The sequence below is a fragment of the Eublepharis macularius genome, chromosome 5 (genome assembly GCF_028583425.1).
Source record: "Eublepharis macularius isolate TG4126 chromosome 5, MPM_Emac_v1.0, whole genome shotgun sequence".
In the NCBI taxonomy this organism is placed as follows: Eukaryota; Metazoa; Chordata; class Lepidosauria; order Squamata; family Eublepharidae; genus Eublepharis; species Eublepharis macularius.
In genome coordinates this window covers 23205190-23322850 of record NC_072794.1, presented here as the reverse complement: position 1 = coordinate 23322850, position 117661 = coordinate 23205190, and the positions used below count along the sequence as shown (strand labels likewise).

The 117661-nt window shown below is 45.8% G+C and overlaps 1 protein-coding gene across 1 annotated transcript; it reads left to right on the top strand.

Annotated features, from left to right (window-relative positions):
• Positions 1-13274: 13274 nt before the first annotated feature.
• Positions 13275-109349, top strand: LMX1A (LIM homeobox transcription factor 1 alpha). The gene is made up of 8 exons (XM_054981199.1): positions 13275-13353; positions 16260-16446; positions 94287-94519; positions 105178-105347; positions 105900-105977; positions 107594-107663; positions 108513-108686; positions 109189-109349. The coding sequence occupies exons 1-8, from the start codon at positions 13275-13277 to the stop codon at positions 109347-109349; spliced, it is 1152 nt and encodes a 383-aa protein (XP_054837174.1).
• The last annotated feature ends 8312 nt before the right edge of the window (positions 109350-117661 follow it).

Below are 117661 nucleotides of genomic sequence, written 5' to 3'. Positions count from 1 at the left end.
TTCTCTGGGAAAGCCAATAAGGCTAGGAAAAGTGGAAGGCAGCAGGAAAAGAGGAAGACCTAAAACAAGGTGGCTTGACTCAATCAAACAAGCCACGTCCTCCAGTTTGCAAGATCTGAGCAACTCTGTTAATGATAGGACATTTTGGTCTTTTCTTCATAGGGTTGCCATAGGTTGGAGGCGACTTGACGGCACAGAACACACACAATGTACCCTGCCTTTCTCCCCAATGGGGACACAAAGCAGCTTACAACGTTGTTCTCTCCTCCATTGTGAAGTAGGTTAGGCCAAGAGGGTGTAACCGGTCCAAGGTCAGCCATTAAGCTTCCATGGCAGAGTGGAGATTTGAACCTGGGTCTCCCAGATCTGAGTCTGAGGACCAAACTACAAGTGACAAATTACACAGGTTGGACACTTGTCAGCTTCCCTCAAGTTTTGATGGGAAATGTAGGCAACTTGGCAGAATGTTGGACAAATGACAGTTGAAAAGTCCATTGGGCAGCAGTCGGAGAGCCAAGCTGCAAGACTAGGATGCCTACATTTCCCATCAAAACTTGAGGGAAGCTGACAAGTGTCCAACCTGTGTCAGGCGTCACATGTAGCTTGGCCCTCTCACTCTAACCGCCGCACCACAATAGAGCTAAATTAACTGCAGGTGTTTTAAAAGGATCAGAGGCATGTTGCTTTGTTCCTGAAGAGGTAACCACGGACCAGATGAAGGGGCTTCCTATTGGCTTCCAGAGTCCCTTCAGAACATTGGGCAGACAAGCATCCAAGCCCTTTCCAGACATTACAGACACTCTTTCCAGGAACCCACTTATGGGAGTTGCCCTCATAAGAACATCAGAAGAGCCCTGCTGGATCAGACTAGCAGTCCGTCTTGTCCACAGCTTTACCAAGTGGCCTCCCCGCCAAAAAAAGGACACTGGGGAGAGGGGAGGCCCTGGTATTCACCTTAGGCAGGATCCTTTTGCACCTGCATGCTCCCATCCCCAGAGTGATGACATGATGACATCACTTCTAGAAGTGACATCATCACTGCAGGCTGTGCAGCCCCAGGCCCCGAATCTCTCAGAGGTGGAGCCATTCCACTAGGAACTGGAGGTGGGGAGCCAGCCTGGCCAGGCCAGGCCAGCTCTCCCAGGGGCAGGCCTCTTGATGGGGAGTGGAGAGGCCGGCGTGCTGTGGGCTCCTGCATGCAAATAACTCTGGCCCCCAGGCCAAGTCCACTCCCACCTGTTCCATGATGGCAGGTGGACCGGCTTCCTCACACTGCGCCACTCCCTCCCCTCCAAGTGTCTAGTATTTTGAGCGCCTTTCTCCCCAGATAGTCCAATAAAATACTGGACTGTCCGGGTGAAAACCAAACACCTGGCAACCCTACTTGTTCAGCATCTGTTTTACACAGTTGCCCTGAAGGGCCAAACAAGACACTTTCCCCCCAGATACGTGTGGTTAACATTTTGGATGAAGGGGGCAGCATGTGTATTTTCTATGCACATACACACATAGGAAATCCACACATCTACAAGGTATCAGACCCATCCTGCAAGGCCTTGTCCATTCATTCATTTCCAACACCTGATAAGTTGCCGTCTCATCTCTCAGAAGAGAGATTTCTTGCATGAAACGGCTCTTTTCATTAAAACAACGGATCCTTCTTTCTCATCTCCTGCAAGCTGGCGATTGCTGGTGGGCTAATGGTTTTGACATTCTGGGACTCAGGTGGGCATGGTAAGGAATGAGGTTCAGCACAAAAGAGTGGAGGTCCTTCTTACTCTCTAATGTACCTGGGACCTTATTCCGCTCAGAATTCATGCAAGTCATCATTGGAGCACTTCCGTGAGCAGAAGGATTTCCACCTACAGAACGGGACTTTCTCGCCTCCTCCCTCCCACTGCACCCCAAAAATGCTTCCCAAAATGCTGCTTTCGGGGGACAGCCAGGAACCATTAAAAACAGCATTTCATTAAGAACTGTCAGAAAGGAGGAAGTGAGAAAGTAAGGACCAGTGGGAGGAAACCATTCCACTGCCAAAAAAGCTCTCTTGGATCCAAGCCATTGGGTTACATCTAAAGTTACATCAGTGCTGTGACTTCATCAAGCAAATTTTCACTGGCTTTCCTCTCCCTCTGGAGCCTTCTACTCCCCTTCCCCGGAAACACCACAGCTAGGGATTTCTAAGAAAATTCTCAGCTCCCTCACCAAAATACAATTTCCAGGATTCTTGGGCCGTGGTGCTTGTGTATGTGTGTGTGAAATCATGATAGCTAAAATCATCAGGGCTCATTTCGAGGGGAATGCACAGGAACGCAGTTCCAGCAGGTCCCCAAAGAGGTCACATGTCAGGTGGCCCTGCCCACCTGACTCTCGGCCATTTTGGGCCCGCTTCAGCCTGGATTGGGGCCGAAACGGCCTGGATCGGGCCTCTGATGGATGGTGGATCACTCTCCCACTCAGCAGCAGCCCAATCCTGACCATTTTGGGCCCCTTTTCGGCCATTTTCAGCCCCTTTTTGCTGTTTTGGGCCCAATTTCAGCCCTGAATGGCCAGGATTGGGTCCAAAACAGCCAGAATAGGTGATGTCAGGTGGTGTGGCATATGCAAATCAGTTATGCTAATGACACACTTCCAGTGATGGCAAGGGGCATGACATATGCTAATGAGTTATGCTGATGAGTTCCTCCAGCTCTTTTTCTATGAAATGACCCCTGAAAATCAGAATAGATTTATTGCGCCCTGTGTCGTGAGCATGCAAACTTGGTCCATCTTTTAACCCTTTCCTTTGCTCCTCATTGCCTATTGTTCCAGGTTTTGAAAAACCTCCATGATCTTTCTTCTTGGCCCCTACTTCTAAGATGGTGTGTGGGCGGGGGGGGGGGGGTGTCTTGCAAGGTCTGCTTTGTAGGTCTTCCCATTTTCAAACCCTGGGAGCTACCTGGCAGGGAAGTTACCATAATTGGGTGCCAAGATACCAGAGCAGGCAAACTGGATTCTCAAAGGCAAGAAGGTGCCTGGGGCAAAGGGAAACACGAAGCCATGATTAATTGACACCCAAGGTGGTTCAGGGGTGCAGAACTTTGCAGAAGTTACAGACCTTCCTTAAGAGGGGCAGGGCTGCAATCCTAAGGACGCTTTCCTAGGAGTAAGCCCCATAGAATAACATGGGACTTACTTCTGAGTAGAGCTGCTTAGGCTTGCTCCCATAATGGATGAGCTACAGATTCCCTGCTTGGAATTTTCACTCCTAGAGAACAAACCAAAAAGGGGGAGGAGCAGGTTTTTAACACATCAGTACAGAAGCAAGGGAAAGGAACCAAACAGAATATAATTATGAATCATAAAAGATAAATTGAACAATGCACGATGTCACACAAATGACAGTAGATAAAGAATCTAGTTCTCTGAGATGCATGCTGTATCCATATGGCAACAGTAGCTTGTCTTCCTTATTTATTTATGTATTTCATTTATATCTACCCATTCTCCCCAGTGTGGACCCCAAATGGCCTGCATTGTTCCCTTTCCCTCCATATAATCTTCGTCAAAACAACCCTCAGAGGTAGCTTAGACTGAGTGTGTGTGGTTGGCCCAAGGTCACCCACCAAACAACCAATCAAGTCTTTTCCCCCTGATTGTTTAAAAAATTAAATGGCAAGGTTGTAACATTGGTGCCTTTAAAAAAAAAATTTCATTGGTCCTCAGTCCACTGAGGAAATTGACAAGTCCTCGGCTTATCCACGGAGGAAATTGAGGAGTCCTCAAAGCTTGTAGCAGAATTGGGGCATTTTTCTAGTACAGAAATAAAAAACAGAACTTTGTTTGTTTGTTTTATTGTTTACGGTCAATGGCTGTAGACTTTTTACATGAAATGGATAACAAGGATTTGATGACACCTGGATTTATGTAGTAAGAAACATGAACAATAGTAAAAAAAAGGGCTCTTATGATTAACTTAGAATAAGTGAAACTCTAGAAATGATACATATCTGTTGCGGAGACAATTGGAACTCAACCTGTAGTGTCATTTTAGGGTCTTTTAAAAAAAACTATATATATATATATTTTAACTATATATGTATTGGGTTTTTTTAAATTTTTTTAAAAAAATCAATTTAAAACATTACATTACAAATACAAGGCTGCTATATATGTATTGTTAGGCTGATTCCGCACACGTTGGATAATGCACTTTCAATGCACTTTATCAATCCTTTGCGGAGGATTTTTTGTTCTGCACACAAAAAAATCCGTTCCAAATGATCTATAAAGAGCATTGGAAGTGCATTATCCAACGTGTGCGGAATCACTCTTAGTGTATCTTCTGTTTAGAATGCTGTGTTTTTCTTATCCTCTATGTTTATTGTTTATAGTCATTATGTTATTGTTTATAGTTTAAATAAAGAAAATTCTAAGCCAAAAAAAAGAACCAGAACAGCTACAACAGTCCTAAATTCCTGTATATAATATATATATAAATATATCATCAAATTTAAAATACACATTTAAAAGCATTAATATTGTTAATATCCTACTAAAGGGGAGGGAGCAATAAGTCTCCATGTATGACCCTGTTGCTTGCTGTGAATTTTTATTACATAAGCACAGAACTTGGCTATAATCCTGGAGATAGTTGGATCTTCATCTATTAAAACTTTCTCCAAGCAGGTCCTATCTGCATAAACTGTTGGTCTATCAAGACGAGGAGAAAGAATCTTGTCTCGAAGTTCCTGGTAAAAAGGGCAGCAAAAACAAAACAACAACAATAAGACGAAAAAAGCAAAAAAAAATGTTCCCGTGATTCCACTTTGTGCATAGTGCAAAGGCAAAATCTTTCTGCATATGGGATCTTTTTATATCTCCCTTCTAATACCATTGACAGCATAGCTGCACCACTTTGGTTCAATTCCCTCAAAGTGTAGAATTAAAGAATCAAAGCAATATGGGGCCAGAAACGATGCATAAAGCGGATCCAATCCTCATGGGTTGAATATGCAGAATGCCCAATATAAAGTTCACCATGCGGAAGAGGCTATGATGAGTGCCATTTTTTAAAAAAATCTCCTCAGTCCCTCCCCAGATCTCTCCAGTAGCATGGGGCGGTGGTGGCCATGAGGGGCTGAAGCAAGGACAACCGTGCTAATGCGGGCACGTCCTGCAAAAATACACACCTTCCCATCCACATAAGCTTGCAAAGGCACTTTGACTGCAATCTTTCCCCAATGATCATCCCACATGGAGGCTTGGGAAAGATCATCGCAAAGGAGTGGAAAACGTGGAGGATGTGGGGTGATGATGTATGCAGTACTCAGCTCCTTGGAGGAAAGGCAGGATGAAAAGGTACTAAAGAAAACGAACGTATTATCCCTCGCTTCCTGGAAGGACCTCAGGATTACCTTGTTTTCTCCATCTCCATTTTACCATGAAAGGGGGTTACATCCTGTAAAGTAGGTTAGGATAAAAGAGAATGGCTGACCAAGGCGGGATTGCCAAGAGTCTGGAAGAAAATGTCCTGCCCCTTTAAACAGAGGCCTAACAGGGTGTGATGTATGCCATGAAAAATTTCTGCTGCTGTTTCTTACACATCTCCTAGTAAATAACATCCCATTAAGCCTCTGTTAAAAGGGACAGGGCCTTCCTCCTTCGGAAAACACACCCTTCCACACACTACATCAAGGGCACCTGCTACCAACCACTTCTTTCACCTTCCACAAGTTGCATTGACTTTTGCAACAGGGCACCAAGTCACACAGCATATGCTAAGACAGCATTCGAAGACACGGGGAAACAACTGTGTGTTTCTTAGCATGCTGCTGAGAGGACTGGATAATAATAACGTTCAATTTATATACCATCCTTCAGGACGACTTAACGCCCACTCAGAGCGGTTTACAAAGTATGTTATTATTAGCCCCACAACAACAATCACCCTATGAGGTGGGTGGGGCTGAGAGAGTTCTGGAAATGCTGTGACTGACCCAAGGTCACCCAGCTGGCTTCAAGTGAAGGAGTGGGGAATCAAACCCGGTTCTCCAGATTAGAGTCCCTCTGCTCTTAACCACTACACCAAACTGAGAGCCAAACTACAAGTGATGCCTTACACAGGTTGGACACTTGTCAGCTCCCCTCAAGTTTTGATGGGAAATGTAGGCATCCTGGTCTTGCAGCTGTAATGGAGAGCCAAGCTGTAAAACCAGGATGCCTACATTTCCCATCAAAACTTGAGGGAAGCTGACAAGTGTCCAACAAGGCGTCACTTGTAGCTTGGCTCTGAAGCAGTTGCTGTCATCTTTTCTTCTGGCAGCAGTTGTAGCCTGGTTCCCCTGCTTCAAGAGGCAGTCTCCAAACCTGGCTGGGGCAATAGAAGGTTGAAGCTAATTGATAGCATAAAACTGTTGGTCCATCTAACCGACAGAAGTGGCTAGTGAGGCAATTTTTCACAGAAGGGATGTCTTTTAGCCCAAACACATTGGGAAGAGAACCTATGGAGAAGGGGAACCTTGTGTCTGCTTCTCAAGTTCTTAAATGCTGGATTTTAATTAATACTTTTTCATGCTTGGTTTTTATTATTTTTATTTTGTAAGTTTCACTTATGTGTTTTATTTGCTCAATTGTAATGGCCTATGGCCACATGCAATTCTAGATTATTCTAGATTCTATTTTGTAAGTTTCCACTGGCGGGTTCCTGGAGCGGCAGCATGAATGTTTTTCTAAATAAATACATGAATAGTGAGGCCATGGGCACAGGCTAGGATCTAGGAGGCCCAGACCTGAATTCCTGTTCTGCTATGGAAGCCCACTGGATGACTTTGGGCTAGTCACTTTCTTAGCCTAACCTACCTCACAAGGTTGTTGTAGTGAGGATTAAAAAAAGAGGGGGAAACAATGCTGGATGCTCTTTCAGATCTCTATGGGGGAGAAAAGGGGGGTTAAAATATAATAAACATGTATCCTCAGAAGTAAATCTCATAGAGGATACTGTGATGTATTCCCGGCAAGCAAGTTTAGGATTGCAACCTTACTTAGACATTCATGCACAAAAAGTGTTTGGTTAAAAACAGAGCCTCTGCTCTTGCGTTCACATACGTTGTATTCTTAAATATTTAAGTGACAGTATATTATTTGTAATATCTGTAAAATGTGTAAACTGCCTCCTGCTTTGGAGGAAGCCCAATAGAAGCCTTTCCTTTCCTTTTCAGAGCTTTTATGGTCAAACGATCTTGAGCAACGACTAATAGAATCATAATTTCTAAAGAAAACTGGGCTGGATGGAAATTTAGCAACCAACAAGGTTCTATTTGGAGCTCTATCTAGAATCAGATAGGGAAGAATCTCCCCCTGAAAATTTCTAAAAATAGTAAAAAGAGGACATTCCAATATTTTATGAAGCGAAGTGTCAATTTTGCCTTGTCCGCAAGACCAGAGGCAGTATGAATATGGAATAGGATGCAATCTGCCATTCAGTTCTTCAGAAGGGTTAGCATTCAATCGAGCTAAGGCAAATGCCCAAACATAATGAAAAGTTATTAAATTTCTTGTGTAGGGCGATAAGGACAATGGAGATAAGATACCAAGAAATTGGGTTGAATAAACTCTACAAGCTCGTATCACCCTATCACTGCCCAATAGAAGCAACCTGACAAAAGGATAAGCTGCTTGATGCAAGAAACATGGCACCGCTGTACAAAATGGTGGCATTGTGATGACTTCTCCCTCCATAGCATGACATGCGACTGATCCTGTATTCTGACCTCACCATCCAGTGAGTTTTTCTGCTGCTGTCAAGCAGCGACAACTAACATGAAGCAGGGGCAGAGAAGCACTCAGCGTGATGGCCTCAGAATAGGGTTGCCAACTGGCCAGGAAACAAATATTCTGATCCTTTAAGAGAGGCTTAATGTGGGAGAAATGGTCAGCGGGAGCTTTTCAAGGCATCAAGGTAAACGCACCTGGGTTTTGCTGCAAAACCAAGCTTATATTTAAAGGTTGGCTAGAAGGACCAGTTTAAAGTTGGCTGCTTCCTACACCACTGAAGGAAAACTTGACGCAGGGATGCCATTTTCAGCAGCAGCCTTGCATTCCTCGGTACATCTAGTTGTGCCTACAGATAACACTTAGGGGAGTCAGGAGGAGTACACTTTCATGAGCTCTAGCTCCGTCCGTCATATTATGGGCTAGATGCTGTGAGTCTAGCAGAGGTGCTTTCCTTCCGCACAAGGAGCCTTGCTTCAGGAGAAGGCTCCTAGAACCCAAGGGAAGCATCCCTGCTAGTGGAACACATCTGCTGGATCTGACCCCATGAGATTCTTTTGCAGCTGTCTTCCCTCTGCCTCCTCCCTTTATGATCCGATGAGCCAAGACTTGGAGTGTCATTCAGGACTGTGCAGTAGAAGCTCTGACCAATGGGGCTCAAATCCACTGAGAAGTTCTCCTGCAGAATTTGCACTGAAATCGATGGACTCCTTTTCTTTTCAAGGAGACGTGCTGGCAATACAATCATACCATTTACCTTACAACAGAACGGCAAAACTCAGTGCCTTTATTTGAACTTAAAAAATCTACACCTTTATTTCACTGCTTTGATCTAACTATTTAGCACGTCCAAACCCCGCAAACGTTGGATGTTGTAACCAAGTCCTATCAAAAGCAATCTGGATTTAGTGAAATTTGTAAGTAACTAATGCTGTCTGGCTTCTGTCCCAAAATCTTGATTGGCCAGAATATTAGCATACTTCTATTATCTCCTTTCTTTGGCAATACTGGATGTCTTTAAAATGAATTATAATGTACTGACTTAGGTTACAGTTATAAGCGCAGTATAGCAGAACACTGAAATCATTTTTTTCTCATTGATTATAGACAGACGAGACTGAGTATAGTGCTGTGGTTTCAGTGTTGGACTAGGATCTGGGTAGACCTAGGTTCGAATCCTGACACTCTGCCATGGAAACTTGCTGGGTAACAGTGAGCCAGTCACACACTCGCAGCCTAACCTAACTCACAGGGTAGGTTGTGAGGCTAAAGTAGGGAAGAGGAGAATGATGTAAACCAGTTTGGGTCCTCACTGGGGAAAAAAGTGAGGTATAAATGTGGTAAATAAAATAAAATATTTTTCCTCCTATAATGAGAATCCAAATTATAGTATGATTTTAGAATCAAAACTCAAAGAGGATAAAACAGATGAATGGAATGGACATTTTTAATGTAAATCTAAACATTGATGTTATCCGCTCTGAGCCTGCTCATGGAGAGAAGAGACTATAAATAAATAAATAAACAAACAAACAAATAAATAAATGGTGATGATGATGAGAATGACGATGACTGAGATATTGCAACCAAAAGGGGGGGAATGAATGGTCAAGCCCAATTAACCACTTTTGAGCTTTGTTGATAGTGCAGGCATAGACAATGTGATGTCCACGGAGGTCAATGAGCTTAGAATGGTTTAGGAATTTTGTTCAAATGTTATTAATATTTCATTGCTCCAAGGGACATGGGATTTTAGCAGGTGCAGAAAATCAGACTCTGGAAGTGAAATGGATACTTGTCCCAGTGTTCCCTTCTCTTTCCTATCCTGAAGTTAAAACACTTTCTCCAGTCTTATGTTGTAATTTGCATCAGGATATTATCTGGCAAAACCAAATTGGAAATTGATTAACAGTGAAAGCCTTTGTAGAAATTCTCCAGTCAAAGCCTATTACTTTCGGGGGGCAGAATGGTTCTGCATAAGATTGCACTGTAAATCAGGAAATGAGTCTAGTGAAAAATAGTGAGAAGGCAAGGCCAGCTCCTATAGAAAGATCATGGGGCAGCAATCATACCAAACGGAATGTCCAGTCTTTTATTACTGCCAGGATATTTCTTTAAGAGAGGGCTTACAGAGTTACAAAAAGGAGGTCACAGTGCCACTGGCTTCCTTCCAGGTAAGCAGATACAAATACATCTGCAGTGGACATCAACAGTCACTTTCAGCAGGAAAAATATCCTGTTCCATTCCAGACCAGACTATGTGAAATCTCCAGCGGAAGCTTCCCAGGTCACCTTTGAGACTCCCCTCTGCTTTGCAGCCTGGCCCATGTTACACAGAGAGCAAATCCATCCAATTTTAAAAAGGGAGAGAGAGACAGAGCTTGAAGAGGGTCCCAGAGACCTGGGTTCCAACTAGCCCTGTTGTGCCAGGAAGCTTGTGGGTGTTCTTGGGCCATCTGTTCTTTCTCAGCCTAACCTACCTCACAGGGCTATTGTATGCATAAAATGGAGTGGACATTCCCCTCTCTGCCACCAAGGTTATTTATGTTTCTATTTTGCCTTTCTCAATGAGACCCAAGGCAGCTTACACAGTCTGCTTGCGAGGAGGGCAGGCTACAAACAAACAAACAAACAAACAAACAAACAAACAAACAAACAAACAAACAAACAAACAAACAAACAAACAAACAAACTCAACAGCTGGGGAAATCAATAAACAATACAATAGGGTATGCAGGGCAGAAATGTGAAAAGAAGCATACGTTCAAATACAAGAATACAGCAATGAAACATGGCTGGAATGAAACAAGACTTTCGGTATTCTAATTTGCTTATTATTATCTTACAATATTATTTAAGTCTAGTCATGCATAAATTTTGTTGGGTGACCCTGGGCCATCCTTTCTCAGCCTGGCCTGTCTCAGAGGGTCGTTGTGAGGATAAACTAGAGGAGGGAAGAGAACCCTGCCAAAGCTTCTTGGGTGGAAGGGTGGGGTAACAATACAATGCAGTAGCTGGACGGAAATGGCCAAGGACCCTTCTGAACACACCTGGCTGGTAAATGATGGCAGGGCGGGTTCAGTCCTCCAGGAAGTTCTCTTGTGGAAGTGCCACTGAAATGAAGAGCTTGCGCAGGTGAACTTCCCTGAGGATCAAAGCTGCCCTGGCTGATTTCATGAGGGGATCAAAAACGGGTTTTCTCTCGTTGGCATCCAAGGATGCTGCTGGTGGGGCATGAGGAAAATTTCAAACGGATGCTCTGGGTTTGCATTTTTATCTGCCACTAGCAAAACTGGTAGGGTTGTCAACTCTGAGCTGGGAAATTCCTGAAAATTTGGGGATGGAGCCTGGGGGAGGTGGGGGCTGGGGAGGGACCTCAGCAGGGTACAACGCCATACAATCCACCTTCCAAAGGAGCCATTTTCTCCAGGGGAACTGATCTCGGTAGCCAATTCCGGGAGATCTCCCGGACTCTTCTGGTACCCACGGAGCTAAAGAGATGTGCGTGTGAAATCTGGGCTGGGCTGGAGAAACAGGACGCCTCATCAGACAGCTATCACGTGTGAATGGGAGTCTGGTCCCACTTCCAGCAGCACCCACAGCTAACTCGACGCCCACTTCGGGCAGGTTTCTGCCGCGGACTTCGGGTGCAGTTCTTTGAGCGCCCAAGCAAACGACCCGACCCGATCCTTTTTTTCACTCGGAAGCAATTTCCACCGGAATCAATGGGATTTACCTCCCAATCGCGGCGTCTTGCATTTCGGTCTCGGAACCGGTTTGTTTGAATGGGCCTGATCAGAGAAGCGCCGCGTTAAGGCGCCCCTGGTTTGTACCGAAAACGTAAGCTCTTCGGGGCAGGGATCCGTCGGCAGTTCACTTTCCTTTATAGCCCCTCCCTGAGACTTGCGTAAAGACAGAAAAGGTACGAAGGAAACTGGCTGAGCTTCAAGTCCTTTGACGCGCAGGCGAGTTCCGTGTTCGCCGGCTTGGAAGTGAAGTTTAGAACTTCGCGGGGAGTTAGGAACACGGATCTCCGAGCGCACGTCTGGCCAGGCCTCCGCAGTAGCCTAAAAGTAGCCTCTCCTAAAAGACTTCCCTGCCGCGCAGCCCCTCTCCCCGGCCAGGCGCAGCCCAACCCAAGGCGTCTCCGCTGCCCTGCAGGGCCGTTTACAAAGAACCGGGCTCCGAACCCGCTACGAGCTCCTCGAGTCGAAGAAGCGCCCAAGCCCTCGGCTTTCTTGCGGATCAGCCGCAAGAACCCAGTTAAGCCGGAGGGACGGGTTGTGTGCGCGCTTCTCCAAGTGTGCCAGTTGCGCTGCGCGCTTCGTCGGCCACCAACTAACCTCTCCAATGCGGTTGGTCGACTGTGTGGCTGGGTCGATCCGACCATTGCGGTGTGAATTCCGCGGCTTCGTGCGGGCGGGTTTGCTTCCGAGTCAAAGCGCAGAAACTCGGGACTTGAGCCTCCGGGCGCTCTGCCCCTTGGAAGCTCCCCGCAGCAAGTCGAGAATCCCCGGTGGCTCGGATTGTGCGCGCAATCGACCCTTCAGACGTGACATTTGACTTGACCCTTCTCCCCCGCTGGTCACCAAGAGACTTTTGAGTGGGCCTTGCGCAGGATCCCTTCCCGGCGGATTGGGCGCCGGGCCAATTTGGGCTGCCCCGCCTGTGAGCTCTTGGCCACCTGGCTTGGAAGGCGCGGCTGACGGGGCGCCCCTCCCGCTTCCCCAGGGAGCCTCCGCCGATCTCTCTTCCGAGCCGCGCCGGCCAAGGCCAGCCCCCGCCCTGCCCTGACGTGGGAACGCGCTTCTTGCAGCCCAGCCAGCGCAGCAGCGATGTCCGCCGGCGGACCTTCCGCCTCGCCTCCAGGGCTGCCTTGACCGGCCTAGGGCGGGGTGGGGGCAGGGATGAGACCGGCCAGGGGGGGTGGCAACCTCCGTCCTCCAGCCCGGGGGCTCGCCCAGCAGGGAGGGAGCCGAGCGCGGCAGAGCTCAGCGGCAGGGCAGCCGAGGTGGATGGCGCACGGGGCTCCTCGCCGACGCTGGCCCCACAGCCGGCAGCCTCTCGGCCCCTGCTGACGCCCTCTCTGGGCTCAAGCCTCTGCCCCGTCGTTGAGGAGCCAAGCCGGGGCCCCGCTCGTCTTTCCGCGTGATCCGAAGCCGCCCGCTCCAACAGCCAGGTAAGCGCCGCCGGCTTCTCGGCCAGCCCGGATCCGTTTGCTTTAGGCGTACGGCCGAGCGCTGTGCGCCCTGGGCGCACGGCGGAGACCGGGAGCCGTCGCGGGACGCCGCTTGCTTTTTGGCTCGCTCCGTCGCGGAGCCCTCGGAGTCCAAGAGGGGAACTCCGGGCTGTCGGTGGCCTCTCGGGAAGGCGGTGCTGCCCGCAGGGGAGGGAGGCAGGCAGGGAGGGAGGGAGGGAGGGAGGGGGCCGCTCTCCGCGCCCGCTTCCCTCGCCCTTCTCACCCGCCTTGCTCTTTCGCAGCCAGGGCACCCCTCGCCCCTCCGCCCGCCCTCCTTTGAGCCATGCTGGACGGCCTGAAAATGGAGCAGCCTCTGCCCAGCGCTCTGGAGCCGCCGCCGGCCCCCTTCCCGTCCCTGCTGGGTAAGTGCCGAGCCGCGTTTCCCCCGCCAGCCGTCCCCGAGGGACCTCGCCTTTGCGCGCAGCCAGGGGCCCCGAGCCCTCCCTCCCGGCGGGTGTCTTCGCCCGTCCCTACCTCCGAAGGGGCTGCTTGTTGGACCTCCATCCCGAGGGAGGCGTTTGCGGCGCGGTCTGCCCCTGCCCGGTCCTCCTTCCGTCTGGAACCAGAAGCATTTCAAACCAGCGGAGCTGGAAAATACGGGCTGCAGGGGAGGAACCGGCCGCTTCCGAGAAAGGCGGATCGCGAGAAAGTCCTGCCCCAACTGCTAGCTCCCTGGCGAGGGAAAAGAGGGGACGAACGCGGGTGCAAGAGAAACGTGGCCGTGGTTAAGCCTGTTATTTGCGTCAGTTATGATTGTTAGGAAAACTCGCAATAATAAAAAGAAAGAAGAAACGGTATTCCTTGTTATAGATCCCTGTATATAAATGCGTACCTGTCTGGGGAGCAAATCTAAGCAAGTCTACTCAGAAGTAAGTCTCATTTAATAGGGCTTACTCCTAGCAAAGTGTTCTTAGGGTTGCAGCTTCATTTACCGTATTCACAGCGCAAACACGCACATTGGCACCGATAGGATGTTACATTTGGCATCTATCCGGGTGGAATTCCAGGCTTAAAGTTAAATGGTCAAAAAGTTATTTCTTCTCCGGGACGGCATAAACAATTTTCTACGCTAATGATTACTGCTATGCAAAAGAATCGAGCTTGGTCGAGGATGTTTTGCCTTGAAGGGAATTCTTGTTTAAATATTATTTAAATTTTAAAATGGAAGCGGCTGGTTTGGAGCGGGTTGATTGACAGTGGGCCTCGATCCAGATCTGCCCTGGAAAAGCCTGTGTCGGGGTCGCGCTCCTGCGAGGAGGCGACTCGGACAAATCTGACGGGCAGCGGCTGAAGTCCTGGACCGCAAGGCGCATCGCTCTCCCATTGTGGCTCATCCAGAAATATTGGCTTTCGCGCCCTTGATGGATACAAAAGCTTAAGTCTGTATCTGTCTCTAATTGATAAAATAGGGGCGAAAAGGCCCTGAATCTATTTGTCAAGGATCTATTCCGTGCAGGTAAAATATGTATATAGTCTGGGGGACACCTCTCCCCCTTTTAGTGGACAAATCCTTTCTCCCCTTTGTTTCCAAAGAAACGATATTCCCTAGATGTCTAAAGAAATAATATTTTCCTTCCCGTCCCAAGCTGGAACCAAAGGGACAGAAAGGTGGGGAGACGTTTTCATTTATTTCAACCCAAGCTCGCCCAACTTGTTCCCATAATAGCCGTATTTAAAGGAAAGGAGAAAGAAACCGCGTTTAAAGGAGAGGCGAGAAAAGGCTTCCAGACTCGCGAATCCTTTCGTTTTCAGTCGGCTTTTGCAACCAATTTCCCCGGGGGTCCCTCGTCGCCTTGTTTGTTTCCGACTTGACTAACGCATCCAGCAGCAACCTCGCTGCTGTTATTGTTACCAAAATTCACACACGCACCCCAACAGCCACCTCCTGTTCTGACATAACCGGGGAGGGGAGCAGAAAAAGCGATCCCCCCACCCGGGACCGCTGGGAGAAATAGTCGGATGTAAACCAAAGACTGCATTCACACGTTACAGTAAAGTCACCGACAGCCCTTGTTCGGTGTGCATGTGACCCTTTATATCCCTTTATTATATGCGAGTTGAATAATAATTCTTGTGTCCCATCCCGCTCTTGTGCGTCTGAATCTGGGATTTAAACCCCCACTTCTACCCAGATTCTGGCTCCTTTTTATTTTTTAAAGGAAACGTTGTTTGCTTTTTCTTACAAATAAATATACACGTGAATATATGCAGGACGTGTATTCATGTGTGAACAGGATTAGTGTTCTACAGCGGGGTCCTTAAACAAAAAAGGCGCATCGAGTTGTTTCTCAGCCAGCATTTTTGAGGAAGGACCTGATTCGTTTTGGAGAAGCAATCTTTGAGAGAGAGAGAGAGAGAGAGAGAGAGAGAGAGAGAGAGAGCTTCTGTTGCTGGTGTGTGTGTGGCGGGGGCCGTTCTTAAGTTTATTCCGGATCCTTACTTCATTCCACTCTCCCCAAAAGAACAATAATTGAAAGTAGGATCTACAACAACAACATTGCCATGAAAAACAACAATAATATGAATAATTTGTCCCTTTGTTAAGCCCACGAGGGTAGCATTCGTTTTGGCCGCGGCTCGATTGCTTGGAGGCAGGAATTGTACAGGCAATTTTGTGGGTGCTTACTCTGGAGTAAGTTGCATTGTGTTCAGTGGGACTTACTCCCAGGAAAGCGGTCACAGGATTTCGAGCCATACTTTGTAAACGGCTCTGAGTGTGACATTAAGTTGTCCTGAAGGGCGATAATGTTGTTGTTGTTATCCAGCAACCCCCCTCCCCAGTTCAGCCAACTGATCTGTCTCTGTATCCAGAGAAAGGTTCGCTTAAGTTGGCGGAGCGCTTTCCTGATAAGGTACAAGGCAAGTCCAAATCAGATGTGAGTTCCGTGTACCGAAATCCCAGAGGATTTTTTTCTCAAAAAACCTCAATAGAGAGAATTGAGAAAGGCGGGCTATAAATGACTTCAATCAAGTATCGCAGGGCACTCTTGACACGGAACTCCCAGAGCACGTCTAGTCGAGTGGATCCGGGGGAAAAGCGATCTGGCTGAGGAAACGGGGCTGCAAAACCCCAAGAGCATCAGCGAATATAAAACCGCAGATGGGATCGCTCCAATGCAACCAGCATCCCCTTTCACCAAGGAGGGAAAGGTCCCCTGCCCCGCGGAGCTTACGGCTCTCCAGCTGGGTCAATCCATGGGGCAGAAGCGACGGGAGGGCTGGGGACCCCGGGGCCGCCCCCGCGTCATTCTCTGTCTGCTCCTTGCAGGGGGAGCCGGGCGGCCGCGCTCGGTGTGCGAAGGCTGCCGGGGCGTCATCGCGGAGCGGTTCTTGCTGCGCCTCAACGAGTCGCTGTGGCATGAGCGGTGCGTGCGCTGCGCCTCGTGCCAGGAGCCCCTGGAGAGCACCTGCTTCTACCGCGAGAAGAAGCTCTACTGCCGCCTGGACTACGAAAAGTGAGTACCCAGAGCCCCTTTGCTGCGGAGGGAGAGAAGGAGCGAGCAAGGAAGGAAGCCCCGCTGAGTCCAGGGGTCTGGCCGGCCTTATGTCCAGCCAGTTTGAAAGGATATTGACTCTGAAGGTCATCTTGTTGCTTGCAAGGGGGCTGACTCCCGAGGAAGGCTGCAATACTGCACAAATATAGGTCCAGGTCTGCTCCAGAAAGCTGTAGGGGCTGTGCATACGGTAGCTTAGATCCAGTATTCCACTTGACACTCAGGCTGCAGATCTATGAAGGCTTATCTAGAAATATGGGTTACTTTCAAGCAAACATCCAGAAAATCCAGTTGGGTGCTTTAAAGGAGGCCTGCTTCTTGGCTGCAGCAATAGCCCTGCATCTCTTCCAACTGAAATATTTTTAACAGTGCAATCCTCACGTAACCACAGGATTATTTCTCACTCCTGCAAAAAAAAAATCAGTGAGACTTTAAAAAATGTGCAGCTTTAACTGGATCAGGTGGGCTATAGCTTTTGGAGAACAACCAATTGTGTAGCAAGAAAAATTTGCAAGGGATTCTAGGAAATGGTCACATGACGGATAAGGGAGAAATATTGCCACCAGTTGACTTTCGAGAGTTTTTCTCTTGCTGTAGAAGATGAATCAGTACAAAATCAGAAGCAATTGAACAAAAAGTAAGATCAGTGATCTGTAGACTAAAGAACTCCTTTCCTCCAGTTTTGCCTGCCTCAAACACTGAGCCAGAATTTAGTTTGGCTTAGGTCAGAAATTCATAATATTTTTTTTTAAAAAATTAGGGGGATGTTTGATTTAATCTCATTTAACTTGATAAATGTGAAAGAACGGCAGGAATGCCTTCCTTGTTGAAATATGTTCATCCATGCTTGAGGACTAGGGGGAGTGAGGATGACAAAGGCAAATTTCAAAGGACCTTGCAATCCTTTTGGTTAGATAGTTAAATTCCATGTTTTGTGGAGTGGGTAACAAAACTGTTGCTTCTCCACTTGCTCAAAATACATTTTCTTGGAGGCAAACAGGTGAAAATGTCAGCCCCGTTGTTGAAGTGGGGGTGGAGATAAGAAAAGCCCCAAGGCGGTGGTAGGGAGGTCCTCTTTTGTTAGGAAACACTGGGCAGCCTTGCAAGAGAAAAATAATAAAAAGTCCAGTAGCACCTTTAAGACTAACCAACTTTATTGCAGCATAAGCTTTCGAGAACCACAGCTCTCTTCATCCGATGCATCTGACAAAGAGAGCTGTGATTCTCGAAAGCTTATGCTACAATAAAGTCGGTTAGTCTTAAAGGTGCTACTGGACTCTTTACTATTTTGTGACTACAGATTAATGTGCCTAGCTCCTCTGGATCTATTGCAAGAGAAATATCCCCATTTTATACCAATGCCATTAAGAGTGCATGTCTAGGCTGCCCTTGGGGTGCCACAGTGGGCAGTTATTTCCTTTCATCGGTATGATCAGCAAAAGGGTCTTGTGTAAACAGGTGTGCATTTTTGTCCTACCTGCCACCAAGTTTTTTTTTCTGCGTCCAAGGCTTTAGCATTATCTGAGTAAGAAATCATCTGGTGTGAAGTGGCTGACACAGATATTGATGAGGATGCAACTATAAAGGGAAGAGGTGGGCAAAGGGAATCGGGTACCTTTTAAAGTTTCAGTACTACTGGACAAAAGGCCCACTTTTCAGCCCAGAATTTGCTCCCAGCACAGATGACACTTTTCAGCCCAGAATTTGCTCCCAGCACAGATGACCATAGAGGGAGAGAGGCTGGATCAGACCATTTTTCTATTGAGTTTAGCATCTTATTTCCCAGACTGGCCGTCTGGAGGCTCCCAGGAAGCCTACAAGCAGGGCATGAAGATGCACCAGCCCTCACCTGTTGTCCTACCCCTGAGCAAGTGGCTTTCAGAGGCACACTCCCTTTGATGTTGCTCAAACAAGCAGACCCTTCACCCTGCCCAAGAATCCATTTTCTGCAATCACCTGCAAGCAGGATTCTGTGGCACAGTGGTTCTGTGGTTCACCGTAGTGTGGCATAGTGGTTCTGTGGTTCACCATAAACGTGAAACTCTTTCTTATCAAAATCTAGCAATGCCTTGTCAAGATTCTTCCTACTTGGAAATTAAGTCCAGTTCAGTCCCATTTATTATTTTTATCTTTTGGCTTACAGCTTTTCCTATAAAATATAACTAGATACTTTTGGCCCACTTGTCACTATTGCTGAATTGATTCTAATTCTTAGCTCTTGTTCCCTGCGGGGAGAAAAGGGGGCTGCACTCAAAAGGACTCCTTTTTGAACCCCAAAACTATTGCTCATTCATTTTTCTTTTCCACAATTGTGACTCTGTAACTGTGTAATGGTAATAAAAATTAAACCAAAGCAGTTGCTTTGACTGTAAGGAAAAAAGTAGTAAACTCCCAACCGCCTTATTCCAAATGTTGCATACTGCAGGTGTGAACAAGGAGTAACTATAAGCAGGTGGGAGCAGATGTGAAACAAAGGAGAAAAGTGTAAAGTCACAGTGGCCCTGAGATCATTAATAGCATTTGGCTCTAGAGCAGATCGGACAAGCTTAAAATTAAGTTTAAAAAATGTCCACCAATCAAGTATAGAAAAAGATGGGAGAATAACTGGGAAAACTGGGAATGTCTCATGTTGGCAACTGCATTTTGGGTAAAAACCATCAGTGCAATCCTATGCAGAGTTACAACAGTATAAGAATTCAGGTTTCATTTAAGAACACGAGGAAGCTTTTTGTCCAGGCAGTGCGTTGAAGGATCTAGCAGAAGAGGTTTGCTAGGGTAGGGGATATAATGACTCATAAGAGATGCATATTATCCTTTCAAAAAGAAACAAGAAAGAACCTCTACCCCCTTCAAAAAACTAATGGAACACTTACAGGTATTTTGGGTCAGGACGGAGCCTCTTCTATAACCTTTATAAAGCCAAGAAATTATGGCAAATTCTTGGGGGGAAGACATATACAGAAGTTTTACTTCTATACCACGGGCCTAAGACAGTTTGGCAGTTGCTCTTTTTCATTCTCCCAGCATCCTCACCAAATTGCAATTCCTATAACTTTTGGGGAGAAAGCACAACAGTTAAATTGTAGTGTAGTGTAAGTATATCCTGAACTGCAAAGAACGATTTAAGCTCAAAATGCTTTAGGACCTTAAGAAGAAGTTCTACTGCTCCTTTTTGGATTCTTTTGCTTTTATTGTGGGACAACCCAACTTGAGTTGCCATTGCTAGACTAGCGTAACAGCTGCACCTCAGCAACAGTTGTCTTTGTTAGATTTGGAGATTGTGTTGGGGGGCAGTTTATACTGGTTTTCAGAGGGAGTATGTGTGTGAAGGAACTCCTAAAGTCTCTGCTGTTACATCACCCTGCCGGTCTATATGAATTTTCTAAGTCTTTGCAGTAGTTTTATGTGGTCTGTACAATTTATAAGTATTTAAAGTGTACGTGACATCTGATAGACCAGCTACGGCCATTGCTCAAATGTGTGATCTGGCCACAGTGATACATGCTCTATTTGTATACAACAAGATTACCACAATATGTTCTATGCGGGGCTGCCTGTGAAAACAGTATGGCAATCAGTTGATCCAAAATGCGGTAGCTAGATTTTTAACTCTGGGTTTGATCTTCTAATTGTTTGAAAAATTTGCATCAGTCTGCAAACTGTATGATGTTCTTTTAGCTTGCTAGATGTCTTTGTGCTCTTCTATTGGGCTTTTAAGCACATTCTATGATTTTAGTAGACAGATTTTTACTGGCTGGTTTATATGATGATCTTTTTTTATTTTGTGAGCTGCCTCGTGCAGATCTCTGAAGAGGCTTCATGTAAATGTGTTACATAAATGAATGAATGAATGTTTGGTGAATGGACCACTATTGATCTACCAAGCTGACTGAAAATATTTCCGTTCTTAAGTAACGATGTTGTGCATACAGCCGAGGATTTAGTCCACCTGATTTGCTGAGTTTTCGGTCACTGAAAAATAAGCATGTTCTGGGATGAAGAAGTGTTGCATCAATAAGAGCTCGCCTGTTACCAGCTTTGAATCTCATAGGCCCTGTCCATTGACAGCGCCAGATTGCACAGAGACCTTGAGTAGGTGCTGGGAAACATTAGTGCACAGAGAAGTTCATTTGGACAAATGGCCTTTATTATAAGAGATCAGCACTATTGTTACCGAGGGACACTTTCTGCCTCTTATAAGCCCGTCAAAAGCTGTATGGTAGATACAGTACTGTGATATTTAGAGCAGAATGTGAGTGGAAAGCTGGTGTGAATTGGGCACACCAAATAACGTGGCAAAATGTTGATTTTGATCTCTCTTTTTTTTTTGCAAGTTGTTGTGATATTGTATTGACTACCTCTTTTGTGTAAGAGCTGGATTTGTTCTTTCGTTCTTTCATTCTTTTGTTCGTTCGTTGGCTAAATGGGCCTCCAGATCACACAATTTATGTACGTGACTATGTATTTACAGAAATAATTACAGCTTCTAATTATCCACAGTATAGCCTCTCCCTTCCACTGCAATTTGCGATTGTTTCCAAAGTAGCAGCCCAGTACATTTGACGAACTGGAATGAAAAAATGGCACCCTTTCTCCCACAATCCACCAAGTTATTTTCCGGCAACTGATAGAAAATGATAACTTTCCATTTGTACAATTCCCGTTCATTTTACAGAAGAGGCTTTGTGATTGTGTCCCAAAATTGTCAGCTGCAGTTGATGCCTCCCATTACTTCGTGGGAGGGCTGCCTCAAGTTTCCACAACCAATTTATGGTGGGAGCTTACAGTGTTCCTCGCAGTAAATTGTGGTTGTGAAGATGACATGGAGCTTCTTATCTTGAACTATTCTTTCTTGTCTGGTCAGTTAACCACCTATTAAGGGGCTGATGATAGGAATCCAGGCAGCTGGCTCCGTGATAAAGCCCACAATCACATCATAATAATTTGATTGACTTGCAAGTTCCTGTGGCAAACATTGAATTAACTATTAGTGCAAGATTTAATTGGTTTATATCAGCAGATTAATGAACAAAATCTATGCAATACAATACTAAGCGGAGTAACTCCGGTGTAAGCCCATTAAAATCAATGGATTTAGACTGGAGTAACTGCTTAAGATTGCACTGCTGATTAATTGGTTGTAAACAGTTTTGATCAATGAGGGTGTATATCAATGTCTGATTAAGGGAGCATTTATGTTTAGCGTCTGTTTGGAGTTGCACAAATGAAACAAATCACATTTATTTTAATGTAATTGATTCATCTCTTAGTTGGTTAAAAGGTAGGGGATAGTTCAACTAAAAAATCTTTAAATAGTCCTAATTACTGATGATCTGCCTGCCCAAATTTGGATCCAAATTACAGCCGAAATCTGGAGCTAGAAATATATTTTTTTTAATTACATTTGCATTCTGTCTATGAAAATCTTGTGGTACTTGCCCTTTCCAACTGAAGATCCAGCTGAAGAACAGCATATACAAGGGATGACTGTATCCTATTCCCAGACAGACCTGCCCTGATTCTAAAAATTCAACCCCGGTTTATTGCATGAAATGCAGCTCATTAATTGTTTAAAAATGAGAGATTTAAAAATAAAATTGGGCATAATCCAGAGAAAACGAAATGAGTGCTATGTACTTAAACTCAGGGGAATGCAAAAAAATCTGCACAGTGGAGCTAGGGAGCAAGTGCTGGGAATGTCGGACTAGGATCTAGGAGAGCCCGGTTTGATTCCCCACTCCACCACGGAAGCTTGCTGAGTGACCTTGGCCCAGCCACGCACTTTCAGACAGACCTATCTCATGGGGTTTTTGTGAGGATAAAATGGAAAAGGGAGAATATAAGCCACTTTGGGTCCCCACTGAGGATAAAAGTTGGGTATAAATGAAATAAACAGAAGGCTCTGAAATGCAAGGGTAGCAATAGACGTGTGTCCTTTCCAGGCAGAACTTAAAGGAATATAAGATGAGTGGTCCAATTGAAGCCAATGGCTCTGATCCCATGAAAACCACCAATTAACCTGTTAGTACCACAAGAAATTTCCTGCCTTTTATTGACTCGAGTGAGGCTTAAGCACCCCGTTTTTTCCCCTGCACAACATTCATAGTTGAACAGTGTAGATGAAGCAGACACGTATTAAAAATACCGGCAGGGAGGAGTATCATGACACCCTACATTTCTTCCTGCGCAGCTTTTTGTGCTCCTGTGCTTTAGATGAAGAGAGATCTGACGATCAAAAGCTTATGTGGGAATGCATTCTGTTTAAGTATCTGGAGGACTCTGGTTTTATGATGCTGCTACAACATCATAATTCCTAGCCTGGAATGATTAGAACTGGCTTTTTTAAAAATCCAGCAGACATTCACTGGACATGAATGAAATGTTCAGTCTTGAATGTAAAACTTTGACCTAGTTTTTGCTGCTGTTTTGAAATGGCTAACGCTACTGTCCTGGTTTTTTTTAATTGCTCTTTGCTTTTCTGCTATTTAATGGCATGCTGGTGGCTCTGAAGTACCATGCAATGGACTAAAAATCCCACCCACCTCTGCCCAGGGCAAACATTTGAGAATAAAATGCTTCATCAAGTGGATACTTCGCTCTACCATGAAACATCCCCCACCCCCTAAATAGCAGCCAGATTCTGAACTTGCTTGGTGAGGCTGATTGTGTTTGGTGAGGCTTATTCAGAAGTAAGCGGGCATAGAACCACAGTCTTAATATGTTAACTCAAGGGAAACCAAGGACTTTGGATTTGTCTACTCTGTGTGTGCATGTGTTATGTGCCATCAAGTTGCCTCCGACCTATGGTGACCCTATGAAGAAAAGACCTCCAAAACGTCCTATCATTAAGAGACTTGCTCAGATCCTGCAAACTGGAGGACGTGGCTTCTTTTATTGAGCCCAGCCATCTTGTTTTGGGTCTTTCCTGCTGCCTTCAACTTTTCCTAGCATTATTGACTTTTCCAGAGAATCTTGTCTTCTCATGAGGTGACCAAAGTAGCCCCAGTCTTGTCATTTTAACATCTAGGGAGAATTCAGGCTTGATTTGATCTAGCACCCACTTATTTGTCTTTTTGGCTGTCCACGGTATCCGCAAAACTCTCCTCCAGCACCACATTTCAAATGAATCAATTTTCTTTCAGTCAGCTTTCTTCACTGTCTAACTTTCACATCTATACATAGTAATGGGGAATACCATAGTTTGGATTATCTTGATTTTGTTTCCCAGAAAGACTGTGCGTATGTATGTATTTCATTTATAGTTTGCCTTTCTCACTGAGACTTAAAAGGGAATCTGACAATTAAAAACAATGTCAGAGCAGTATAATACAGTCAACAAGGTAATAAGACAGGATTACTAAATTAGACAGTAATGATTAGAGAATAGTTATAGTCACAACAAATTAACCACATTTAAGGCTGGCTAATTTACAGCAAAGAATTAAGGCCGTCTTGAAATGTGCCCCACTGAAATTCTGTGGGACTTTCAAAGGCTTAATTTTGACTTGATTGTATTCTTTGCATATCAGACATAATTAATACTTATTGTTCTCATAGATGCTAGAAACAGTGTATCATATACAATAAGACAGTACAATACATATGGTAGATGAAATAAAATGGCATTAGAAAATCAGAGAGACTGTATAATGTGTGCAATTACAATGACCTGACATTTCACTGACGTTCACTATGACCCAATTCCCTTTATCAAAAGGGCTCCCTGAACAATTTCTTGTTTCTACTTCATTTCTCCTTTTAACTTTCATTTCTCTCAGGAAGCTCATTTGGTAGGAACTTTTTAGATGATATCAGGTTATACAAAACTGCCCCTCCTACCTGAACAGAAGTTATCCAAAGTTAATGGATACAACTTGGTTCACATCAGGGGGAAGTAGAGAATTGGCACAAATAGGATTGGAAGATGCTATTTATTATGTGTTTTAATTCATTATACAGGTCCACAGAATTAAATATTAAAGCAACTATAAGAACAATAGGTATAAACTGTTACAGATATGTGAAGGGTAGGATCCAGCCAAAGTTAAATACATTTCAATCTCATGGAATTTCAGTAGGGCACATTTTAAGATGGGCTTAATTCAACAATAGACATCAGTATACTTAAATGTGCCTACTCTGACAGGTTATGTCCATAACTATTTCAATAATTAGGGACACTTATTCAGATAGAAAGGACTCAGAGCCCAAACTGAACAATACACTATTATTATTTAATACGGTTATTGTAACAAATCCCAAATTAGAAAATTAATTATTATCGGGGAAGATGGTTGATGTTATGTTTTCTGGCACCTCACATACTGTTTCAGTTTTGTGAGCCAAGGCAATGGGTGTGGAGAGTCCAGGAAATGGAAATGATAGACAGGCATGTTGACAAATCAGTGTTTGACCTTTGTCATCAAAAGGATTGCATTGCTACATTTGCTTTCTGTGCACAATGTTTCCACCAATCATTGCTCTGTTGGGGACTGGAAGTGTTTGATCCTATATAACCAAAGCTTGGGGATTGTCCCAAATGTAAGTCTCCCAGCAGTATACCTTTACCAACTCCTGGCTCCCAATTTACGTAGAGCCTTTTCTCTGGCCAGATTTAATGTTCTTCCTTCAGCCGTTTTATCTGGTAGATTTCATGGGATTCCTTATTATAGCAGCTGTTGTCCTTGTTTGATGGACTGTGTTGAAACTGTTTCCCATGTTCTTCTCCAGCACTATTTTTATCTGGCACCACGCCGGGATCTTCTACATCCTATATTAGCCCAACTTTCAGAGTTTTCTGATGATTTTAAGGTTCAGTTTCTGCTTGACAACCCAGATGGGGAAATAACTGAAATAGTAGCAAAGTGTCTCTACAGTGCCATGGCTACACACCCTGACAAGTAATATTCTATACTGATTTTGCTGTACCGCTGCCCTGTTCCTATCTGTAATTTTAATCTCATTCTGCATGGACTCATTTCTGTATTTAAAATATATTTTTATATATGCCATTAAAGGCTTGCTTGCTTGCTTGCTGTTCATATAAGCAGAGCGATGGTATCTCCCATACCAGGTCCAGTTCTTTCCTTCTGTTCTCTGCCATGTGCTTTGCATTGTTGTTGCTTTGCAGTTGTTAAGTTGTGCGTGAGACAGTGTGACTCGGTGACTTTTTTTGTGGAGGCAGCTGCAAGCTTTTGCGTGATTTCATTTGCTGATTCCAAATACTCCTCTGTGCCTGTATTGCAAGCATGTTTATTTTATTACTTCATTTATCCCTTACCTTTCTCCCGAGTGGAATCCAGACCAACCTGTATTATTCCCTCCTCCTCCATTTATCCTGAGAGAGGCTGAGAGCGGCTGACTGGCCCAAGGGCACCCAGGCGCTTCCAGGGCAGAATGGAGATTTGAGCCTGGCTGTCTCAGGTCCTAGTCCGGCACTCTAACCAACCTTTTGTCTGTCAGAATTGGGCAAGGGGTACAATGCCTGAGAATTTCCTCCCAACTGTGTTGAAAAGAAAAACTGTGACCAGAAAAGTATCTCACTTGGAAACGAATAGAAACAAGGAAATAGTTGCAAAAAGAATCTCAGTAGATACTACATATGAGCTTAACCAGAAGGTTAATAATATCATAAAGAAAACCAGGGCTGATTCCAGACGGCCCTCCCCATCGCGAAACGTCACGCGTCGTCGCACATCATCGCGCAGAAAACGCGAAATATCGCGACGTCGCGCAAAACTCGTGCGAGAAAATGTGATATTTCGCGTTTTCTGTGCGACGATGCGCGACGTTTCGCGATGGGGAGGGCCGTCTGGAATCGGCCCAGGATAGTTATTAGTTGGTTAAATGAATCAAATCTGAATATAGTTCCATGCACAGCTAGATACTGCTCAGCTGGAAAGCTTTTAGCGGAAATGTTCTGAAAGCCCTTATCCAGTCAACTTTGTTCAAGATTTTGAGGCATGTGACCATTTGTCTATGGGTCTGAATACAGCAGTGGTTGATACACTCCTTTTTTTTTTTTACAAGTCTCTAAGGGACAAACTACAAGTGACGAATGACACAGGTTGGACAGTTGACAGCTTTTCTCAAGTTTTGATGGGAAATGTAGGCATCCTGGTCTTGCAGCTGTAATGGAGAGTCAAGCTGTAAAACCAGGACGCCTACATTTCCCATCAAAACTTGAGGTAAACTGACAAGTGTCCAACCTGTGTAAGGCGTCACTTGTAGCTTGGCTCTTACAGAAGAGCAACTCCTCAACTAACTTCTTTGTTTTACAAGAGATGGATAGACATCTGCACAGCAGAGTATGAAGGGGTGTATTTGATCTATTAAGCAGAATTCTGAAGCCTGTTTCAAAAGACAATCATCCCTGTCAGGTCACAGTGAAAGAACTAGAGCAGGAATCTGTAGAACGCTCAGCTCTGACGGCCAGGCTACAAGTGACAAATGACACAGGTTGGACACTTGTCAGCTTCCCTCAAGTTTTGATGGGAAATGTAGGCAGCTTGGCAGAATGTTGGACAAATGACAGTTGAAAAATCCATTGGACAGCAGTCGGAGAGCCAAGCTGCAAGACCAGGACGCCTATATTTCCCATCAAAACTTGAGGGAAGCTGACAAGTGTCCAACCTGTGTCATTTGTCACTTGTAGCTTGGCCCTAAGTCAGAGCCCTCATGGGCTATGATGTTTGCATGGAGGTGACGCTTCTCTGTGGGATGCAGAAAAGGACTTGCCCTTTAACGTACCAGAAAAGTTTCCAATGGACCGCTACTCTGAAAGGATAAGCTGAGCCAAGCAAAACCGGTGCCTCTGACACATCATAGGTGCTGATTGATTTGCACCTGGCCTGCGGGGAGTATGACAATGGGTGGAGGTTCAGCCACTGAGCGAATCTTTACATGCTGTCATTGGCTAGGTCTGGGACATGTGATGCATGTGGTGCAGTCAGTACTTCAAGGACTACTTGACTCAGCTTAGAGTTGCCAGGTCCAGGCCGGGAAATTCCTGGAGATTTGGGGGTGGAGCCTGGAAAGGGCAGGGTTTGGGGAGGGGAGGGGCCTCAGAATGGTCTAATGCCATAGCATCCTCCAAAGCAGCCATTTTCTCCAGAGGAACTGATCTTGGACACCTGGAGATCAGTTGTAATTCCAGGAGATCTCCAGCAACCACCTAGAGGCTCCAGCCACCACCTAGAGGCCCAACTCAGCTTGTTCCAGGGCTGTTTTAACGTCCCAATCCATCCTTGCCTCCTCATGGTATGGGGAAGTGAGGTCCATGCTTAGAAAATTGTGGCTGAATCCTTGCTCTCCTTGACAAGGGCTGAATCCACACTTACTGGCATAGCACTAAACTGTCGGAATAATAGTGTCTTCCTGGCACTTTTTCTGATGTCATTGCACCATGAGAGCGGCATCGTGGTGCGATGACATCATAAAACACGCCAGGAAGACACTATCATTCCAAGTGTTTAGCACTATGCCGGTAAGTGTGGATTTGGCCATGAAGAAAGCATGACCATGATGCCCTGTCTACAGCATGGTTATTTACTAGGGTTGATGTAGGGAGGAGCATTTCTTTTTCCAAAATTCACTTCTTTAGATATAGCAATTTATTCCTGCAGGATTTGAGTCCAGTAGCACCTTAGAGACCAACAAAACTTTTAGGGTTTAAGCTTTCGAGAGTCAGAGCTCCCTTGAATCTTGTGGGTCTCTAAGGCACTGCTGGACTCAAATCCTGCTGTTCTAGTACAGACCAAGTTGGCTACCCACCTAAAACTATCCATTTATTCTTCTTACTAACAACGGGCTCTAGAAAACTGCCTCCAGAGGGTCAGGCCACAGTGCTGGACCTTCCCGCCATCGTTCCAGGCTCTCCCGGGCCTCTGGAGGGCCAGGCTGCCATGCAGGGCCTTCCTGGCACTGCCCTAGGTCTTCCCAGGCCTCTGGAGCCCCCCGAGGAGGCCACCATGGTGGCAGGAAGGCAAGTTGTGTTGCCAACGACTCCCTTTTTATCCCTGCGGAAGGGCCTGCGAGTACACTTGAGCGGGGATAAAAAGTAAGCTGTCACCAATATGGCTTGCTTTTTATATACCAAGACTCTCTTTTTTCTATTTCAAAAGAGAGATTTTGCTTTGTGGAGAAATCAATGAGCCCTTTTATAACTTCATCCCTTGCAGCTGTTTTACACTATACACCGCAGGGTATAGTGATCTAGCAGGAGGATAAGAAGGTTTGGGCAGGCAGTGCCTGCCTCTGAGCCTTTACAGAGTGAAATTATGATATTTTGCAGAATTTCCTTTCCTTCCCCTCCTCTCTTTGCATTTCTCTTGGATCAAAATGGAATTGATTCAAAACTGACTCCAAATTCTGACAAAGATGAAATGAAACAGATTGTTGGAGTTCAGGGAGAAAGTTGGTAAAGTGGAATTAAGAGCATTTCTCTTAACAGTCCTATTATTTAATCCATTCTGGTCTCTTTCAAGGTGATTCTGACTGTCAAAACTCCCCTCACTGGCCCCTTTCACATTACTTACATGCTTCCGGAACATCGCAAAATGTAGCGCAAAAAACGCGGAAGTTAGCGTCTTCTCGTGAGAGTTTTGCGTGATGTCACAAAATGCCCACCCTCCACCCCGCTACCCTCCACCCCGCCGCCCAGTTCTTTTCTGAGAAATCTTGTTACGTGTACACTGAATATTCTCTGAACATTCAATTAATTAGCTTTGCACAATTGTTGGGACTGTGGTTATGGAGCCCAGATAGAAAAGGAGTATTTGTGCCAATCAGCCTGGTGATGGGGGACATCAAAGGGAATTAAATTCAGGATCTGCCCCCTCTCCCCTAAACAGAGGCACTACCAGCAGCTTTCAAATGGAGTGGTATGCAGTCAACCCCAGTTCTGGATTAAAGGAAGAACGTAGGATTCCTGTTTGTGAATGGCTAAGGATATAGATCCAGAGGAGTTAGCTGTGTTAGTCTGTAGTTGCAAAATAGTAAAGAGTCCAGTAGCACCTTTAAAACTAACCAACTTTATTGTAGCATAAGCTTTTGAGAACCACAGCAGATCTGACGAAGAGAGCTGTGGTTCTCGGAAGTTTATGCTGCAATAAAGTTGATTAGTCTTAAAGGTGCTATTGGACTCTACCATTTTGCTGCTAAGGATATGTGTGTCTTGGTCTGTCTGGCTCCAAGCTGGACTGGGGCATTTTTCTTGCATACAAACCAAATTGGAATCAAATTGGAATGTTACATCCTGTTACATCCACAAGGGAAATACATTCCTGCAGATTCTTAGAAGAATATTTGGTTTGATTCTATGGGAAGGGTGTATTAATATGTGTTTGCTTGCATTTGGGTTCGCACAATTCAGTTACTTGGGCCCCAGATCTGCAGACTGGAACTAGATTTTTAGATGGCAAGGTTATTTATTGGTGTATTAAATTTTGATAATAGGCACAAGTTTTGAAGCTCTCGTGGTACATTTGTGCAATGATTAGGAATAATTTATATTTTATAGCACTGTAATTATAAGCAGAAGTTTGAAGAGCTGCCATCAATTTTTTGTTTCAACTATTTTGTCTGCATTTAGAATGTTATCGGGCAAAAGAATGGACTGCAAATGTTCCCATGAAAGAGGCATTTAGAAATAAAATACTGCAGAACCTTGGCAAAATATTAAAACGTGAGTTTGAAATTTTTGAGGTTGCATTTTTAAAATTTTCTTTGAAATTCAGTGTTGAGGGATAATTTTAAATAACATTTTTAGGTTAATGGGATTAAACCCATCTTGCCCAGTTCAAGCTCTTGGATCCCTGTTGCGTTCTTAATTCTAACTCTGTTAGAATTTGCAAAATTTTCATGAGATTTCAGCCTCCCTTTAAAAAGTAGAATACTGCTGAAAAGTGGTGATGTCGTAAGGGCCAACCCAAGGTATTTTGATACCCAAGAAGACTATTATAAGGATGTCCTTTTCCCTTCTACAAATTCACACACAAGGCAAAAAGACAAGCGTAGCCTTTTGGGACGTCTTTTGGACTTTGTCTCCTAGTAATAAGCAATGACAACTATATTTCCTGACTACTTGAATGGCAGTTTTTGTTGATTTCGTCTGTTTAGTCCCACGCCCATCATCTTTTTCAGAGTGCACTTTGGTGGTCTTTCTGGGTGGGGGAACCTTCTCTCCTTTCTTGATTGTTTTACATTTCTGCCAATGTTCACATGGGGATTTCAGGTGATCAAAAGAACAATAATCTCTGCAGAACGGGCTTTGTACTGTAGAAAATTCTTGAGCCAAGCAGAATGAGAGTGAAATAAATAGGAAGAATTGTCTTTGTATTAGGATCGTATTATTCATAAGGCTGACTAGGTTGGAGTTTAGTGGCCCTGCAGGGACTAGGGGCCCATCAATTTTTTTTGCTGAGGCAGTTACCTGTGCCCTAGGGCTGCAATGGTTAAAGGCACTTTGCACTTTGTGCCGAAGCAGAGTGGATATAGGGCTATGTACTGCAGTCTAGTACTTACTGTACCAGGGTCAGTCTGTCAGCTGTAGTGGGGTGAAAGATTGAAGTGCCAGAAGGGGCCAAAATACATAAAAGCCTAGAGGTTCAGCCATGGGTTAACATTAGACATGGGCACAAACCACAAAAAACCCGAACCATGCAGTTTGTGGTTCGTGGGTTTCCACGAACCAGGAACCACAAACTCCCACGAACTGGGGCAAGTTCCCGAACCAGTTCTTGATTTGTGGTTCATGGGGTTTAAATTCCCCTTTCGGTGTGAGCAATCCCCCCACCGCCTGCCAGCTGATAGCATAAAGGGACCTGCCGCTTGCAAGTTTAAATGGCCATTTAAGCTGCCCTTTAATACGAACCAAACAAACCAGTAGACAGGTTCATGGAAGTTCGTGTACTGGGCTGGTTTGTGGTTTTTTTGGGTTCATATTCAGGTTCATGCCCATCTCTAGTTAATATGGCCCTGATTAGTTAGGTAGTGCTGTAAAACCTTTCGGTTAATTCAATGGTAGAGATGCTAAAAATCTGCAACCCTTCAAAGGCAGCCAGAATTTGCTACTTGAAATGGTTGTTTTACTCCACCTAATGGTAGGGTGGGCACTGTATGCAATTCTTTCCAAAATTCTTTGGAACTGAAGTCCTGCTGACTTCAGCGGGACAAGGGCCAACGAAGCGCTTGGAGAATTGGAAGCTGTTATTTCACAATCAACAAATGATTCCATTGCAGCACAGTGAATTCACTGCCAGTATTGTTCTTTCCCACTCCCATTTGCAAGTCTCATGTTTTGTAGCGGAAGAAATGAAGATAAAACGGGGCTGTGTTTCATCACAATGGGTTTAGGCTTGAGTGAAGATGAAGTTTGGGTCCTAATGAGAAAATTGCAGTGACAGCTGCAGTGACGTGAAGATTGCAATGACAGTTCCACTGACTCGACTGCAATCACAATCGATTACTCAGACTTTCGTTTTATATCGGGGGAAATTTTGAAAATAAAAAACACATTTGCAACTTATGTGGTGCAGTTCTGTACAGAGTTCCTCTATCTAAGTGGATGAATTCTGGTGGACTCGGGCTGGAGCAACTCTGCAGAGAATTGTGGTTGTAGTTATATTCAATTAAGAATCTGAAATGTATGAAATTTTACAGCCACAGAACCTTTGAAACATCATGGGTGGACACAATTGTGTTTCAACTGATCTCTTATCGGTTTAATGTGGGTGATCTTCTAAATTCTTCTGTTTGGTCTAGTGAACTTTAAAAGGAGAAATAGAAACAAGATTGAACACCAGGTCCTAGCCCTGACTGGAGCGGCTAATATATTTTAGAACCTCTCTTTGCATCGGTTTATCTTGTGCTAGACTTTGTTAACTGTACTTTGCCTGACAGTCATTGGGGGTGGTCTTGCCCACTCTAAGTGAATGTATTACTCTTTTTATTTGATCCTGCTTTGTTGGCCGCTCTTTTTCCACCTCTGCCACCCTTTCATTTCTAGTATGAATAAAAATGCATGGACTTAATAGATGTACACGGGTCGCATCTGGGCGGATTCTTACCCCCTGATTCTTGCCTCCAAAACACCATAGCGTTTTTGGGGGGGAAAGTTTGATGGAACTGGCCCTGGTGCAACCTGTCGTTTCTGGGTCATGTCGCTAACAATATCCCCAGCCTGTGTCCTTGCCCTCCTCTCGCCATTTCCCCTCCATTTTCCTCTATCAGCCAGGTGAGTGGCATGGGGGGGGGGGAGACCTGGAGGGGATCCCCTGCCCCCAGTGAACAGTTTTGTTTTGCACATTTCGCCAAATCATAGATACACGAGAGGTTTCTAATAGCCTCCAGTAAACTATCCACAATGTAGGAGCCACCACAGAGTGTGTGCATGAACGTGCAATTGTTGGTTTTATCTGTTTGCAGGCTGGCACCTGTACAGACTTGCCAGTCCTCTGCTGGGGGTGAGGAATATCTTACCCCCAACTGCCACCCCTCCTCATTTCTTACCTGGTCGGAGGGAGAAATCAGGAGGAAGCAGGCTAGGGATCTGAGCATGTATGCACCCACATCCCCCAGCAGATGACGTCATTACCAGTGTGACCCAGAAGTGATGAGTTGCTCCAAGACTGATTTAATAAAAATTAGCCCCCCCCCCCAAATGCTATGTTTTGGCCCAAGTTTTACTGAATTGGCCCAGGTGTGGCTCGTTGTTTCCGGGTCATGCTGCAAATGACATCATCTGTCTAGGATGCAGGCATGCACTCATGCTTTGCACACATGCACTGGTAAGCACCTGTCACCCTTGGCTCCCACACCCTCCTCCCCCTAATTTGAAGCTGGCAACCCTGCGTCTTTAGGAGGTTTTGCTCAGAAGAGCAGAGCTGTTGCTGTAGGAACGTAGCAGGAGAGGCAGTCATGCCACTGTGTACACCCAGGAAAAGAAACAAAAGCACAGCCTAGATCTTACACAACTGCTATTCAAGCTTCCACCAAGATTCTCTCCCTCCACCCAGGATCTTCTTGCCATGACTAGTTTAAATACTTGCAACAGGAAGGGAAGCAAGTTCATGCTGAGCACGGGCAGCTTACAGGCATGTCCCCAAAATTCTTATCCCTTGCTAAGAAAAATGTGCATGGATAATATATGTACACAACAGAAGCAAATTAGCTGTCACAGGAGGCTGCACAAGACATCAGTTCTGGTGGAATAACTGAGAGAGAAGAGAGCATGGACCGATCTTTGATTAAAAGTTCCTTGAGGCCATTTAGCCAACACCAACATGACACTCTATGCGGGATTAATATTGAATGATGTCATTGCATTACAATCGGACCCTAATGAGAGAAACAACTAAAAATACTTCTTAAACCCTACAGTTGAAGGACAGGTGAAGTGACCTCTCTTGTCCACTTTAAGGACTCTATTTTAGAAAGAGAGCAAATAATAGACTTGGCTTCTTGCCACTCACCTCACCCCTAATTAGATTTGTGTCTTGCAATTATCATTGCATAGGAAAGAGTAGAGCTGTGATAGATATTTGGCAGCCGTAGAGTTGGGCTTCCTCCCATGGACAGACAGAGTAAGCTTTCCAGAGGCAGACGAGCCAAATATACACATCATTCACCCCTTGTTGCTAGGCACAAAACTCTTCTTGGACCACAATTTGACTTTGTTCAGCAGAGACAGGCTCTTGGAGTTAGTGTGAAACTCTGAACTCATGACATGCTGAGCTTGAGTTAGAATTAGGGTTACCAGTCCCCCACTGGGGGGTGGGGATCCCCTGGTCCCACCCTCCACCATGCCCCCACTTACCTGACCAGTGTGGGGGAGATGCATCTCCTGGGGTGTGCTCCTGGGCAGCACAGCATTCTCCTGCGCACTGCAGCGGCCCGATTCAGACCCAAATTGGCCCGAATTGTGTCACTGCAGAGCACAGGAGCACTCTCACTCTCCTCAGTGTTCCAATTCAGGCCCGAATCGGGCCCGAATCTGACCACTGTGATGCAGAGGAGTGTGCCCTGCCACCCAGGAGCTGGGGGGTGGTGGATCTCCTGCTTCCACCCTCCACTGCCCACCCCCACTTACCTGGCGGGTGAGGAGGGAATACGTCTCCCAGGGTGTGTTCCTGGGCAGCATGGCATGATCCTACACACCCCAGCAGTCTGATTTGGACCTGAACCAGCCTGAATCAGGCTGTTGTGGAGCACAGGAGCACTCCTGCCTCCTCAGTGGCCCAATTTGGGCCTGAATTGGGCAGAATCAGGCCACTGTGGAGTACAGCAGCATTCCTGCACTCCACAGCAGCTTGATTCAGGCTGATTTGGCCCCGAATTGTGCCCCTGCAGAGCACCGAAGTGCTCCCAGGGTGGCACGTGGCCTGCATGATGATGTCACTTCCCAGAAGTGATGTTATTGTGCAGGCCGGGAGCACGCACTTGAGCACGACAAAAAAAGGTAGGTGCCAGGCCTCTAGCCTCCGGTCTGGGGGGGGGGGTAGGGGAACCTGATAACCCTAGTTAGCTTAGAAGTGGACACAATTTTCTCACAGCGTCACGAAAGGTGAGGCTTGGTTGCCTGCAGTGTGCTTATTCATCCCACTATTGTCTTTGGTCACACCGCATTTACAGGGCGGGGGGGGGGGGGCGTTGATAGCATTCTGAAGACGTGCAAACAAGACCATGGAATGTGATGGTTGTATTATCTGCCCTTTTACTTTCTGAGAGTGACTTATTATTTCAAGATGCAACATACTGAGTTACTCTGAAGTCAGCCCAACGTGCTTCCTGCAATTCATCAACATGTATTATTAACAGAAGTGCTTAATGTGGCATAGCGGCTAAAGCCACTGAGCTCTGACTGAAATACTCCCTAGTTCAAATCTTGGCTGTGCCATAATCACACTAGATGGCCTTAAAGCAAGCCAATCCTCTTTCAATTTCAGGGCCAAACTAGGAGTGATGGCCTTCTCATGGCTGCTGCCATTTTTAAGTCATTTAAAAAGGTGGCGAGGGCCCGATCCTAATTTGACCCACAGCACAATGGACTTTGGTGCTCTTGCCCCTCCACTTTTTCAAGAGCTGAAAAAGCTGACCCCCAGCAGCTGTTCAAAAGGCACAGGGAGGAAACAAGCCCTGTATGGCAGGTCCTTTCAAGACTGGGCTCTTGTGGCATTTTAAAATGACTTTAAAATGGCGGTGGTGTCCTTGTGGCATCCGCAATGATGCTGTCATGTCTAGTTTGGTCCTCAGCTATCCCCTTTCCCCCTGTTGCCTGCATGGTTGTTTTAAGGCTTGCCGTGATCATATGCATGCAGTGATTTGAACCCTCTAAAGCACTGGACGTTTTCACACTGCTTACCGGCCACGGAACATGGTGCCAAGCTCCCGCAACGACAGCGTCTTCCTGGCACGATTTCACATGAGATTTCACGTGAGAACTCACGAAATCACGCCAGAAAGACACTGTCATTCCGGGAGCTTGGCGCGATGTTCCATGGCCGGCAAGCAGTGTGAAAACGGCCACTATATAAATAGTAAGCTGCAAAGAATGTGTATACCGGCATCTTTCAAAGGCTAAAGAGCTACCTGTATATCCTGGGGCAGAACACATTAGGGAGTTCTTCTATGGAAGTCGTATGGAACGGAATGAAAGTGCTGCATGACCATTACTGTGCTCTCAGGTGGCTTCCATTAATGTCAGTGGGGGATAGGCAAGACCACGTTCCAATGGAATGCAGCCCATTAATGGTAGCTTTAGCAAGTGCATCTTGCTTACCCATCAGAAGCAGAAGTACATTTTTGCAGATCCGAATAGATGCCTGCTATCCAACAGCTACGGACATCATCTTGGGCAATAGAATTAATCCTTTGTGCTTTGTAAATTATCTTAACTGGTGCCAACATTTTTGTTATATAATACATTACGACTGATCACTTTTCAAGATACTTTGCTTTTACTGACTGTCCCGTCCTTCAGTCCGCCACTTGTTTGGTCACAATGGGATTAGCATGCGGCTGAAGTCTTAATTTTACCCGACTACCAGCTTCTGAATCCTGCTTTATATCACAGCAATCAGCTTTAATTTAATGAAACCATAACCAATGCAATGAATAAAAAATGTGGGACAGGCAATGATTTAAAACAGCTGATTTTCCCACGTACCTTTTAGCAGGGTGGTCGATCAATTGTTTCATTATGTTCAAAGTATTCTTGAATTTTCAATATGGTTTTTTTAGACACTGAAGAAAATGCAAAATAACTTACCGCTTAACATGCAAAAGCCACTCTTCAGTTTTAGAAAGGAAGGTTATCTCCGATACTGTCTTTGTCATTCCTCCCTGGTCTCTGCCCTCTCCATGCCCTGTGGGATTTCCCAACCCACAGCTGGCAATGCTACTCACTGGATGACCTTGGGCTAGTTACATTCTCTCAACTGAAACCTGCCCCATGGGGTTTCAGAAAGGATAAATGAGGTGGGGAGAGCTCTGTACGATCCTCGAAGTTCCTTGGAGTTGCATAGAAACATGATAAGTAGTTCAGAAGCTGTTTGATTTGGTTGCTCCCATTGGAATATTTGATACTTAACAACAACAACAACATTCAATTTATATACCGCTCTTCAGGACAACACTCAAAGAAGTTTACAAAGTGTGTTGTTATTATTCCCACAACAATTACCCTGTGAGGATGGGGATGAGAGAGCTCTGGAAGAGCTGTGACTGACCCAAGGTCACCAAGTGGCCTCTAGTGGAGGAGTGGAGAATCAAACCCAGTTCTCCAGATTAGAGTCCTGCTGCTCTTAACCACTACATCAAACTGGCTCTCATATGACAGAAAGTCACCATGATAATCAGACTTCATATGGCAGAAAGAGGAGCCAAAGTTATGGCTCTACCTGTAAGGAGAGGGATCATTACATTGCAAATGCGCAAGGAGCATTCGAGGACCAACTGGCTGAGCAGGAGGCTGGATGAAGGTAAAGCTTTGGCAGGGTGGTGTAGGAATCTCCGCTCCAGCCGTCATACACCAGGGCCTGATTTGTCTGAAATAGGCTGTGTTTCAATGGCATGCGTAAGCTGTTCTGAGGATCCTGGAAGGTGGGAACTAACGAATAACAGTGTTATATTATTTTTTCTTTCTTTTCTATTACTGTTCATTCAACCCAGTGGTCTCGAGCAGCCGATATTATATTATTCTTTGAATGTATGCTATGGGAAGGTGTTGCACTCTTTCGCCTCTCTACCTGCTTACATTCCTTTTTCTTCTCATGGTTTCTGGAGTTAAAGACAGCCGAGTACTAATATGACAAAGAAGGGACAGCCCCAGAGTGAGTTACACGGACTCTCTTGAGGAACATTTGATGGGATTCGCTGTCTCGGATTTCCACCGAACTTTCAGGCAGGCATTCCTAGATGCGCATGGCATATTAGCGACCTGTCCTCGAGACACTAATTGTACTCTCTCAAGCCCTTCAGGGCCCTGTATTGATCCGGGCCAACTGCTTCCCCTGTGGCGGTTGGCTATACAGTGTCTGTCCCACTCTCCTCCCCCTCCGTGGGCTCCGTTTCCTAAATGCTGCTCTTGTTGACAGCGGAACAAATCCCTTTGAACAGAGCCATCTCTCCTCTTCCCGCTCTTCCTCCCCCCTCTCTGTTACCCCCAGTGACACCATGAAAACGTTTTCCCCTGTACGGCTGTCCCCTGGAATGGGAAGAGCTGGTTGCATTGTTCCGTGCCCTGATTCATGGAAAAAGTGGCACCATAAAGCATCTGAACAGAGCAAAATCCGCCTCCCAAAGCAGTGAGCCCCTCTGGCTGCTGCTGACTATTGGGCAGATGTGCTCTACTCTATTATTTTCCTTGTTTTGGTTAATTATGCAAAAAATCCACATTTTCAGGAGCTTTCTGTCTTATGAAATACAATATTTATGGACCACAATTCATAGACCCTGTGTGCTATAGTGCCCCTATTGGTTGCCACTGCGGGCCCAAAGCAGCTTACATTTTTCTCCTCGCCTCTATTTTATCCTCACGACAACCCAGTGAGGTAGGCTAGGCTGAGAGAGTGTGACTGGCACAAGGTCACCCATTGAGCTTCTTTGGCAGAGTCTCCCGGGTCTCCCACATCCTAGTGTGACACACTGACAATTGCACCATATCTGCTTGCTTGCTTGCTTGCTTGCTTGCTTGCTTGCTTGCTTGCTTGCTTGCTTGCTTTCTTTCTTTCTTTCTTTCTTTCTTTCTTTCTTTCTTTCTTTCTTTCTTTCTTTCTTCACACCAGGTATAATTTTTATAAACTTCTGTAATATCTGTGCCCCATAATTCCTCCCCCCAACTGAAAAGCCAGTTTGGTGTAGTGGTTAAGAGCGCGGGACTCTAATCTGGAGAACGGGGTTTGATTCCCCACTCCTCCACTTGAAGCCAGCTGGGTGACCTTGGGTCAGTCACAGCTTCTAGCTCTCTCAGCCCCACCCACCTCACAGGGTGTTTTGTTATGGGGATAATCATGAAATACTTTGTAAACCGCTCTGAGAGGGTGTTAAGTCATCCTGAAGGGCGGTATGTAAATTGAATGTTGTTGTTGTTATCTTCCTGACCCACATCACAGCAATTATTCTACATGGGCCCTGCAACTTCAGGAATCAGCTTTCATAGGGCTGGAAATTTATTTATGTTATTGAAAACATTTTTGTGCTAACTTGCCACCCAAATATGGTTCCCAGGCAACAAACATCACAGCATTAAAATAGGAATCCCATTCTCTTGGTGAGGGTGGGGGATCCCCTGCTTTCACCTTCCGCCCCCACCTCCAGTTATATGGCCAGTGGAGAAAAAGGCACGGGAACGGGCCTCCCGGGTAAGCTCATGTGGCGGCACGACAACTTCACTGACATCATCCCGCCGCCCCAAGAGCACTCCTGCGCTTCACTGCAGGCCGATTTGGACCCCAAATGGGCCGAATTGGACCGGTTTGAGGCCCAAATCACTCCACTGTGAAGCACACGTGTGCTTCTGCACCTGTGTCACCAGAAGTGACAGCATTGTAAAACGGAGCCTGTAAAACAGATGTTCCGCTGGGCCTTTGACTGAGTGCCAGCGGGTGTCCCCCTTCTTCCATCTAAGACCACCACTTTTTCTGGGGTTGCCCTTGGACATTTACTATGCTCGTATACGGACTCCCAAATATTTAATTAAATAGCCTGCGCCTGGACTATTTTAATGACTTTTTAAAGATTATTATTGATTTTATGGTTTTGTGATTAATTCACTGTGTTTTATGAATGTTGTTAGCCGCCCAGAGTCCATTTGTGGGGAGGGTGGGGTATAAAATAAATAAATAAATAAATAAATAAATCGTGCAGCTGTGGGACCACATGCGGGCAGTGTGTACAAGTAAAACATGAAGAGGGGAAGAAGGAAGTACCCACCAGAAGGGTAAGGGGACCCGCAACCCTACATTAAAACATTTCAACATTAAAATATTTTAAAATAAAATAATTCACTAAAAGCATATAAACATACATAATACCAAAACCAGGGAGGAGGGCCAATAACAGTTATTGAGGATATGCCAAACAAAACAAAAAGTCTTAACCTGCTGATGGAAGACAGTAATAGAAGGGGACAGATGAATCTCCCAGGTAGGGTTGCCGGCTCCAAGTTGGGAAATTCCTGGAGATCTGGGGGGTGAAACCTGGAGAAAGTGGGGTTTGGGGAGGGAAAAGACTTTGGCAAGGCATAATTCCATAGAGTCCATCCCCCGAAGTAGCCATTTTCTCCAGGTGAATTGATCTCTGTGACCTGGAGACCAGTTGTAATTCCAGGAGATCTCCAGCCACTACCTGGAGGCTGGCAACCCTATTCCCAGGGGAGGGAGTTCCAAAGTTTTGGCACCACAACCAAGAAGGCCCTTTCTTGAGTTGCTACCTGCCTAGCCTCATATGGTGGGGCTGCCTGAACCAGGGCCTCCGAAGATGACCCAATTTGATGAGTAGGTTTAGATGGAGAAGGTGGAAATGGCTGCATAGAGAGAGGAAAATGGGAAAGATCCATGATACTTGTAGGGTCTTTGCCCTGGATCCAACCCAACTTTAACAAAATGGTATCCTTTGTCCTTCAACCTTACATATCAGCGTATAGCCAAGGACTGGCTTACACCAAATTTCTTTCTGTTGTTTCCTTTAACACTGTTTCATCTTTGCCTGACAACCAGGTGCATTTTTGCTACATTTATTTCCTTCATTTATACCTCACTTTCCTCCTCAATGGGATTTTACAATATTCTTCCCTTCTCCGTTTTCTCCACACCATGACGAATCAAATACCCCAGGCACTGATTTTGGGAAGGGCAGGGCGGCTGTGAAGCCTCTTCATGCTTTACAGGTGTAAACTTACCATCTCTTTCACACTCCCTCTGCCCCCACCCTACACAAACTTGCTAAGGCAATAGGGATCTAAGAGCACTTGCAAGGAGGAGGGAGAGATTTAATTATTTATATCTTTTGACTTGGCTGCTGACAGTTAAAGAGCTGGTGGAGGACATATTAAATGTATACATCCTTTCAAATGGTAGCATGGCCACGGTGCATGGGTATGAAAACCATTAAGGGGCAAAGCTACTTAAAGACAAGCTCAGGTAAATGATTCTTTCGCTCCCCACTTCATCCATAATAATTAGAGGCTTACGGGAGAACCTCGGTAGGCCAGCTTAAAAGTTTAATGACACTTAAAATGTTTATGGCTATTAGACCTTGCTGTGTTTCAGAGCTGGCCCTGAGAACGCTGGTTAACCAGAAAAGGAAAGACTTTCTATCACACCCATTACCTGCAGGGTATGTTAAAATGCTCATTTGATGAAGAGTTGCATTATAAAGATGGCTATCAGGAAGAGGTAATGGGAGAGAAATGGGCCCTCACAGCCCAAGAGGTCTCAGTATTGTTTCCCCCTCTTCGTCTAGCTTGTCATTTCCTCCCTCCAGGAGAATAAACTGGAGAGAATTGGACATATTTTCCCCCAACAGCTTTAGGCAATTCAAATTTGTTTTGCATCAGTTGTATATAAACGGTGCCCAAGTTATTGATGATATGTCACTCCTGGGAGTGATGTTGTCACTCTGCACTGGGAGCACGCCCCCCAGAAGGCCTGTTCTTGCACCTTTTCCCCTGCCAGCCAGGTAAGTGTTGGTGGGGGCAGGAGCCTGGGAGCAGGGATCCCTCACCCCCTATAACAGGGGCAGGACATTTCCCAGCCCTAGCTCCTGTTAACCACTGCTGTTCCTGTGCCTGGTGGGAGAAAAATAATGTTTAAAAAATTGTGACATCAGTACACTGTAGCAGAAGCTCTATGGTTTTACTATAGATTTTCCAGCAATTCCTAGAGAGACATGGTGTCTCTTCTGGGAGTTCCCCTCCTGACTCGCGCCAGTTACCAGGCCATGCCTGGCAACTCTACTCACAACTAACTTTACTCCATTTGGGTATTTTTAAATATAATTTAAAAATACTGTCAAAAAACATAATTGTCCTGAATTAGGTTATCAACAGTTCAAAATTAACCTCTCCTGCTGCAGTATATGAAATGTCAGGCTGTGTACCACCTGATCCTTTAGTGTACAAGATGCATGCATTTATGTACTCAAAGCAAGAAGGATCCCCTCTCACTTAGAGATTTTGCTTCTAGAAGCTCAGGAAAACATCTCCAGCCATTTGTATCAGCTACATGTTGACATTTACACCCATTACAACTGCATCTCCCCTAGGGTAAATAGAAGCAGTGATTTATCAGGGGCTGATGCTAGAAAATAAACATTGATGTTTTATTCAAAAAATGATCATTTGAGTGTGGGTTGCATTCATTCTTAGCTCGATATAGACAGGCCCTCTTGTCCACTCTTCAGTGGTTCAGCTCTGCTCACTGTTAGCTGATGCGAAGACATGTAGTGTGAAACAATTTGGTAGTGTACTGAGCAATCTGATGTCTTTCACTTTTGCATTTACGTCAGGTTGGATCTGAATCTCTGCAAAAATCAGGCAAAATGGTCCTAGTGAGCTGCAGGTGCTTCACCTTCTGGTGCCTCTTTTTTTGGGTATAATACTTTGTGCCTAATGCGTCACTTGGAACAGCTCTGTTGGATGAGATTCGCTGCTGATGCAATGGTGGCAGAGAAGAATGGATTCTCGGCTGCTCTCGCTGCCACTTCATAGGCCTGATAAATGGGCTCTGTGGTTTGCTTGGTCTGATTTGGCTCAATTTGCCCACTGCCTGTAGTACACCTGTCTCTCAGCTGGTTTCATGTTTCCTACCCTGTCAGTAAATTCAAGGAGCCAGGATCACGCAAGACTGAAGAAGATGGCACCATTGGTCCTATTGATAATCCCAGCTAACCGATCATTCCAACAATTGACACTCTTAACATTTCCCCTGGGGTTGCCATTGGCTGGCAACTGGTGGGAGAGGGAGGAAGGCGAGGACAGCAGGAATGATGTCATGCGGATGATGCAACATCACTTCATTGTAAACCCAGGTTGCTGGTCTCCCAGTGGGGGTGGGGGACCTCTGCTCCCAGCCTCTCCCCCATTTACCTGGCCAGTGGGGTAAAAGACGCAGGGACGAGTCTCCCAGGGCATGCTCCCAGTGCAGCGTGATGATGTCACTTCCAGGAGTGATGTCATTGCACAGGCCTTCGGAGTGCTCTTGGGGTTCACATGGGGCCAATTCGGCCAAGAATAAACTAGAGGTAAATGCAGGTCTCCCCTCCTACTGGGAGGGTAAGGGGACCTGGAAACCCTACACAGAATCGACATCACCCTGTCAGTTTGATGCTTCAAGACACATATATTTGAAGGACTATCTCTTGGTATGTACCCATGCAACAGCGTCACTCCTCCCAGCAGATTTGGTTGCCATTTTACCTCATAGGACTGGGAGGCCCTTCTTGACCCAATCACAGGTCTTTTCAGTAGTACCCCCAACCCAATCGTCTTCAGGAGGAGGTAAAGAGTCCGTATGACCATCTTTTGCAATAAAATGTCTTATCCATGTGTTGGGCTAATATTTTGTTTCTGAAAGAGCCAGTTTGGTGTAGTGGTTAAGAGTGCAGGGTTGAATCCACATTACTCAATCTAAGTCGCATGTTCCCCGAATTCCCCACGCAATCCCGAGTGCCGGTCACATTACCTCATTAAACAGACGCATTTCATTCGCATTTCTCCCGAATATGTGGTCACAGTTTTTCAACGGGAGTTTCACAGTGGCCGTGAATGGTCCAATGCGCAATTTATGCGTTTTTTTAAAAAACCACCCCCCTCCCTGTCTCTCCGGCCGTTCCAAAAGTTCCTATTGGCTGATTCAACTTGCAAGTGCTCCGTGGTCTGCAAAAGACTGTTTTTGACTTCATAGCATTGGATTTATTGATTATGCTGTTTCTGAATCAAATCTGGTAGTTTGAAAAATCATTTTGGGGTGAATCCATCTTCAGAACGGACTTGCGAAACTTCTTTTTTAACTGTTTTTTATTTTTTTATTTTATATTACTGTAATATCGAAATTACGAAATATCAAAATAATGACACTCCAAGGAAGTGAAACTTCAGTAAAATTCAGGCACTGAACTGTCCTGCATAGGAAATGCCCACGAAAGCTTCCCACATGCTTCCAAATTTCCAAAAAAGAAACGGGAGAGAGCCATCAGTGCTGCCAGTGGGGGAAAGAGAGGCATCATTATCTTCAATGATGTTTCTTTATAAGGCAAGATCGAAATAACGGGAAAGTGCGCTCAAAAAAATAATAAAAAAATGGGCAGGAAAAAAAGGTCCGCCCAAAAAAGCAGTTTTCAAGCAGCCGTGTGACCGGAGGGACGCGCGAGAAAGACGGATTGGAAGCAGGAATGTGAACGAAGATGAAGAAATCACGGATTGGAGGCAAACGGAAGATATCCGATAAACATGTGGGTAATGGGTGAATGTGGATTCGACCCAGGACTCTAATCTGGAGAACAGGGTTTGATTCCCCACTCCTCCACTTGAAGCCAGCTGGGTGACCTTGGGTCAGCTCCTAGCTCTCTCAGCCCCACCCACCTCACAGGGTGTTTTGTTGTGGAGATAATAATAACATACTTTGTAAACTGCTCTGAGTGGGTGTTAAGTCATCCTGAAGGGTGGTATATAAATTAAATGTTGTTGTTGTTGTTGTTGTTGTTGTTATTAAAATTCTCTTTTTGGCAAGCATATTCAGATTGCGGTATATAGTTGTATCAAATGCTCTATAGTTACTTATTTAATATTTAGGGTTGCCAGGACCCCCTATGCAACCACTGGGAGGTTGGGGGGGGTACTTACTCTGCTCCCGAGCAAATAGCCATGAATGTGCACAAAAATGTCACTCCCAAGTTATGCTGGAAGTGACATCATCATCACATCAGGGCCGATTCTTTAAGAATCAGCCCCAAACATAGTGTTTTTGGGATGATTCTTAAAGAATTGACCCTCATGCAGTGCTGTCATTGTGCAGTGTGTAGGAACGTGCACAAATGGTCATTTTCCTGTGTGGCCGGCCTGCCTCCTGGTGATCACTAGTAATAGGAAAAACCAGCAATTCCCCTCTATGCTATCGCTATACAGTATGATGATTGTAAACAATTTTAATAAAGTGCTAATAGTGTATAAAGTGCAATAAGTGAGTAAAAAATATAATCATTAGAATCAATATACAACAATTCAATACATATATACTCCAATCAGCCAATCAATATTTACGATAAACATACCAGAATAACTCATACAATCAATAAATAACAACCAGAATCCAGTTCATTAACATTTCAAACAGTAAGCATACATTCCATGTCGGAAAACTACTAATCAAGGTTCCACAATCTCAAAGTCCGTTCCGAAATGAAGATGTAACTACTGAATACGGCCAGCCACTCTCTCCGCAAAATGCCTGTAGTTCAAACGGTGGTCAAATTTTTCGTGGGAGTTGCTGGCAGTAAGTTCAGCCCGACAAACCGCTAGCTCGAGTTTGTTTCGCAGCGCAAGCTTTCTCAGGGGCTACCTAGTAATAGGCAAGCAGAGAAGCAAAGCGCCAGTTTGCATGCTACCAGCGGGCACTTGGCAAGCCCATTTATTTTTTATACCGCCAGGGTGCAACAGGCCTCCTTTGAGAGGCAAGGGGAAAGAAGGCCAGAAATATTTTAAATAAATAAATAAAATGTATGTGGCCTTATATTCTGCCAGCAGGACACCTGCCTCTCCCCGAGCGGCGAGTCTCTCAGGGTGATCAGCTTTGGCCACTCATGCTATATACACATACATTTTTTTTGAGAGAGGTGGATGTAACAGCACAGGTTAGACTTCTCTAGTTACACATCTGGAACCTCACTAACAGGGCTTTTTTTCTGGGGAAAGAGGTGGCGGAACTCAGTGGGTTGCCCTCAAAGAAAATGGTCACATGGCTGGTGGCCCCGCCCCCTCATCTCCAGACAGAGGGGAGTTTAGATGGCCCTCTGCGCTGCTCCCCTCTGTCTGGAGATCAGGGGGTGGGGCCACCAGCCATGTGACCATTTTCAAGAGGTCCCGGAACGCCGTTCCCCCGCGTTCCCCCTGAAAAAAAGCCCTGCTCACGAATATTCTCAGTGTCTGCAGAAATACAAAATCTCTGAATTGCTGAGACAAGGAGCAGGAAAAACTCAGGTCTATGTGTGAGAGAGAAGGTAAATGACAAATAAAGACTTGTAGATATCACCCCACAGGGCAGGATTATCAGCAGCCAAACCAGTAATTTTCTTTCCCCCTTTATCTCCCCCTCCCCGTGCTCTTGCTGGAGAAGTCTCCGTGTGTGTGAACAGTACATAAAGGAAAAGGGCACCGCTTGCCCCTTCAGGGAACTGGAATGGCCTACGCAGACTGCAATATTGCTTCTTCAGAAAGGGCAACACCGGAGGTCTCTGAGGAGATTAGTCACACAATATTACATCAGTGAAGCAGGGAGCGGGGAGGAGCAATAGGAAGGCTGGGATCATGTGTGTGCTAATAACACAGTCATTAATGATGGTGGTACATTTTTGCACTTGGAGAAGACTCTGTTCATCACGTAATGGAGCCAGGCTTCTTTACGCTTTGTTGTTCCCAGAGGCTGCTAAGAGTATGGTATACCCACATGCAGGGCTTTTTTTCTGGGGAAAGAGGTGGTGGAACGCAGTGGGTTGCCAGCACAGAGGGAAACTCTTGGTGGGAGGTGGTGCCCCTGGTAACACATGTGTGCGCGCAAAGTGCACGCATGCTCCCAGGGCCAATGACGTCACTTTGGGTCTGCTGGAACAAGGGGGGAGTTTTTAAAAGTTTAAATCGCCCTCGGAGAAAATGGTCACATGGCTGGTGGCCCCACCCCCTGATCTCCAGACAGAGGGGAGTTTAGATTGCCCTCCACGCCGCGGTTCCAGCTGAAAAAAAGCCCTGCCCGCATGTACTGGCTTGCTTGGAGAACAAGCGGCCATTTTTCTTCCTGGGTCTACAAAGTGGGCTGGCTACAGAACTCTGTGCTTCATGTTTCACCTACAAACTTGAGAGGTCAGTGAGGAGAAGGGCTAATGAAAGTCCATAAACGGGTGAAGCATAGGGGGAAAAAATCTGTAGGGAGGAAGGAAAGGGTGAGGAGCTCTACAAGTGGGTTATGAACCCATAAGGACAGTATACCAGTCGAGCAAATTCCCTGCTTTGCTGAGGCAGGAGCAAGAATGTGACATGCCTTTTGAAGTTTGTGAAAGTAACCTTAGTCAGTAATAAAGATAATAAAATAATAAGCATCCTTAGTTGATAATAAAACAGATCTTCAGCTTTTCCAAATCCATGGCTTACTTTTAATGCCAAGGCAGCAAGATAGGACTCACTGAGCTGTAACCATATAACAACAACAATAATAACGCCCACTCAGAGCTGTTTACAAAGTATGTTATTATTATCCCCACAACAATCACCCTGTGAGGTGGGTGGGGCTGAGAGAACTCCAGAGAGCTGTGACTGACCCGAGATCACCCAGCTGGCTTCAAGTGGAGGAGTGGGGAATCAAACCTGGTTCTCCAGATTAATGTCCTGCGGCTCTTAACTACTACACCAAACTGGCTCTCATATGACAGGAAGTCACCATGATATCAGACTTCATATGGCAGGAAGAGGAGCCAAAGTTATGGCTACACCTGTAAGGAGAGGGAGCATTACATTGCAAATGTGCATGGAGCATTCGAGAACCAAGTGGCTGAGCAGGAGGCTGGAAGAAGGTAAAGCTTTGGCAGGGTGACGTAGGAATCTCCGCTCCAGCCATCATACACCAGGGCTGAAATGCCTTCCTTTGGCCTCAGATAGAGAGGGGTGTGGGTTTGGTGCCATCCTAATCCATCTCTTCTCTCTTAGCTGCACTCCCTTCTGATCTGGGAGCCAGAGCCCGTCTGTTCTCCTTGGCTTCCTCTCTTGAGCCTTTTGAAGGCCCTGTATCGGCTGGGGCATGGCCAGCAGCCTCCCTCTACTCAGAAGCTTTGTGAAGGTGTGGCCCAGCCTGGGACGGACCAATAGTTTCTCCCGGACAATTTCTGCTTTGTTACTCCCCTTCTCCACCCCCAGGATGGAGCTTCAAAACAGCTGATCGTCAGACAGCTGTCTGTCAAAGGGCCAGTTGCCAGCAGGTGCCTGACTCTTAAAGGACCAGCTACCATTGATTGGCTGGCTGGTGTGCAAATGTAAATGTAAATGTAAAAATGAGTGATTACAAGTTTCTCATACATATTAATATCTTTTGGCCCTCAACCAATACACCCATCCTTGAACCAGGGCCGTTTCCACACTGCTTACCTTCCCTCGGAATGACCCGGAACATCGCGCAAAAAATGTGGAAGATCGCGTTTTCTCGCACGAGATTTGCATGACGTCATGCAAATTCCGTGCGAGAAAACACGATCTTCCGTGTTTTTTGCACGATGTTCCGGGTCATTCCCAGGGAAGGTAAGCCGTGTGGAAACGGCCCATATCTTCACTTCTGTGAAGTGAGACATTCTTGCCATTCTCAGACACTCTCAGCACCTGGGCGCCAATGCATAATATCTGTTGATATGGGTTAGGTGGCTCTTCTAAGAACAACATCATCATCATCATCATCATCATCATCATTCAATGTGTATACTGCTCTTCAGGACAACTTAACGCCCACTCAGAGCAGTTTACAAAGTATGTTACTCTACCCCAGGGCACGTGACTGTGTTACTCCTTTGTTTCATGCCCCTCTCCAAGGTTCTTCTATTCTGGGCCTCCACACTCCCTTTACAGCATGTCTAGCTGAGGGGCCAGGCTAACCCTATGTGCAAAGAAACCTTCTGTGATCTTCTTGGTCAAATCCATCAAAGGTCCCCCTATATTTCTACCTATATCCTTGATAACATGACTTTGTGACAGTTCAGTGGCTGAATCTGTAGCCCATATCCTGTGAATGGCATTTGATTGAAATCAACCTATGTGCTCTGGTCTTATACAGGTCATATCCTCTGACCTTCTGTATGTGTAAAATGGTATCGATCTTAACCTATAACAAATGACTTTGATGATGCGTTTGATCATGGGTAATGCCTAACAAGCTAAGTAAGTGTTGTCACCTACCTAGAATTTGAGAGACTAACTTTTTTGTCCAGAGGAGTTAGCCGTGTTAGTTTGTAGTTGCAAAATAGTAAAGAGTCCAGTAGCACCTTTAAGACTAAAAAACTTTATTGTAGCATAAGCTTTCGAGAACCACAGCTCTCTTCATCAGATGCATCATGCATCTGACAAAGATGCTACTGGACTCTTAACTTTTTCGTAAATCTAGTCCCGCAATATGTATGCTTGCTTGGAAGCTAGTCCCATTGAGCTCAATGAGACTTACTTCTATGCAAACATGCATAAGATTGGGCTGTATCCAACTTATTAGGACAACACTTTCCGATTCTCCTTGTTTCCTTAGCTGATGTCTGTACATGTCTTTAAGACCAAGGTGATAGATCATCGTTCTTTATCATCTGCTCTCTCCCTCTGCTCACTGAATGGTGTCTTTGTGGCAACTATTAATAGCTTCCTGAATTTGAAACACATGAATAAAATAGTTTGCTTGGGAATGAGTTAGGGGCTAAATGCTTTGTTGCGGTTAATGCATTGTTGACCCTGAACCCCGTGGAGGCAATAGAGCTCTCTCTCTCTCTCTCTCAACAAATTTACCAGAAGCCGTTTCAGCAAGAGGTGCCCATTGTAAATCCTTAGGTAATGTGATGTAGGGAAGCCAATTAGGTAATAGTTTGCAGTAAACTCTTCTGGGCACGGATCTCTTCTGAGAGCCTTTAGACCATTATGTACGTGGCATTGCATGTTGCCCTCTGCATTCACCAGAAATCCACAGCTGCTTTTATGCACTTGAACGATTAGGCTGCATTAGATGGATGGTTAAGAGGATTACCTGTTTTCAGTATGTCAAGATGTATTCATGGTCAAGGTTTCTGCCAAACAAAGGCGGAGTGAAATCGCTTCCCTTAGTTCTCCACCCAAGTTTCCTCTTTTCCATATAAGGCAGTTTGTGTAGTGGTTAGAGCATCCGTCTGGAATCTGGAAGAACCAGATTTCAAATTCCTGCTCTGCCATGGGGATCAGTCACACATTCTCAGCCTAACCTACCCTGCAGGGTTGTTGCAAGGATAAAATGGAGGAGAGGAGAATTAAGTAAGCCACCTGGGGTCCCCACTGTGGAGAAAGTTGAAATATAAATGGAGTAAAATAAATTTTTTTAAAAGTCAAAAATGTTCTAGATATTTCCCAAATGCACAAATATTTGCTAACTATTCTTTAAATATTTGGTATAGGTGTTTAGCATAGGATGGCCTCCGGAAGATTTTGGGTGGGTGGGGGGCATGCATTAGCATGGCAGGTGACTGAAACCTGGAAGTGATGTCACTGATGCTCTAGGATTTCACCAATGATTGGTGAAATCATAAAACATTGGTATCACATCCTGTGTTTAACTATACGTGACGTTGACACACCAACAACATATTTTTATTTTCCCCCACTTCCCCCTTATTTGAGTGGCAGGGAGGGCCTGGAGGCATTGCAAGTTATGGTTGCCAGGTACCTATACTTTACCAGTGAGAGCGGGGGGTGGGGAGGGGGGCTGGCACTTACCTCATGCCTTCTGGGCATGTCTTTGTGTGCACTTCCAGAGCTGTGAGAGCACTGACAGCTGGCACAACGACATCACTTCAGAAGTGACGTCATTGTGTCTGCTGGGAGTGCGTGCACGCCATGCTTCTTTCATGGGTGCCTGCTGGTGGTGGGCAATCTCCAGGTGGCCCAAATCCTCCCACCACTCACTAACAACGAGCGAGCAAGCAGGTAAACTTTAGGGAGAATGCCTGCCACCGGCGGGCACCTGGGATCCCTACTGCAAGTACATTGGCAATCCTAATTTATCATCCAATGATAGAGGATTTCACTACTTGATATCTGACGGGTAGTTGATTGATTTAAAACTTTTCTGTCTTGTCTTATCTCCTTAGATTCCAATTAGTATAGCAACTGGAGCCGTTTTCACACGTCTTTACGTAGCGCAAAACTCACGGAACGAGGGCGTATTCGTGGTGCGATTTCTGACGTCATTGCACCACATTGTGCAATGACGTCAGAAAGCACACCATGAAGATACCCTCGTTCTGTGAGTTTTGCGCTATGTAAAGACGTGAAAACGGCCCAGGTTATGCGGACACAAATTATAATCGTCTGATTGACAAACTTAAAACACAGATTAATGTATATACATGGCAAATTTAAAAGCAGTCAAAATTTAAAAACACATCGAAGTAGAATGAGCACAGCCAATTCTGCTGAAACAATTTACTCTCCACCAAATGCTCTCTGGAATAAGAATGTCTTCCATGTCTTCCTAAATGTGGCAAGTGACAAAGAAACTCTCCACCCAGTCAGGCCATTTCGAAGGACTGGGTCCATCACAGAAAAAGCCTGTGATTTTGTTGTAGTCATGTGGACTATCCTAAGGGAGGGTACCTTAAGGAGTAGACTGAGGAACAAAATTGCAGCTAGGAAGTATATTGGGAGATGTGGTTTAATAAGTATGAGGGCCCTAGGCTGAGAAGGGCTTTAAATACGGTTGCCAGCCCCCAGGTAATGGCTGGAGATCTCCCGGAATTACAACTGGTCTCCAGGCCATGGAGATCAGTTCACCTGGAGAAAATGGCTACTTTGGGGGGTGGACTCTATGGAATTATGCCATGCCGAGGTTCTTTCCCTCCCCAAACCCCACTTTCTCCAGGTTTCTCCAGGTTTCACCCCCAAGATCTCCAGGACTTTCCCAACTTGGAGCTGGCAACCCTAGCTTTAAAGGTAATAATAACTAGCTCTTTGAATTGGGCCTGGAAGCAAATAGATAGCCAGGGCTATCTATCCAGCATTGGAGTTATGTGTTCTAAGTGGCTGACCCCAGAGAAGAGCCCTGCTACCACATTTGGTACTTACTGGAGCTTCTAAGACATTTTCAAAAGCAGCCCCATGTCACCAACCAAAGCCACTAGTTCTCTTTCATTCCTGAATTGTGAAGAGTGCCCTCAAGTCATAGTTGACTTGTGACAACCCTTGGAGGGCCATTGCCTGCCTCCGCAACCCTGGCCTTCGTAGGAGGTCTCCCATGCAATTACTAACCAAGGCTGACCCTGCTTGGCTTCTTAGATCTGAGGAACTCGGGCTCACCTGGGTTATCCAGAATGCAATTTGGTGTCTTCTTTAAGGTTGCAGGTTAGGTTTGTGATTCTATAAATTTGAGACAGAGCCATTTTTTTTGGCCCTGCTCTCTCTTATGTCACCTTAGCAAGCCAAGATAAATACTAGCACGTCATTGCTATTTTTCAGAGGAGTTAGCCGTTTTAGTCTGTAGTAGCAAAATCAAAAAGAGTCCAGTAGCACCTTTAAGACTAACCAATTTTATTGTAGCATAAGCTTTCGAGAATCAAGTTCTCTTCGTCAGATGTCAGGTTTTGATCAGGCATCTGACGAAGAGAACTTGATTCTCGAAAGCTTATGCTACAATAAAATTGGTTAGTCTTAAAGGTGCTACTGGACTCTTTTTGATATTGCTATTTTTGACTCCCACAAGCAGGTGTTATTTTACAAGTGGGTGCTGGAGTGTGGAGATGTTTGCGACTGACCCTCCAGAAAGCACTTGGTGTTTGCTTAGTAGCTCCTGTGGATTGCTGCTAACTTTTTTTCTTTCTGTTTCAAAGAACTGCTACTGAGACTCTGCTGTCCTCACACACTCTTAATGATATCTCTAGTCATAGCTGTTCTATGCCAAATTGAATGTGCGGACAAGATATTGTGGGCAGGAATGCCTCCAAATTGGCAGCAAAAATGTTCCTCAGATGGACGTACCGTTTTGGCAAAGGTGAAATTTCATTTGGTTCTAGGGTTGCCAGCTCCAAGTTGGGAAATTCTTGGAGATCTGGGGGATGAAACCTGGAGAAACCTGGAGAAAGGGGGGTTTAGGGAGGGAAAGGACCTTGGCATGGCCTAATTCCATACAGTCCACCCCCCAAAGTAGCCATTTTCTCCAGGTGAACTGATCCCTGTGGCCTGGAGACCAGTTGTAATTCTGGGAGATCTCCAGCCACTTCCTGGAGGCTGGCAACTCTATTTGGTTCTGATTTTCAGCCCTTTTAAAAACCTGTAGAGCATATGAAATCTTCTCTCTCCTAGAGCCATGGATGGTTGGGTCAGGCTGCTAAATGACGTGTGCGTGAGATGGTGGGAAGGAACTATGACTCTTATAGGTTGTGTGAAAATGTGTGTACAAGATATAACCTTTCTAACACAGAATTAGTGTACACTGTACAGTAAAAGTTTTTTTTAAAATGGTGCACAGTGTTTAGTTAAATGATTGACTGCTGAGGGGTGACCTGCATTGATAGGCAGGGCTGCCAAGCACCCAGTTGGGGAGAGGAATACCCCACCCTTGGCTCTTATTGCCCACCCCTTCTCCAAGTGGTGGCAAGGGAAAAAAATCACCAATATCCAGCCACTTCTGAGGAAAACCCAGAAGTGATAGTGATAGTTCTAGGAATTGAACTCTATAGAGTTTTTGGTGATTCCTAGAGCTACTGCCCCATCACTTCTGGGTTTTCCCTGCAATCTTTCTATATAAAAGGCAAGCCATATTGGCGATGACTCACTTTTTAATCTGATGCACCTGCACCAATACGGCCTCTGGAGGGCGCCACCGCAGAAGATCAGGCGAGCTGGCCCATTTTTTCAGAGGGCTGCTGTGGTGGGAAGGGCAGTGTTCCTGCATTCCGTTTTCTAGAGCCCCCCTTTTTAAAAAAATGAGCTCTGTTGCTAATGGTGCCATAATGCTTCCAATGATGCCCCTCACCATGTCCCCGCCTGCTATTTGCAAGGCCTGGCCTAACAACCCTATTGACAGGTCTTGGGAGGGGGCTAGAACTCCCTTCGGGTTGTGTGAGAATGTGCATGCTTGAAATGTTGCTGATTGCACTGTACGTCAAACAGGCTTGAGCTCAATAACAAGCTTGAACTGCTCGACAAAAAAATGGCTCTCTGATCCTGAACTGTGAGCAGAATATAAGCTTGAACCAGCAGGCTTTTGAGCATCCATAATGTAGGATGCAGTCATAGTTTTGCACAGAAGAGAAACAGAGGAACGTATTAACATGTCCCCCCCCCCCAAAGTGGTAGATTAAGGAACCATTACAACCAGATGGCCCACTAGACATAGATACTTACCTTTAAAAAAATAGAAAGGCAACTCCTCTCTTCATAATGGCACAATTCTTTATGACTTGGAGGCTAGCAAAAAAAAATGTAACCATCCTTAACTAATTAAGCATTTTGCTACAAGCTAAAATTGGTACAACAGGGAGGTTAACCATCCACAGCTTTATTTGAATGATTGGTGGGGACAGATTTTGCTTGATGGAAGAAAATATGAATAACTTTGACCGAGACATTTTCAAGGTGGTCTTGGTTTAGGTTTTGAGGAGATCTGAGCACGTTGCCATCAAGGGTCCCCCAGCTTTCATGATCCTTGCCTCCAAGCAGCAGAGCAAGTATATTCACACTGCTTGGTGCAGCAAGTGCCTCAGCTCGTCCCCTTGCTTCAGGCAACATCAGTGAGGGGTGGGGGTGGGAAAAGTTTGGTAGCCAATGCCACTTTGGAGGGAAGTGGTACTACTGGCACTTGCTTCTTCACCAGGGCCTATGAGCGGCAACGGTGGCTAACCACAACACCATTAGTCTCTCCAGTGCTGAAAGGCTACCATTCCTTTGGGGGAGATGCAGCCCCAATGAGATGGGCAAAGTAGTGGGTCTGAGTTTTGAGGGCTTCTGGCACTTGCTCAGCAATGCCAACGGCGTCAACCAGTCCAAGTTTCTTATTGGCTATGTTGTGTTACTGCCATAATGAAATGAAAAAGAAAATATTAAATCTATCAGTAAACTTCCATTATTAAAATGCCAATTGCTTCACACTTTCTTCTGAGATTTTAAAGGAATCTGCAGAATGAGGGCCCACTCCATGCATTTTACAAAGTAGGTTGTAGGTCACAAAAGTTGGTGCTGAAAAGAAATCTTGTTAGTGTTTGAGATGCCACTGTTGTGAGACAGGCAAGCCAGCCTGTCTGTCATACCTGTGAATATCTATCTACTGGGGGGATGGGTAGTAGTGTAGTTGCTTTCTTGCTTCACTGTGTCACTGTGTCTTCACTGTGTTAGGCTTTGTTGCCGTTTGAGCTCAGCAGTGTTATCAGTACAGCTGGGATTGTGCGTATGGGAACCGACTGATGTTGAGAAACTCGGCTCTGCATCTCTGCCAGGATTCTCGCGCTTCGCAGCTCTGCGCCAACTTCAACTGCCTGTCATTTCAACTTGGAGGGGAGGAGACTGGGGATATAACTTTTCTGGGAGGACTTTGCTTTGGCATTCCAGGCAATTACTATGTACAGTGTACTTCTAGGGAGCAAATCTCTAATAAAGACCTTCAACTCATACACCTTTGTCTGATGACGTGGAGAGTCTGAGAGAATCCCCTAGCCAGGCCTGACAACTGTGGTGGAAAGTGCTGTCAAGTTGTAGCCGACTTATGATGACCCCTGCTGGGGTTTTCAAGGCAAGAGACTAATAGAAGTGGTTTTTGAGGGCCTGCCTCTGCACAGAGACCCTGGTCTTTGGAGATCTCCAATCCAACTACTAACAAAGGCCAACACTGCCTAGCAGCCCAAATCTGATGAGAACAGACAGGACTGATGCAAGGGTTTCTTGTGCTTGAGGTGAGATACCTACTTGTGCTCCTCGCCCGTGTGCACATGCAAAGTGTGCACATGCTCCGGCCCTGCATGATGATGTCACTTCTGATGCCATCGCGCAAGAGCATCCTCCTCACCTGAGGTGGGTGGCAGCAGTGAAGGGGCAGGGAGGCGGCCTGCTTCCCCGCTTGCTTCCCCACCACCTGGGTGCCTGGCATGCCGACAGCCAAGCTGAGGCAGGCAGCAACAGCGAAGGGGTGGAGAGGCAAGCGGGGACGCAGCCCGCTTCTGGATCGGGGGTGTGTGTCGAGGGCCGGCACGGTGTCTCCTTTAGAGTTCAGCGCTCGAGGCGGCTGCCAGCTTTGCCTCCATGGATGCGCCGGGCCTGAGAACAGGCTTGCTTGGTCTATCCAGGTCAAGATGGGATTCTGTTGGACTCCTTTTCTTATGCAAAAGAGGGAAAAACTTTCTTTAGTGGCCTCACAATACACACCTATAGTGTGATTTTGGTAATAATAACATTTATTTAAATGTAATAAATTAATAAGTGAAAGTGAAAATACAGATGATTTATCAACTAAAACATGTTTAATCAGTTGACAGGTCTGGTATGGGAAGAATCTTTACATATATAATACACACATTGCGCAGATAAAAAAATCCTTACTGTGCGCCTGCTATCTTGGGGAAAGGGGGAGGGGGGAATTTTGAAAAATGGAGATGCACTGTTTATTCAAGCTCAGACATCATAATTAAAAAAAAAAACTTTAGCAGTATTCAAGATCTTGCAAGCCTACAAACAACAGCCGTCGTTTGGGGGCTGCTAGGCAACCCCATGCAACATTGCTGTGGTCCCCTGCCTCACATTCAGTGTAACATGGAATTTGCTACTTTTTTTCTAATTGTTTATTGAATGCCCCAGCCAATGATCATAGAACTTATATTTCATAATCCACCTTTAGTCTCATTGAGAAAAGCAGACTATGGATAACATAACGTAACGTAACATAACGTAACGTAACGTAACGTAACGTAACGTAACGTAACGTAACGTAAATGATCTTGGAAAGCACATCTGAAAGTCATTTCCACAGCGGAACTTTTGGTAAGTGTGTTCATACGGAGATCACGATTCACTTGGAAACAGAAACAAGTTGTCTTCTCTGGAAGCTACAGCCAAAGGGATTAACATGAAAGAACTGGAGCAAACCACAAACCATTAATTCGGAGTTAGTTAAAATTAAGGGGACTGCTTTACCATCTGTGGGTAGGCCTTTAGAAGGTGAAATGCTGGACCAGCCCAGGGAAGCAGTGAAACAGACCAATAAACAGTTTGTCATTTCACAAGAAGCTGGGAACATTTACACCGAGGTGTGTGGACTAACAAGGCTTTTCAGTTTTTGAGATAGTACTTGGCAGGTAGTTATGAGTTCCAAATCAGGCACAGATCAGTACAATATGTTTGGAATTATTTCTGAAGAGCTGCTTTGGGGGGTGAAGGGTGGGCACAGGGAAAGGAGGTGGGGATTAACTCTCCCCTGACCATTCTGCAGCCACAGCTAGGGTTGCCAGGGGCCCAAAGCGCATGCTCTGGAACGCTTCCTCATCGTACTGGGAATGAAGTCATTCCCAGCACGATGCGCAAGTGACAGGTTATGCTGTAGGCTGCTTTAGTAAAAATCAGCCCCAAATTTACTGTTCAGTGTTCTGAAACTTTGAAAGGAGGGGGAGGGATATACATTTATTTATTTGTTTAAATTTTTTATTTGTTTGTTTAAAGCATTTTATTAGCCACCATTCTGCCTTGCAGGAACTGTAGGTGGCTTACAATATAAATAAAATAACAATAATAAAATGAATATAAACAAAGCTTTAAAACACAGTTTAGGACTGCCAATGAACATAAATGCAAAGTTAATTAAAAACTGTCCTAAATTTTAAAAAAAGTCTTTCGCTGCCTCCTGAAGATCAGCCGTGAGGGGGCCAGGCAGACCTCCCTGGGGATGCTATTCCATAATCGTGGAGCTGCCATCGAAAAGGCCCTCCCTCTCTCATGTACCCACCAGGTGAGTTTCTCTAGCTGATGGGACAGTCAGGAGGGCCTCTCCATGTGATCTTAGTTCCCAGGCAGGAACATAAGGGAGAAGAAGGCCCTTCAGATCAGGGCCATATTAACCCATGGCTGGGCCCCTAGGCTTTCAGGTATTTCAGGCCCCCTTCAGCACTTCAGTCTTTTACCCCACTACTGTTTTGGCTGGTCCCAATGGCCTGTTGGAACATTCGAGCACACACTGCTGCCTTTTATTACTCCTGCCTGAATACTGGAATAGAAATATGGACAATAGGGATCCCAGACCCCTGGTGGGGGCAGGGGATCCCCCGCCTCTGCTCCCCACATCCTGCCCCCAATTACCTGAGCAGTGGGGGGTGTACCTTCCTTGTGTGCTCCCCCGCGGCACGGTGTGCTCCCGTACGCCACAGCTGCAGGGATTGGGCCTGTTTTGGCCCGGATTGGGGCTGCTGTGGAGCGCTCTAGTGCTCAAAACGGGCCCGATCCATGGCAAACCAGGCCCGTTTTCAGCAGCTGCAGAGCACAGGAGTGCTCCTGCGTTCTGCAGCGCTCCAAAACGGGCCTGTTTCGGCACAGATTGGGCCCGCTTTTGGAGCAGCTGCAGAGCGCAGGAATGTTCCTGTGCTCCGCAGTGCCCCAAATGGGCCCATTCTGCTGCAGATTGGGCCCACTTTGAGGCACTGCGGAACACAGGAACGCTCCTTTGCTCCACAGTGCCTCAAAAATGGGCTCGATCTGCGGCAGAATGGCCTGTTTCCGGTGCTGTGGAGTGCAGGAGTGCTCTGCAGCGCCCGAAAACGGGCCTACCCAGGGGCCGCGCGATGACGTCACTGCTGAAGTGATGTCATTGCGCCTGTGGGCACCCCCCTCTCCCCAAACATAAGTGCCAGGCCCCTGTCCCCCATTGGGAGGTTGAGGGGGCCTTAACCATTGGAGCTCTAGGGCGCAGGTAAATAGTGCCTCAGCAAAAAAAAAAATTGATGGGCCCCTAGTCCCTGCAGGGCCCCTAAACTTCAGCCTAGTCAGCCTTATGAATAATACAGCTCTGCTTCAGATACCCGAGTCCCAAGCTATGTATTTATAGTCTGCCTTTCTCACTGAGACTCAAGGTAGATTACACAAGCCCATACAACGGATAGCTGGGACATCCAATAAACAAATATGTTTTGGATTGCAGAAGTTTGAAAACCAGCAGAAATCTAATACAGAGCTAAAACAATGCTGAAGCAAAGCATAAGCAATTAAGCATGACACATTAAACGATGCAGAACTTTCCTAGTAGGAGCATACTTACAGCAACAGACAGTACATCTTGGAAAAGATCATTCCAGAGTTTGTTTGTTTGTATTGTGTCTCCAGAGAGAAATTTCTGCTATGCATATGCATCCATCAAACTTCCAGTGGTGGTGTCAGTGGGGCTCAGAGGAGGGCCTCTGCAGCTAGCCTAAACAAGAAAGGTTCATATTGGAGAAGATGGTCCTCAAAGTTCTTAGGCCTCAAATCATTTAGGATTTAATTTATCATAACCAAAGCTTTGAACTGGATCACTGGAAGCCCTGGTGGTGCAGTCCCAAAATGGCCTGGATCAGGCCACTGCCAGGTGGAGGAGTGCTCCCATGTGTGGCAGCAGCCTGTTCCAGGCTGATTTGGGCCTGATTTGGCCCAATTCAGTCCTGAAATGGCTCGGATCGGGCCACTGCCGGGCGGCGGAGTGTTGCCCCATGCCTCAGCAACCCTTTCCAGGCTGATTTGGGCCCGATCTGGACCAAATTGGGCCCGAATTCCTCCCCCCCCCCCCGCCGCATGGAGTGTGGGAACACTCCCAGGGCAGCCCCGCAGGCCCGGGGGCACATGTGCATGCTTGCACTTCTGCACAGGAAAAAACCAAAAGGTAGGTGCCAGGGCCCCCACCTCTCACCAGGAGCACAGGGGGATCTGGCAACCCTATTTTTATTCTTATTACATGGAACTTTGTACAGCCTGTGTGTACAAATTCTAGGGATTATACTTTATCAGTTTTTAAAATATTACGCTGGCTGTCGTTTTGCTTATGGGCGCAATGTATAATGCTTATAAAACTCTACATAGTCTAGGACTCTTGGATACCTCAAGGACAAGAATCTCCCAGATAAACCTGCCTGCCTGTGATGAATCGTGGGCGTAGATACCCTTGAATTTGTTACGGTTTTTCCCTTTTCCCTTTTTTAATGCTGATTTTCTTGACCAGTGCTATTCCTTCATTTTATTCTCCAAGACTTTTAAAAAATCCTCTTCTTCCTGATGCAGTGTTACTTGATTACCCCATTTTTGGATGTTCAGATTTTAAAGATCTTCTCTCTGGTAGAACTTTATTAGATGTTCTGTTTCCACTGCTGTTTTAAGAGTTTAGTCTTGGCCTTTATGCAGAGTATTTTTGAGTTTTTCAGACCTTAGCTTGATTTTTGTAATCTGGTCATAGGTTTTCCTCACACATTCTAATTTCATTTTATGGCTGCAATAGTTTCCTGTGGTGTCTAGCATTTTAATTGTTCTGTCATTTGGAAATGTGCTGTAAGACACCTAATAGATATTTACAGGGCTTTTTTTCTGGGAAAAGAGGTGGTGGAACTCAATGGGTTGCCCTTGGAGAAAATGGTCACATGGCTGGTGGCCCCGCCCCCTGATCTCCAGACAGAGGGGAGTTTAGATTGCCCTGAGCAGCACGGAGGGCAATCTAAACTCCCCTCTGTCTGGAGATCAGGGGGCGGGGCCACCAGCCATGTGACCATTTTCAAGAGATTCCGGAACTCCGTCCCACCGCGTTCCAGCTGAAAAAAAGCCCTGGATATTTATATGGAGGGGCAGATCCGTGTGCTTAAGGGGAGGAGTGATTTCCACTGATTTCCCCCTCCTGCAGCAACCCTCCAACTCCCTCTTAATGCTTTTCCTGAAGATCCTCTGCCCCCAAGGAACAGCATTTCACGGGATATTGGAGGCTGTAGAGGGAGGGAGGGTGCAGGGAAATTGCAGTAAATCACAATAAGGCTCCAAGCCTTTGGGAACTGAGGGATGAGACACTGAATCCAGAGTGTCTAACTCTTTTTAGTATTACTCTGCAACACACCTACTTGACCTGATATTGCAAATCAGCTTTTAAGAGATGTCATTTTGCTTACTGAATTTGACCGGGAGAGAAGGTTCATTTACTTCATTTATACTTTGTCTTTCTTCCCAGTGGAGACCCAAAGTACCTTACATCATTCTTTTCTCCATTTTATCATCACAATAATCCTGTGAAGGTAGGTTAAGTCGAGCGGGTGGGATTAGCCCAAGGTTACCCAGCAAGCTTTCTTGGCAGAGTAGGGATTCGAACCTGGTTCTCCCCAGATCTTAGTTCATCACTCTAACCACTATACCCTGCTGGCTCTCAAAATACATCGCAGTAACATAATAGCAGTGTGTTAGATTTTTTATTTGACTTTGTATACTTCTGCAGATGAATAGAATCCTAGGCATTCTTTACCTCCCAAGTACACCTTTTGAGTTGTGCTGTGAGTTTTGACACTAGTTGTACACATTTAGCAGGGTTCTCCTAACCTTTTCTTTCCTTCTTATTTTTAAAACGACACTCATTTGGGTAGCTTCAGAGACATGCAGCCCCCGCAAATGCTGACACATTTCTCTGAGCAAGTACAAACAGTTTCAGACTTGGCCTATTTCATGCCTCACGTAGGCCTGGAACTTATCTTCAATCAATAGGGTTGACAACTCATGAAAGATAAACTTCTGGTACTTGGGTGGGGTTTTGGGGCGGAGTCAAGTGGTGGACCCAAGTCCCAAGGGATAAGTGGAAACACTAAGGGAAAACACAAGCAAAAAATAGAGTTGTAGCATCTGTGCTATAAGGCCTTGTGGCTCCGCATCTGGTGAAGTAGAGTCTAGTTTACAATGGTTTATGCCATAATCAAACTTTTAGTCTTTAAAGAGAGACAAGATTCAATGGTCTATCCCACAAGAGTTGATTCACCCACCAAAGGACATGAAGAAGGGAACATCATGGAAGCAGTCCTTGTCAGACCTTACAATCACACATACTGGGAGTGTACCAAATGTGCGTACCCAGGATTCATTCAATACACGCGGCCACCATGTTCTGTGAACAAGGGAAGTGTGCATATTTACCATGCATTTCTAGCTGTGATGTATGCATACTGACCATTGGATCATTTTTCAGAGTTCAGCATCACACCCATCAATGCTGGTATGTGCATGCTGAATTTGTGTACACACAAAACAGCACCCATGTGTATTGGGAGGATCACAGGAAATGCAGGCTCTCATTACATGCACTTGGTAGGCTCCTAGTACATGTGACCATAATGTCTGAAAAAGATGGTTGAGACGAAAAGATCCCTGACAATGAAACTGCTAGTAAGGGAATCGTGCAGACCAGTATTGCTGCACAGCTGGGAAAATAATAATACACAGGCATCCTCTCTTTCTTCCTTGACATATGTAAGTGTGGACAGTCTCTTTTTTCACCACCACCACAATGCAGTCCTAAGCCCTTTGACTTCAATGGGCATAGAAGGGTCTATGCTTAGGTTTGTACTTAGTGGAACCTGACTGTTCTCTTGCTGGTGACTGTTCCCTACAGACCTGGTACAGGTGGGCTTGGCATCAAACCAACCTGCTGTTGCCAGTTGGTTGAACTGCAAGGATCCATGAAGCCTTGAAAAGAAGTATGAGGGCAGACAGCTGACCCACGCACCACTACTGCCATTTCAGTGGCTGTGTTGCCTGGGGTTTCTGAGGCTAGCCTGACCAAGGCCCAATGTGACATGCACCTGAAGAACATCAGCCCTCTAAGCATTGCTTGTAGGCCCTTCTCTTTAGAATGTTTGCCTGTGCAATGCTTTGCATGCTTTAAAGACCCCCAGGAGCCTCCGTTGTAAACCGATGAGCTAAACAGATGCATGTGTGGTAAAGAAAAGAAAGAAGAACCTCCTCTTCCTCCTCTTTTCTACATTAGATTTTTTTTAAAAAATCCTCTTCAGCCAGTCAGGCAGGAAAGAAAAAAGAAAATCACATTCTGGTTGTTGTGGGTTTTCCGGGCTGTATTGCCGTGGCACGGCAATACCACGGCAATACAGCCCGGAAAACCCACAACAACCATCGTTCTCCGGCCGTGAAAGCCTTCGACAATACAAAATCACATTCTGTTTAGCAGAAAACCTGATCATCCAATTTTCCGTCAGCCATTGCAGTATTGCAAAAAGATCATTTACTCAAATAAGAGAGTAGCAACGGGGACTGTGGTTCAGTGGTAGAGCATCTGCCTTGTATATAGAAGGTCCTGGGTTCAATCCTCAGCATCTCCAGTTAAAAAGATCAAGCAGTGGGATTCAGTGACCTCTGCTCTATGATAATCAACAGAAGAAACTAGGAGATGGTTGATGTAAGCAAGATCCAGAGTTTAGCATCTTAGGGAGTCTTACCCCATATATATTATCTTGAGGTTAACTAAATCCATGTCTCAGTTCTGCTGATTATTTGGGGTCATTTGCAGGTTATTGTGCTCTCTATCGAACTGGCAACCCCACCCACCATAGATCATAATTTTATGAGTTGTCTGTGTGATAATCTACTCCAAGATGAAGGAAAGCTTCCAATAAAACAAATCTGAGGTTTAAAGATGAAGTTGGGAGTGGTCTTTCCAGGGTAACGGATTACATAAACTGGCCAGGAGTATCTTTTTGGAATGCATCATCTCTGTGTGAAATGTAGACAATAAAGTCACACAGAGAAGTATGCTAGAAGTTCACTCTGTTATTTTGGAGAGCGCTTTATGATGACACTGGTGGGGCATATCTACACCACAGATTTAAGAGTTTTTTAGTAATTCCCTCTTCTCAACCTCTTTATTACAGAAATCTCAGCACCCTCTCTAAACATGTTTGAACCACTTCCATCACACTTAAAATGTTAAGTTTGGTACTTGCATTTGGCCTCTGGCAGCCTTATCAAATCTTATTCAAGTTATACTAAAAATCTTGCCTGCAGTCTTAATGTTGTAAGATCTTAAAATCTTACCACACTCTTAACATTATGTATCTTTTTTGAATTTGGAATATACTGTCTAGCAGTTATAAAACATGCCCTGCACACCCAGACCTGGATAGCCCAGGCTACCCTGATCTCATTAGATCTCAGAAGCTAAGCAGGGGTGGTCCCAGTTAGTACTTGGATGGGAGACCACTAAAGAAGTCCAGGGTCACTACACAGAGGAAGGCAATGGCAAACCACCTCTCTCTCGCCTTGGAAACTCTATGGGGTCACCATAAGTTGGCTGCGATAGTTGTAAAACACATGATTTGTTCTACAGTTGTGAGAAGGCCCTGACTTGATTGTGAAGCCTCAACCACTCATATGACATTCAGTCTTTAAGCAAAATATACTAACTGCCCTTAACTAGAAAATAGAGTGGCCCCTGAGAATATAAAAAACAAGAGACTTGCTTTAAAGAAATTAAATCTGGGAATACAGAGGAGCTCTTTATAACATTCTAGCAACTGCTGATTTTTTTAAAAAGCTCCCCCAAAGCCCTAATGTGAGAGGTGGCAGTTGGGTGGGGGTTAAGGCAAGGAAAATGGGGCAGGTGTGGGTGGACCTTCAAAAACATGCACCTCCCTGTCCACTTCTCTTTGACTACAATATTTCAAAGCAAATCATACCCAACCAGGTTTGGGAAAGATCTCAGCAAAGCAAGGAACAAATCCAGAGAGTTGGCTGGTAAGGATAACATCACATTAGTTACTCCCCAAAACCCCTCTCCATTTTTAAAATTCCAAACTGGAGTAAACGGAAGCCATCCTAGATGATGCGCCTTTCAAAATTCTGTGGTCCAAAGAAGCACAGTCAGGGAAATTTCTCCTTTTCTGAAGTTCTGTGAGTGGACTGAAGAAAAGAAAGAAAGAAAGAAAGAAAGAAAGAAAGAAAGAAAGAAAGAAAGAAAGAAAGAAAGAAAGAAAGAAAGAAAGAAAGAAAGAAAGAAAGAAAGAAAGAAAGAAAGAAAGAAAGAAAGGAGATGCACCTCATTGTCAGGAATCCTGAGATGAGAAAAGCTTTGGTGTGGACCAGGAACTGGTTGCTAGGCAACATTGTGTATGTGTGTCTCTTTCAGGCTCCCTCAACAGAACAAGATGGCCTTTCCATGTGCTGCGTGTGTGCTTGAGGTTAGTTTTCAGCGGCTGGCATCAAGTTCATATTGTTGTTAGTATAGAATGGAAGACATTAAACAACTTTAAATTATTTAGCTACCAGTTAATTGGTATGATCAATATTTGAGTTCTAAGCGCAATTGAGGGTGGGGGAGAGGATTTAAGAGGACCAGAAATTAAAGAGGCCTTTTGTGACAGATATCACGGAAAATGAACCCTTTCTCTCCTGAGCAAATATTTAAAAAGCAGAAGCAATAAAATGGAGGGAGGTTAATATCCTCTGCCTGGCGCTGGTGGGAATAACTTTTATGCAACAAATAATGGGCCAGATTGGATTTCCTCATCTTGAGAAGTCATATATACTTCTGCCACTAATGCAAACATGGTTGCTTGCGGGTTTGAACATCCCTGTCCAGGGGCCATCCAGTTACTGCTTCTTCCCCAAGTTTCTTGCAGCATGAGTCTTGCTTCTGTTTTCACCCTTCTTTATCAGTCATGGAGCCCCTTCTCCACTGTGCAGTGCCCCCTCTGGCACAAGTTGCTTTCTGGCTCTTTGAAAGAGGCCATTCTTTCCTGAGTCATGGAGTGATGGAGAAAACATGCTTCAGAAATGATGGAGTCATTTCTTAGTGATGGAGAAAACATGCTTCAGAATAGAGTGCCCCCCACCTCTCCCCCACAACATAGCACAACTGGAAGCAAGGCATAGGATCTAAGAGCCAAAACACACGTTAAGAAATACCTAGGTTCAGCACGTGTTCTCTTACCTCAAGGTTTGCCGGGATCTGTAGGCGTCCTGGAAGCTTAAAGTAGGCGTCCTGGAAGCTTAAAGATCTGAAGGAGTCCTGGAAGCTTAAAGTCCTGGAAGCTTAAAGGATCTGTAAGCGTCCTGGAAGCTTAAAGCTTAAAATACAGGCGCCTGTATTTCCCTTCCCCTTTTTGCTGCTCTGTAAATGCTAAACTTTAAGCTTCCAGGACGCCTACAGATCCCGGCAAACCTTGAGGTAAGAGAACACGTTCTGAACCTAGGTATTTCTTAACGTGTGTTTTGGCTCTAAGCCACAATGCTGCAAGTCTTTCTTGTTCAATATGGCTTCCCAGAGCTTTTAGAAGGGAAAGAGCCTTACACATACACACCTGAGCAGAGGGAAAGGTGAGAGGTGGGAGGAAGGGTGATGCGAGGGCAATGGTGGGCTCAAGAAAGGACCGTGGCATCTGCTTGGCCTGCAGAAGGTCCCTGATTCAATCCTCAGCACCTTCAGTTAAAAGAATCAGGTGGTAGGTGGTACTCATGGCCGCTGTCTGAGACCCAGGAGAACACACATGAACACATAGGAAGCTGCCTTATACTGAGCCATTGTCTACTCTGACCAGCAGTGGCTCTCCAGGGTTTCAAGTGGAGATCTTTCGTATTACCTACTGCCTGATCCTTTCAACTGGAGGTGAACCTGGGACCTTCTGCATCCCAAGCGGATGCTTTACCACTGAGCCACTGCCAGTCGGGGTATTGACTTGATGGACCAAGAATCTTCATTCAGTAAAAGGAAGCATCATATGTTCAAGAATGGGGTAGTAATTGAGGCTGCCAGCCCCCCACATTTGTGTCCTGAGGATACTGCCTTACCTCGCCTCATTCCAGAGCTGGCCCTGGTGCTGATGGATAGCAAAGGAGAGCAAGGAGCCATTTGAGTACAGCTCTTAATCCTTGGTTCATTTATAGGAAGTGCCTTTACACCTATACCGAATTAGTTGTTGCAGGTGTGTGATCTCCTACACACAGAGATACTGTAAAACAATATGGGGTTGAAATAATGTCCCTCTCTGGCTAATTGAAGAGCTACTATAGCATAGTAGTTAAGTAGCTGGGCTGCAAATTACCACTCTGCTAGTTCAACTCGCACTACTGCCATTAGTTTCCATGCGTTGTGGCCTTGGTTAAGCCACTCCTTTCAACCCTAGCTGTATTGTGGGGATAATAATATAACATTGACTGTTCGCCACTCTGTGTGGGCACTAATCTGTCTCTGTGTGTGTGAGCCATCAAGTTGCAATCAACTTATAGTGACCCCAGAAAGGGGCTGTCAGGGCAAGTGAGAAGCAGAGGTGGTTTGTCAGTGCCTGCCTCTTCAGAATCTTCCTTGCTGGTTGCCCATCCAAGCACTGAACCGGCTTAGCTTCTGAGATCTGATGAGATGGGGCTATACCATGCTGCCTTCCTGCCCACTAATCTGTCTAGAAGAGCGGTATATAACTGCAGTTGTTGTTGATGTTGTTGTTATTGTTATTATTGCTTACTCAGAAGTAAGTTCCATAGATTTTGAGGGTATTTATTTCCCCAGTAAACATGAACGCATGAACATAGCCTGCAATTTTCTTTTGAAGGATGCTCTAGCGCATGTTTCCCTGGCATTTGTGGCGTGACTAAACTAGAGCGTAGAGAAGGCGTAGAGTGGGATGCTTGCACACGCAGCTGTGTGAATGAAAAACGTCTCTTCTGGGACACTCAGATCCACTGTCCAGTTGGGGTTTAAAAGAAACTCATCTGGTTTGTAACCGATATCCCGACAGCTGTTTTTCATTCAAGAATTGTGATTTTGAAAACCAGAGGACTGCACGTTTCAACGATTGCTGTTTTTTTCCCTGTTGTTAAATGGAAGGATCAACAAAAATAACTTTCCACCTGCCACAGGGGGATGAGCTGATAAATGCAAAGATGAAAGATTAGATCATGAAGCCAGAGCCTAACTGGAAATGGATAACTCCATTTCACAATCCCCAGTCTATTCTGGTAACTCTCAAGTACCATTTATTACAGTTGGCTTAAACAGCTGGTTTGCACAGCGGCTTTACAGTTTACTCCAATTCCATGTAAAATTTAATATATTATCTAATGATCTGATGGCAGATAATTCCTGTGGAAATAGAATTTAGCATGTCTTGTCCTAAGTATATTGTCTTTTTTCTAATTAGATTTTTTCATGATAAGAGACCAAGCCTGAAAATCAAAGGGAAACATCAATGCAGGTGTATGGATCACTACCCCCCATGCCTTAGATATGTGTGTTCTGCTTTAAAGAAGAGAAATCCAGTCCTTAATTGTAATCTAAGAGATCTCAAACAGTCTCAAACAGAAGTGAGGCTCCAGTCCTCACTTCACTGCATCTTTGCTGAAGCCGAAGATCAAGAAATGATTTCCGGTATGTCCAATTCTTGTTACCTTCTTCCCCAAAATTTCTCAGTATATTCTGTGGATTAATAATGTATATAGCACATGTAAAGGAACAGACTCACAAGCCTTTCCTTGTTCCTTTTCATTGGCCCCCAGAACGTCAGAAGAGCCTAGTGGCCATCTCAAGTCTCAGCTTGGCAATGCATCCCTTTCCCTCACTCCCCAAGGGAGCCAGTTGCCCACTTAGTAACCACCAATTGCCACCAATGACTCTTAGGAGTATCTTCTGCTTGACAGAGGCCGTTTCCACACACGTTGGATAATCCACTTTCAATACGCTTTAGTGCACATTTATAACGGATTTTCCATGTGTGGAACAAAAAATCTACTTCTAAAGGATAACTAAAGTGCATTGAAAGTGCATTATTCAACGTGTGTGGAAACGGCCACTGTCATATGTGTAAGAGAACGAAAACAGCAAGGAGAGGCTCCAAATTAACTACTAACATGCAATGGGGGCAACCCCCTAGGAACCTAATACAACACTACCGGGTGTGTACAAACTCATTTAGTGATGAAAGTGCAAATGCAAAATTACTATGTTAATAAATACAAAAGGGCTATACAATTGCCCAAGTACTTGCAGAAGAATCATTGGTGAAATTATCTGCAACTGTTGAACATTGATGGACTATTGCATCTTTATTGTCTAAAGGAAGACTTTATTGAGAAAGTACGGGACTGTAAATATTCTGCAAGTACTTGGGCAATTGTATAGCCCTTTTGTATTGATTAACATAGTAATTTTGCATTTGCACTTTCATCACTAAATGAGTTTGTACACACCCGGTAGTGTTGTATTAGGTTCCTAGGGGGTTGCCCCCATTGCATGTTAGAGTCATATGTGTGACACCTTCATTGCCATCAAGAAACACTGCTTAGTTGCTACACCTCCCACTACCCTTCTAGAAGCGAGCGTGGGGGTGATCTATTGCAAGGTCATGCTTTAGAACTACTGTGCTCCAGGGATGGAGAGTTTCTCTGCTGCCCCTTCTGGGTACCACACTTCAGATAGCTAGACTGAATAGGCATGGTGAGTTTCCCACCTTTACAGTACCAGTTGTACTATCTCAGGCTCATTCACTTGTTCCTCTTCCAACATCTTCCATGAAGTGCTAGCAATGCCCTTCAGCTCTCTCTATGGAACAGATCAATCCCTTTGCAAAAGAATGAATGAACATAAACCTGATCTCAGAAATCACAACATTCAAAAACCAATGAGAGAACGTTTCAATCTGCCAGGACGTTCCATTGCAGTTCTCAAGCACAGAAATTTTAAAGGAAAATTATAACGCAAGATTGCTGGAATTGAATTTATTTGCAAATGTGGAACAAACAAAGGATTGAATTGGGACATAGGATTTTTCTCTCATCACAGATGCTAATTTTCTGCACTTCATACCCAGGCTCTAATCATGCTCTACAACATGTATTGTAGATAGCTTCCTGACACTCTAATTTACAATAGCCCTCTTACCTTCTGCCTGGTTTATAAGGACCCCTTCCTTTTTCTACTCTGACAAAGGAAGCTCTAACTCTTGAAAGCTCATACCCTGCAAATCTAGTTGGTCTTTAAAGTGCTACTGGACCCAATTCTTGCTCTTCTACTACAGACCAACACAGCTGAAACTATATTCTTCAGAAGGGCTCCTGTCAGTGGACAGAGAGCAGCCACAATAATTGAAACATTGGGGTGAATTCCTGGGTGGAAGGTGTTTCTCCACAGCACTCTGCATAGTTTGTATAATAACTGAAGGGCTTAACTGCATAACATGCAGTCTTTGAGTCAAGCCTAGGTCTGCAATGTGAGACACTTGTGCTTTGGGGGTTTCCTCTGGGAATTCAGTTCCCAGGCATGTGATTCATATCAGAAAGTGATGCATGGGGTTAGGGTGCTTATAGGTTACCCCCAGGGAGACCACCTGCCCCTACTAGCTCTGCTGGCTGCTGCTTAGGTGGGCAGTGGCGGGGGGTGGTGGCAATGCTGGGGGAAAGGGGAGCCATCAGTATTGCACTGATGCCATGACATTGTGTGTGGCCTGGAAGTGATGACATAATGGATGATGGTCTAGCATTTGCAGGAGTTAAACCATAGAGTTCTCCTAGAGCATCACCCCATGTGATGATGTCACTTCCAGGTTGCACCAGAAGTGACATTACTGGTGACATCACAGTGTTGCCAGCAAGACTACCCCCCTAGGGTTGCCAGCCTCCAGGTAGTGGATGGAGATCTCCTGGAATTTCAACTGGTCTCCAGGCCACAGAGATCAGTTCACCTGGAGAAAATGGCTACTTTGGGGAGTGGACTCTATGGAATTATGCCATGCCAAGATCCTTTCCCTCCCCAAACCCCACTTTCTCCAGGTTTCTTCAGGTTTCACCCCCCAGATCTCCAGGAATTTCCCAACTTGAAGCTGGTAACCCTAACCTCCCCCCTGCCCCCCTTTGCCTCAGGCTGGCAACTGGCAGGATGGCTAGAGATGGGGACAAGGGGTCATGTGTGTGACACCACTGATGTCACTACGTTACTTCCAGGTACATTCTGGAAGTGACAAAAGGTAGCTATAAAACCATAGTTTCTGGTGATACCGAGGCCTATGCTTTGTCACTTCCTTGTACCTAGAAGTGACATAGAAGAGTCTGCACGAGTCTATTTTGCCAGTTCACATCCCATACTGCAGCGCTTTTTTCATGACCATCTGCATCAAATTTGCCACCATGAGTAGTCACTCTGGCCACTATGCGGCTTTTCCCCAGCTTTCCTGGGAGCACTTATAACATGACTTATTTTTAAAATCTTCTTTGCGGTAGGCTGTTTCCCTCTGCATGCTCTTTATTCCATTTTTGGTGTTCCATCCTTTCCCCCCTCTTCTGCCCCCTGCCAGCCCCCTGCATTATGATTGGCTACTCTTGTCTAGCCAGCCACTCCATCTTCCCTCTTTTCCATTCTTCCCCCCTCCCCTCTTTCCTTTTTTAAAAAAGAGGTTTTTAAGAAGTTCAACGCAGGATCGATGAATCAAAGGGGGTAGTTCCCTTTTTATTCTTTTTGCTTTGGCACTGGTGGGAATATTGTATGGGGGGCTAAATATCTGAGTATCATAAATAATTGAGTTTTAGATTCCTTTTTTATCCCATGGTGGAGAAACAAATCCAAGGGGGCAACAGAGAAGGAGACAGGAATGGAGCTTTCTTAGCGATTCATCACTGCTCCGATGAGAGGTGCGACTGGCCACATACAAGCTGATTCCATGCCTTTCATCTTGATTCCGGGGAAAGTGAGGAGTTATCCCTAGTACAGCTAGGGCTACAGGGCTGTTGGTGGTGTTTTCACCCATGCTGCTTTCCTGATCCAAAATGGCTCTGGGAGTGCTTTTTGCCCAGTTAGGGAAACCTTTACTCCATCAGTACGTGTGGTGCTCCCAACAGGGCCAATAGCAACCCTGAAGGCTGTTTCAGATTGGGAAAATTGCTTGTGTGTATGTGAAACTGCTTCTCATTGCATGTCATGGCCTCTACTCTGTCTGAATTGGGTCCCACATGCCTGGGAGTTGTTCTCAGTGAGGAATTTGCAAACATGTAGTTTACGCAGACTGGAGAGGATGCAGGGAAAACATAATGTTTCGCTTGGCAAAAGAGAGTGAGTTGTCCAAAATCATTTCTTGTCTAAGCAAAGGTTCGAATCTGGTTCTCCTTGGTTCAGGCCTAGCATATACTTTGCATACATTGCCATTCATGAAGAATGAAGTTTTGTTCAATGTACAATGGAGCAACTACTTAATTGTAGCTATCAATGCAACAACATTTTTACTCAGCTCCTCCCCCCCCCAACCCACATTGTTGATTTTTAATTTACTAAATGCCTGCACTCTTTGGAGACGCATACTCCTGTATCTTCTTTTGCCAAAGTATCTTACCCAGATGTGACAGCAAAGGGTTCTTCCTCCACCTAAATGAATGACTAGGAGAATGCATTCTTTGTAATAATTAATCTCAGCATAAACAAAAGCTGTGTTGAAAAAATGCTTAAAATCTCCTGAGGGTATGTTTAAATCAGCACTGGCGCATAATCTCTTTGTACCCTCTTTGGAAGCTTTTGGTCCCCTCAGGGAAAGGACACATTTCTACGGGTTGCCCTGCAGCCTGATGGGGTGTAATTAATTCTGACCTCTTGCTTCTCCCTTCTTTTTCCTGATATTAAATTTGACTGGCAATATTATGTTTTTTGGATGATATTTGTTTTCTTCGGGGCAAGCTTTTTTCTAATTAACTAAGTGGGCGTGAAGCTTGCCTCCCGCTTATCCGGCACTGCAATCAAGCAGGGAAGAGACAGTTTGCAATCCGTTTTTGGACAGTTCAGGAATTCATTCTGTATAAAATGAAAACGGAGACGGAGGGTGCAATCCTTTAAAAAAAGACTCGTACATCAGCCTCATCTAAACAAACAGGATGGCTCTTGTTTGCCTCAACTGGGCTTGTGTAGAAGTTAACAGTAGACTGTGCCCACCCTGGTGTACACCAGATAATTCAGAAAACTTAGGAGATGTTGGCTGTGGGTGGACAATAGCTTTTAAAAGAATTTAAGGGTGTGCAATAGAGCTATCATTGTTTGTAGTGTGTGCACTCATTTTTGTCAGTATCATTTTATCAGCCCGTTCAAACAGTTTCTATAGGTTTTTGAATGGTTTTAATAACCTACTAAATCTGTTTGACTGAATATGTGAGTGGGGAAAAAAAGAGAGTATGCAAACCACAGGCAGCGATGGCTCAGGACTTCTGAGTGGACTGTGTCCCAATATTGGTGGTTGCACGAATTGTTGCCATGTTTTCTTTTCATATAAGAAATCAATTAACGGGAGACCAGCATTGCTCCCCTGTTTTCCTGCCATCACTTCAAAGGCTGGTTGGAGAAAAATGAAGGGGGCTGGCCAGTGTTGTGCTGACATGCAATGTCACTTCTGGTGCAAAACTGGAAGTGATGTTATTGTGTTTGGACGATGCTCTAGGATTTGCTCAAAACATTATAGTTTGATTTCTGGGAGAGTCCTAGAGTGTCGCTCAGATTTGATGATATAATTTTCAGTTTTGCATTTGAAGTCACATTGCGTATTGGTGCGATGCCAGGAGCCTGTGCTCACCCTCCAGTTTCTCCTGGCAGCTGGCAACCCTATAATTAAGATTGATATACCTATTGCAATTTAGAAACAATATGGTAAAAGTAAAATTAGGGAATCAGTCACAAGTAGTCACAACTTCTCTTTTTATTCAGTAGGATTCACTCCAAGGAAAATTTCTTTAGAACTGCAGCCTTAATCCCTTTATGCTTACCTTTCTAACTGCGTCTTTTAAAATATGTTCTGCTGCCCTTGAAATCAACCCAGACTTTATAATAGGTTTTCAATGAGGCAACTCAATTATTGTTGGGGAGCTAGTTATGACCATTAAAGCCCATTATGGTCTGGGATTCACATATCTAAGAACCATCTCTCCCCAAATATCCCTGTGCACCAATTGTGGACTTCTAGTTTCCACCTTCTAGTTGTTCTCCCAACTATGATGGGCCTTTGGCATCTACTAGAGTCTGTTCTTTCTCTGTAATGTCTCTTGGATGGCCAGGTCCCCTGAGCTCCCAACCAAGGGGCGAGGGGTTGTCTTGGGGGAGGCACACTTGCGGGGGTGCTCACCAACTGCACACACAAAGCATGTGTGTTCTCTGGACCCTTCATTGTCGCACTGGGAATGACGTCCTTCCCAGCGCAACAACTAAGGGTCTAGACTGCACGGGAATGTGCTCCAGGGCTCCCAGGCATGTTCCCTACATGTCGCCCCCACCCCCGCCTGCCATGTATGAAGTGGCAGGGAGCAGAGGCTGGGAGCGAGGGATCCCCTGCTCCCACCAGGGGATAGGGAACCCGAAATGTCTCCCACCTCAAGGAATGGACTCCCTGAGGAAGGGGGGGGGGACATCTCTAGATGTTTTTATGAGGAGTTTTAAGTCCATTTTCTTTATGAGAGATTTTAATGAGGTTTAAGCTGCCTGCAAGCATTTTCTTGGAGAGGGGAGTAAATTGGCTTTTGTCTTATGTTTTAAATCCTGGAATTTAAACCTTCTGGAGCCCCTGTGGAAAGGCAGAGTATAATTCTTTTCATACAATGCAATAAAATAATCAGTAAAATCACTAGTAGGGAAATATAATGCTAGAAGATGGCCTTAGTTTTTATACGACAATATTGTCTTATTCTTTTTATTTGCACTGTATACGTGACAGTCCGGGGGGGGGGGGGGCTTTGCATTGTGGCGAATGGAGATTTTGAAATGTTATATCTATTACATATTGGTCTAGTAGCTAAAAACCTCTCAGACCATGGAAGTTTGCACTCTGTTGGCAAAGATGGGTATGCATTTAGCCAAAGGATGGAGATGGGGGACGGGCTAGGAGAGGAGGATAAGCCACAAAGTTCTTTAATAAACCTGATTCTGCTGAGAATACATTTTACGACCACGCAGCTAGGTTGGCTCCTTTTGTGGAAGGGTTTGTTAAGCATTAGCTAAAGAATGCCATGGTCCGGCCCGCACGGTATGAAACCTAATTCTTCCCCTTTCTGGAGCCATAGCATGGGGTGTTTAATTTTTCTCTCTCGGTGGGGCTGCAGGCCCTCTGGTACAGCAGCCAAAAAAACACTCATATTTTTGCAGGCTTAGCCCCAACCCGGTTGCCAGGCAGTAAAGTGAACACTTGTCTTCTGTGGGTAGTGGTGGGGAGGCTAGGAAGAAAGGGATTGTTCTAACAACTCTGAAAAAGCTCCCCCCCCCCCCGCCCAACTGCTTGTTTGGCAATGGTGATGTTTTATTTACAGTAAGAAAACACCATTAAGTTTAAAAGGGTTGACCATGGATGCCCTTTGGAGCCTTAATCTCAAGATTTTGCTTCAAGAGTCGATGCAAATTCAAGGATATTTGTCCAATTAACTGGACTTAGGGTTGCCAGCTCCAGGTTGGGAAATTCCTGAAGATTTCAGGGTGAAGCCTGGGCTTTAGGAAGGGGAGTAGGTTGCCAACTCCGGGTTGGAAATTCCTGGAGATCTGGGGGCAGAGTTTAGAGAGGAGAAGGACATTCAAGAGGGTATAATGCCATATAATGCCTCACTCCAAAGCAGCCATTTTCTCCAAGGGAACTGATCTCTCTCACCTGGAGATCATTTGTAATTCTGGGAGATCTCCAGGCCCCACCTGGAAGTTGGCAACCCTAACTGGTCTTGTGTGGTCAATAAGGGACCTTTTGTGTGACTCTTCTTTCATTCTGTAAAAATAATCTTCTCCAGATATTCCACATTTCCTCCCCCATCTTGGGTACATTTATCTGTCGCAATTACATTCCACTCTTCATCCCAGAGAACAAGGCAAGCATAAGAACATAAGATGTGCCCTGATAGGTTAGGCCAGCAGTCCATCTAAGCCAGCATCATTTTCATGCAGTGGCCAACCACAAGCCCTGGAGGGGCAACAAACAAGGCAGAGAGGCCAAGACCTCCTCCTGACCTTGCCCTCTAGCACTTGGATTTAGAGAACTGCCTCTGAATATAGAGGTTCCCTTTGGTCATCCTGGTGGCGAGCGACAGATCTCTTCTCCAAGGATCTCTTCTTCTTCTTTAATAACCAGACTTGCTGCCCAGGTAAAGTTGGGACAAATATTTTAACACCAGCAGTGAAGACTGTGTGTTCATTCGGAATATTTAAGCCCAGCCTATATTGTGAATGCTACACCACCCTTGTTGAATCTGAATATATCAGAGCCAAGTTACAAGTGACGCCTGACACAGGTTGGACACTTGTCAGCTTCCCTCAAGTTTTGATGGGAAATGTAGGCATCCTGGTCATGCAGCTGTAATGGAGAGCCAAGCTGTAAAACCAGGATGCCTACATTTCCCATCAAAACTTGAGGGAAGCTGACAAGTGTCCAACCAGTGTAAGGCGTCACTTGTAGCTTGGCTGTAAGTCTCTGGTCTGTGCTTGGATGGCAGACCTCCTACACAGCTTGTGAATGCAGAGCTGGGAGACATGAGTGCAGGCAACCAAATAACCAACCAAAATGATTAAGAGGCTGGAGCATCTGAAGCTTAAGAGTCCAGGGTGTTTTGGGAGCCCCTGACTTTGGGAACACTTAGGAAGGGGCCATGGTGCAGAGACCGAGCATCTACTTGGCATGCAGAAGGTCCCAGATTCACAGTACAATTGTAATCGGAGTTACTTTCAGTGGTCTTAGACTGGAGTAACTTTGTTTAGGATTGCACTGTTAATCCCTGTAATCTCCAAAGAGCAGGTAGTAGGGGATGTGAAAGACCTTTACGTGAGACCCTGGTGAGCTGCTGCCAGTCAGAGAAGACAACCTTGACCTTAAACTCTGGAAACCTGCTGCCTGTCACGCATGAAGCTGTTTTATATTGAATTAGAGTTTTGGTCAGTCTAGGTCAGTATTGCCTACTCAGACAGGCAGCAGCTCACCAGGGTGTTGATAGACAAAGCGTCGGACAGGATACGGTCGCTTCATGTGAATCTGAAGATTGTTCTGATGGTATGTGTTCATTTGTTTTTGATTTGGCGATTTGTTTGGGTGAAGTTGAATTGTGGTGGTGATGTTGTTAAATTATAGCTTATATGACTGATGTGTGTGTTTTAGTATGATTGCTAATTTGGGTGCTGGTTGGCATTTGAGGCAAGCTAGAGAGAGGTTTAAGGTGTTTTTAAAAAAAAAAACTTTGCCTGCTGAATATTCTAGAACGGGTGCACTTATGTGCCTTTAAAAAGAGATGGGATAAGTCCTTGGTAAATGCTAACTATCCTGCTTACCTGAGAGCCAATTTCCTGCCATCTCTCAACGTACCTTTTAATACAGAAGAAAAAGCGTGAGTGAATTGCAGAGCCCTGAAAGCCTGAAACTGTACCGAGGCTTCACGCCAGAAAAGTGTTGCTGCTTTCAAACGTCGGCAGCTTTTTTCAGCTGATGGGGGATCCCCCTCCCACCAGCTGAAAAGTGGCAGGGTACACACCTCTACTGCAGAAAGCCCATCCCCGGTTACCTAAGAAACTGATTGATCTGCGCCAGGCTGTCTGCAGTGACGAACCGAAAAACGAACCAAACAAACTGGCCGAAAGTTTGTTGCAGTTCATCAGAAATGGGCTCTGACGAACCGCCAGTTCGCGAACCATGAACCGGCCTCGTTCATGACGAACTTTGGTTCATCTTTCAGTTCACGCCCATCTGTAGTGGAGAACATAGTTAGCTGCTTTGGGTCCCCATGGTGGAGAAAGGTGGAGTACAAGTAAAGTAAATAAAATATTACAAACATTAAAGGAGGAAGGAAAAAGCATCCCCTGTGCTGTGTTAGGTGGTTCAAAAAAGAATCCTGTCAGTTCCTTGCAGGACTTGATCTCCCTACAGCATAGCAATAGCTTCATTTTATAGAGACAGCAAACCTATGAAGTAAATTAGGCAGAGAAAGCCTGCCTGGCCCAAGGTCACCCAGCAAGCTTTATGTCAGACTGGGAATTTGAATCAGAGTTTGCCAAAGTTTGATTTTTTTTAAATCAATGTTTGTTTCCACTCTTTGCAAGAGAAAGGAAGAAATTCCTTTTCTTTCTTTTCTCATGAAGTGAAAATGCCGATGGTACAGCTTGCCTGAAAAACTATACCACAAAATAATGCCTTCACATTTAAACTACTCAGAGGTATAACAAAACCCTCAGCTTTTTTTATTCCTGTTCATCTAGTATTTAATCATGGACTCCCTGACCCTCCATGGCTTGTGCCAGAGGGATTCTGAAGACTATAATTCAAATATAATGTGGACAGCTATCACGGAAACAGACAACGGTCCGGAAGGCCGAGTCAGTCACACTCTCTTCTATTCTGTCATATCCAAAAAATGCTGTCTGTTATGAGAAATCTTAGTCTGTTCGACAAATCCCATCTACTCTTTCAGCACCATCCCTTTTAACAGCTTCACAGTTAATGCTCTGTGCAAAGAAAAGACAACCAAGGAAACCAAAATAACCTTCAATTTAGTGCGTAGTTAGTCCAGTGTAATCCCATTGACCTCAGTGGACTCCCAGAGTGGAGTAACTCTGTACAGAATTGTACCTCTAACCTAGTCCGGTTACCTCACAGCACAATCCTAAGAAGAGTTACTCCAGCTAAGACCATTGATTTAAATTGGCTTAGACTGGAGTAACACTTTTTAGGATTACAGTGTCAGTGTGTTTAGAAGACAGCTAGTATGTGTAGCGGTTAGAGTGTGAGGCTAGGATTTGGATGACCCAGCTGTGAATCCCCAGTCAGCCATGAAAGCTTGCTGAGTGACTTTGGTCCACTCACTCTCGGCCTAACCTACCTCAAAGGGCGGTTGTTACAAGAATACAATTTATTTATTTATTTATTTCAGGGGTCATTTCGTAGAAAAAGAACTAGAGACACTCATTAGCATACCTCATTAGCATATTCCCTGTCTCTTGGCATCACCAGAAGTGTGTTATTACCATAACTGATTTGCATATGCCACACCCCCTGACATCACCTATCCTGGCTGTTATGGACCCAATCCTGGCCATTCAGGGCCGAAATTGGGCCCAAAATGGCAAAAAGGGGCTGAAAATGGCCGAAAAGGGGCCCAATATGGCCAGGATCGGGCCGCTGCCGAGTGGGAGAATGATCCACCACCCATCAGAGGCCCGATCCTGGCCATTTCAGCCCCAATCCAGGCCAAAATGGGCCCAAATGGCTGAGAGTCAGGTGGGCGGGGGCCCCTGACATGTGACCTCTTTGGGGAACTGCCGGAACTGTGTTCCTGTGTGTTCCCCCTCGAAATGAGTCCTGATTTATTTATTTATATCCTGCTTTTCTCACCATTTTGGAACTCAAAGCGGCTTAGAATGTCATTCTCCTCTCCTCCATTTTCTCACAGGCTGAGAGTGTGTAATTGGCCCAATGTCACCCAGCGAGCGTTCATGATAGAAGTGGAGATTTGAACCTGAGTCTCCCTAGATCCTAGTCTGTCACTCTATCCACTTACACCATGCCAACTCTCACAACGGAAGGGGAGAAGAATGTTGTTAACTATGTTGGGTCCCCATTGAAGAGATAAGTTGGCTCCAATTAACTAAATAAATAATTTCTTTAAAATGCTATTCAAGTTTTTAAATTTTTTTTAAAAAATGCTATGCAATAGCCTATGGTTTTCATTGCATCAAGTGGGCTAGCTGATGACTCACCTTATCCTTATGAAATTTGTGAATGCAGAGTCAATAGAGATTCCACACCCATGCATCAGGGGTGGTGTGAGGGGAAGGGGTGTGATCTTGATGTAGATGAACTGTTTGGAGCGCTGATTTTGGCCTACAGAGTTGCAAGACCCCAGATGCATGGGAAAAGGCATACAGGGTTGGCTCGATGTTCCCCCCACTGTTGTAGCTGGATCTCTGAAGGCCTTTGAAAAATAGAGTTCTTGGTCACGACAGCAAGTGTTTGCAATTAGCTTCACCATATGGTGGGTTTTGTTTTCTGCATCTTTTAGGCTGAGGAAGAGCTAAATATCTGGCATAGCACAATCTCCAGTGTAGTGTTAGCTCATCTTACACAAACCACAGGAAAAGTGGTGAGTCACAAACTCAGCAAAGGATTGTTCCATCCATCGGGTGAGGGGGGGGGGGTCAAGAGCATTCTCAAGTCTCCTGTTACCAGGCTGCTCAGTGGAATGTCTGTCTCAGGATCTAAACTCCTCCTTCTGCCACCCCTGGCCGGAATTGCAAGATTATCTTTTCTTCCACCTTGGCTTTGGAGGACATATAGGATCTGATCACAGACTGTGGAACAAAAGTGAGACCTGGGGATCCTCACATGCTACATTTTTATTTATTATTTCGATTTATAAACCGCCCATCCTCAGGGGCTCTGAACTGGAGTTTGCTTTGAATGAAACCCCAAACCACCTCATGTTTAACTTGTGGCTGTAAAATTACCTTTAAAATGGGTGTGGGTGAATGGACAGTTATGAATAGGGGTGTGCAAGGAAAAAACTTTCGGCTTTCTTGTTTCGGGATTACCCGAAACAAGATTCTCTACCGTCATTAGCCGAAAGCCGAAACAAGAATCTCTTTCGGGATTCGGGATTCGGCATTCTTTCGGCATTCTTTCGGCATTCTTTCGGGGGTTTTTTTGGGGAAAATGCCTCCGTCTTTCAGGACGCCTGGAGGAGGCATTTTCCCACCAAATAAGCCCAAAATTGGTGGGGACCTTCCTCTAACCCTTCTCTAACAACTACCCAAGTTTCAGACAGATTGGACTTTGGGGGGCCATGTTATGGCCCCCCAAAGCAGGTCCCCCCATCCTCCCCATAAGAAAGCAAAGGAGCAGCATATTCTTAGCATGCTGCTGCTGATCTTTCTTCATTATTTCCTATGGGGAAAAAATGAAGAGGCAGGCTTCCTTTGCCAGGGGTGGCATTTTGCATGCAAAATGCCCCCCAGCCCTCAGGGGCCCTTCTCCCACCCCTCCTCCCACCCCCCACCAAGGCTCAGCCTGCTCCCACTTGGGGGGGGGCCATTTCATGGCCTCCCCAAGTAGGTGCTCTAATCTCTACCACTGACAGCTGGGGGAGGCTTGTGTTGCCAGGGGTGGCATTTTGCATGCAAAATGCCCCCCAACCCTCTGGGGCCCTTCTCCCACCCCTCCTCCCACCCCCCACCAAGGCTCAGCCTGCTCCCACTTGGGGGGGCATTTCATGGCCTCCCCAAGTAGGTGCTCTCAGCCCCTAAAGTCCACCCCTCACAGCCCCACACAAACCCAATTCCCCCCCAGCTGCCACACACAGACCCAAATCCCCCCAGTAGCCCCTCACAGACCCAAATCAACCCCCACCTGCCCCACACCCACCATAACCCCAGGAACAGGCTGGCCTGCCCTCCCCTTTTGGGAACCCCTAAACTCTCTTTCCCAGGGCAGTTCCGCACAGACAAGGGGTGCCACAATGGTGGCAGTGCCAAATCGTCCCTGGGAAAGAGCACCTGCCCTGGCACACAGACAACCACCCCCCTGACCCCCCCACCACCCGCAGAGAAGGCTGGCCAGCCTGCCCCATTGTTCCCTATGCTGGGAACCAACCTCCCATCAAAGAAGGGAACACAGACACACAATCATTAAGTTTAAAAAACCTTTATTTTCTCATTTTCAAATTACAAGTGGTCAACAAATCACAACATATTACACTTATTGTCCCTCATAGCACAACACAACACAATTAACTACACATCAGAGAATCTTAAACACAATTTTTTTTTGAAATGGACAAACAGTAAAGTTTTGAACATTACAACAGGTTACATAGTGAGCGGGCACAACAGGGCATGGAAACAGAAGATGATCATAATAACTACCAGCCTAATACAACTCTCCCTCCATAACATGACTTAATGGGGGGGAACCACTGCAACAAAATCCCCCCCCCAACCCTCTGGGGCCCTTCTCCCACCCTTCCTCCCATCCCCCCACCAAGGCTCAGCCTGCTCCCACTTGGGGGGGCCATTTCATGGCCTCCCCAAGTGGGTGCTCTGCTCTCATCTCTACCACTGACAGCTGGGAGAGGCTTGTCTTGCCAGGGGTGGCATTTTGCATGCCAAATGCCACCCTCACCCTCAGGGGCCCTTCTCCCACCCTTCCCCCCACCCCCCACCACATGCATTCCTTGACAATCAAGAAATCTGGAGTTAAATATACTGTGCATGTAAGTCCCTCAAAGACAGAAGCAATATGGAGGTAATGACCCATTTGATTTCCACAACCTCAGACACAATTAGGGATCCGTTTCCCCTTGGTGGGGGATCCCCCACTCTCACCTATCACCCCGAAGGGGGAAAGTCAGTGAATGAGCCTTCAAGGTACGCTCCAGGGGCTGCTGCCGTGATGTCACTGATGTCATCTGGCTGCCCTGAGAGTATGCCTGTGCTTTGCAGTGGGCTGATTTGGGCCCTACAGGCCAAAGCAGGATCCCTTGTGGCCCAAATCTGCCTGCTGTGAATTGTGCGTGCTCCCCAGCCTTGTGTGATGATCACATCACTTCCTAGAACAGACATCATCATGCCAGAGCATTGCCATTAAATGATCATGCGTGTGTGAACAGACCCTAAGTATCCTGTAGGCTTCAGTGATGGTATAGTAATGTTTTCACTCACATTATAGAGAGAGAGAGAGACAGAGAAGGGGGGGAGGCACTGAACCTAGATTATTTCTTCTATTTTACTGTCCCCTTCCAAAGCCAGGGTGGCATTGGCACAATGCCCCCCTCCCCCCGGCCAGAGCCTTAGTACCAGTATGCATTGACAGGCCCATGCATCATAGTCCTTTTTGAGACCCAGCCAAGTTGTGTGCCTTTTGGAGAAAAATGTTCAAGTTGCTGGTGGGGGTATGAACAATTTTTAGATATCCACTGTAGTGCAATGGCTAGAGAGTTGGTCTAGAATCTGGCAGACTCTGATTCTGTGCCTTGTAGGCTTGATGGATGTTCTTGGCTCAGCCCAAGTAAACAATTGTGTTGTGTTTTCCAGAGGCAGTCTAGGTGATTTTGGGGCCCTGGACAAATGTTCTGGACGGGGCCCCAGAACCAGTGCCGCCCCACCACTGGCTCCTTGCCAAGGCCAAGCAATTTGGTCACCTAGGCCCCAGATAGAGTGGGCAGGAGTGCGTTGTTTCCTTCCTCCCCCCCCTCCACCCCCTCATACAACTAAGAAGGCCATCGGTGGAGTCACTCCAATGTGAGGCATGGAGCAGCTGTCTATTGTTAGCCTGGTTGTGATGAGGGTGAAACAAATCAAGGGAGAACAGCAATGTGTAAACCACTCTAGGTTCCCATGGGGGAGAAAACCGGGGCATAAGATAAACCTTTAATTTGGTGGGGAGGGGGTATATACATTTTATGTGTATGTGTCTGTATGTTTTATGCATTCAAATCACTTGTGGTGTACTTTAGAATTATATTGAGCTCCACAGTATCCCAAAAACCTTGTCCATGTATTGCAAACCGAAGTCAATCTACCACATCTAGGGTATTCTTCTTTTCCCTACTGCCTTCAATTTTTCTTAGCATTATTGTCTTTTCTAGTGAACCTTGTCTTCTCATGATGTGACATAAGCACTATCATCAATTGATATCTTCAAGGGAGAAAGCAGGCCTGATTTGGTCTGGATGCCACTTACATGTCTTTTTCGGAGTCCATGGTACATGTAAATTGAAACTTTCTTCCCACTTCACAGTGTGAATGCTTTTTCCTCCTATGAGCTTTGTCTAAATTTTACTGTACTGATACTGCTCATTTGGCCAAAAGGCCTGCCCTTGATCAATGCCACATTAAATACTTCATAATAAAAATATGTTTTTAGAACCATTTAAAAGTGTCCTTAAGTGCCATACGCTGATTTAAAAAAACATAAGCTAAATGTTTGGGAACACAACCAGATATGTGAATGACTGAAATGCAGCCCAATCCCACTGCTACTTAAAATCCATTTTTGATGGAGGTCTGGATTGTCTTACATTGGTGTCATTGGGCTTGGAATCAGGAACCTGGAAGCGTTCCATGGGGGCTACAACTTTCATGCCAAGGCTAAGAGGGTGGGAACGGGATCTCTCTGGGGTGGCAAACTCTGGCCTTGGAAGTTACTGGCAATTTGGGGGTGGGACTTGTGGAAAGGAAAATCTGAGTAGGGATCTCCCCCAGAATCCATGGTCCGCATTTGCCCTCTAAAGAGATTGCCCTTGGAAGCAGCCAGTTTCTCTGTAGGGAACTACTCTCTCTAACCTGAACTCAAGCCCAACCAGGAGTTTGGCAGCCCTAGGAAAATTTCAGAAAAAGATGGCAAAGGAGGGCCAGCAACTGATAGAGGCATGGAAGCCCACACCAGGACAGTAGCAGGGGCCTACTTGGGCACAAGGGACGACCAGTGCTCTCATCCCCCATAGTCCACTCCTTACAGCCCCACACAAACCCAGTTCCCCCACCCCAGCTGCCACACACAGACCCAAATCCTCCACTCAGCCCCTCTCAGAACCAAAACCACCCTCAGCTGCCCCACACCGAGTACCCCAGGAACAGGCTGGCCAGCCTGCCCCATTGTTCCCTATGCTGGGAACCAACCTCCCATCAAAGAAGGGAACACAGACACACAATCATTAAGTTTAAAAAACCTTTATTTTCTCATTTTCAAATTACAAGTGGTCAACAAATCACAACATATTACACTTATTGTCCCTCATAGCACAACACAACACAATTAACTACACATCAGAGAATCTTAAACACAATTTTTCTTTTGAAATGGACAAACAGTAAAGTTTTGAACATTACAACAGGTTACATAGTGAGCGGGCACAACAGGGCATGGAAACAGAAGATGATCATAACTACCAGCCTAATACAACTCTCCCTCCATAAAACGACTTAATGGGGGGGGAACCACTGCAACAGGGTCCAGCAGAACCTATGTCATTTCCTGTGGCTGTGCTTTCAGTTCAGACACACAAAGCTGAACTGGGCACTTCCAAGGCACTGGACAATGGTATTTCTGGAGCAGTTCTGCAGAGGTCTCCCCCCACCCCCACACCAGCCTCAGAATTTACCTGGGAACATCTGTGAGAGATCATCATTGGCCGGTGCCCATCCACCACTCTTCCCGCATCCCCCAACCATGCAAACCCAACATTAACATCAAATTTTTTTTTTTTAAAACATGAACATTCAATCAACTTTTAAAAAACATAATCACAACATTTTTTTTTGGTTTTTTTTCCTTTTTTTTACATGAACAGAACATCAACTTTCAAAAAACAGTACAACAATTCTTCTACAATTTTTTTTTACAAGGATTTCATCTGATAAAAACACCTAAGCAATCCCTATCTAACCTGTTTCTCCCTCCAGTAGCAATCCATGTTTCTGGGGCATTATTTTTCATAATAAATTTGGTCCCACAGGGTATGTCTCAGTGATGGGAGATGTTTTGAATACCCTGGGGGGGGGGGCTTTCAAATTGCTGGGTGTTTTCCCTTTGCCACTGGTTCCTAACCACCCTCCCTCTACTGGCCGGTTTTAACTGTATATACAGGGTTTTATACAGGGGAGAGCGCGATTCCAAAGGATTGGACTCATAGAGGATGCAGGCCACAAGTTGGGCTCACCTCAGTCACTCTCGAAGTCCAGTCCTGAGAAATCGAAGAGGCGAGAGTTGACCTTCAGGAAGGTCAACTGCTCGACTCTCCATGGGAGAAGGCGAGTGCGATGTGGGCCGACAATGTCGCCCGCATGTGAAAAGACGCGCTCGCTCTCCACGCTCGTCGGAGGGCATGAGAGCAGCCGCTGCGCCTCGAGGGAGAGGTCCGGCCAGACCGACTCCTTCCTGGCCCAGTAGCTGAGCGGATCGGTGGAGAGCGACTCGCAGGGCTCCGCGAGGTAGTCCCTGACCATCGCCTCCGCCGGATCCTCTCTCACGGTCCTCACGACCCCAGAGGGGACGAGGGCCCACCGGAGCATCTCCATCTCCATCGGCACTCCGGTGGTGGCCTCGGGGGGGGGGGGCCTGCGCAGAGGGGGCGTCAGAGGGACCCGCACGGCAGGGCCCCTCTTGCGTCCCCCCTGTCGACAGGCGTCCCCTCTTGGCCTGCCTGCGCCTCACCCAAGAGCAGAGCCCGTCTCTGGCTTGGGTGAGGTTTCCCGTCCCGCTCGGCGAAAGTGCCCTTTATGCGCGGGTCACACATGGTCGCCAACATGTATGACTCTTCCTTAGTGAGAGGAGTTAGCCTGGCAGCTATGCCCTGCTGCAGCCTTCTCACTAATGCGCGCACCGCTGGAACAAGGTCAGCACGGGGCGCGACCCCGGTCTGCAAGGGTGGCCAGATTCCTCTGGAGCGTGTGCACCAGGGGAATGACCAGACCGAGGGTCGCCGTGTCTGACGAGACCGCCACAGTGAAGTCCTTGAAGGGCTTCAGGACCTCCACTGTCTGGGTGATGGTGAGCCAATCCTCCCGGCTGAACCCACCCACCTGACTCGCACCGCGGTTCTCGGAGAGCCACGCGTGGAGTGCGGCCTGCTGCTCCACCAAGCGCTCAAGCATGGCGCAGGTGGAGTTCCAGCGAGTGCTGACGTCAGTGATCAGAGCGTGCTCTGGCACACCTGTCCTGACCTGTGTCTGGCGCAGTTCGTGCGTGGCCTTCACGCTGCGCGAGAAGTGACCCGTGAGCCTCCGACATTTCTGGACAAGTAACTGGAGTTCACGGGTCCGGGTATCCACGGGTTCCTTCGAGGAGCCCAACCCCAGCGCATCTCTCACCACTAGGTGAAGCTTGTGAGCGGCACAGTAGACGCTCTCTCGGCTCACTAGATGCGCCTCTGCCCTCATGTTCTTGCCACCGTCCGTCACCATGCATCCCACGGTGGCGGGTCCCTGGCCTATCCACTCGTCCAACTGTCTCCTTAAGGTGGCAGCGATGTTCTCCGCCGTGTGGGACACGTCGAGCACCTCGGCGTGAAGCAAGGCCTTGCAGTAGCCGGCCTGGCGGTCTCGCATCCTTCCCTGTCTAGCTGTGCTAGGCACCTCCCCCCGGCCCCCACCCAGAACCGACTCGGGTTCCCACCAGTGAGCAGTAAGCGAGAGGTACGCTTGCTGCACACTTGGGCAGGTCCAGATGTCCGATGTGAAGTGCACAGTTCTCCCGGCAACCCGGGACAGCTGTGCCTTCACATGATCCCTGGCAGCCCTGTAAAACGAGGGCACCACCGATCTGCTCAACGACGTGCGAGCAGGGACGGCGTACCAGGGAAAGCAATCTTGGAGCAGCCCTGAGAAGCCGAAGTCTTCAACTACGGAATACGGTTGCCCATCCACTGCTATCATGTTGACGATGTGGCGCGTGATGCGCCTGCTCGCCCTCCGGATCCCCTCTCTGGGCACACTAGCGCCCTGCATACCAAGCATCTCCGGGAGAGAGGCTTGGCGTCCCTTTCCTGCAGGTACCCTTGGGGGGAGAGCACCAGAGGAGCCTGCCTCCTTCTGGCTAGCTGGCGGCCGTGCGGCGCCACTCGAACCCTCCTCCCGAAGAAGCACCGCCTGGTGGTGCCTCTTCATATGGTACCTCATCCCAGACGTGGAGAGATGCCACACATCTTTGCCACGGCTGACGCGCTGCCTACAATGCAGGCACAGGGCTGCTCGGGGATCCTCCGCTGCCTGGAAGTGCTTCCAGATTTCGGAGGAAAAGGGCATCCCACGCTTCCCAGGAGAAGCGCGTTCGGGACCACCCTGCGGCACCTCCTGTGAGGTGCTCTGGCCGGACACACCGTGTCCCACTCTCGGCCGGGCAGGTGGGGATGGACGAGGCTGAAGGGGCAGAGATGTGGGCTCTTCCACCACAGTCTCTGCCTCTTCCTCCCGCGTCCTCTCCTCCTGCACAGCCGCGAGAGGCCTGCTGCTGGCCTCAGAGGAAACTGGGGTGGACCGCCCCAGGGGGGGTCTCACGGGCAGTTCCTCCAACATCCTCCGGGTTCCTGGGGTGAGCGGGAGCGCAGGGAAAGTCATGTGCTCCGCGCCCATCCCAGGAGACACCACATGCTGCCCCTCCTCCAGCAGCTGGCTCGCAACCACTGGAGGAGGAGGAGCCTCAGCAGCAGGCCCCCGCCCAGTGCCAGCCCCTGCCTCACGCACCCGGGTTGGGGGTGGCCCTCCAGCAGCTGCCTCAGGAAAGAGAGTCTTGCGAACCCTCTTCCTGTCACCAGAAGCCAGGCTGGTGAACGGCAGCAGCGCAGGGGAGGGCCTCCTCCGCTCAGATGGAGGGGCTGCCGCAGCAGTCCCCCTCCCCCTCCCCTCCTCCCCTCTAGATTTCTCCCTAGCCTTTCCCCCGGGGCCCCTCTCTGCTTTCCTCTCCGACATACTTTCCCCTCCCAAATTCAACCCTAACTAATCAGAAAAGATTTAGAAAACAAAGGTCAACTTTGTTTTCAAGACCTAACTAACCTGCTCTAAATCTGTGCTTCTAGTGGCTCTGTGACTTGGAGATGAACAATCAAGTGCCTTTTTAAGCAACCCTATTTATGTCAGGGAACCTGAGCCTGCCAATCAGCTGAATTCCTCTGGAATTGAGCTGGCCCTAAACCCCAATAACAGGTGACAAAGCCTTAAACACTCACACACTAGTATGCCCGGGTCGGCCTGGCACCACCACGGGTGCCAGAGATGGGCAGTGGAACCCTAGTTATGGGGGCACTAATGGGAAGCCTATTGACAGCTATTACAAATTTTTATATATATATATATATATATATATATATATATATATATATAGAATTCAAACCTAACACTCACTCACTAATGCTTTCCCTGCTGAGTCCCTATTTAGTTTTTTAAAAAAAACTAGGCTCGGTTTCCCTAATAATTATGTTGAGGGCAATTATCCACTGATCACCTACCAACTGGCCTACCTACCTAAGAGACACTATTTAGCGGGACCGATGTATCTGTGGTATGTCGGTGTGGGGTGTGGATGTGGTGTTTTGAAGATGAGCCTCCCCCCTCCCAAGCTAGCAAGAACCCACCCCCAAGGCCACCCAAATGTGAACCCGGACTCGCTCACAGTAACACCAGTCCTGCAGTCCAGCGATGTTCAGGCGGTCTTGCAGCTGGTCCTCCTCTCCTCCACGATGCTGTCAAGAAAATTGGAAATGTTAGCAGAGTCAACACCACACGCCGCACACGCAACCCCCAAAATTCAAGGCCCCGTTGCACAAGCCAAGTCAGCCCCCCCCCCTTAAAGGCTAGGGCCAACCAGCAGCAAAACAAAACACATCCACCCAGCAGAGCTTCTGGCCTGTGCAGGCCAAAAGCTGGCACACTCATTTTTTAGTCCTGTGAAACAGTAGTTCAAGCCCACCCCACACTCAAACTTGAAAAATGAAACATGAAAGAAAGCAGGCACTGCGATCAATGCTGGCCCCCCTAACCCCCAAACAATATCCTCTTGCCCAACCAGAAAATGCCCCCCCCCCCAGCCCAAGCCATAAAGACAGAGCCAAAGCATATGCTCGCAGGTAGGCACAGCAGCAGACATAAGCTCAAAAACCAAATTTAACAACAACCCTACCAGTCCACCAGTGCAGATGTCCAGCAATGTTGATCCTCCACGCAGAGATCTGCAGGCCGATGTCCACCAAGTGCAGTCCAGTCCAGAAGAGGTCCACCAACGATAAACAACCTGAATGTGAAGCAAAACAGTGAGTGCCAGGCCAGCAAACGGGAAGGGTTACCAAAGCCGGAGCAGCAGGCCTGTGTGTGGGCCGAAGGCTGGCACAGTTGATCAGGACGGAGCCTGTTGGGAATCCTTGCAAGCAGGGGACCAGACACAGAAAAGCAAGCCACACCATTCCAGATTGTGGAGCACAACTGTGAGTGCCAGGCCAGCAACCAAAAAGGGTTACCTTGGCCAAAGCAGCATACCTGTGTGTGGCCCACAGGCTGGCACAGTTGATCAGGACGGAGCCTGTTGGGAATCCTTGCAAGCAGGGGACCAGACACAGAAAAGCAAGCCACACCATTCCAGATTGTGGAGCACAACTGTGAGAGCCAGCCAGAAGAAAGGCTTCTGGCCTGTGTAGGCCCAAAGCTGGCACACTCTTGTTTTAATCTTAAAACAGTGGATCAAGCTTAAAGAAGGCAAGCACAACAACCAATGCTGAACCCCCCCCCCCACCATCAAACATTGTCTGCCCAACCTGTCCCCCAGGCCATACCTGTGTGTGGCCCACAGGCTGGCACAGTTGATCAGGACGGAGCCTGTTGGGAATCCTTGCAAGCAGGGGACCAGACACAGAAAAGCAAGCCACACCATTCCAGATTGTGGAGCACAACTGTGAGAGCCAGCCAGAAGAAAGGCTTCTGGCCTGTGTAGGCCCAAAGCTGGCACACTCTTGTTTTAATCTTAAAACAGTGGATCAAGCTTAAAGAAGGCAAGCACAACAACCAATGCTGAACCCCCCCCCCCACCATCAAACATTGTCTGCCCAACCTGTCCCCCAGGCCATACCTGTGTGTGGCCCACAGGCTGGCACAGTTGATCAGGACGGAGCCTGTTGGGAATCCTTGCAAGCAGGGGACCAGACACAGAAAAGCAAGCCACACCATTCCAGATTGTGGAGCACAACTGTGAGAGCCAGCCAGAAGAAAGGCTTCTGGCCTGTGTAGGCCCAAAGCTGGCACACTCTTGTTTTAATCTTAAAACAGTGGATCAAGCTTAAAGAAGGCAAGCACAACAACCAATGCTGAACCCCCCCCCCACCATCAAACATTGTCTGCCCAACCTGTCCCCCAGGCCATACCTGTGTGTGGCCCACAGGCTGGCACAGTTGATCAGGACGGAGCCTGTTGGGAATCCTTGCAAGCAGGGGACCAGACACAGAAAAGCAAGCCACACCATTCCAGATTGTGAAGCACAACTGTGAGAGCCAGCCAGAAGAAAGGCTTCTGGCCTGTGTAGGCCCAAAGCTGGCACACTCTTGTTTTAATCTTAAAACAGTGGATCAAGCTTAAAGAAGGCAAGCACAACAACCAATGCTGAAACCCCCACCCCACCATTAAACATTGTCTGCCCAACCTGTCCCCCAGGCCATGCCAAGAATAAACTGCAACACCTTTTTGCAGAGGCAGGCCACAGCAGCACATTGCCCAGCATCAAAAAAATTTACAAAAATTTTAAAAAGGCCTACCAGGTGTCCTCTCAGGATGTCCAGCACAGTTGATCCTCCAGGCAGATGTCCTCCAGGCTCCAGGTGCAGTCTCTCTTCTTCTCCTCTCTCGGTCACAGCTCAGCAGCAGCAGCAACAGAAGTGTTCCAGACAGTCTTGCTCCAAATTTAAATCCCCTGCTGCAGCCTCAGCCAAAGATTTAAATCTATTGGCTGGCATGAGAATGCAGCAGTGGGATTGGTGACTCCTAAAGTCCCCACTCCCCTGCCTTTCCCCACCCACACTCCAAGAGCCACCCTCCTCCTGCTCCCCCTCCCCTACCTGTTAGTTTTGGCGGGAATCTCTGCTGCTTTGCAAATGCAAAGTGCAATGCAATGCTTGCACCTTGCATTTGCAAAGCAAAGCAGGATTCCCTATCCTCCTTTGCAAGAGGGGTGGGGGGTGACAGAAGGAGTGAGTGATTCACTCCTTCTCCCCCCCTCCCCTCTTCTAAGAGCCTGCAGGAAGCCTTTGCTTCCAGCAGGATTTTGCTAGCCGCTTGCTAAGGCAAACGGCTAGCAAAAACAAAATGGCGATTCTCGAATGCCGAAAGAATGCCGAAAGAATCCCGAAACGTTTCGGGTTTTTCTTTCGGCAATCCCGAAACGTTTCGGCATTCCCCGAAACGTTTCGGGATTCCTGAAGAATGCCGAAACACTTTTGTTTCGGCATTCTTTCGGCATTCTGAATGCCGAAACGCACATCCCTAGTTATGAATTAAACAATACAAGAAGATCCTTGGCAGACATGTACAATCTTCAGTAACGCAAATAGCCCTCTACCCCATGGCTGTTGTTGGTTGGTTAAAGCATGGTGTGTGTGTGTGTGTGAAAGAGGGATGTAAAGACTTTCCCTATCACATGTTAAACATGAGGTAGTTTTTTTTGGGGGGGGGTGTTAGGTTTTTGTCCAATGCAAACTTGAGTTTGTTAATGTATGAGGAGGTCCTGGGGCTGTTTACTTACGCCGTTTGGCAAAGAAATCCTTCTTCCAAACTCCTAGCCTTTGGTCCTGCAAAAAATGTGCTTGGAAAGCAAGGGAGGCAATTCTTGCTGACATTCCCACACACACCCGCTCCTGCAAACCACCAATTTCTTCCCAGGATATTCCTTCAAGCAGCATTTAAACAGCATTTTGGGTTGTGGCAGGAGGGAGAAAGCAGGGGATTCATATTGCATGGTCTGAAATCCTTCTGTCAGTGGAAATGTTAGGTAGGATCAAGCCAATATGATCCTCAAAATAGATGAGGTGGTGGAGATATTCCTTCAGAGCACAAGTCAGGGATTGTGTGGCTGCATGCTTCACCGTGGGAAAAATAGTTCCTGCAAAAGCAATTCTCATATTTGTATGGGGTACCAAACCTGGGTCATCTGGTCGGTTGACCAGTTAGTTGGTTTCCAGAGTAATGTGTGCTGTTAAAGTTAGGCCTGGTTGCCAACATTTGGAATTAAGCAGAGGCTTTTTGAGTGAAAGTCAGCAGCTTCATTTCTACTTTTTGTGCATGTTTAAATCATGTAACCCCCCCCCCCCCACACACACACTCCTGCACCAGGCTGTAGAGTGCTACCTCAGTACACAATTTCACATGCTGCTGCATGTCAGATTGTAGAGTGAACATGCATGGTTCCTGCAAAGCTGCCCTCCGGCTCTGATGCTGGCAGCTAGGGTTGCCAATACTGCCTTAAGAAATTCCTGGAGATTTTGGAGAGGTGCCTGCCTGGGAGTAGCTTTGCAGGAATTTGAAGAGGAAAGGGAACTCAGTGGGGATGCGATGCCATAGAATCCACCCTCCAAAGCTGGCATTTCCTGCAATGGAACAGATCTCTGTAGTTGTAGTCCCATAAGATGTCCAAGCCCTTCTTTAAGATTGGTAACCCCGCTGGCAGCAAAGGTGGTTGATGATAGAGCAAGACAATGACGTGGCAGTGGCAGCAAAAGGGATTAGCCTCCCACCTGCTTCCTTGAATGGTCCTACTCCAGACCGTGCCCATATATCAGCCTGTATTCTAGCACTCACCTGAGCAATGTTGGAAGCCTCCCTCCAGCTTAGTAGCCTTCCTCTTCCTTATGTGGCGTTCCCACTTTAGAAACCCTCTGCTTGCAGGAGAGCCCCTTAAGCCAAAGGAAGAAGGTTCCTTAGGCTGGAAGAAGGCTTCCAGTTTTGCTGAGCGGCGTGGTAGGATACAGACCATCAAGATTTTTGAAATGAAAGTCTGGCAATGACAATGTCAGTGAAATGGCTAGGCTACAATTCCATCTGCCTAATTTTCTAAGAAAGGCAGTTTTATTTAATAGGGAGAGGCATTAAAACATGGGAACCCCATTTATTGCTATTAAAATAAAATCATAAAATCAGGATAAATGCAAAAGCCCAAACTAAGGAGTATGGAGCATCAAATGATTTCTGCCTTCTCTTGGAGCCTTAACTGCCTTGCCACATAAGTGACGCACACTACTTGTGCAACAACTACACTGGTTCCCAGGGTATTTCTGGGCAAACATCAACACTATGTTGCCTTACGTCCTATCTGTTGCTTAAGTATGTGCTCCTATGTACTACCTGTTGCTTTAAGTATGATCCTACTGGGTAGCTCTGTGTTGTCTAATATCAGTCCTAGAATTGCTTATGCTCTGTTTCAGCATTTCTTCAACTCAGTATTGGATTTCTGCTAATGTTACGTCTTTGTAAACTTACATTTATTTACCCTATGGCATTGTTTATTGAGATGTCCTTGATACTGACTGTGCTGATCTCACACTATGTAATCCACCTTGAGTCTCAGATAGAAAGGCAGAATATAAATAACAATCTACTCAGTGTGCTGAGCTCAGGGTGCTACAAAACCCTTCAAGATCTGGAGGCCAAATATTTGAAGGATCCCACTACATGACCACCGTCAGCTGAGGTCAGCCCAGTGTCATCTGTTGGGGATCCCTCCTTGTCGAGAGACAACGTTTGTTAGGCCCACAGCTTTCTCCGTAGACTCCCCTTTGTAGAACACCTTGCCAGAGGAGGCGTGCAGAGCAGCGAGAAAGCAGGATAAAAATAAGAATCTGAAATAAAGCAGTAAAAGGAATTTGTGGGGTCTTCAGCCCGGTCAATCGTCTGTTGCTTAACTGATTGCCACCCTTCCAACCCAACCTTAACCTCGCTCTATTTGCACGGCAGGCTCTTTGCAGTAAAGTGTAGCAGCTGCTTGGAAGCCATCGCCCCCAGCGAGTTCGTCATGCGAGCCCAGAAGAGCGTGTACCATGTGGGCTGCTTCTGCTGCTGTGTCTGTGATAGGCGGCTCCAGAAGGGAGATGAATTTGTCCTGAAGGAGGGGCAGCTCCTGTGCAAGAGCGACTTCGAGAAGGAGCGGGAACTGCTCAGCCTAGTCAGCCCAGCTGCATCCGATTCCGGTAAGGTGGTAGGATGGCAGATCTTGGATGGTGGAGTACCATCACTAGGGGCAGACTGGCCGTTTTAACTTTCTGGGAAAGTTTCTGGTGGGCCATCACTGTGGAGGACCGTTGACAGTCAGGCGCAAGAAAGTCAAGCCACCCCCATCTCCAGAGTCAGGCCAGTGCTGCAAGGACCACTTGACTCAGACTTGGCCAATGGTGCCAATGATGAATGACAATTGAAGAGATGGACGCAACCACCCATGGTTGGTGCCGCTGGCCAAGTCTGAGCTGAGTGGCCCTGCAGCACTGGCCTGTAGCACTGCAAAGGGCCTTCAGCCTGGCTTGCTCAGGGCCATTTTACCTTCCTGCTGCGCTCTCAACCATTGCAAGACAGCTGGTGGTAGGCCTTTTGAGGTCAAAGAAACAAGCTTTCCCAATGATACTCTCCACAGCTACAAGCGCTTTTAATTTCATGATCAAAAGATAGCGACAACATGGTATAATGGTTAATATGATTTCCCACATTAAATATTCCTTGCAGGCAGACAATAAACATGCCAGGGAAAAGGATTCGATATGCTCACTTTTGCACCTAAGGAATGTTTTTCGATGATGGAACTTTCCATCACATGACTCCATCACATGAGTGGTACAGCTCACAAGTTTTGCACCTTAGTGAGAACTAAGCCTGAGATTCTTGAAAAATTTGCAGGAGAAGGCAGAGTCATCCGCTGAGGATATTTCTGCCATCTGGTTTGGAAGTTATTTGATGCATTAAAATCATGTTGTGGCCTTGGTCCGTCATATCTGTGGGAACGCCTCTTCCCTTATGCTCTGCCACGACAGCTTAACTCATCGGAGCAGGGCCTACTGCAAATGGGCAAACTCAACAACTGCCCATACACACACCTTCTCTGTCGTGGCCCCCGCCTTATAGAATGGTCTCCCTGATGAGTCTCCCACTGTCCTGGCTTTCCACAAACTATGCAAAACTGAATTTTCTAAACAAGTAATAGGGCTGTATTGTATGGAATGATTTAGAAAGCTATTTGGGTAAAGGTTTAGGGATTGTGATCTACTACTATGTATATCTCGGGCTGCCTGTTGCTGTGAGTAGGATCCCACTATGTAAACCTGGCATCATTGAATGCATCATGTGGATACATACATTCCACTTCAGTTCTATTTTTAGATTTCTGGTTGATTCCAAATTTCTGCAGTATAAATCCTACATCATTGGTCTCTTCCACATGGTGAACTTTACATTGGACTTTCTGTGTATTCAAGTTCAACCCATGAGATCGGATCCACTTTGTTCATCAGTTCCGTCCTCGTACTGCATTGATTCCTTAATTCTACACTTTGCGGTAGTTGAACCAAAGTGGTATCTGTTTTTTTTAATTTCTGCACTAGGGAAATGCCGTTTTTGCAGCAGGCTTTCTGGGAAACACATCCGTTTCGTCAGTTGATCGCTGAGGAAAGTTACAAGATTTTTTGTGTTTTTTAAATAGCACCAACCTTGCAATGTTGCTGTTTTTAACTTTTTTAAGTCGCCAAAGAATGGACTAAAAAGCACAGGTGAAAACTTTAAAATATCAAGCGGGATTCAGGGCTCTCTGCAGAGTTTTTGTGTTTGCCATATTGCAGCATCTTTCGCCCAACAGTTGCAAGTTTTTTTTCCTTTTAAGACACCTTTTCCTTTTCAGCTTCTGTGATCAAATAATCTTGAGCAACGAATAATAGAATAATAAATTAATTTCTAAAGGAAAATATGCAGGACAGAAATTTAGCAACCAACAAGGTTATATTTGGATCACTATCTAGCATCAGATAGGGAAGAATTTCCCCGGAAAATTATTAACTGGGGCACAAGTTAAAAGAGGTAAAATCTAACGATTCCTAAAAACAGTAAAAAGTGGAAATTCCAGTATTTTATGAGACAAATATTTTATGAAACCCTGATCACAAGAACAAAAGCAATTTGAGTATGGAATATAATAAAATCTGTCACTCAGTACTTCAGAGGGGTTAGGATTCAATCGAGCTAGGGCAAATGCCCAAACATAATGAAAAGCTATTAAATTTCTCATGTAGGAGGGTAAGATACCAAGAAACTGGGTTGAGCAAACCCCACAAGTGTGTATCACCATACTGTTGTAATCGATAAGATGATGTTTAACAGGGTCTCTGCCTTACCCATTCTTCAGGCCAGTCTTCATTTCAGATATGAGGACTGAATCATTAGCATAGAGCAACAGTGGTATTTCTTTCGATGCCAGTCTGGGAGCATGAAACTCTGGAGATGAAGGGAGAAAAACCGAGGAAAGCTCAGTTCTGCGGCAGATGCAGCCTTTCTTCATGCAGAATGCAAAAAAGGCTGGGAAGCACTTTGGAGACTGAATTGGGGTATTTTGACTGTGCGTACAGAACTGTGGAGAGAAATCGATGCAGTATAGAGCCAGAATCAATGAAAAAGCCCTGTTGGAAAGACCATTGTTTATTGGATGTTCCATGCTGTCGGTTGTATTAACTTCCTGTGTGTAATCTGCCTTGAATCCCAGTGAGAAAGGTGAACTATAAATAATTTTAATATATAATTAAAATCACCAGTGGTCAGAACACATGAAACTGCCTTCTGCTGAGTCAGACCATTAAACTATCAAGGTCGATATTGTCCACTCTGGGTCTCAGGTTGAGATCATTCACATCAAATACTAATTGTTCTTTTAAACTGGAGATGCTGGGAATTGAACCTGGGACCTTCTGCATGCAAAACAGATGCTCGATCACTGTGCCATGGCCCTGCTAAGGGGGTGGAGTGAAGATTGTTCTCAGTCCTCAGAGAAGCAAATGCTTAACATAAGAATTTACTTTAATCTGAGATTGTTGGGGTTGCATGCATGCTAGAATAGGGAAGCAATGATATGCTTTACTCATATCTACTGTATGGCAGGGTATATTGAGCTAGGAAGAAGTGTGGATGCTATGCTGCTCCTTTCTCCAATAGGCATGTTGTAGGCAATGCGTGCGTGGCTGCCAGCCTACCTGCCCTCCAGAGGACAGAAGGAAATGCTTTTTTTTTGTAAAAACTGGCAGGCAGGGCTGTGGAGGTCAGGAGGGGGAATACAGGCGTTGGCCCCCAGTGATAGACAGGTGGTCTGCCTGCCCTGCAGAGAATACACCTTGCTTGTATATGCTGGCAGACAGGTAAGGATGCTAGGGGCCTCTTTGGTATAGGCAGGCATTGGTACAATGCTTGTAAACTACCCACATACCTTGCAATGGACACAGATGGAAGCCAGGCACCCCAAGTGTAAAGCAGGGGGAAGAAAGTGTCTATTTTAAAATGAAACCATAGTATATGGGCCAAAGTAGATAACACTCTGCCTATCCCTACATAGATTTTCAATGTTTTGTAAGTCATCTTGAGTCTCTCGGTGGGGAGAAAGACGGAATACCATGCCCACTATGGGAAAAATTGAAGTCATTCTGGCTTCTGCAGACAGGTGGGGAGGGTGAGCTACGGGACTCAGAAAGACATGGTGTCATGCCTCAGGTGGGGTGAGCCACCTTATGCTGCCACCACTCTGGGATTTAGGGTCCCTTGGGAAGGCCCAGAGTACCCTCCCAACCCTTCTAACCTCCGTAGCTTGGCCAATGAACAGGCGGGAGGACCCAGCAGAGTAACAACAAACAAAAGGATTTATTTACAAGGAGGTCAGTTAATATCAAACAAACAAGCAAGGTGCCTTAGCAACAATAGATGGGTGAAAGTAAAATAAACAAAAGGCCCTAGTGCAACTGAACTCTCTGCCCCTCCGTCTGCCAGGCCTGTCTTCTCACCCTACCTAGATGAGGGCCTCTCCCCCTAGCAGAAACCTCCTCTAGCCTGCTCCCTGGGAGAAAGAACACAGGCTTTTCCCCTCCCAGACTTATATTGCACTAGCCCCCAGTGTTCCGATTGGCCAAAAAGGGTGCCAAAACGGCCCAGGGGCTCCTGGGAATTGTAGGTAGGCCTACTCTCACTGCTAACAGGCTTCTGAGGCCTTGCTAGGCCTTCCTGGCACAGCCAGATCATGACACATGGTTAGCAACCGTGTTTCTTGTTGCTTCAAAAGCAGGTTCTTTCTTCTGAGGAGCATGAATGCCTTGCGAGGGACTCCTTGTATTAATGGAAATTGCAAAGCAAAGCAGGCCATTTCTCTCCAGGGTAAAAAAATACCAAAGCGCTCTGCCTGTACCCTGCAGCCATTGGAGGAAAGAAAGATGGAAAACTGGAATCAAAGCTGATGCACACAACAGTAGTTTTTTGAGGGGTGGGGCAGTGGCAGCTTTCCAATTCCAGCAAACCAAAGAGGATGTTGGGCAAAATTCCTTGCAAGGAGAGGGAGGATGTGGAAAAAATTTCTACAAGTGGGTTGCAGCAGTCCAATGCAAGCTTTGGTGATGTCAGGGTTTTTTGACAGGGAAGTGACCTCTCCTGAAAACTCCATTGCTGTCTAGATCAAAATCAGCAAAATGCTGCCATCTACTGGGAAACAGCTGGCTTCGTGGCAGCCAGAGGAAAATAACTGGACAAACAAAGGAGAGGGAAGCCTCTTTGATGGAAGAAAAAATGTCGCTCTTCCAAAGAGATTTCCTGACATACAAGGAGACTAGGCTGGAATCTATCCAATGAAGCAGAAGACGAAGAGTAGGACCCTGTGCAAAATTACACCTTTCTAAGTCCATTGAAGTCAATGGGCTTGACTCTACTTTAGGTTGCACTGAATGGTTGCATGCCCTTGCCCCCTGTCCCTGTTGCCTGAGTTGAGTCTTGATGGGGCTCTTGCTCTTAACTGGTCATTGCGCAGTTGACTTCTGCTGGAAGGGCATGGGATACCAGCTCCATGATGCCTATGCTAGTCGGGATACAGTGGACTACCTGATGAAAAAGGAGCAGAGAAGAGTATCCTGCCAAGTAGTAAAAATGGTGAAGAAGAGATGACTAATAAAATGTGGAGCATTGAAATCTTTTATCTAAGCATGGGGAAATGGCAGAGTGTTCCTGTGTGTGGACTTCGCATTGCCAACACAGATGTTTTGGCATTGTAGGCTACATCTGGCCTGCGGGGGCATTTCATCCATCCCACAAGTAACCTGCTTAATTTTATTATTAATTATTCCAGAATCTGGTTGTATGGTTTAGAGAGCTTTAGTTAATTCCTGAATTAGGTAGAGAGGATCAGAAAAAAATGAAACTGACAGGGAATGTTTCCAGTCAACATAATAAATACAGATCTTGTAACAGAAGACAATTTTCCTGATCAAATTCTTGGTTGCATTTTCTAAATAACCTAGTTTTTTGTTTGAGATTTGATAGCCTGTTGTTAGCTCAGAGCTGTTTTATATACTAATAGTCACGTCACCATCCTCGTCCCCACACAGATACTTAAACCCACAGATTGGTGCCACTAGGGAAGAAAACAGATGTTCCAGCAACCAGAATCTATGCGTCTCACAGGGAATGAAGCCTACATCGCTAGAAACTGTCCACCTGGCCAAATGACAAGCTTTAAAAATAAATAAGGAGCAATTAATGACTACAAGCCAGATAAGACCATCTCTAATGATATTTTATCAGGCTGGGAGATTACAATGTATTCTTATCCCGCCAGCATCTGTCTTGAAAGCCCTCTTCGAAAATAGAAGAGGCCAAGGAGCATAATAGAAACTTAGGGTCACTTTATGAGAAAATTAAGATAAAGAGCCGAGCACTGGAAGCCATATGTTGGTCATAAGCTGCAAAGCCCTCCGTTCAATGACTTCTTCCCAAGAGCTTGAGCCTAAGTAAACAGGCGGCCTCTGAAAGGGAAGCTTTCCAATTAAAAGTGTACTAACATCTCTCCATTCCCTAATTCCCTCCAACCAAAGAATTTCTTCATCTTCATGCTTGAAACCGGTTCTCCATCCCTGCCACCTCCCAGTTGGGCCTTGGGGGTTGCACTGGGGTCATTCCAGACAATGTAAACCGCCCATAGTCCTTTCCCATGTGACATCAGGAGGAGTCTTAAAGATTAATTAATTCCTACACTGTTCCTGGTAGGCTTGAAAGGCTGAGTTAATTAAAAGCACAGCTACATTAAAGCAGAATCAACTTCCCATCATTCCGAGGGATTTGGCGAGCAGGTGTTCGCGAGGGTGGGGGTACTGTGTACCACGTTTCATTCACAGGATGGGATCCTCTTGTCCTGTTGTGCGTTGAGTTTTTTCTTCCTCCCAGTGGTTTCAAAGATTTTTCCCTATTTCATTCTTCCACGTATCCAGATCGGAAGATATTTTATTGCCACTATTCTTGAAATATTCACCCTGATAAAGAGAACTGGAAACAGGAAGGACTCCTAGAAGCTGTGAAATACCATTTAGGGTGTGCTTGTCTGCTCAGGTTACCAAAGATAGTGGCAACGTAACTGCAAGGCCAGACCCAATGGCAGACGTGCAGCCATTGCTGTGTTTTCACACACCCAACTGCAAACTGGGGCAAAAAACCAAAGGAGCAATGCATTTGTTTATGTGGTAGAGGACCTTCTTCACTATGTTCTTGCTTGACCTTTGTATACAGAACCCAGAAAGAAATTCCTGACCAAGACCCTAAATAACATATACTCCTTCTCTGATAAATTGGGCTGATTCCGCACACGTTGGATAATGCACTTCCAATCCTCTTTATAGATCATTTGGAGCTGATTTTTTCATACGCGGAACAAAAAATCCACCTCAAACGATTGATAAAGTGCATTGAAAGTGCATTATCCAACGTGTGCGGAATCAGCCATAGTCTACATGTTATCTGATGTAGATGCCTCTGTATCCTATAAAGTGCACTTTTTGCTTTGGCCGCTAGAAAAACAAGAGCAAGTACAGTTTCTAAGAAAGCATCTCATCAGTTTGAGCAGTAAATCTGGGTCTTGCTTGTGTTTTGAATAATTTTAATGTTTGGTATTTTAGAATTCTTTTTAAATTTTATGGTTGTAGTTTGTATATATGTTTTGTTTTGTAAAGGCCAGTGGCCATATACAATAAATTTACCTATCTGCCCGTCTGTTTAGGATGTGCTTGTTTGCTCGGGTTACTAAAGATAGCAGCAACGTAACTGCAAGGCCAGACCCAATGGCAGACGTGCCATTACTGTGTTTTCACACACCCAACTGCAAACTGGGGGCATGGCTGTGTGGTAGAGCATCTGCTTTGCAGGCAGAAGGTACTGAGTTCAATCCTTGGCACCTCCAATTAGAAGGACCAAGTAAAAGGTGATGCAAAAGACCTGCAAAGGAGACCTTACCAGTCAGAGCAGACAGAGCGATTGCCTCAGACTCAGTAGCGCAGCCCACATGGTATAGTGAATGCCCGTATAGCCTTCATGTGTCTCTGTACATCCATTTGTAAGAAAGAACCAATGTGAGTTCACTTTACAAATGAAACCAGAGACCAGTACCCAGATAAATATGGGCTTTAAATCACATGTTAAGCTGTACAGTAACTTGTGAAAAAGGCAGCTTCCCGTGATAGTTTTTCAAAAGAAATTGGGGTAAAAGGGAATAGCTTCGAACATTGTCTGCATTCAAATTTTAAGATCAAAATTCAAGCTTCAGCTTGGAAATCACAGTTTCAGAAGATGTCATTTTTATAAGAACTGGAAAATGTTGCAAGTCAAGGTGTTGGTGGTTATCAGCAACTCATTGTGGTTATAAAATGCTGAAAACCTTAAGAACTGGAGAAATCTTCCTAACCCTCTTTGCTTAGGAATAGGTTCACTTATTGTGTGTTGATCATCTTTGATGCTGGTATTGTGTTAACGCTGTTGTTTCTGGTAGCAAACACACAATGTGCCCCTACCAAGAAGCCCTGACTGAGGCTGCCCATGCACATGTTTAAGATCCTTGTGGGATCATGAGTCTCTATTGGGCTGCCTCTTTTTATCTTGTGCTTTTTGGTGTATGCATGTGCTTTCAGAAAGATTAGATGTGGTAAAGAAGAGTGAGGAGGCTATGCAGCGGCGGGCTGGGAAGCAAAAACATCCCTGGCAATAGGGCTGCCAGACCCCCGGTGGGGGCGGGGGATCCCCCGCCCCCCCTCCCACCCCTGCCCCACCTACCTGGCCAGCGGGGGGGGGTGCACCTTCAATGTGCGCCCCCCTGATGTGCTGTGCGCCCCCGCGCACAGCAGCAGCCAGGATCAGGCCTGTTTTGGCCTGGATCAGGGGCCCTGTGGAGCACGGGAGCGTTCCTGTGCTCCGCAAGGGCCCACAACGGACCCAATCCACACCAAAACAGGCCCGATCTGCGCCCAAATGAGTGCGGATCGGCCCCGTTTTGGCTTGGATCGGGCCCATTGTGGGCCCCTGCAGAGTGCAGGAATGCTCCCATGCTCCACAGGGGCCTTAAATGGGCCCAATCCGCACCAAAAAGGACCCGATCCGTGCCAAAATGGGCGCAGATTGGGCCCGTTTTGGCGTGGATTGGGCCCGTTGTGGGCCCCTGCAGAGCGCAGGAATGCTCCTGCACTCCGCAGGGGCCCACAACGGGCCCGATCTGCGCCCAAATGGGCTGCGTGGTGACATCACTAAGTGACGTCATCGCGCTTGCAGGAGCCCTACCTGGTAAAGAGCCCTGCCCTCTGATTGAGTGAGGTGGGAACAGGGCTCATTTTGAGGGGGGACATGCAGGAACACAGTTCTGGCAGTTCTCCAAAGAGGTCATATGTCAGGTGGCCCACCTAATTTTTGGCCATTTTGGGCCCGTTTCAGCCTGGATTTGGTCCCAAATGTCCGGAATCGGGCCTTAAACAGCCAGGATTGGTCCCAAAATGGCCAGGATTGGGCCTCTGATGGGTGGTGGATCACTCTCCCACTCAGCAGCAGCCCAATTCTGAACATTTTGGGCCCCTTTTCGGCCATTTTCAGCCCCTTTTGCCATTTTGGGCCCAATTTCGGCCCTGAATGGCCAGGATTGGGTCCAAAACAGCCAGGATAGGTGATGTCAGGGGGTGTGGCATATGTAGATCAGCTATGCTAATGACACACTTCCGGCGATGTCAAGGGGTGTGGCATATGCTAATGAGTTGTGCTAATAAGTTATGCTAATGAGTTCCTGGAGCTCTTTTTCTACGAAATGACCCCTGGGTGGGAAGAATAGCAGGACTGGGTAGAGAAATTCCTAGAGTGTTGGGTATACAGTAGCGGGAAGTGATGTCACTGCCTCCGCAGTCACCTTCCTGTTTTTTTCCTGCTGCAAGAGCAGGGCCGACCAGGCAGGAGCAGGAAGTTACCCCACCATGGAGGACAACCTGGTAATCCTACCACAAGGAGATAGTTAACGGAGTACCATTCAAAATATGATCTTCCATCTACATTCTGAAGTGGGGCAGATTATCTCAATCTGCTGTGGGTCCCTTATGCATGTATATGAGTGTGTGTATACACACATACCACTACTGCAGAAGACTTCAGTGGAATTCAAACCTTAATCCCAGATGTTTGATTTTTGATGGTTTCTTCATCTATCAAGGAAAATGTCCTTTCCATCTGCAAAAATTAACATACGTTAATTCAGTGATGCACATGCCATTGGAAAGGTTAATGCATGGGGTGTGGCCCCCAAGCTTCACAACTTGATAGTCTCATTCTTGGAGTTAGATTCTAGCTATGTATCCTGGGTCTAGCTGCCTTTGAGGAGTATTCAGAAACTACAGTTGGTGAGGAACGTAGAGGCTAGACTGCAGGCTAAGCTTAAGGAACTCTATTAGGAACTAAACGATTTCTTGGCTCACTTCAAAGTCCTGATGCTGACTTTTTAAAGCCTTATGTTTTGGGATCCAGAGTCCTTGAAAGCCCTGCCATCTAAAATTCAGTAGGTGGCATCTAGACCCAGGGCCTTCTAGGTAGTGGTGTAGTTCCCTAAGGAACATTTTGCCTGGGGAAACCGTATGCCCAACTTGCTTCTGGTTTTCATGAAGTTAGTTAAAACTTCCATGTTTTAGGAAGGCATTTCTTCCGGCTGGCTGTATCTGGGTTTCTTTCATTCCAGCCCTGGTGTAATTTTCTGTTTTGTTTTATTATGACTAAAATCTTTTCTGTTATTTGGTTTATTGTGCAGTACCAGCATGGTTCCCCAGGTCAGCTTTCCCTTGTTACTGTCCCTCATCCAGATAAATCCAAAGTTCTCTATCAATCTGGATGTTTAAAAAATATAGAGGGAAGGAGAAAAAAATGTCCCAGGCTATGATACTAGAGTCCTAGGATGAGGCAATGAGAAGGTATGTAGGTTTGGTGTGGTTCTGGTGTCAGGTTTGTCCCTCTGGGAAGTAGTAGTAAAAAATGAACACATTTCACTGGAAACAGAAGGACCAACAGCTGATCAAATGTTTCTTTAACTCCAGAAGAGATTCCTCTTTAAGATCCCCTAAAGAAGTAATAGCAGAAGAGGAATGTTGTAATTGGTAACACAGCGTACACTAATTTTAGTTAGTTCACAGATACTGTCTTATGTTGTTTAGTTCATCTTGGGTAAAATTGAAATGAAGGTGCTTTAAGCTGCCCCTCAACTATGGAGTGTATCTGTTAAAAGGCTGCAACTTTTTAAAGTAAAAATGACGCTCTGAATCCCGTTTTGTGAAACTTTTATAAATCTTTTTAGGTAAAAGTGACGATGAAGAGAGCCTGGGCAAAATGGGGGCAGGCACCAGAAAAGCGTCTGAGGAGAACAAGGATCAAAAGAGGCCCAAGCGACCCCGGACAATCCTAACAACGCAACAGCGCCGGGCATTCAAAGCATCATTTGAGGTGTCCTCTAAGCCATGTAGGAAGGTAAAAAACGGACAGGCATCATGAGCATTTCAACTGCTGGAGATGGCTGCATAAGACCTCGTTGAATCATCTGCTCACATGGGGAGGGACCCATGTTGTTGTAATCCTAGATATTGTGGTCTGAAGGTGCCACTTTGAGTCCCTAGGGACCAAACGGAACCCATCAGTCATGGATTGCGACCAACCAGGTGCTTGAATAGACCTCCTTTTTGAGCAGGGAGAAGAGCCCTGGGTAGGCTCCTCCTGTTATCACAACTTGAAAGCTCTCTGGCTGGTTTTTCACTGTGTGGACAGGCAAAACATTAGAAAAAAAGACTATTATAACATTAGGCATGGTAACAAAAAGTAGATTGAGGTTGTAGCTCTTTTTAAAAAAATATTTATTTATTAGTTTGTTTATTTATTTATTTGTGCAAAATCAAAAAAAGAAAGAAAATCCAAACAAATCAAATGCTGGCAAATCTATATATAAGTGTCTATCTTCTATCTTCTGTTCTGTTTGAAAGAATAAATAACAGGGTTCTGTTATTTTGTTCTGACATTCCCATGAAGGTGAGGGAAACATTAGCAGCCGAGACAGGGCTGAGTGTCCGCGTTGTGCAGGTCTGGTTCCAGAATCAAAGAGCTAAGGTAATCTTTCTCTTTAAAAAACTTACCATTTTATTTCAAAACCTTTAGTCTGGGGTGGGATATGTGCAATTAGTCCAGATCTGAAACTCACCATTTTATTGCATAAGCCTTTAGACTGGAGTGAAATATGTACAGTTGGTCCAGATTTGAAACTCATGCCTGGAGTACCAATTCAGCCACCATCTAAAAAGAGAATGTCTGACATATGGCTTAGACCATCAGTTCCCAGACCCAGTCCATCATCATTAGAGATGCTTGAACACCTGCCAGCTCGGCTTGCTTTCTGTTCACTGGTGGTGATCAGGCAGTCAATAAATTGACAGGCTGTTTGCGTCTGTTCGCTACTTGCAGCCCTCAGATGCCCATTCCCAGCTGATGAGGGATCAGCTGGGAGTTGGCTACTGATCTCCTGCTGGGGAAATTTTGCTCTGTACTCAGCAAAGTATTTGGGGGGGGGATCAGAAGCAGATTCCCAGCTGATTGCAGGGATCAGTAAGGAAAGAGAAAAATAAGGCTATGATCTTGAGGCGTTTTCTTGGGGCAGGAGACATGTTTCTGGAAATGCTAAGAAGAATGTAAGAGGCAAAAACAGGCAATGAATTCATGCAGGAAATGTGGCTGTTCAGAAATTTCATATAATAGATCTCAATCAATTAGGATGAAACAAACATGCCACTCTAATTCTGTGCATAGAAAGCTGCATCTTGAAAACCAAACATTAAAATTAAAAAATCAGATTTCAAACTGCCATATTTTTCCAAGTTAAAGTGTACATGGTGTGTGTGTGTGTGGTCATTGTGCTCAAACTATATTAAAAAGTTCAAGGTTCCAACAAAGGGGGATTTTGAACTGAAACGTCAGATTCATACACTATTTCTTGGAAATATAATGTACAATAGTTGGAACTTTTCTCCTTGACGAGGAATAGAAATTTGGGAGCAAATTTCTGGATAGTTTGGTTTTAGGGGGGAATTCTAAAACTTGAAATCATTATATGAAAAGTTGAAGCTCCGTATATTTTTACACTGAATTTTTGAAAGCACAGTGGACTTCTGCTGGAAGCAGATTGGTTTGTAGGATTGGTCTTCTCCATCTTTTCAGCTACAAGATTAATGGTGCAATCCTAAGCAAAGTTGCTGCAGTCTTAAGCTCATTGATTTCAATGGGCTTAGACTGGAGTAACTCTGTTTAGGATTGCACTGTAATTCTGTGTTCTTCTCCCATGGTTATGGGCAACCAGATTATTTATGAAGTCTTATGTATACTAAATGGCTGTATGAGAGCTGCTATGAGAATCAGATTGTGTGAAGAAGTAGGATTCATGTTTTCAAGGGTAGTTCAGGCAATAGCCCAATGCAGTTATCTTGACATGCAAATGGGGAGCTAGACATTTCATATAATGTTGATAGACCACAGAGGAGTTACCTGAATGGACAGTTAAGCAGCCGCTATGAGCCAGATAGGTTAATGGGGCATGGCTGGACTAAAATATTTGTCAAGGATGTTATGATCTGCTTAGGTGTCTCAGCAGTTACAGATTGTGGCATCAGTAGGATAATATTCTGTGTATACATGCTTGGGTTGGACTTGTTCTAACTTTTCCTTTCTGGTAACAGATGAAAAAATTGGCAAGACGACAGCAACAGCAACAGCAAGATCAACAAAACACACAGCGACTCAGTTCTGGTACAGCCAAATTAAAGGGTTACTTTTCTGTCAGGGGAACCCTGTATCTCCTTATGCCCTTTGCTGCATCCAGCCAGGAATCTCAGAATGGGAGATGCTCTCTTTCTAGGGAGGCACTGACACCAGTGCAAAGGTTTTTTTTTTTTTTGTACTTCCTCTCTTTTCAGAGCGCACTGTTTATTGGGCCAACTTCTGCACATCCTTTATATGGCCAGAATGCGGGAGATGGAGAGGAGCAGGGAGTAGGACCTGTCAGGGCAAAACAGGCAACTGGTGGCCAATAGAAAACTCCTCTGCTGTTTGTAAGCTTTCTCAGAGGTCTAAAAAATGTTCCATAGGCCAGCATGGCCTTCCTTCCAACCTTTGTGATTCATTAGTCTTCCCACACTGTCTTGGGTGTCTCCTTCAATCCCCGCTGCCCCTGTTTTGAATGAACATACCACCGTCTTGCACAAATAGCAGACGAATGGAGGAACTGGATGCATTTAATCTATAAATGAGAAACCATTGAGACTGGGCATATTGAGACCTCCTGTATTACATAGATGAGAAACGTTATAGATAGATTTTTGCTATTAAGTCCTGTAGACCTTTGGATGTTCCCTGATAGGTTAGCCCATCTGTGCTGCAACTGAGAAACAAGCAGGTATCACTCGGTGGGTTTGGCTAGCATGAATTTAAATGTTGTGGAAATAGCAAGCAGTTCCCAGCTGCTAGGCTTGGAAGTTCAGGACTGTCATCAGAAAAGTCAACAAGACAGATGAGAACTAGCTCTTGCCCAAGTAGGTGGGATGGAAGGCTGAGGTGGAGAACTCCTGAAGAACCGTTGCTTCTCTCTGTGTCTTCCAGCTCAAACACACACTGGCAGTAATGCTGGCCTCGAGGGGATCATGAGTTCGTATACTACCTTGCCACCACCCCCACAGCAAACGCTGGCTATAGATCAAAGTGTCTATAGCTCAGATCCCTTCCGGCAAGGACTCACTCCACCACAGATGCCTGGGGACCACATGAACCCCTATGGTAAGGACTGAAGATACTGCATGTTGCCGATTCTGAAGGCACCATCGAAAGAAAAAGTTGCATTATTTCATAAAGCACTTCTTCCTGCAATAGATGAAGCAAGAGGATTCTATTAAGAATACTAGTTAGGTGCTTTCAAGAAACACCTATAGAAAGACAGCTTTGAGAAGGTGACCCAAAACTGGAATATCCTTCTTCCCTGTCTAATAGATTTCAGTATTATTTAAACTGGCATTTTACTGTTTGTTTCATTTATTGAATTGGTTTGTATATAGTATTTACGTTTACATATTTGAAGCCTCCTAGGAGTGGGTGGGTTAAAATTCTAAAGGTATAATCCAGAAGGAGGGTCCCCTGCACAAGACTTTGAAATGAATGAGGAACTATTCAAGAGCACTACTCATGAGAAACCCTGATTAATTTCATAGGAGCTTGAGCAGGGGGAACTTTGTGATGGGTTGGGCCTTCAATAAACAACTACATTTGTTTATCTCTCCTGAAGGTGTTGAGCCGCTTTTCCACGACCTCGATAGCGACGACACGTCCCTCAGCAACTTGGGCGACTGTTTCTTAGCAACCTCAGAATCTGGGCCGCTGCAATCAAGAGTGGGAAACCCCATTGACCACCTGTACTCAATGCAGAGCTCCTACTTTACATCTTGAGGGGTTTGATGCTCTGGACAGACTGAGTGCCTGGATCATTTGTGTGCCCCAGTTAGAGTGAGAAAAGAGGGAAGGGCTGAGCACCACTGGAAGGCTAGAGTTGTTTGTTTCAAGAGGATTCCTGTAAAGCCAAGAACTGACTATTTGACATATCTGGAAACTTGTAAATTCGTTTCCCACTTGAAAACCTGGACCCTTTGTGAACAATGTTGCAAAATTTTAATCTCCATTTTCTCACCGTTTTATAGAACAAATTGAAAAAATATCTGTATATAAAATTTGGAAAACATCTAAGAATACATAGGAGAAATCAAACTCCTACTAAAATTCATATTTTATTTAAGCCACTTGTGGAAATTAGTGCTTTGAACTTTGACTAAGGCTGCAGTAAATATTCCCGACTTTCAACTTTCGGATGGAAAGTAGTGACTGGGAGGGTTGTCCCCCCAGTACTTAGACTTCCTGTTTGTCTCCTGGATGCTGTGCCTTTGATTGTGTCTTTCACCTGATGGTTGCTGCTTCGTCCTTCATGGATTAGTCACATGTCTGCTCTCACCCAATCAGGGATCATGTTATGAATGAGATGACATCACAATACTGCGCATCTGTCTATCATATAGTTAAGTAGATCTGGCTGCACACTAATGTCACTGAGGGATAGTGAGGGTAATTGAGAGTGGGAAAATGAATACACAAAGGTTTCTTGCAAGGAGTGATGAAAATTGAAAGGGGGAGGCACTTGTGGAGTAGCTGGAAATGTATGCAAAAAAAGAATTTAAGGTTTGAGCTCAGCCCATGATTAAATTTCCTCATGCACTCTAGAAAACTGCATGATTTTTTATATTCCTCCCCATTTTAACACGTGAAGCACCTGCCAAGAAACTGGAGTGCTGTGTGACAAGGTGAGTGAGTGAGTGTGCATGCATTTAGAGAGGTGTGCTTGTATATACAAGACACAGGTGCACCTAATATTATATCAGGTTTATTCCTCATTATGTCAGAAAATACTGTACAGTCACCCCCGCCCCACCCAAATCAATCTAACTTTATTTCATGTGTGAATCATATTGAAGCAATGCACTTAAGTTATGGAATGAGAAAGAAGTGATTTTTTTAAACAAATGTTGTGTTTCATTTGCAAAGACTTAGCAGCTAGAAGGAGCCACACTCTTTGCCAGAGGCAATTTCTGTTTCCTTGCCCGCCATAGAAATCCATATCCAGAAATATCAAGACTTCAAAGTGCATGCAATCTAGTTCTCCAGGAGAGCTATGCCATTAACTTCAGTGAGATGTATGTTGCACCCACTGTTACCCTTAAAAGAAAGAATGGCACACACACAAAAAACGTGTTGGGTTTTATCTGACTTCTTATACCATGACCGGCAAAGAGACTAGCTTCATAAGCACAAAATAAATTCTTTTTCAAAATGAATGCATCTTTCAAAGCAATGGATATACTGCCATTGAGGTTTTTAAACGAGCCGCAGAAGAATACACCTTTTGTGCTCTGCAAAGAATCCATGAATCCCACTGTTAATATTCACAAAGGGCAATGCTTCAAGTTGCCAATGAGCTCACTGTTTGGCTCCTTCCAGAGACCAGAACCTCCGTTGTTCCTGGAGATTATATAATACACTGGAAAGAATGTGACTGGATTTGCAAAACAGACGCAGAATCCATGAACCTGACAGCAGAATCCTGCACATATATCTAGGCCAAAGCAACAGCTGCAGCTAAAGGAAGGACTCCTAGTAAATGCCACAGGTTTTGCATTCAGCTCTGCACGATGTTCTTCCTGGTGTGTGAGACCTGTTCGCTCTTCTGCCGATGGAACCGAGAAATCCTACTATTCATCTGACCAGACTGAAGCACTACTTCAAGGCTTCTCTTCAAACCTCTGGGCTGCCACTTTTCATATGGCTCTCAGTAGCAGTCTCTGGAGCCAGGCCAGTTTGGGTCTCCATAGTGTGCAGCTTCAGGTTTTTTCTTTCCTCTGTGTGTGGATGGACCTGGATTTCAGCCCCCATGACAGACAGAGGAGGAGGAACAAAAGAGTCTATCATGATCCTCCCCATAACTGGAAACATAACTGGATTATTCTCTCCCTCTCCTCCCACCTTCTCCTGAAACCCCATAGTCATCCACTGATGCGCAGGAAGTTTAAGGCTGCACAGAGATCTTAGATCCTGCCAAAAATATGCCTTCCCAAATGCTGCTCCTTGGGGTGAAGAAGACAACTCTGGGAACAGTGCGAATGGGAAGTCAAGAAGTTTGCAAGGGGAGGAAGGAATAAGTAAAATTTTCCTTCCTCATGCATCAACAGAAATCCTCCATGGGATCAAGCCCTGTATTTGTTCTAGTAAGGTCCTCAACCTACTTCTTCCTCTGCTAAAATAGGTTTGGCAGGCTTTTCTGTAAAGCCGATTATTGTCTGCAAACATTTTTCTTTGCAAAGTCAGATTTGCAAGGATATCTTCTCCCCTTGCAACTGTATTTTCATAAGGGAGGCTGTTGGCAAAAAAGTCTTTCCTTTAAGAGTCCTTCTGAGGTCAACACAGGCACACACTCACACCTCGCTCCATTATAATTTGTGTTGCCTAATAATCTTGAGCCCTTTATTCATAAATTATATACAAGAGAGAAACATTGAATAGAAAGTAACTGTACTTCAGTTGGTTTATACTGTGCTAAAGACCATACCATGAATGTAAGAAGGTGTGACAAACTGAAACTGGAACTTTAATGGAAATCAAATAAATAATTTTTAAAAAATTCAAAATGGCCAATGCACTGTGAAAATGTATTGAGGTGCTATTGAGTTCTGGGCAATGTGAGATTCTCAGAAAGAAAGTGTGCTTCATTGTAAAATGATGAACACCAGGTTGAATAGCATCTGGAAGCTCTACTTCTTGGTTGTAGTAGCCATTTTTTAAAAAGTTGGCGTTGGGTTCTCAGGGGAAAGACAACAGCATTGTCCGTGTATTCAAAGGCATCTCCAGCAAATCTGATGTTCTAGGAGCAAAATCTGAAGGCCACAATAGACAGGGTGCAGTCACTGTTTTTATTGTTAAATAGCAGCCCCAGGACTGCCCTCCCCTAGTTCAGAATTTTATTTATTTATTATGTTATTTATAGTTCACCTTTCTCTCTGACACTCATACCGTGTAAGTCAATACAATCAATGTCTAGGACATCCAATAGACAGCACGTGGACTGTAGAAATTTGAAAACAAGCAGAAATCCGATACAGAGCTGAAACAATGCTGAAACAAAGCATAAACAATTAACGTGACATATTAAATGGCACCGAAAATACTCAGTAGGGTCATACTTGCAGCAATACACAGTAGTATAGTCTGCAGTCCATATCCATTTACCAGTGCTTGAAGTTGTGTGACCTGAGTAGAAGAAGAGGTTGCCTCTTTACCTGCATGTTGGGAAGAAAACTTAAGGTCACCAGGAGGCTGTCTACATCCTCTTCGTTTCCTCCAAAGGCACATTTAGCAGCTTTGGAGGGCCATCTGGGGCTTAGGAAAATGGCATAGAGGAAAAGATTCCCCACAAACAGAACAAACCAACAGGTAAAGACTTCAACAAAACCATACAATTTGTATGTCACAACAGATAAACCGATACGGAATGCATGAAAAATTAGTTACAATACGTTTTACAACAGCGTAATAACTCACAGCAGAATGAAACATAGAGTGCTACATGTAGAAATGTCCACACCAATATATTTCCATAAAGCGAAGTAATGAGTTCTACAACAGACACAATTCACAGCCGAATGAACATAATATGCAATGCATAAAAAAGTTTCAACATACTTTACATCCAGAACAATAGGTTTCAGCAGAACAAAACTTAAGAGTACTGTATGTATAAATCATCCATACATACATTTCCACAATGTCAGGAGAGCATCAACAGTGCCCAAACACTACCAAAAATACAGTAATTCACAGCAGAATAAACAAAAGCTCCAGGGTCTGACTCATTTCAATACTGCTAAAAGCATCTTCTTCAGTACTTAAGAGTGAAAATTCCCCATAATTTGTTAGAATGAAGACAAACAAATGTCACACTGACAGCTTTTATTCACCACAATCCCATGAAATTAAATATCCGTAATTGAGTTAATAACAAGGTATTTTGGTCTTAGAAAGCCAGTTTATAAAGTTTTAAAATTAGGAGGGGGGGGTTAGCACTATCAAAACTTTTCATACTTTTCAGACGTGGATTTTTCAGAGTTTGTATGTGTTCACACATACAAGCATGGTAAATACACGTGTTGCCAGTGTTCATACAACATGGAGGAGAACACTGTAAGCTGTTTTGAGTCTCCTGACTCACACTGTTGGCCAATTTATTTATTTACTTCATTGATACTCCACCTTTCTCGCTGATGGGACCCAAGCCAGCTTACATAGTTCTCCTCCATGCTGTGTTGTGGCAACCCATGTATTTACCATACACAGGGCTTTTTTTCAGCTGGAACGCGGTGGGACGGAGTTCCGGAACCTCTTGAAAATTGTCACAGGGCTGGTGGCCCCGCCCCCTGATCTCCAGACAGAGGGGAGTTTAGATTGCCCTCTGCGCCACTGGAGCAGCGCGGAGGGCAATCTAAACTCCCCTCTGTCTGGAGATCAGGGGGCGGGGCCACCAGTCATGTGACCATTTTCGCCAAGGGTGATTTAAACTTTTAAAAACTCCCCCCTTGTTCCAGCTGACCCAAAGTGACGTCATTGGTCCTGGGAGCATGTGCGCACTTTGCAAGTGCACATGTAGTACCACGGGCACCACCTCCCACCAAGAGTTGCCCCTTGTGCTGGCAACCCACTGAGTTCCACCACCTCTTTCCCTAGAAAAAAAGCCCTGACCATACATATATGTGCGGACATGTACAAAGCCTGAAAAAATCTATGAGTCAATTGGCTCATAAAGAAGCTGGGTGCTCATGGTAAATATGCATGTTGCCCACATTGGCGACATGGCGACTGTGCATATCGGGAGGACCACAAGTAGCACGTGCTCCTATTACACATGAGCATATGAAAAGGACTGGATGGTTTTAAAAATCTTGGGATTTCTTATTCTGTATACTTCATTCCTTATTGCTCATCCTGTAAACATTGGGGTCCTTTTGTGTGTGTGTGTAGGGGGTGGGGAAATCTCTACAAACACCTAGGCTTTACCTGCTTTGCTGTTCTACCTAAGGACAAAGAAGGGAGGGCATTGAGGAGGCCGTTTGACCTTCCTTTCTCAGCTGTGTAACATTCAACAGACAAAGGCCCACTATTCTGAGAAGCCGCACAATGGGCCAGCAGGAGATCAGCAGAGATTACCTTTCAGGTAAGGATGCTGATTAGATGCTACTGATAGGAAAGAACAAGCTCGCTCTGAACAACATTATGTCAATTACGTAGCTTCCAGCAAAAGAGGTTATGCATCATCCTGGCTAGCTAGAGAGAGAGAGTGGAGAAGAAATCTGGGAGCAGACATTGGGCTGAAGTCAACCACTGAGTGGCTTGATATGGTTTGACCTTAAACTAGCTGATCGCAAAGACTTATAGAAAGATTATATGAAGAAGAGCTTTACAAACATGTTGGATTCAAGCCGATAGAACACCGCAGGACCTCAGCAAGCTTGCTGCCCTGGCCAGGGTTTCATCAAGCAAGGCTGGCACCAGTATAGGTTTACCAGTTCCCCAGTGGGGGTGGGGAATCCCCTGCTCCCACCCTCCACCCCTGCCACCACTCACCTGGTCAGCAGGGGGGAAAGGCATGGGAACGGGCCTTCCAGGCGAGCTCCTGGGGTGGCGCGACAACATCACTTCCCAGCGGGGAAGTCATTGTGCTGCCCCAAGAGTGCACCCATGCTGCGCAGTGGGTCAATTTGCACCCCAGATGGGCTGAATTGGGCCTGTTTGGGGCCCAAATTGACCCACTGCAAAGTGCGCACGCACTCCTGCACCTGCATGATGATGTCACCTGTAAGTGCCATCACTGGAAGTGACAGCATCACACAGGTGTAAGAGCACACTTGTGCAAGGAACAAGGAAAAGGTGTGTGCCAGGAGGACCCCCTTCCCACCAGGAGGGTAAGAGGACCATCAGCACATGGCAAGGTGGGGCGGCTGCCAGGGCCCGTGGCTTCTGATGGGCCCCACAGCTGCTCACTCTCTACTTAATGCATCTGCTCTGATCCCTACACTCATCCAATTCCACTGCCTGCACTTCAGGTTCCTCACTGAGTATCCTTGTTGCCTGCACTTCCCAGCCACAACTTGGCACTGGGGTTGCCTGTTTCCTTTCCCTTTAAAGTGGGGGTGGAGGTTGCCAGGCAGGTGGGGGGCCCTAAATCCTGCTGTCTCCCACACTCCCGAGGCCCTGTTGATGTCACTATGTTTGGGGCCAATTTGGCCTCGCTGAGACCCTGTAGTTTCTGGTTTTCAACTGGAAGTGACATCATTGGGTCCTCCAGAATGCACACATGTGCCATTTCACCATGTGCTCTGGTGGGTCCTGGCCTGCTTCCCCTCTCTTTTCCCCCTATCAGCCAGGTGAGCAGGGGCAGAGGATGAAAGAGGGGGACTCAACACAATATACTCAAAGCATGGTGTGCGAATCTATAAACTGGTTAATATGTAGGGTTGCTAGGTCCTCCGGGGTCCAACCTGGGGGTTGTGGGGGGCTTTTGCAGGGGTAACTTATGCCACTCCCAGTAAAACAAGGAAGTCCTCTGGAGCCTGCTGGAGCTCACTCCAGAACTCCCAGGCCCATTCCTCGAACCCCCACCCCCCACCTTCCAGATAATGGGATCTCTATTAATATATGTAGAAAATGTTGCAGAAGGTAGGGGATATTGTGCGGCAGGGCTGAGCTATTAGGATTCCTAGGCACAGTTGTGATTAAGCCCGATTTAATATGTACAGAGTTGAGCTAAAAGTTTTGTATATCTATATCACCCTGAGATTCTGGCCTGGTGGATCAGGAGGTGGCACCTGGTGGGGTAGGACACAGCCTAGTAGTGTCCGAGGGTCATACCTAGTATGTCATGGGGAGAAATGGGATGCACTGAGCGCTTCAGGGTGGGGGCACACCTGGCATTGCCAACCTCCATGAGGGACCTGGAGTTTTTCTGGAATTACAACTGATTTCTAGACTGTGGAGATCAGCTCTCCTGGAGAAAATGGGAGCATCAGAGTGTGGTATACCGGGTTTGATTCCCCACTTCTCTGCTTGAAGTCAGCTGAGTGACCTTGGGTCAGTCACAGCTCTCTCAGAGCTCTCTCAGCCCCACCCACCTCACAGGGTGATTGTCTGAGGATAATGAGAACACACTTTGTAAACCCCCCTGAGTGTAGTATTTAGTCCTGAAGGGCAGTATATAAATAAAATGTTGTGGTTGTTATTAGTGAAACCTCTTCCCGAATTTGCTCCTCAGGCAACGTCCCCAGTCACCATGAATTTCCCAGGCTGGAGTTGGTAACTGTAGGTACAACTGAGGAGGGTAGAGTTTGTGGACAGGAAGAACTTCAGCGGGGATGTGATGGCACATCCAGGTCAAATATCTGCCTCTCCAAATCCTCCCATACCCATAAAGATACTTCCTCCCACCAAATCCAAAATATAAATGTCCCACTTCCTATAACTTTTTTTCGCCTACCTGATATCACCTGTTGGTTTCTGTACACATGTGTTATGTATGTCATACTAGCTTTTTGATCCCAATTTTTGAAAAAAATATAATTGGCTGCTAGCCTTGGGTGGGGGAAGCTCTGAAGACCCACTGGAAGACGCCAGCCCACAGTAGTCTATTCCTTCTATCAGTTTCCAAACAGTCCTAAGTTTACAGGAAAGAATCATTTAGTTTCTCTCAGTCTCTATGGCATGCCATAGGAGAAGCAGAAGAATCCACCCTCTGTAGCCACTCTAAGACTTTTGAGCCTCCTAGATTCTATGGTATACCATAGTGGCTGCTCTCCAAAGCTGCCATTTCCTTCAGTGGAATTGACTGCCATAGTCTGCAGATCAGCTGTAATTTCAGGAGAACTTCAGGCACCACCCTAAGGTTGGAACAACAAGTAGCAAAAGCTCTGAAGCTGAACAGAAAATAGCCGGCCTCCTAATTCAAGTCCTTCACCCAGAGATTGTATTCCTTTCCCTGGAGGTTCTCAGAAGACGAAGCTTCTGATCAAACCTTCAAGACTGACCCGACCTTACTCAGTTGGAGGTAATGATATGCTAACTCACCAAGTAGGGTAAAATTAGCCTCTTGGAGTCAACGTGGTTTTGTCAGGTATGTA

Coding starts and splice junctions, on each gene's coding strand:
- LMX1A (XM_054981199.1), top strand. CDS start 13,275: ATGCTGGACGGCCTGAAAATGGAGCAGCCTCTGCCCAGCGCTCTGGAG. Junction 94,520..105,177: donor CCCAGCTGCATCCGATTCCG/GTAAGGTGGTAG, acceptor AAATCTTTTTAG/GTAAAAGTGACGATGAAGAG. Junction 105,348..105,899: donor CCTCTAAGCCATGTAGGAAG/GTAAAAAACGGA, acceptor ATTCCCATGAAG/GTGAGGGAAACATTAGCAGC.